Below are 144179 nucleotides of genomic sequence, written 5' to 3' on the forward strand. Positions count from 1 at the left end.
ATGATCATGATTTCATGTCATAGCCTTGTTATTATTCACAATTCATCGGTGTGTACCTGTGTTTTCTCATTTGGGACAATTGGGGACCGCTGCTGCAGACGCCTCCTCATCGAGACAGCAGCGTACATTTTAGCAGCTGAATGTCACGTCGATAAAGGGCCGGGGGATTTTTGGGCTGCCAGGGGATAAAAGATAGATGATGCTGACTGATGTTTATCAAATTGTCATCTTGTGTTGTGCCATTGTCCAGTGGACGTTGGGGGCTGTGTTCACCTGCTGCATCCGTTTCTTTCACAGGACCAAGTGAAACCATGGCCGAGGGGTCCAGAGACCAGGGAGCCGCGGGCACCACTGATCCTGAGGAGGACTCCCCCAATATGATCGTCTACAGAAAGGCAAGGTTCACTGTGTGTGTGTGTGTGTGTGTGTGCTGCGGTTTCTAAGCTATATGAAGGGGCTGCAGAAACATTTGCTGCGGAGCAATGACCTCCAGACAGGCTGATGACAGTTCACATGGTCTATACACGCATGTTGAATCCATGTGTCATTAAGCTTCTCTTTCAAACATCTGCTTTACGTCACAAGGAACTCTGCCTGCCCTGTTGCAACGCCCCTGGTCCTCCCACTATAACCATCACAACTCTGGCAAACTTCATCCCTCCAATGACTTAATACGCTCTAAATCCCATCAGCGAGGGGGTCCTTTCAGTGTCAAGGGTAATTACCTTGTCCCCATGGCACCTCACTTTCAATGGCTGCTATTTGATCGGAGAGGTCGAGCAGCATTGCTGGCTAATTATGTGGATGTTGGGCTTGGGAGGAAGTGATTGATTCTCCAGGGCTGGGATTGGGAACAGCCACTGAGGGGGTGGTTATTACTCCTCGGCCGACGAATAGCTTGTTATTTCTGCTGCAGCGCTGTGACAGCCCACTCAAAAGACAAAAAAGAGGAAAGAAAAAGCTTCCTTTGATCAGATTGAAACCACGGGATCCACTGCTGCCGCTGAGCCTGCCGTCTCTCGATTATGGTAAAAAGTGCGGCGGCAGTTGACAGATCCCGTCCCACTGTTCCAAATCTGTTGTTTCATCCCTCTCCTGATGGTTGTGTGTTCACATAGCTATGTAAACACATTAGTGTGTGGGGGGGGGGGGCAATAAGGATGTGAAATAATTGCTGACAGTGGCGGCTTCAGTTGGTAAATCTCCCTTTTTACCGTGTGTTGTTAAGTGTGTTGTCACCTCGTACTGTGACATGCTGGAGAATTCCCACCTCCATCTTTTTGAAAGACACCTCCAATCTGCAGCTCACGTGGAGGAACTGTCACAACCTCCTTTGTGCTTCGAGACTTGAGAAATCTCTTGCTCCGCGTCCGACTGGGATTGTGTGCGATGAACAGAGTGTCACACGTCAGCAGTTGGCAGCACAAAGAGAAGTGGAAGTGCATCGACAGCAACAATTCACTGGTCCATTGTACGATATAGACTGCCCCTGTTAGGGAGCCAGTGAGACTCACTTAAAGCCTCTGCCGGGAATCCAGGAATGATAATCAATAATCAAATTAGAGCTAGAACAGTCACAAGAGAAATCTCTCTCTGAATCTTAGATTCATGTCAGACGTCACATTACTGCCCAAAAATATTTGGATGATGCGTCCAGGTGCGTTTGATGTCGTGCTTGGCAATGCGTTCATTATTTATGCAGCATTGTCATTGTCCTCCGTTATTTCTAAGAAGCTGCCACACACAGAGAACACAGTGTAACTGACTGTAATACAACGTTTCTTCATGGATTTCTTCATGGATTTTACAGTGCAATCTTCATTATGTAACAGCATGCCTGGAGGCCACGCGTTTACCAGGCTCGTTGTTGCTTGTCAGGCCGCCGCCGCAGGGAATATTCATCATTTCATGTTTTAGTCATACGGAGCGACAACAGACAGATGATTCCGAGAGTGACGGCATATCTCTGCTCTCGCTGCTTTGAACATTTTATTCATTCCAATCTTTTGATGGAGACAGATAGGATACAATGCAGATATGCAGAAGTATATTTCAGATAGAAAGAAATAATAATTTGAGCCACAGTATTTCTATTTGATGTTTAATTGCTGGGAGTGCTGCACAAATGCAATCTCACTATCAGTTTGTTTTTTCGTCACCGTATTTATTTATTCTTCTGCTACTCAATACAAACAAAAGGTGACATATTACTAGTATTGGCTTCACTTTATCGGTAAGAGAATCTTAGATTTTCAAAGAATTTATAGTTTCTCAAGAAACAATGAAATCAGCTAGATTTGATCCAGATGGAGAGAACTCCCGTGACATAGTTTCTCCTTTCCCAATTTGTTTTAATTTTACTCAATTTATTCTGACTATTTTATATCTAATTAAAAAAGGGCTAATTATAGTAACATTGACTGTCTTCTTTCCTCTTTCTCTAAGAGATAAACTAATTCTGTATTGATCCCCATGGAGGAAAGTCAGGATTAAGACTTCTAGAGATGCCAGAGATGGAACCCAAGCCTCATACATGCAAACGCCTGTGCTCTACCACTGAGCTACAACATTGTGCCTATATTATTATGATAATGTCACAAATTGTATTTTTCTTCAGTACGTCCCTCACCTTCCTTCATGAATCTTCTAAATTATTATGTCATCTAATCTAAAAATATGACTGACCCATATTTGACTCCATACCCTCCTTACACTACAGTTTACATTCCTCTTCTCTTTTTTGTACCATTTCCAACTCTTCTATCTACTTTAAACTGCTTTTTCATACAAATTCAAGTCGGCAGCTCAGTTCAACTTCTGCTTGTGCAGACGCCAAGAAACCTCAGAAATCCCACTTTCTCGTTTAATTGATGTAGTGACTTAATTTCACCTCAGTCCGTCACAGCCCTGCAGATGTCAGAGAGGCTACTCGATAGAGGTGCCGGGGCTTCGAGGGCAGAGCGCCCACGGCCTCTGGACCCGGTGGGTGGGTCGCCTGGCGCAGCGTGGAGGCGCCGCTCGCACAGAGAGGCAGATGGCCGCAAATATGCTCGGCCGCCTGGGAAAACACTGGCAGCTCCATCCCAAAGGCCTGAGCCCCTGTCAGCTGAATTATTCATAAGAGTGGGACGTATCTGTTTGAAAAAGTACGGAAGGTTAGGGTTAAAATACATTTACTTACATTGCCTTAAATGTTTCTAAACTATCAAGTTAACTGTGTAGGCATTCAGACAAAGGTGAACGTGGTGTGTTGAGCCATTAGAGAGGCTGAGTGCTGTGGAGGGAGATAGTCTCAGTGTAGGTGCTGCTGTGCCATATCGTTCCGTCTCCTCCTCCTCCCACGAAAAAAAAAAAAGAGGGTGTGAAGCAAAACAATCCAATAGCCGCACGCTGTCTTATTGCCTCGAGAACTTGTAGGGAAATGTTGGTGGAACAGAAATAGGTTGCACACATATTGTGAATACCCACACACACACACAGAGGACGTCAGACACAACGATTCATGCTGGCTTGATGCACATCACCTGTTTGATTTTTGTGAGATCTCCGTGCTATGTTTAGCATGTTTACCAGGGAATATGGTGGGTGGATGAAACATAAACAAGAAATAAATGATGAGCATATAGCTGTGTAGGGAAGGGCAATTAAGCTGCGTTCAAAGCTCTGATGGGGTTAAGCTAGCACACTATTAATCGCTAATAACTCTCATCCCGCAGTGCAGGTGTTTGTCTCACCCTTTGGCGTTGGGGGGGCTGGGGTTTATCCGAGCTGTGATGACCGCCCGGATTTTTGACACACACACACTGTTAATTGTTGCTGAAGGACTAAAACCCTCCAGTCCCACCACCACCGCCACCCAGTGGGAGCCGAAGCATTCGTGCTGCATCCCTTTCTTCTTTGATACTGAGGCTATTAAAAGTTTGACTGGATGATTCTTGGCAGTTGACTCACAGCGGGAGGTCGGCGTTACATCCGTAGCATGTGTGCTACAGTAGCGCACTACGTTGGTCCAGATGGGTTTTCGGAGCCACTGGCTTGTAAATACTAGAAATGAGCCAAGCCAGGAAGTTCAAAGGCTCTGCTCGCTGCCAGTGGCCCTCGGTTGTGTGTTCTAAGCTTTAGCGCGCCATTAACAGTTTTATTGACAATTGCAACAGTGTTATTCTTCTGTAAATGGATATAAGCATCGTTTGGTAATTGAATAGCTCCTTCTCTAGATGAGTAAATCCACTTCTCAGCTATGTTAGCAATGTGGCTATTTGCACTATCATTCGGTCATTCGGTCAGTCCCATTGACTGTGTGTAAAGATGGACGACATGAAGGCTTCCCAAAAGTGAATCCAAAGCGTCTTGTTCGCCCCCTGGTGCCTGGCTGCTGTATAGGTCCTAAATCTGGCCTCCTCCATAGTGTGGATGGGAAAGGGACCAAAGTAAAATGTCAAAGTAAACGTTAAATGGTCAAAGGGGTCTTTATACTTCTTGTTATTATTATTATGAATTTTCTTTATTATATATCGGTGCTGTTCTTACTACTTTTCCTCTTCTTCTTCTACATTCATTTCTTTTATCTGCCTTTCTTCTGCTTCCTGCTGATAAATAATTGAATCTCATTTCAAGCATCCCATCCTCGGAAAAATATCTTGTCCATTGGGACCCCCCCCCCCCCCCATTCATTTATTCATATCCAGCACTTGGTATTTTTTATCAGTGTATGTTCTCTTAAACATGAAAACATGAATAGGGGAGCACTTGAGGAGAAAAGAACAATGGGTGCAGGGAAAAGATGCTCTAATGTCTTGATAGAACATTTCCACTCACACAGACAGATGTGATCACAGTGTTGTGGTACTTGGTGGTGAAGCTTTGCTCCTGTAGAAGCAGCTATGGGGGGGAATTACAGCTGTTGTCACACCTGGGTCACCCCTTCATGCTAACACACCCTGAGTGGTGGTAGAGGAGGAAATTACCGTCAATGCCAACCTTCACCTCCCACACTCCCTCATGAGCGCCTGTCAGCTGGCTGGGTTTAGGATGATGTACAGTCAGGATACAGAGGGAGTTTTCTCCCATCCTACGGAGCGGATGATATGGAAATAATGTAGAAAATTACAGCGATCACACTTCAAGTTAAACACTGACTCCCCCTTGAGTGGCAGGAGACGAGGAAATTACTGTAAAATACAAAAATCCCTCATTCGCCTACCACTGACAGCTGGCAGGTTTAGAGCGCTGCAGCGGTCAGACGAAAACTCGCCTGCCTGTCTTCTCTCTGCCGTCCATGAGTCACACTCTCTTCTCTCTCTGAAGTGCCCCTGGGGCCCACGGTATATCTCTCCTCTTCTACGGCTAAACCTCCATGCGAGGTGTCTACGGACCACTATTCTCTGTTCCTCTGTGCACTTAAGATAGCACAGTCGGGCCGAATGCTCTGGATATCACTTCCGCAGCTTTAGGACGAGCTCCCCCGGCTCTTTATCATGTATGACCGTTTTTAACACCGTCTCCACTTGCGCCATGGGAGCCTTTATCTGAGGCGCTGGTATGGGCTGAACTATTCGGGTCACGCTGAAGCCTGTGCGTCTGTATGCTAAGTGCCAGTGTGGGTTGCTTTCCCAGTTGGGTCAATAAGATAAAACAACAGTAGCAGTGCAAAGCTCCATCTCTTATATAACCAACCCCTGTCTGTTTAATGTGCTGGCCTGTCTCCTCTTTCCAGTGAAGGAGCCAACACATGAAAATCCTGGAAGTCCACGGAAACATAATGGGAAAATAATTCACAGTGTTTTGGCAGTCAGAGCTCTGTGTTGACAGGATTATTCACCTCATCCACCGAGAATCACTGTGGCTGCAACAAAAAGCTTTTTCTCCTGTGAGTAAAGTCCATTCTGAGCCAGTGTCTCTCCTGTTTGCTGACAATATGCTCTTAAAGGAGCACATTTAACAATGCCGCCAGTGTTTCTTCTCGAGTCGATGCATGCTTAGGCGGATGTTAAAAGGGAGCGTGGTGTGAAGGGAGGGGATGGGGCATCGGCTGGCACCAGTGTGTCCTACTTCTAAATACCCTCCAAAGCCCCTGAGCTTCCCACTTATCGCTGGCTGAAAAGATTGCTTGGAATTGCACCAGAGATGCAGCGCGCCTTCAATGCCTCCTACTCTACTGCGAGAGTTAACCTCAGCATCTCTGCAGGACACCGACAGGCGCTCGCCGCTTTCCTGCAGAGCAGACGATATGAAAACACAGCAAATATCTGTGGAATTGGGGCAATGGACTTGGACGGGTCTTTGGACTGATGTAAACGCTAGTGAATAAACCGTTGGCCAGTTAGGCGCTTGTTTGTGATGCTGATGAAGAATAAACTCTCATCTCACCATGTACTGTAAATACTAATGGGTTATTGGAAGCCGCCCTGACATTAGTAAGTTAAAAGCTGCTGGTGCTCAGGGGCTTTGGGATGATGCTCGGGTCATGTTTGACAGCAGTGACTCGCTGGGCAATCTGCAGCCCCGCGGTACTGCTGACACACTGAATTAGTGAAAAATGGCATGTGAAAAAGAAAACAGGCTTTTACAGCCCCACATGGTTTTGTCACATGTTTTCAAAACAAAACAGCATCAGTGATTATAATTACACGCCCGTAATGCACTTTATGTCAGTGTGCCAGTAACACATGAGGAGCAAAGTGATGCAAAGGGATTGGAAACATGAATCCAAATAAAATCATTCTAAAGTAGTGAAGTAATGGTAGAAATATTCCATCCATCTATCCATCATTATCTATTTCGCTCCTCCTTTAAGGGTCGTGCTGGAACTGGAGCCAATCAAATATTAAAATACACCTCAGGAGTCTCAGCAGCCTGGACCCATACAGAAGTGAGGCGTCAGCAATGGATTGAGTCGACCAGGCCAGGCCTTGCTTGTTCAGGAGTGATGCTGCCAACAGTGAACACAGAGACAAGTCGGAACCCGACAGGTCACATCTGCTGAGTGTTGTGGTTTCACAGCAGATTCGATTTAAAAAGTGGGATTCAGCCCAAACTAATCCACCAGGTATAGTCAATTAAACTCACATCAGCAGCTGTGCTGGACGCTGACGTGCGGCTTCAAAATGAACACGACCAAAACATCTGCTGTTGGATGCTGTTTTTTGGCAAACTTGGGGAAACAAGCCGTGAACAAAACACTGACTTATTATCACCTTGTAATTTCCACATCCATCGAATATGAAGCTACATTAGCATTTGTGCAGTGGTTGTAGAGCCACTACAAGCGCTGCCTTTCACGTTTATTATTTTTATAAGAAAGTTTTAGAAATCGGTTCTGTAACTACATTTTTAGGATCAAAATCCTGGCCATAATAGCAAACATCAAAAAAGCTATTGTTCCTTTTAGTTGATCTAAATGAAATTACTTGAGTGGTCAATTGATGTATTGAGTATTTACTGGCCTTATCAGTTTGATAAGAACTAACCCAAATGATAGACACAATCTTTCAGAAAAATGTATTCAATGTGACCTTTCACTTTTTAATTTGTTCCATATCACATCCACTTACATGGAGGATTTAAGGCCCAGACTACAGCCAGCCACCTGGGAGAAATTGAAACACTTTGGCTTCACTACTGGAAAGAATACATGTCGTCCATCTTTATACACAGTCTATGATAATGATAGGATTGTAGGTAAAAGGAAAAAGCCATAAGTCTCTTTAAAAGTAAAATAAATATTATAGGAGGTTAAGTTCCCTTTCTTTCTTTTTTACAAGTGGTGTTGCGTTATTAAGCCACACAGATGGATTCATGTTGTGAACTGATCTAGTTTTCAGGGACTGCAACAGCGTCCAGCACTGATAATCACAGGTCTTTTAATGGCTCTCTGAATCATTTGTGTGAGCAGCATAGTGTATGTGCAAAGTGAGGCTAAGTCTGCTTTAAATCAATTCAGGTGATGAAAATGTAACAGTTGATTGAGCATCAAGGTTGCCGGAGCACAGGGTGCGTCTCTACTGCAAAATAACTCAGACCATGGAAAACCAATACTCTTATGATCAGAGCTTCTACATTTATAGAGAGTGACTGACTGTGGTGACTGAACCAGATCATCTGGAAACTCAAGGGTTTCCATCTTTTAATCTTTAAGATAAATACATTCAAATTAAAAACATCATATATATACACACAATAGTATACTGTATATATTGTGTTCTTTTTACCGGAGTGATAAATTGCATTCAATATCTCACAGGACCATGCAAATCTCAGCACTGCTCCTCTTCCTCTTTAATACTTCTTCAAGTTTTCACTTTTGGCTTCAACTTCAAACCTCAGGGATCATGATTCATGTCCTCACCTCCCCCTGTCCCATTTCCACCCTGACTGCGTCGCTAATCAAAGTGGAGTATTTTGTCGCTGCTGACACGTTGTTCCTTTTTATCAGAGGTTTATTTTCTCTCTGTGTTGGCAGACCAGTCGGTGATGAGAATGTTTTTAATATGCTGAATAGGGCTGATAAAGTACGGTTTCACTGATGAACAAAAGCTGCACACCGCTTGTACAATTACAAGATATGTCATGGTGTAATCTTTGAATGCTTCATTAGACGACCCTCTGTCGGCATAGAAACTAGAAGAAGTTTCCTAAGAATGAGAAATGACAGAAGAATCTAGCCTCACTCATTTGATAGAACTGGTAATTACCTCGGACAAAGACAAAGCATAGCAGAGTAGAATACAGCTTCACACCATGAAGACTGTTAATGGAATACGCTTATCAACAGCGCTTTGTGAGGCCTTACAACTCTAAAGTTGAAGAGTTACAGAACTGTCAGCCAACCGCCCAGTTTGTGTTGTTTACGGAGACGTCATAGGCTGATAGATAGAAATGAGTTTTCCCCCTAAAATAGAAGTTCTGACGAGCAGGAGGCAGACAGAGAGGGACCATCTGTGCACTGTTGAACCACAGGTAACGATGGCGGATGGAGTGTCTGTCGCTGGAGTGGTGTGACGCTCCGTAATTGTCTCTGGGTTGAGGCTGAGGCAGGGATGAGTCACCCAGGCTTCAAATGTTAATCTCCCTGGCCAACGTGTTGAACTAGACAGCCCTCGGAAAAAGACACCATCTGGCTCCACTCCAGAACGTGGACCTGCAACATCACCTCCCCAACCATTGGATGACTTCCGACCACCCAGACTCTGGACCTTAGGGGGTTTCTTAAGCTGATTTCAGACAGGCACTGAAGACCGCGCAATTTTCTGAAACTATCCGCAGGGGCTGTATATAACATCTGGAAAATGTTCAAGTGAAACCGTGTGAGAAAAGAGCAGCTTTTCGATTTCGGCAGCTGAATTTCTACGTCATGTCTTGCCTCCTAAATGCTCTGCCCAGACGCCACTCCTCACCAGAATGTTCCAGAAATGTTCCTGTTGGTGTGAACATGTCTGACCTGATAAAGGCTGACAATTTCGTACTGCGTTCATATGTGTAAGACAATCTCCAGGAAATGTCTGGATCCAATTTTCTCAACATTTTCCATAATTCACAACTGAAAGCAGCTCTTGTTGAACTCATTAAACACTTTCGCTGGAGCTCCCCAACATTTAGTATTTAATTGGACAAATGTTGGCGTGTGTTTGTTGGATTCAGTCATAAAAGGTCTAAAGAACCCATTCATCAAAACTGTGGTGCTATCCTGTAACACGCAGCGAGACTTCAAACTGAATTTGGGATGTGAAGGGCGCTGTGCTATCGGGCATTTTGTGCGTGGGTTAGATAATCAGCGGAAGATTTCTGCCTCTTCAGCTTGAAAATAATAGAATTGTCCTTGTGGGAGACCTTGCTGCGTGCCGACACCCATTTCCACTCCAATTGTTCTGTCAATAACTCATATGGTAGAGGCCAAATCCATAACAAAGCCGTGATTACTTTCATCAGACTGAGTGTGTGAAAAAACCTCAACAAAGGAAAATGCAGAGACCCAGAGTAATTTTTCTGAGCTTGTCTTTGTAAAAGCCGCACCTGCTTTACAAATTTTTTTGGGGGCATGTTCAGATCCCAGGTGCACATACAGAAAACCACAGAATCCTCTAAACCCAGTTTCCTGCATTTCCTCTACCAACGCAAGAAACGTTAATGTATTCTCTCTTCCTCCTCACCGACATGTTTAATGCAACGTGAGTTTAATTCATTTAGACACCTAGCGTTGAATTTAACAAAACTGCGTTGGCTTAAAATGGAAATTGGTCTTCATCAACGGAAAAGAGAATAGGAAGGGAGCGCCGGAGCTTTTAAGCTGGAAATAATCATCAGGATCGACTGGTCTGAGGCAAAAATAGAGAAAGGCAGTGATGATGCTGCAATAGGGTGGTAATATGAGAAGGGGCTAACATGGTTATTCCCTGTTCCCTGACATGGCCCAGCTGGTAGCAGCAAGCAAATGCACATTCATCAAGTGTGTGGTTCCTTTTTTTCCGCAGCAAAGGTTGTGGGTTTTAATATTGCAGTGATCAATGAATTATGTGCTCCTGGTTTGAGTGTGACGTAGATGTTCTGAAGGGACCTCACCCTGACTGCTTACCCTGAACTCTAAAGCCCAAACTACGGAAGTGAAGTTACGTTACAGATTTGAGTTAAAGTTTACTTTCCTCTAGTTTGTTACATGTTGTTTTTTGTAAGTAAAACTTTTTGTAAAAAGTTACAAAAACCTAAAGATCAGTCTGTTGCCATATGACATCCCAGTGGCCAATCAGAGTAGACTGGGCTTAAGACTTGGCTTCATTAAGATGGGCCTTAAAGAGACAGGAGCTAAAACCAAGTGGCTGAAAATTGTTTATCACAGTTACATAATCTGTTGAATGATTGTTCTTCTCTCATATTTACCTCAGTCTAGGCCCTTCTGGCTTCTGATTGGTTGATTTAACCACATGTGACTCAGAATGAGGACATGTTGTTGTGGAGCTACTGAAGTGTGGAGATCATAGACGTATAGATCTTCTTGATCACCCCCTGGTGGCTGGCTGCAATATAGGTCATAAACTCCAAACCATGTTATCGGATGTGATATGAAACAAAAAAGTCGAAATACACATCATAAAATATTTGCTCAAAGATGGTTTCCGACAGTCTATAGGTAATTGCTATCATGCTGTTGTATGTCTAAATTGTCTTAATGTTATTTTTTCCAATAAGTTCGGTTATGATTAGTTATTTGATACTATAAAGAGGGGGAAACATCATGATCAACAGCTAAGACTTACTCATGATTGGTCAAAAGCATGTTTATAGACATTGCTCCAAATTATATCATCAGTGCAAGATGGAGACGTTGTAATTCAGGATATTTGGGCTTAATTTCTGGATATTAGGAGGAAGTGGAAATGCAGCATCTATCTTCAATGGCTGGGCATCTTACCGTAACCGGGGTAATTTTTTTTCTCACATTTATCACAGTCTAGGCCCTTCTTGCTTCTGATATGGTTCAATCATAATACCATGTTGACACCATGTGCTGTACTGAGCCAGCATGTGTAAATACAGCATGTGTGTACAGAAGGCCATGGAATCCTTTGAGCTAACTGTATCTCTTTGTGTTTATTTAACACTGACAGTCATATGTGGATTTCGTCCATTTTACAGAAAAGCATCAGTTTTTGGAGACTCACAGTGATAAACTCAATCCTCCTAAACTTATTAGAGGATGCTGTTAGTTAAACCACGAGTTATGACACTCAATTTGATATGAATTTCAATCACATAATCAAAAAAATACTTTAAATCTTTTGAACGTTTTGCACATCAGGATTATTTAATTATAAATGCACTTGAATAGGGAAGAAGGTCCATTACCACATGTTTAATCTCTGTATGAAACAGTTTTTTGTGATCAGCGCCCAAAGCTTTGAAGAGTTTCATCTCAATAACACAAAATCATCAGATTTTTGAGGACAGTTTGCGAACTTCACACTGCTGTGGTGTGAGTTATCCATGGGCTTTCACAATCCAGTATTTTCTCCTTTGTCTCTTTGGGAGAAATATGGCTTCATTCTGTGTAATATTTTATGTATTTGGTTATGATCGCAATATCCTGAGCCCAGGTCCGAGAAGTGCTTTCCATAGACAGTGCTGATGTCTTAAAGAAGGTGTGGCAGAGCAAATCACCGTCACAAGCGCTGGCTAAATAGCCTGCTGTCACATATAGATAGCACACAGCCGGGGATGAAAACAGAAAAGGACACTTCACTTCATTTTTGAAATATGTTCAGAGGATATTAGATCACATACCATAGAAGCCTATTCAATAATTCAAGGGGGGTGTGATGGTTTGCCTGCAAATCCCTTTTGCTCGACATAATAGATGGTACATTTCTGGGTCCCCTGAGGTGAAAGAATAAAAGATTAATAGGTGAATTTTGGTCAATGAAAGAAATGCATCAGCTGTCACTGAAGGTGGTCTGTCCACATCACAGATAATCAATCAGCAGTGTGGAAGGATTTGCCATAAAACAACCCCACTGTGGTGCTCAAGCTTCCCTATCTATTGATTATATCAATCAGTCAATCAGCCATCAAGGTAACATATCCTGTTATTAGCTAGCCATCGGAATTGGGTCGATTAAGGCTAAGTGTTGGCTCCCTTGGCTGTGATCTGTCAGCGGCTCATCTAAGGTGAACAAGCTCCAGTAATGTATGTTGGATACTGGTATTGCATCACGACATGAGGGATTTGGGATTGAATCCCAGTTTGCATGTTTTCTGCTTCCTCCCACATTCCAGAGACATGCGGATGGGGTTGAGGTTATTTGAAGACTTGAGGTGTGAATGTGAGTGTGAATGATAGTTTGTCTCTATATGTTGGCCCCACCCTGGCGACATGTTCAGGATGTTCCCCTGCAAATATCAGCTGGGATTAGCTCCAGCTGCTGGATGGATGGTTGGATGGAGTTAGGCTGATTTTGACTTAGGAATGGCACACCATGCTTTTATTTAGTCCAAATAAGGACCCCGAATAGTTTGGGTTGAGTTTTGCAGGCAGAGACATCCTGGGTTGGGTCATTGATTGGGTTAGGGTTATTTTTTAATTTTTTTTGACATTTCCACTGATTTTCCCGGAAATAATTCATGGATCTTATTGAAAATATGTCAGGCACATTAAGGTGAGTGATACCTATTTGGTGCAGCTTTATTACAATTTAAAGGGACTGTTGAGCCTTGTCACAGGTGCCATTTTACTTACGCTATTAAATAATGATTGTCAATGGTAATTTTTAACAATGAATAAATTCAATATTGAATATTAATTTCAGGATCATTGAAAGGGTTAGAGTTAATAAACAGTCTTTTTGCCTGCAATTAAACCAGGAGCTTCCCTCTGTCACATTAGTCAGTTTCATTAAAAAATGATTAGAGGGTTTTAACGGGACAAGAGTTGCATGAAGGAGAGGATGACAGCGGGACAAAGGCCAGCACTGCTTACTTCTCCTCTGCCGGTCTCTATCGTAGAGACGAGTCACTCCTCCTAGGCCAGGGTGCAGCAAAGCACATTACAGGTGTGTGGTGCTGCCTGCTGCCCTGCGGCGCTGCGAGATGAGATTTTCCCTCCACATGTCAGCCCTGCCGACCGAATTACATTACCTGTACCAGTGAGTTGGAAGTAACAAGGCTTTATTGCCAGCATTGGAAATCTGTCATCCAGCGAGAGCAGAGTTGTTTTCATAGCACCTCACCAGACTTGAAATGGTGCTCGGGGAAAAATGTCCTGGAGCTCGGCATCACACACGCAGAACTGCCCGGCAAGTGTGCCGCTTTCTGTCTGACAACAGGTTCAGCTCGTGTTAGTTACAATGAGAGGGTCCAGAGGCGCGTACACACACACACACACACACACACACACACACACACACACACACGCACACACACACACACACACACACACACACACACACACACAAACAAACACACTTGCAAACAAGTGTGTCTCAATGACTCAATAGACCATTACGTTGACTTACATTGATTTCCTAGAGATTTACTCTGACCTTAACCATTTACACAACCACCTTGACCACTTGCCTAATCCTAACCCCAACCCATGCCTGCGGCTTAACCTCACCTTAACCTAAACTTAACCCTAACTTAAACCTTAAACATGTCTTCACCTTTAAAATGTAATGATTTACATGACTGCATCAGATCTAGGTCCCAACAATATGAGCAATGCCTGAACCACACACACTCTCTCTCTCTGTCTCTCACATTGTCACACTCCTTTCCCCAAAAAGCCCGCCAGCATTCTCACACTGGCACAAGTAATAGGCTTGTAGGAGCCGGGGTAACAGCTATGTGTGTGTGACAGGACAAAAGGGGAAGGGATGGAGCCTAATGATGCCCAGTGGAGCTATAAAAATCTCCCCTTATAGTAGCCATGACAGGAAATCCTTGAATCTTGAAAGGTCAAGGTCCTCCTCTCTTACTCACTGATTGCATGTGAGCACGAGAGGAACAGAGCTGAGGAGCAGTATAACTCTGAGCTGAGGCATGAGATGTGCAGAGGACTGAAACGCACAGCTTCCCAGGAGTCAGGAGCAGATGGTGTTATAGCATCATGGCATGAAACGGAAAAAGGGAAGAGAAACATTACTTTTAATCAAAAGTTGACTAAGCTGGTTAAGATGTGATGCATCATTTGGCTTCAAAGTGACTCTACACACACACACACACACACACACACACACACACACACACACACACACACACACACACACACACACACACGCACAAACACACACACACACACACTTGTCTCTATGTAGTTGTGAGACACTCATTGACATAATGCTTTCGCTAGCCCCTTACCCTAGCTTAACCATCACAACTAAATGCCTAATCCTAACCGAACCCTAACCTAAACCTAACCCTAATTCTAACCCTAACCCTAAAACCAAGTCTTGGAATTTGTGAGGACCAGCCAGAATGTCCTCACAATGGTGGTATTGAACCAAACTTGGCCCTCATAACTATAGATACACATGCGCACGCACGCACACACACGCACACACACACACACACACACACACACACACACACACACACACACACACACACACACACACACACACACACACACACACACACACACACACACACACACACACACACATTAAGCCATTCAACAGTTTACTAATGACAGGCTAAAGAACCATCTGTGTGTGTTGTAATGGATGGAGCCCAGCACAGATGGGAGAGGCTGGATCTGCCTCCCACTTTTATTTTATTGTTACTGGATAACACATATTGTCATTTAAATAACCATCTCAGATTCTGCCTCAGTGTCCTCTGTGGCTGCGTTTCAGGCCTAATAAATATCACGCATCAATGCCTCAGATGCGATGATGTAGATTATGGAGTGAGGGGAAATTAATTTCTATGAATTGTGTAAACTAGTGTGTTTTGAACCTCCGTTGGTTTGGAATATATTATTTTCTTGGCCTGTGGTAATGTTCCGGTGCTACTTTAGAATTATTGTCATTAGTAAGTTCTCCTCAAACTATTCTACAATAAAGTGTAATTTATTATTGTTTACGTGCTGGACGTTGTGTGCAGAGCTTTTTATAAACAATCTCTGGTTCAAAGTGAAGTTTGAAAACTTTGTACCTATCCTACCTGGTTTATTTGCAGTGAAGGTTTTATAGTCTATATATACGTTTTTTATTAAATAAAATAAATTTACTTTATTACAGTTTTTACACTGTGTGTGTGGCTTATATGTAAATTTCAATTATTTTCTTAACGGCTGATATTTTCTCACAAATTGAACCTTGGCCATTTCAGAGGTTTGTCAAGCAACCGACACGATCTTCAAACACAAGTCAAAACACTGCACTCCCTCAGGCCATTAACAATACCCATGGCAATGTAAAGCCGATGAGATGAACGGTTCATGAGTTATGTGACCCACATACAGACAGACAGAGATTTCTGGAATTAGAAGATATTGAAAGGATTTTCTGAAGCACTCCTGACATGACTTATCCTCTCCTGCGATTAGAGTTTGTCTCCTGTGTCTCAGACATCAAGAACAGACTTGTGGGCCCAGTGAGGGCCGAGGCAAACCTGGGCTTGATGATGCTTCCTCTTTCCTCTCTCCCTCTCTCCCTCTCCCGCTCTCTCTCTCTCTAACCTAATTACCACCAGGCCTCAAGGAATGAGACCAGCAGGAGTGGTGTGTCAGGGGACGAGGCCAACATCAGGACAGATGGTCCTGAGGTTTTACAACTTCAAACCAATGTCTCGTAGATATTATTACATGATTGGTTGGTGCAGTACCCCACATAGGAAGCCAAGATGAAGACGTATTGATCACAAAAGTGGAAAAGAAAGACTGAACGTGAATTCAGGATCACCTCTTTCTCACACAGACAGCAATGGTGAGTAAGAGCAGCTTCCATACAAGCTATTACATTGGCAGCAGCGGGGAGAAATTGTGCCCGGCCTGAGGCCCCCATGGGGGCTTTAAACAGTGAGGATCCTCAAAATAGACGGTGTTATCCACTGCCTCTCACCTGACACTCACACCATTGTTGATTTCCACTTTCACATTTTAGCAGCTTACCCTCGGTCTTGTATCACAGTGAACACCCTGTGACCCAGAGGTGAGACTTAGATTGCTCTTGTGAGTGAGATTAAGGGCCAGTGGTGGCTGGGCAAAGAATTAAAAAACCCTGTCTAGAGAGAAGTTTAAATCTGACCATCAGGCAGATAGCAGCAAATGTTCTCTGTCCGGTGCACAGACTGTATGAAGATTGAGTCTCTACTTTATTATACTATCCAGAATCTTTCCAAGTCTTCGCAGAAACGATCGGGGATGGAGCCGGGGTAGCGAGGTCTGATCGATACTAGTGCTCGATCGATTGTGAGTCAGTCTCAGCTGAAAATCATGAAGTTTCAGCCCCAACTTCAAGGCAACAAATAGGTTATTAAAACCAAAGCTACTGGAGATAGCTTAGAGATTTAACACTGGACGGATCCTTCTCTCCTTGTTCTGCATTAATTTAATTCGTATTTTATGCACATTTTCTAAAAGCAGCAGTACTAACAGAAATCATGGGGGTGGGGGGGCAGTGTAGCCAAGAGTTCAAGCAAGAGGACCATAGGATTCAAGGAAGGAATCCTGACTTTGGTGGTAAGTTGGACCGCCATTTACAACATGGACGCTTTTAGTAAGGAGGCACATGATCACAGTCGGCTCCATGTTGCCATGTTTGTTGTCGTTAGAAGCTCTGCCCTCTAGTGGATGTTTGGTTAACAACCATGCCAACATAACGGTTGCATGGATGTATGTTGGCAGTGACGGTTACATCATTTTAAATGGACAATCACTTTTTGTAAGTAAAGGCAGTATAAATGAGCCTTCACAGGTGGCGGGGCTTTTGACCTCTACTGCAGCCAGCCACCAGGGGGCGATCAAGATGCTTAGGCTTCACTTTTGTGGAGCAGTCATGTCGTCCATCAGTTTATGGCCAGGTGCAGTCTTTAAAATTCTTGTCGCATCCCACCATCCCTCCAAATGTTAATACCCTTCCTTTGCTTTTTCCCTCTAATCACAGACCCGTGGCTGTGAGGACATTGAACCATATTAGAGTCTGAACCTTTCCAGAGTCCCACAGGCACTCAACATGCAGGTGCTGTGAGAGGTGTTTGCAGTGAACGTAGCATACCCTGCATGTGAATTGCTGTTGCTGGATGTTTTTTTAAGGTGAATTTTGCAGAGGAGTGAACTGCGGGTAATGCGATTCTCCCCCTCTGGAACAAAATGACCTTTTGTTGCTTGTAGCTGCGGCCGTGGTTCATTTTTGACATGAAATGAAAGCAGCACAGTAATAAACACACACACAGTGCAGAGAAAAGCCAGCCTTTAAAAGCAACCCTCATTTCAGACAGTGTCTCTCCCCCTGTATCTGCATTGGCCACTTTGTTTGAGAGTGGACTATCTGTGCAGACAGACTCCTGTTTTTCCTGCACTCAGGCCCTTAGCAACACGTGGAGTATCTAACAACAGACATTTACAAGAGGGCAGATGATCTTTTTCTGTCCTCCTTGAGTCTCATCAACAGAAAGGTGACCTGATGAGTCACTGTGGCTCGTGGCTTATACTCTCCAAAGTGTAACCCGTCGTAGACTCAGTCTTTCCATTTGCGGTTCGCTCACAAGAATCAATGCCAAAGCTTTGATTTTTAAGCAACCAGGACGCTGTTTAATTAAAGTAAACTCCTCTTTTATGTATTTATTTTCAAAGCGAGTCAAAAAGTCTGACAACAAGATTATCCCCTCCATCCAAAGAGCTCGAGCTGTTATTGTAATTTAGTCAAGCTGGCACGCTGCCCAGGCCCGAGCGGAACTCCAGTAACTTTTAATTGCTCAGCACCTCTTGCCACTCTGTGTTGCCATGGAGATAGAGATAATCTCTGACACACACACACACACACACACACACATAAACTTAAAAACTCCTAATTAGAACTTTGTATTGACTTCCATTCATTGTGGACAGCCGAACTAAAACTATATCCCATGGGCGGATCCAGGTGCAGGCCATGGGGGGGGGTAATGGCTCCAGCTGTATTCTGATTGGCCCCTGAAGTGCCCTTGTCTTGTCAGTATAATTTAAAAAAAGATAAATTAGACAACTATCCCTAAACATTTTTTTTTATTTCTAAGTGTTCTAAGTTCACAATGTGCAGTTTTAATAAATAAATTAAATGATGTGTGGTTTTGCTCAAAGCTAAAGAACTAGGCGTCGACAAGGAATGACTTAAAAGTGAACCTTGCAGACTCAGAAGTTGTGCATGGATATCAGACATATATTTGTTAATGTGTTAATGTGGCCACCTTCTGGCCCCTGATTCAGAATCCTGAATCTGCCACTGCTTATCGATAATCCCAACCATGACCAATTCATGCCTAACTGTACCTTAACCAGGACCTTAGAATTTCGGTTTTACGGACCTGACAAGCTGGTTAAGATTGAAATGGTCCTGAAGAGGGAACGAAAACAACAGACACACACATGGTCAGGTTCCCTTCACAGTTACCATACGGAACTGTCTCAAACACACAACACTCATCATCCCTCTCCCTCCCAACATCTGGGTGCGCCTATTTCAAAGAAAAGTGCAGCATCACAGCTGGACACCTCTGGATCTAAGCATACACCCCCCCCTTGAGGAGCATCCAGCCCCTCATCAGGCTGCGGCTAATTGGACTCTCTGTACAGTTGTGTACCTCCGAGGCTCTTTGTCAGGACAGGGTCCGTATTGCGCTGTGTCCACTTCAGTTAAAGAGGCTGTTAATTGCTGGTGTTGGATTAAATTAAACATGAATCCACAGGGCAACACCCGACATGAGGAAAGAATGTCACCGAACCCTTTCACTTAATTACAGGGGCTGATTGGCAGAACTAAATGAATATAAAGTGAATGTATATGATGCATTATTTACATGTTTACCCACGTGAAACCGAAAGTGCCTCCTGCAGTCGTTATGTGTTGCCTCATCCTTGAGAAAACCCTGAAAACTCCAGCGGAACAACACAAAGATGTGATCGAGCACACACTTAACCTTCAGCAGGTCGAGATTATGCCACTCGAGACAGGCCAGATTTGACTCAATGGGATTTCCTCTTCTCCAAATTCAAACAATCAATCTCAGTACCTTTCAAATCCATTTCCACTAACGATCACAGGGGTCACATTTGAGAGGTATTGGCAGAAGAGGAAAATGGCTTTGCTGGAGTGTAAAAAGGCTTTTTTTCAGCTACAGGGCCTGATGGGAGAAACGGTTGTTCATGTCAGAAAAGAAACAGCTTCTCCTTCAGGGCATTCCTGTGGAGATGGCAATTAGGGGAAGAGATGGATCCGCGAATGTGTCTCTTTCAGAGCCGTTGGCTTTCAGTTGATGCCTCACTGAGACGCAATATTAGACCCGGCAGGTGATTTGGTGAGAATGGCCAAGAGCTTTTTTTTTTCACGTGTTGGTGTCAGCGTGTGATTGAGGAGCAAATATCATTCACACGTCTCCACAGTGGAAAGTTTCCCACCACCGCACGCGGCCACTCAGTGGGAGCGTCTCCAGTCCGCCGTGTTGCTCCTTGCTCGGCCGTCAGTGTCTCTCTCAGTGTGAGATCTCACCGCTCCCTCGCCGTGAGCTGGCATTTTAAGAGAGGTGGCAGAGGGAAGGAGAAGGAAGGGAGGAAGAGGAGGGGGGGGGGGGGTCCACTCTATCTCTCTCTCTCTCTCTCTTGCCAGCAGGCTTTATTCTCACCTCGTTCCCCAGGGCATCACACACCAGCTGGAACTCTCTTAATTATGCACCCAGTATGGCACAGAGGTCAAAGTGACACTGAGAGAAAAGTATTGGGCGACAGGTTATATACTTGGGAGAGTTTAGTTTATAATGCGTCACCAGCCCGGACAGACTCCATGCAGGAAATATACACAGAATAAACAGTTAAGTCAGACGACTCGCGTTGAATCAGTTATTGCAGCAGTAGAACAGGTTATTGTTTAGAGTCTCGGCTCCGACTTAATCACTCCCCCAGATATGATTACATAGATATGCTTGGAGTGATGAGCAAATATTTATAACCCCCGTCGGAGCCCACAGGTGGATGCTGGGGGGGTGGAGGGGCTGAAGCAGCTGGCAACAATACTGACGCAGCAGTAGGGCAAACAAAGGGAGTGATGGGACATTTTCTCTGCTTAATATCAGTGTGTTGTAGATGATTGTGGAGAGTGAGGTATGTCACATGATGTATGTCACATGATGTTTGTCACATGGTGTATGTCACATGAGATATGTAACATGATTGGAGCAGCGCAGCTTAAGTTGGCTGCCAGAACTTGCTCGCAGGCATCGATCCATGTGTCACATTTTGCAGTATCATTTACAACACAGGTGGACGTGTAGACAAAACTAAAGTAAATCAGAGAAATTATAGGTTGTGCCCTTCAGATAGTTTGGTTGTATGCAAATGAGGAGAAATTAAATACTTTTAGAAGCTAAATAATCCTCAGAGGTGTCCGTCGCTCCAAAAGTAACTGACCTGGTGATTAAATCTGGTAAAAAAAACCACACAGAATAAAGCAGTTTCATTATAATAATGAATCCGTGTGGAACACTAACATTTGCTCAGCTTATTTCCCCTTCAGATTCAGATTTGTCAAATACCTCAGCTGTGGGTTCGGTTCCGACCCGGCCCTTTGCTTTGTCTTCTTTACTCTTGCTCTCCATCCTACGCTTGAACGGTCTCTCAATAAATGCGAAATGCCCAAAAAATGATGTAAAATGTGTTATGTAAAAACATACATTTGAATAAATAGGTAAATGTAGTTACTACTACCGTGCTGATACATTTGCACAGTGGACATAACATCCTTGACAGGTGTCCAAATAGATTTTTGTAGGTGTGAAAATTGCAGGGAACAATTGGGATATTGAACGTTCACAATTCAATAAGTTATAAAACATAGGTCTAGTTGTTTTTAGACATTTTATGCCATAAAATGCACATACAATAAATATATCTGAAACACATTAAACACACTTTCAAAGTAATAATCAAAAGTTTAATGCATCTGGAAGTTTAAATGAAATTGCATTTGAGGCATCACTTAGCATTCCAAACAACATACAGGCAGAAAGAAAGTTCAGCTGTATGTTTTAGGCAATGAATTAATTTAAAGTATATAAAGCAGTTTGAAGCTGTAGGGCAAACCAACACAGTTCATTTCTAAGGTCTAAGCTGACACAGCAACTGATTTACAGCCAATTAGAAGGCAATGCAAAACAAGTAGGGGACTGTAGGGCATGGCAGCACTGCAGCTACAGAAAAACAAATCTGTTAATATTCCAAGCAGAAAATGTACTAATACAAACACATCAAGTCCAGATCATCAGCTCAGAGGTGGAACTGGGCCATGCTGTTTCCACATTCTGGCTCCATACTGTTTGCCAGAAGTTATGATAAAATATGTTTGTGAAAACTCCGAGGGGGCATCCTTGGTCAGTGTGGAGACGGATGTGGCCGTGACTTCAGAAGATGAAGCGATGGAGCTGCAACAAAGAGAAGCACAGTGAGAGATTCTGTTTGTCCGATGAATTCCTGATTTTCCACTTCAGCCCTTTTTGTTTTCTTTCTGACCCGTTTGAAACTGGATGCTGAAATGAAATGAAATGTTCCAAACCTCTGCAGTTAGACTGAAGCCTATAATTCATACTACAGTTTTTTTAACCCGATTTCCAATTGATCGGAGTTGGTTCCAGTCCAGAATGGAACTTAATCTGCATTCAATCAGCAGTCCCCAATCCCAGTGTGCGGATGTCTTGGCCGACAAACAGCCAATCGGAGTGCAGAATAAGGTGAAGGTGGTGGTTTAGCATATTTCATTAATGCGAAGTAGATCCTACTTTAGAACTGAATTTTGTAGTAGGCTAAATTTGAGCCACAAGTATGAGTGTGTTAACATATCAGGGATTGGTAATCCTGGAAAAGCTAGAGTAGTCTATATTTTGATAATATGCCACTGATACTTCCTCCCACTGACAACTGCAAGAAGATGACTTCCATGACTCGCTCTCTAACTTCTGGTTATGGTCTTTATCGTCTCAGCGGTAAATGTCTCCCCAAGGAGAGTAGGGAGATCACGGGCGGGCAGGTCAATTAGTGACAGACAGATACACTGAGCAATCGTTTCATTTGGTCTGAATGAAATGATGAAATTAAATTTTTCAGACGACTTAATTTTTTTATGGCAATCGGGACGTGAAGAGGATTTCGACAAATAAAGATAAAGAGTTTCAGAATCAATTCATCAACCATAACTTTAAGTTATTTTTCCTGGCAAGTTCAGACCACAAGTCATCAGATTGACATAGGACTGAGGTAATGTTAAAATGTAATTCTCATTCACCTTAACATCAGGAAATCACTTCCCAAACTTTAAAACTTTTCAAAGTCTGACCAAAATGTAATCTTCGCAGGTCCCAGTGAATAAAAAATGATCGTGTCTCCAGTCACCTGGACATCTGTCTTCTCCCTCACACACCCCAACGTCTTTCAACAATGACAAGTCGGCCCTGGGATGACTGCTGAATCATTAATGACACTATTACTGCCTGATCCGTCTTCTAGAAGCAGCGGTCTCATTTCTGAAGATTGGGACAGTTTTTAATAGCATCATCGCTTGCCATTTTTGGAAAGAAAAGAGAACACCGTCACAGAGTTTCAATTAGGAGTGGATGTTTCCATCAGGAGCTGCCTACCAACATGTCACATTTAGTTTATGGTTATTTTTGTCACTGATGCTCCCATTTAGATGGTGTTATTTCATTCCATTAAGTCCAATAACAAAACCATGTAGCAGGAAGTGGGGACATCTTGAGACATTAAGAGTGAACGGTCCTGACATTAATGTTGAGTAAATGTTCAGTGGTAGTGGCCTCTTGTTGCTTGTACATCCACATCCCCCATGTCGGGATGTGGATGTACAAGCGGCATCCTCCCTTCCCCTCCTACATGGGTTGTATACAGAGTGGCTGCTGCTGCCCTCTGAGCTATAAAAGATAAGACAGACGGATGACACACAGACAAATACACAGACGTGCTGTGCCACACATTTTGAACACACGTGTGCTGCGAATGCAAACACACGGTCGCAAGACACACAAGTGTTCTCCTGATAATCATTTATAGAGTCGGGTGCAGCGAGGGGCAAAGTGCTGTTATCACGGGCGAGCAGCGATGTTCTCCTCTCGAAAGCCCTTCACACGAGCTGCAAACGCCATTAGCTTGCGCACGCAGGAGATACAGTGTTCACTTTCCATAGTTGTTCCCAAGTACTTCTGGTCTGACTTCATCCTATAGGCAGATAATGAGCCCCACCGTTCCCTCTGTGCCGCTGTATAACCCGCCCAAGGTCCGTTTTTACATGGGAGCAGAGACAAAAGGACTTAATCCTCTCCATGTTGTTGTGTGTCAGGGGATTTGAGGAGTCCGTCACAGTTGCATCGAACTCAACTGATTTCAAAGCCTCGTGTCCATTGTTGTGAGTGGGGAGGTTTGTCTTCCCACGAGCGATTGTGATGTTTCAGTGCTAATCTGTTGTGCACCTGATTGTTCTCGTTGTAAAAACTGCTCGTGCTCACATGTAGGCGAACTCAGGCCTGAAATACAAAGGCTCTCTCTCTCTCTCTCTCTCTCTCTCTCTCTCTCTCTCTCTCTCTCTCTCTCTCTCTCTCTCTCTCTCTCTCTCTCTCTTGCTCTCTCTCTCTCTCATGCCCTCCTGTGAGAGGTTTATCAGCAGACTTGAAGCAGTAATTCTCCATAGCCGGTGCACGTTCAATAATTCATGCCAAGACGTTCTCTCAAGCTTATGGTGTGAGATTGGTAATTGTCTTGCTACGCACCGCTCTCCGGCTCCTCCCTCCTCTGCATTATGTGCGTTATTAAATCCATATACATCTGGCTGCTTTGTTCTGGATTTATGGGGCCCTTGTGCGAGTCATCCACTTAATGCTTTTCCCAGGTAGAGTGATTGGATTTGATTGTAATGGTGGCTGGCTGAGTAAATGTGCTGTGGTTGGATGCCCGCTCCGCATGTTGTTCTCTCTTTATCAACTTCTCCAAAAGAGTGTGTACAGCTTTGTCGGTGACTGTGACTTTAAAGCTGCACAATCCTGCAGGAACAAAGGATGACTGAGGATGAATATTACATTAGTTTACAGGTAAAAGCACACAAAGAGAGGTACAGAGAGAACTGCTGAGAAAGAAACACACTCTCTCTCACACACACACACACACACACACACACACGCACACACAAACTTCAAGACATTGTTGTCATAATGGCATTTAAAAACTTGACGCCTGATTTGACTCATGTATGTCGTCAGTATATTGGTCAGTGTGATAAATGGTTAAAGCTGAAATAGCATGGATAAGAATGCCAATATCGATCAGCAATTATATCAATTGGAGTTAAAGTACTAGCAATCGTTAGATGGAGCCATGGTATCGACAACCTGCCGATACACACATTGGACAGATCCATGTCCATGTCACATCTGCTTACATGGAGGAGGCAAGATTTCCCTTTCCTTATAATGGAGCCAACCACCAGAGTGAAATTAAAACACTTTGGCTTCACCTTATTTCATCTATCTTAATATTGAGTCTATAGTCAGTACTCCTTAGCTCATCAAATCAAAAGTAACACGATTAGTTGAACACTATGACTGGTGATATTACTTAAATTGTCCCATGAAAACAATAACAATAAAGAAATACCGGACATACTACATTGTGTTGTAAAACTCATTACCAACACTTCATAGAGTGATAACCATTGAACATGGGTACTGTTAAGTTTATTTTTCAAGTTGACACCACATACACCATCCAGCTGCCATGAATACTCACTACTCAACCAATATGCCTTAATCCTCCACTGAAAATAATCTCCAACAATTCAGCATGTTCACCCATAAAAGTTACAGTGTACAATTATTTTAGGAAAATAAATACTTTTAAATTAAAGTATCGTGATCTGTGTTTAAAGATATACATTTTTGTTTATTGACTGGTTTTTCAGCAGGATGGTAGAATGGGACATACAGTATTTTAAGAAAGAGAAAAAATTAAACAGGCAAAGAGGCAGATCCAGAAATTTGTCTCTCTCTTTCTTTAACATTGAGGCTTTCTCTTATTCTTTTTCTGACAATTTCACTGGTTTCCAACGGAATAATTCATGGATCTAGATGAATAAATAGGAATATTAAGAGAGCTGATAGCTATGAGTGTGTGCAATTTGCTGCAGCCTGATTGAATTTAAGATAACTGTTGGCAGAGATGGAGTATTATTCTAATTTTGGCTTCGTTGACAGTAAGAAAAACTTGGAATAATTAAGCCCTCATCATCTAAGAACATGTTAAAATGAAGTAATAACCAAATGTAACTTGATGCCCATGTTGTTGGATGACAGATGAATAACAGATTAGTATTATGCATCAAAAAAACTATAAATGCATTAACATAATCTCCCATATCTTAATTCAGGGCTTTAGAGTCTGTATTCTTTCCACAGTGGAAGAAATTCACTCACATATCTGCTGTGTTAAATGATGAATGAACAGTGGAGGAAAGAGGAAAGAGAGGAGTGAGAGAGAGGGTCCAGAAGTGTGCCGAAACGGCACGAACTGGAGCGCAGCGTGATGCTGTGTGCCTGCGATCGTGACGTGAACTAGACTGTAACTGTGGAGGGAGACTGAGGGAACATGCTTCAGCTGAGAGGAATCAGAAGAAGCTCCTTTAAAAATCACTGTGTTCTGCTGAGCCCTGGAGATGAACCCTCGAAAATTCACTTAATCAGCTTTGCTATACTGTGTGTGTGTGTTGGCATATGGGCATGAGTGTGTGTGTGTGTGTGTAAGCGTCGGAGTGTACTTCTAGACAGATGCTTAGGGAGCCATAAAGAATTTAATAGCCCGACCTTAGCAGCCACTGTAGTGCATACGGTTGTCTGCTGATAATACAGCTAGGTGTGCAGAAACAGGGTCTTTTTGATGTCGATTGATTTCTAGCAAGACTCTTCCAGGCATCAGAGCACTGGTTGCTCACATCAATATTTGACCTGAGTACATTTTTATGTTCCAAACCCTTTACAGGTCTATATAGGTTTTTTTCTGTAGGTTCATGTGTGTGTTTAAACACGCGTGTCCACTGCCTATGTCTTTGAGTGACAGGTTGTCGGTTATTTACTGTTTGTGTTCTCCCCCGTGCGGAGGCTGAGTGGCGAGCCGTGCCGGGCCTGATATCCGACGGCTGATGTGTGATGTGTTTGGGGCTCTGGCCGCTTCCGAGGTGTGATTTTGTTATCTCGGCCACTCGGGAAGAGCAGTGACAGCCTCTTACACTTGGCCCGGAGCCTCTGACAAAAGCACTCGATACATCGAATTCACCCACAATGCAGCAGTGTTACCATGAGCATACACAATGTGGAGGTGTTTCAGTAAACTAGTCAATTCTTTTGTATTTTTAACCAGAACTCACTCTGTCTTCAAGGCCTGATCTTTGCAGTGGAGTGAAACATTGAGTATTCACTTTATATGATGATCTATTATGGAGCTTGTTTTCACCCCTGATCTTCCCAACTCTAGATGTCAATTGGGCTTTCTGTTTCCTTCCTCTGATGTCTGTTTTTGAGGATGTAAAAGAAAATCTGCAAAAGTTTCTAGTAAGACTCCCAAACTTTGGTTGGTCAAAGTGGAAGCCTTTGACCAATCACAAGAGAGTGGACAAGCTGGCCAATTAGAGATTACTTTATTGGTAGGTGGGCCTTAAAGAGATAGGAGCTAAGACCAAGTGTTTTACACAGAGGCTGAAAAGAGGAACTGCAGAAATCAGTCTGAGGAAAGTGATGTGTTTGATGAGAACATGTAAAAATGAGCAGAAAATGTATTAAAATGTCTGTACCATCATAATAGATGTTGTTGGAGCCAATTCAGCTGAGAGCAATGGGCTAAAAGCAAAGTATTGAGTTTTTTTCTATTTGGTTGTCTCATTCTTCTACAAACAACAGCTATGAATTGTTTGAATGAGTAAATAAATTAAAATGAAACACGTAACACTTTGGATTGAAATTTAAAGATGACCTCCCTTTGTCCTCACTGTAGATTGAAGACATTGTGACACGAATACAAGATGAGAAAGCAGGAGGTGTAGCCATCCGGACCGTCAAAAGCTTCCTCTCCAAGATCCCCAGTGTGGTATCAGGTTAGTATCTGTGTGTGCATGTGTGTGTGTGTGTGTTTACTGTGCATGTCTGTGTGTGATTGTTATCTTTTTCCTCCTTAATAATCCTTAATCTCCCCTGATGAGCTGATAATTGTGTGTGCACATGTGAGAGCGCTGTAGTCTTTCCCAGCGAGTGTGCTTCGGCGAGACCGGACGAGTCAGAAACTGAAAAGCAAACATGACCTTTTGGGCTCGTTTAGTTTCGCTGCTGCCACAGTTGGAAGCAGATGATGCCTTTGCAGTGAAGACCTCGGCCACTGGGGGGAAACTGCCTGTGGTGTGACGCTGCCCTTGTCATGCCGCAGATATGCTATTTTTCTCTTCCTTTTTTTGTATCCGTCTTTACCCATCTGCATGCACAGACTGTACTCGTGTGTGTGTGTGTGTGTGTGTGTGCGTGTGTGTGTGTGTGTGTGTGCATGAAATTAGTCATCAGCATTGGGTGAGGGAGTTGCTCCCGCTCTCCCAGAGGCTGTTTTTGAGTCACTCCTTTACACGGCTCCTCCAGGCCTGACTGCCTCACGCTCGCTCTCTCTCGGCAGCCTCTGCCAAGCGCCACGGAGAGGCCGCGGCCAAACATTGTGCTGTCCAGGAGCAAAGAGGGTGTCAGAGAGAGTGGGGACTGCAGACCTGTTAACATTATGTTGACTCCTACTCAGCTCTGACAGCTCTGACCCTCAGTTTCTGAGCAGAGACCAAGCACAAACACCTCCTGTCCAAAGCTCGTCTTTTGTTTGTAGATCGTAGCTTCTTGTTGAATCTGTTGCAGATGAGTGACGTCACGTCTAACCAATGTCCTTCTCTGAACAACAGGGGCGGACATCGTTCAGTGGCTGATGAAAAACCTCTCCGTTGAGGATCCAGGTACAGCTGCTGAGAGATCTGTCATTGCATGTGGATACAGTAGCATCTCAGATGAAGTGACAGGCAATTTTAAGTCTGTGTGCCACCTGTCGTGTCAACAGCTGAAGCCATCCACCTCGGGAGTCTGGTCGCTGCACACGGCTACATCTTCCCCATCTCTGACCACGTCCTGACACTTAAGGACGATGGAACCCTTTATCGCTTTCAGGTACAGAAACCTCCACCATGTAGAGTCCTGCATGTGTTTCAGTGGACAAACCTGCAGTGTCACTTATACGACCTCTTATCACCACTGTGCCTCCTGTTATTTATTATTACTTTCATAATATGTGTCAATCAGCCAGCTATTACGGATCTTTGTTTATACTCTGTATATTTGGCTACATATTGTTAGGCCTTTTAATCATGTAACATAATATAGTATTAAGTAAGTAAGTATTTTTTATTATTATTATTATTATCATTATTATTATTTTTATTATTATAGTATTACAAAACAGCTCAACCATTAAAGTATTCTCTAATTAATTTCCATACTAAATTCTATACTGCTATTATAAATACTCTTTCTATTCTATTTCAAGTTGGTAAAACTTAAAAACAAATGTTCACCTGCTGCCTTAAAACGTGAGTAAAGTCAACTTGAAGAAAAGTTTTGTTTCAACTCAGTCAGTTAGGTCTTTAAATTTAAAGTTTAAAATATAATCCCAGAACAACTTCAATCACATTCATAATAGTAACAGTTAGTAAAGTAAACAAGTAAAGTGGAGTTATGTTTTTAAATTTAAATAGTTAATTCCTTATCTTTATATCCATATCTCGATTTACTCTTTGCTATACAGTTTGAATGGTAAATTGACAATTGTACTATCTTTGTATGTATTAAAATCATACATACAGTAATCATATAGGGATGTACATTGCGGACCACAGTTTTTTGTTCTTTCTGCTCTTTTTATAATTTGTTTAGTATTTATTCATTATCCTGACAGTCCTGGCTAAGTTTGACTGTGTGCACACAGAACCTCTCCCACCATCGGAGCCTTGTTGTGTCTTTATTTGTGTGGTTATACAGTATGTTGCAGGTTTTGTTGCACTATTTCTGCACATTTGGCTCAGACTACTTTGGATGAGTAAGTCAACTTGAACTTGAGGTCTTTGAATACAGAATAGCGAGATGATGGCAGTTTATCAGAGGGATATGTTTGTTGCACGATGGTAATGAGAACAATCCCCGCTAAGCCTATTACTCATCCCACCAAGGTCGATATTGTCCATCTCTGCTGGACGCAGCGTCGCAGCAGGAGGTGGGCCGCACTGAAAGGCCTGTGGAGCGGCAGCTTGCCAGAGGGGTGTTTTGTTTATTTCTTCTTCCCTCCATCTGATCCAGCACGAACTTTGACAGGTTCCTACTGATGGCTATGGGCTCCGTGATGACTCATGGCTGTGACTGAGCCATTAGCGTCTTAATCCAGCCAGCTACAGTAGCCAGAGCTCCCCTATGGGAAGCGCTGAGCTGGCTGCTCGCTGGCTCTGCACTTTTCCCTGTCACCAGCCTTTCCCCTGCTCCTCCTCCTCAATCTACCTCCGAACGCATTTATCTTCACCTCCATTGCTTGAGATTAAAAGCCATTGTTGTGCCCGCGCAGGGAGGCCAGCGTGTGTCACAATTGCTCATTCAGTGGCGGCTAAAAATATTCCCTCTGATGTGGTCGTGATGCAACCAGCCCGCGTCATCAGACGCTCTGAAAAATGAGTCCACAGAGCATTTGAAACGTATTTGGCTACTCTCCATTAGCTGTGCTGTGAGGCAGAGTGACAGCCGAGTTTTTGTTTGCTCCTCTAAAAATAGACAGGAAACTGGTAGAGGACCTAGATTTAATGACAACCGTCTTCTGCCGTTTGTCACACATGTCTCCGGTTTGTGCAGAACAGATGAAACTCATCCTCTTTGAGCCGCACGGTGCTAAACAGGAGCATGTTAACCTTCTGTTCATTAAACAAGCACATCCCTCACCATCAGCCTTTTCGTTCTTGTTGGCTAATTATCATTATGAGTAATAGTGGGAATGAAATATGTGGTCGGGTTCCGTCGAGTTCTAAATCTGGCCCTGTTATTAAGAATGCATGATAGATGTGAGTGATCCATTATTAATGGGCTCGGGAATGAACTTTGAATGTGTAATATCAGTTGCAATAGACAATTAAATATGGATAGAGAGAATATTGCTACCAAGGCTCCCCAGATAGTTGTGCAGCACATGGACATCAAGGATCATTATCAAACAAAGAGTCGTCTTTAGAGTGTGGGAGAGAAGACAAGTGCAGAGGGAGTGAGGGTGGGGGGGGAGAACCCTACTGGAGAATATTATTGTTTGTCTCTACTCCTATGTAAAGAATCGGACGTATTTCTGATTATACAAGCAAATCAACCGAATCTGTTTCTGTTTCCTCCCCTTCTGCTTTCATCAGTCTCCGTACTTCTGGCCGTCAAACTGTTGGGAGCCTGAGAACACAGACTATGGTGAGTCACACTCTTGTCTGTCAGGTTTTTTTTTTTAGGTCTGTATATCCCAACCAGCGAGATCCCGCTCAATCCTTCAGCTGTCAGTCTTCCTCCGGAGCTGAGACACAGCTCACACTGTCGGTCCGCTGTTGACACCCGCTGAGTATTGATCCATGGGGGCCGTTCCCTATAATGTAACTGCTGCCCCCTGAGAAGGGTCCTATGGGATGAGATTAGCCAAACTGAGCAGAGACAGTCACAGATACAGCCTCATTTCCATGACATTTACTTGAAGCTTGTTATTTCGGAAGAGGACGCAACGCCTGCCTGCTCCGGTGTAACATTCATTAGTGTTGGTTCACACAGCTGAGACCTCAGTAAATAAAGAGCACCAGCCGTCAGAGACACGTTGTATTGTTTTGTATAAAGCACAGATGATCCATCTCTCCACCTCCATTGTCCCCTTCATGTCTCACCCTCTCTTTCTCTCTCTCCCCCCTCCAGCCATTTACCTGTGTAAGCGCACCATGCAGAATAAGGCCAGGCTCGAGCTGGCCGACTACGAGGCTGTAAGTACAGTTACTGTCATTTTCGTTTGTGCCTATTGCCAATATGTTAATCACTTCTAAGCTCCCATTGTGAATGTATCATAATATGATGACCCGATGAATGTCCTGTTTCCTGAGGAACAAAAGAGCTGATATCCAGTCCTCTGGGGCCTTAAAATGCCAAAATCCATTCCTCTGAGCAAAAAGCCTTTATCACATTACAGACTTGATGAAGGTCGATCTTCTTTCTCTCAGAAGCACCATTTGGCAGAATGACACACAGTTGTTTACTGTCTCCAAAATGTAAACAAAGGTATCTGTGAGCCTACTTTGCATCAGCAGATCGATACAGTCTCAGGGGAGGTGTCCGCAGAGCTGATCGCTGGTTACACAACAGCAATCCACTGCACTTTCAGATTCTGAGTTACTCTGCAACTATTGTCCAGAACACTTCCTTTCTCCATATTCAGGTCACTTTATGCCTCCGGGCCTTGTAATGGGAAATTATTACATATCATGACACAACAAGCAATTATCAATTCTGGATGTTTAATTCAAACCGTCTGCGGACGGTTTACAAAGGTCAAGTCACGACAACAGACTTGACCTCAATGGCACAGAGCTCGACATCACGGTGACAGATGTGAGGGCAATGGCAATGAGCTCTCAAAAGTACACTCCATTTATACAATCAGATCCCTCCTCTCCACAGTAAAATACATTTGTCCAATCAGCTGCCAGCATGTTACAAGAAGATGGCTCAGACATTTGGTCTCCGTCAAAATACAAGTGATGTGCTTTGAAGTTTGAACAAGATGCTAAACGCATCTTGTTCCAGACCCTTTGGGTCACCCCTGGTCTTGGAGAGCTCTCTCAGAGATCTCCTGTCTCTGCAGGTCACACCTAATAACCTTTGAAGCCTCCTGCTACAGAAGACTTAATTGGCCCCTGTTGAGAAACCTTTTGTTCACACTAGACTAAGAAGGCCACGTCTAAAGACCTTCAAGAGCATTATGCATAATGTTAACTTGAGCTAAACTCTGACTATGAGTCTTGAACCACCAAAATACATCTTTCAGTAAACTTCTTTCTATATAAATGTAATCTGTTCCATTTAACCATGTCTAAATACAAAATTCCCATCACAGCCTCATTGCTCTCACTGTTACACGCCTGTTAGTTGGTCCTCAGTATTTTTTCCTCTGTTTGTAATGAGGTCATGTGTTGTGTCTTCAACAGATGCTCATTTAGGTTTGTTATTGAGTGTACACACGTTTTAATACGCAGCTTTGATGTGTGAGTTTATATGCAAAGCAAAATCCTCATGCAGTGCTGGATTACACTCTGTGAACTTGCGAGTTTGTGATGAAGCTTTGTTAGGAATCATCCCTTGTGGTCTTAGATCAGAGATGAAATAAAAAGAACAATTTTTGTATTACTTATTATTTATGTAACTTTTTTGGTGAGAATTACAGCAAGAAGGTTCTTGGTTCAATTCCCATTTGACACAGCCAGGGGTCTTTCTGTGTGGATTTGTCATGTTCTCCCTGTGTTTGTATATTTCCCACAATGTTAAACTATTTCTACAAGAATGCATTTATTAGTTATGTCTTACGCCAAGGTTTTATTTGATGACCCCTGTCCATGTATTGTTGGTTTGTTTGTTTTTAAGCAAGATTATGCAAAAATTACCAAACGGATTGTGATGGAACTTGGTGGAAGGATGTTGTGTGGGTCAGGGTAGAACTCGTTTCAATGTGTTGTGGATCCAGATCAGAGAGCTGAGTCAGGAATGTTTTTTTTCATTTTCTTTAAAATTGCAAGATAAATAGATATATTTGCTTTCATTTCTCAAAAATTAAATCAAGGAGATTGATAAAAAAAAAAAAAACATTGATATTTTTGAGTGAGTACAATTTGATGTGGATCCAATACAAAATCTGGATCTAGTGACTATAAATGTGATTTTAGCTTATTGACTTCCCCAGTGAGTCAGATGTCGTCCCATCTCAGCAACAGTAACGTAAAGACACAGCCCAGCCTCACAGGGAACGGATTATGAAAATCATCTTAAGGTCTTGAATTAAAAATAACCTGTCTCTCTGCCCTGATTGGTTCCTCCAGGAGAACCTCGCCCGGTTGCAGAGGGCCTTTGCCAGGAAGTGGGAATTCATCTTCATGCAAGCTGAGGCTCAAGTGAAGTGAGTCACGTTGTGTACTTCACGAGTGAATCACAACACGCCGCCTGTTGACGTCAGTGTCACACTGATGCGACAAAGTTACAGGATGAGGGCTGTGGGGAGAGATGTTGCTTGATAAAAAATTAGGTTTATACATTCAAATATATGAAACAACAACCTTTGACCATATGCATGATGCTCGTGTTATTTCCCCAAGGAAGAGGAAATAACCTTCAGCCTCACCGCAGCTGGGCATCAGACCCGTTTTTTAATTCTGAATGTTCTTATGTTAAGCTCTGCTTTGACTGGAGGGGTATACAAGCATTAAATACAAGTATTACCCTATGGAATTAGACACACACACACAAACCCCCCCACACACACGCACACACACACACATACACACAACACAAACGTTTCTCCCCAACTCCTGTGTAATGTAATACCTCCACCTGGTGGCTGCCATTTGTAAGCACAGCCCTGTCACTGTAATTTAAGAAGGTTCCTCACTTGTCTATAGAAAACATTCAGAGAAATGACATTGACAAGTGGCTGCTGTTTTTAATGAGTGGGGGGGTTAATATGAGGAGCAATATGCCTTCAGGGGGAGTATACACCACCTAGAAAGGCCCGGCTGGTAAATGCCAGTTATGTAAGAGCTTGGCCTGCCCAGAGGCAGCACCAGGCACGGCGGGTGAAGTGAGCAGACAGGTTAAGACCCACACTCATCAGCTTTTTTCTCCCAAGTCTGCACTGTCAGTGGTTTCATTGTATGTGTGTGTGTCAGAGAGTGTGTGTGCATTCATTCAGAGGCCTGGTTTGTTGAGTTTGTGCTGTTTGACCTGATATTTCAAAGGTGTGAGGGAACGGCCTGTGTCCTCTGTTTTTGCAGGATCGACAGGAAGAAGGACAAGGCCGAGAGGAAAATCCTGGACAGCCAGGAGAGGGCATTCTGGGACGTCCATCGGCCTGTGGTGAGTTTGTTGGGTCACAAAAAAAGAGAAGAGGAAAATAAGGTCAGAGGCTGCAACAAAAAAAAGGAAATAAACGAAGGGTTTGTTATGTAGGTTGACAATTTTAGCATTTAAAGCCTGAAAAACTGCAGATTCAGCTCCTCGCGCTGTTCAGCAGGGAGGCCTGTTGTTGTCGCTGGTGGCAGAATCAGATTTGGTGCCAGTCACTTTGCATACAAGCCTTCAGAGAGCGTGGCATTGGCTGAATGGAGGAACAGTGTCGTATTGTTTGAGGAGGACAGGCGCAGACAATGCACTGCTGGAGAAACCCTGTTATCTGACCCAGAAAGACTCAGCTGTCTCCTGCTGCCTCCCACAGCCCGGCTGCGTCAACACCACGGAGATGGACATCCGCAAGTGTCGAAGAGAGAAGAACCCACACAGGGTGAAAAAGGTGAGCAGAGGAAACTGGGAGGTTGGTTTTCCAACCTCGATATTATTGTCTTTTATCGGCGTTATCTTCCCACCATCGTCCCACACGGAGCTGCGGCCAGGATTTTAGAACTGTTGAGTTCATAATTGCAAAAAGTTGAGACTTTTGGACCAAAAACCAGTATCAGGTTTAGTGGTGTTGGAGCTTCAACAAATGAAACTGAAGACAAAAAAATATGATAAGATGTCATCTAAATATTTTATTTTACAGTGACAAAACTATATTTATAATTAAAATATATTTTCTATAGAATATATGTATTATATAAAATAGTTGTTGTAGTAGTATAACTATTAATTATTTATTATATTTTGGAAAAAAATAATGTAAAATAATAATAATACTTCACTGTAGTATACTCTAATATATTTATTCACAAATGTAATTACCAAATAGTTTTATTAGAATTAAATCTCTGGGTTTATTTTGGATCAAATGTTAAAATTTTGCATTAGCGTTACTGTGTTATGTTTATTTGTGAGGACCAGTTTGAGTTATAGACCTAACATAGTGACGACATATAGGTTGAATTCAGGCTATAATGATGTGGAGGTCAGGGTCAGAGTAGGTGATGGGGTCAGGAATGTAGTTGTCATGGTTACGGTTAGAGTAAGGCACTGGGGAATGTAGTATGTCAATGAGTGTGAGTGTAAATGGCATACAGTCTGCATTTATACAGCACTTCTCTAGTCTCTATGTTACGACCACTCAAAACACTTTACATCATTTATAGTTCACATTGACCTATTCACACACATTCAGGCAGCTTTTTCTTTACTCAGAAGGTTTTCTCTCAGTCACAAATTCCATTTACATACTCCTGACAAAGCCGTCAGGGGCGTTGTGAGGATCAGTCTTGCTAAAGGATACTTTCACTTGCAGACTCGAGGACAAACTAATGACCTTCTGGTTCTGTGTAGATACTGAACCCCAAATTGCCCATGCAAGTGTGCTATTGATGCACATAGATGCACTGTAGATGTGTGAATGAACTGAACTGCAAAGTGCTTTGAGTTGTCATCAAGAGCAGAAAACCATACAAATACAGCAACGGATATCATGACAGCAAGTTACAGTTCTGCATAGAGTCATAGCAAATACAAATCCCATCAAAACAAAGCATCTCTCTGCCGTCGCTCTCTCCAGTCGGTGTATGGGGTCCCAGACGACGGCCAGAGTCAGCCCAGTCCCGTCCACAGCAGCTCGCACCCGACCAGGAAGCCCACCAAAGATGACATCCAGAAGGAGGTAATTCTTCTCCTCATGTCCCCACCAGCGACACCGCCTGACACAATCCATCATGATGGCAATCAGGGATGCAGACCGATGAGCTGCTGGATTATTTATCCTCCTCATTAGTCTCTCGTCTGCTCCCCATCAGATCACCTTCCTGAACATGCAGCTGGACCGACACTGTATGAAGGTTTCCAAAGTGGCTGACAGTCTGATGAGCTACATGGAGCAGTTCATGGACTACGACCCCTTTGTGTCGACCACGGAGCCCTCCAACCCCTGGATCAATGACGACACGTCCTTCTGGGACTTGGAGGCGAGGTGAGGGTGTGGCGGGTGTGGGGTTGAAAATGTTAGGATCTCAAACGAGAGGAGAGGTTGACTTAGTTCTGACATTTGGAGAGAAAATATCTCTCTAATTTGTTCTCTTCTTGTCTAATATGTTGTATTGGGAGCAGTCGTGATCCCAGCCAGCAGCGTGTGAAGAGATGGGGCTTCTCTCTGGAGGAGGCCCTGAAAGACCCGGTGGGACGAGACCAGTTCCTGAAGTTCCTGGAGTCAGAGTTCAGCTCAGAGAACCTGCGGTGAGGCCGCCATCCACATCTCATTTCAACATTTCATATTCTTCCCACCGGTCCCCTGTGTGGGTTATTGTAGCATGAGGGAAACTCCACCCATTCTAAACATCAAAGTCAATTTACAGGCAGTGAGATAGAACTACTGAGAAGTTGTCTCAAGTGATTAAGCTTACACATGAGTCAGTTTCAGTTTGAAATCTGAGGTTGAGCAGTTAGAAGTGAGAGCGTGAAGATCTCTGTCTCCAGTGTTACATTAGTGGAATCCATTTATACAGTAACACAAGAGCTATTGAAATTTAAACAGAGTTTAGTTTTGTCACATCTTGCTGCACAAGGCCCCAAAACAGAATGGCACTAAGACGAGTTCATACTTTTGCCAATAGTCCCTTTATGAAACCACATTTAAATTCACTAGATCCACTTTTTATTTGGAACTGCACCAAACTACATACACTCATAAATATCATTCTCCTAAATAAGCCTGATCTTTTCATCAAGATCGATGAATTATTCTCTGAGTCAACGGAAATATTGAAAAGCAACAATTCCTTGATCCGCATCTAAATTTTACGGGTTCTCAGCTGTGGTAATCTATCCAATAGTTCTTGCATAAATACTGTGAACCAACCAATAAACAAACAAACGTAGATGAAAACCTAATCAGGAGATTTTGCTGAACAAATTGCTAAAAGCGTGCAATGTGGTGGAACTAATTACTGAAATAAAACCTAAATACATCTGTGATGAACGTGCACTTTACTTGTGTGCGTTAATTTAATGTTCATATCACAGATTATCTATAACTCACTGTAACAGAGAAACCTGCTACAGGGTTAAAATGCTGCTTACATGTTGCAGTATTATACTACACTGAGTACTTACAATTAGAACTTTAGTTTATTTAATACTGCTAGTGTAACATACTCTACTGTAAAATAAGATGAGATTTTATTTATAAGAGTTTATTAATCCTGATGGAAATTTGATATATTACAGTATAGAAAAAAATTTAGTAGAATAGATTACAGTAAAATAAACCACAAACAATAAAGACTTAAGTCTAAAATACAACTGTAGATAAATAAAGGTATAAGTACAATAAGTGTATTGTTAATTAAATCAAAATTAAGTGTATACCGAGTAATGCAGAAGCAGTGCCTGTTAGTAGATATAAATAGCAATGAGAAGAAGATACCAAATACAGTAGCAGTATGTAGAAAACAAATGATAAAGGAGTAAGTAATGTGGGATATAGCACATTAAATTGAAATATTTCAAATCAACGTTGTAATTATCCATAAATAATGGCATTACCCGCCAATATGATACACAGCAAAATCAGCTTTTGTATTTACTGTATCTGTTTTCCTGGGACGTTGATACTGACTGAATGTGACAATGTGACACTGTGTAGGTTCTGGTTAGCAGTGCAGGATCTGAAGCGACGGCCGCTCCAGGACGTCCCCGCCAGGGCGCAGGAGATCTGGCAGGAGTTCCTAGCTGAGGGGGCGCCGAGCTCCATCAACCTGGACTCTCACAGCTACGAGCGCACGAGCCAGAACCTGAAAGACCCCGGACGATACAGCTACGAGGACGCTCAGGTGGACTGTGGCGTTTTCTTCACAGCTTTCACAACCCAAACAGATACAGTGTAAAAACACCTGCCACTGTACAAAGAGATAAAACCTCTAGTACCACATAGGAAGTCATATAGAGGTGTTTACATAATTAAAGGGATAGTTCACCCAAAAATGAAAATTCAATCATTATCTACTTACCACTAAGCCGATGGAGGGATGGATGAAGTGTTTGAGTCCACACAAAGTTTTAGAGATTCAAGGGTACAGTTACCAGAGGTGGCAAAAGTACACACATTCTTTACTTGAGTAGAAGTACAGATACTTGTGCAAAAAAAGACTGGTAAAAGTAGAGGTTCCTTTACTCAAGTAGAAGTAAGAAAGTAGAGGCTCTGAAAGGTACTTATGTACAAAAGTAAAAAGTAAATGTGTTTTTTAACTTCAATGATACACGATGCCTCTTTTATAATGAAATAAGTTATACGCACACAAAAAGGATAGCTTTCCTATTTTGTTAACAACCTGCTGTGTTGTTATGTCTTTTACGTTGTGTTGTCATCAGTGGAGGTTGAAACAAGTAACGAGCCAGTTTTGAGAATGTAAGTAGAAGGTACAGATATTTCTGTGTGAGGAGAATATCAGAGGACATCTAGGCTAAAAACTTGGTGTAATTGAGGCCGGTTCGAGTTGATACTTCACCCACCCCTCCATTGTCATAATGTTGAGTAGACAATCAGTACATTTTCTTTTTTGGATGACCTATCCCATTAAAATGACAGTACTTTGTGTTGGGTGTTGTTTTATCTAAAAAAAGGATTTCAGCCGTATAAGATCTTTTGCAAGTGAAAAGCTCCTTCAGAAGTTCAGAACACTTCATTCCCCCACACACACACTTCCCGTCTCCGACACATGCCCCACAGAAGCACTGAACCCGTCCACCCCGCTCACGTTACACAAGTGAATGAATGCGAGGGCATGGAGGAATAGAAAGGAGGGAGGAGGGAAAGAAGAATGACAGAGTGTGTTTGTGCCAGTGCCTAATGAGGCGAGTAATGGCGTGAATAGGTTGTTCACCGTGGATTCCTCTGGTTTCAACGTGGGCCGCCGGTGTGTGACGTGCGATGCCTCTCACTGGCAGCACATTACTCAGCATGATCGGTTTATACACACTCCATCCTCTTCCCCTCTAAAATCACACAATGCATGAAGTGCATAGCTACAATCAGAAGTCTCTTTCTTTCACTTTCTCATCTCATCACTTTTCTTCTTTGTCTTGCAGGAGCACATTTTCAAGCTAATGAAAAGTGACAGCTATGCACGCTTTTTGCGATCCAACATCTACCAAGACCTCCTGTTAGCCAGAAAGAAGGTAAGATGCACTCACTGACCATGACACCACCTCTCCTTTTATAAAAGTCACTTTTATTGCATTTCTCATATTGATTTGATTCCCATTTTTATTATATAGATACATTCTCGGTTAATATCTATCATGTTTTTGTGAGTCTGCAATCAAGAAGTGATTGATTGAGTGATTTTATTATTGTGTCCCAGCCTAAAACAGATAGACAAAGACAAAAAGAAATGAAGAAAGAAATAAACCAGAGTAGCAGCATCATTAACGAAACCATAAAAACCTCCCTGATGTTTGTTCAGAGATTTAGAAACTAATGTAGCTTAGAATAGCTAATGTAGCCAAATGCCCCTAAAATGAATCAGTCCCATTTTACCTAATTTAACTTGAATATTTGAGTTAATTTAACTTGAATATTTGAGTTAATTTAACTAAATTTTCTAGATTAATTTAACTCAGATATTTAAATTAGTTTAACTCAATTTTTAACTTTAACTTAACTCAATTTGTAACTTTAATTCTACTTAATACTTCACCTACATTTTGGGGTGAAATATTTCACTTTTCACTCACTGTTATTTACTTCAGATGAGCTCAAACTTTACTGGCTGCAACATAAAGTGATGCTGACATATATATGTGTATTACATTATTATACATTATTCTGAAATCGACCATCCTGCCTATCTAGTACTTTAACCTCAGTACATTTGACGCTGGTACTAACAATAGTATTTCTACTGTATACTGTGGTATTGTTACTTTTATTTAACTTAATACATCTTCCAGAATGTGTTTTAATGAAATACTTTACATAGGGAAAGCAAGTCAAGGTGTAAGACTTGTTCTTTGAGTTTCAAGTTCAATGAAAGGTGTTGGACAAGAATACATATATATACATAAATATATACATTCAAAGAGGCTGAGGATCCGATCACACTTGCATGTTGCGTGGGTCGTTTTAAAGGTTCAGTGTGCAAGATTTAGGAGAAAGGGATTCATTGGCAGAGATTGAATATTAATGAATCAGGAGCTGGTCCTCTCTATGGAGGCAGTCACGATTTTTACAGTAGCCAAGACTGGACAAACCAAACACCTTTTGAGTTTATATGACAACTGAAGGCTACCACAGGTTCTCTTTCATGTTTGGAAGGAGAGAGTGACTTGAGGGGTATCCAGCTGCAACATACAACTTCACCACTAGATGTCACTAAATTCTACACACTGAACCTTTGTTGTCTGTTAGCAGCTTTCATCAGCTCTTGTTGTCGGCCATTATTACGATCAGCCAATCAGCAGGTTGAAACTGAGTGTGATGTTTCAAAGCATCATGACACATCAGTCTCAAAGAGTAAAAACCACTGTGCAGCTAAATTCATAAAAATGTCAAGGGACAGCCGTGAAAAACATGACACAGACAAACTGCTCCGGAGAGAAGAAATCAAGTCATTCTGTGAACAGAGAGTAACAGAGAGTAACCAACATATACAACATATAGATACGACCAGTAAATATATAGGTGGTTGACAGATGCAGCCCTATATGCACTAGTGTTGTATTAGGAGGTGATTTTTTAAAATTTGATATTATCCACCTCATGCAGCTTGTCAGTGTCATGTGAAGACGTGCACAGCTCAGCAAACGCTCATGTAGCTGTTACTGTGTAATATGGAGCTTTTCAGCCAATCACAGCTGCCTCTCTTCATGCTCGCCTTTCTGCCCTTTCCCCCGTTTGGACGCTGCTCCTTCTTGCGGGCCTTCCACTCACACCACCTCCCCCCTTAATATGCAACCCCCCCTCTGCATTGTCCTTGGCCCTCATCTCTGCAATGCTTGGCCCCCCTTCCCCTTATTTTTCTTCCTCTCTCCTCACTAACGACATCACCCCCGACTCTCCCCCGTCGACACCCGTACCTGACCCAAACACTCACCCTGCTTCCCCCCCTCCCAAAACAGCAGCCAGCAGACACTGAACAGGGCCGCCGCACCTCCCTGGAGAAGTTCACCCGCAGTGTGGTAAGTCATTCGGAGCTGGGGCTGTTCATATCACAAACCACACTGGCTGCCTCACTATCAGTGGCTTTTGCAGTTAAAACCATATTACACTCTGTTGTGGCTTTAGAACCTGTACCAGGATGTGAATGTGTGCGAAAGATAAGTCACGTGAATGGTTGCAGCTTAGCATTTTAAATCAAATCACCTTGTGGACAGAGATTCTGTGCGATTTACAAAGAACCTCCTGCTCTCAGCATCTCAGTCTGCTGATCCGTGTCGTCTGAATTGACCTTTCAGGGCAAGTCTTTGACAGGGAAGCGCCTGACAGGCCTGATGCAGTCATCCTGACACAGCCTGTGCTGGAGGGGCCCAGCCAGACCCTGTTGGGGGGATGACCCCCGCACAGTGGCCGGGGCACGGACAGCGGAGCCGGGCTGGACGGGGCTGCTGTGCGGTGGCTCGCAGACGCTGCTCCGAGGACTGTACTGGTAGATGAGCACCGGGCCTGCTGGGGTGAACGACCCAACGCAAACCACTGAGGAACAGGACAATGCTGACAAGGGGAACCTCAGCCATCACTACACATGGCATGCAGCATCCAGTATAAGCACATCCAGACCAGCGCTGCCCTCGTTTCATCACTTAGTCGGCAAATTTGTTTGTGAGGCCGTTTGTCGACTAAGCTGATTCCTTTATGTTGTTTTCATTTTCTTTTATATTTATGTTAATTGGATATTAAAAGCAACAATATTCTTTGATTAAAAAGCGACATTTAAATGTTATTTGCAATGAATTGACTATTGCTTTAAAACAGCTGGGGGACATACCCTAAAATATAAAGACAAAGAGGCAGAGACATTAACAGAGACATAAATCTGTTTAACGTTTGTCTCTATGCTCACAAGACAGCCAGCAATAAACAAAGCATGACACCACTTTTTTTTTTTAAAGATATATATATATATATATACCCAACCTCTTTTTATAATCTTGAAATTTCTATTGTATCTGTTTCTTATAAAGCACATGACATGTCAGTTAAAGGTTGGGCCGTTTTCAACATAACAAAGTTGTCTTTTATCTCCCATAGATTATATTTAATGACATCTACAAAACTGATATTTAAAAGTTATAACCTTTCATGCTTCATTACATTCCAGAATCTGGCATAAAGGGCTTAATGTAGCATCCAGACACACTGTCGGAGTTTCACCCAAGTCTTTGTTGGAGAATCAATGTTTGTCTCTACAACACTGAGACTTGTGGCAAAGATAGTATATATATCTAGTTGGCAAATTGGTGTTCTAAACACCGGGCTTTAAGGACCCTGGAGGTAGGGGTGCTGAAGGGGCTGAAGCAGCCTCTACTGGTAAATGGCTGTAACTGCAATTCAATTCTTTTTTATTATTTCATTGTAGAGCATCGTGTATTTTCTCTGTAGCCCACCTGATCACACATGTAATGTGGATTGTAAATGCAGACTGACGTGAAATGACAACACCTGATTTTGTCAAATATTCTATAACTGGTATAATATGTTGTTGGCCATTCAGATAAATAATGATTTTAATATGACAGCATTATTTATCTCAGCACCCCTAACTCTGACTCTTGACTTCACGTTCATAAACGTTTTCAGGCTGCACAATCAAACTTATCCTATTCAAGCATCTGTGTACCGGGGAGAATAACAGAGATACTTAAAGAAATGGCCCCATGTGGCTGTGAAACAGTGATGTGAGGTTTACTGTAGGTCTAGTGTGCACAGTCACATGTGTTATAGCCTCCACTGTCGTGTTATTTTTAAAGTTTCCAGTGCCATGGGTTCATCTGGTGGACAGGAAACCAGAGAAACAGCACCAGAGTATTTCAACAATGTATTCACATCATACTGACGGACGTCATGATGTCAAAAATATCTGTTCTCCAATCATGGAACTGTTACAAGGCCTGCTGCCCAATAAGGGATCATTTAGGTTTTTTGTTTTTGTACTGCATGATTATCCCATTCTTTTATTTCTGAAAACAATGAAAGCTGCCCGTTCTTGCTCGGCCAAATGTAAACGACAACTCTCCATCTACTAGTGTCTTGTGTTGTAATGACTGTGGGGGAAATGGTGCATGGTATTGGATCATAACGGAGTGTTAACTTAGGGGAAGATGGTTTGATTCTCCAAAGACGCACACAGATGGAGAAGAAAAAAAACATGAACTGAAGCAAAACTCCTCAATGACAGGACATCAAAGCCCTAAAGTGCAACTGGGAACAATTTTTGAGCCGTCATGGCCGCCGCACTCTGAACATTAGGGCCTCTCTGCTCCACTGTGGCTTCAGCCTTCTTCTCCAGGCAGGAAAGTGCTCCGACTGAAGAGATTTTAATCTCACAGCTCCCCCTGAGGCAAGCAGCTGCTACAGTGACGGACTACACTGCTGAATGAGTGAATCATCTGTTGTTTTTCTATTCTTTGTGATGCGACACACTGTACAGGTCATATTAATAATCAGCATTGTTATCATGAATCAGTAACCTCTTGATTATACGGTAGAGAAGAGACGCTTAACTCCAGTCGATGTACCAAATGTTACTCAGCACAAACACAATGACACTGTGTACAAAGTGCATTGTAGATGTAAATTGGCAACGTTTCATTATCCAAAAGCACACTTTATTATTATATGGGCACATATCTATGCATGTAACATTATCAGGGCATTTTGTGCTTTTAGTTTCTCAATCAGCCAAACGACCACTGGCGCTCTAAAACACTCAAGCCCCTGCTATCTGTTCATGGGTACCAAATAATAAAAGCTCTGGACCTGTCTGTGTGTGTGGCCACTGATCTCACTGGTGTTTCCATCTGCTCCAATGTGAACAATGAAATATAAATTTGTCTTCTCTCTTTCACTAATGAGCACTCAACAAGTACAGCTCAGGCTGGTGGTAAGTACACAGAGAATATTAATTGTGGCTTGATGATAGCACTCAAGATAAAGACAAGGGGTTACCATAGTGATATGGATTATACTCCAGGGAGACTTTCCTGTGCCATAGACCTAATAGTTATGTAGCAAATGTCACGGCATCAATAGTTGAAATAGTTTATTCAGGACATAAGAGTTGGACCGTCTGACAGAATGATATGCTCATCTTGAAGCAAAACAAAATGAATTATGCGTTATATCTTCTGTGGTGCTGGAGGAACTTTCATTAGGTCTGAAAATAAACCCTGCTCAGGGTTTTTGTGGTTATTTTAACCTGCTAAATTTGTGACAGCAGTTTGGAAGACTTGGAGGCAAGGATGGATGTTCTGATGAAAATGTGATATAGTTACAATATAGGAAATGTGGAATATAGAATTATAGATGATTTGACCCATATAAGTATATATATATAAAGATAGAGGCCATGACAGCTCCCACAAAAGTGAAGCCAAAGTGTTTTGACTGCAGTATAGGTCAAGACTGCCAATTTATGGAAGAGCAATGCTGAAAACCCGGAGTAGCACTTTAAAGTTTTTAAAAACCAAAATGCTGCCCAGTGAATAAATGGAGAGGATGTGAAAAGTATGGAAAGAAAACTTATTGAAGTTGTCTTGTCATTTTCTTAGACTCTTCCTGCAGTTGCCAATAATAAAAATCCCTCCCTGCAGACTCTGATTCGACTTCCAGACTTACTTCTCTGTACCTACCGATCAATAAAAACTCCCTGTAGTGGAGTTTCTTTTTTGTCGTCTCATTCCTATATTAAGAGTCCAGAGCAACGTCTGCTCAGAAAAACCTCAAGTGGTGTTTTTTCCTCTCAGTCTGCTCAGAGTCTGAGGGTCACTCCAACCTATTGATCCAGTCTGGGATTCTTCTGCTCATCAGCTGCCTTCAAAAGACGACCCCATGACCTTTTGTCAGAAAAACACAGCTGAGCATCAACATTCATTCTCTATTTTTTTCTTTATTTTTCTCAGAACAATAAAAATAGTTTAACAAACGAAGACTTCTTCATTCTCTCCAGTTCGCCTTGTATTTATAGCTGAAGATGAGACAAATGCCCGATCATGTCCATTTCATCTCCTCCTGGCTCCGATCCCACCCCGATCCTCCCTCTCCGCCCCTGGCAGGTTTGACAGGGGAGCACCGGGGCCTATTGCTGTGTCTTTTGACGAGGTAAACAGGCTATTCAATGATTGGTGACACGTTACTTGAAGCGGACATCACTGACGTTTGCATCTCGGAGCTTCTCCTTTTTGTTCAGCAAAAACTGCACCACGCGAGGCCTGTTTGTACACGATCGGTAACATTGAGCAGGTTATGACTGATGACACATCATGCTTTTCACTGACTGGAGTGACGTTAGAGGATAGAAGACATAGTTGTAACTGTGGAAACGCCACGTTACCGACACAAGAGACGAAGACAAGATAACCGACGGGTCTGACATCCTCTGTTTGTCCAGAGGAGATAAAACTGCGATGTGGAGGGTCCCTGAGGGAAGTGAAGAACGTTGGTTTGAATGCACAAGAAAGTCATAAACAAACACATAGGATTAATGGTTAGCTTCAAAAACGGAGCAGCTATCATTACATTGCAGTGATACTGAATAATTACATGGAAGGAAGTGGACCTCTTATGCAGCATGTGCAACCTATAGAACTAAAAGCCTTTTCTTTTCTTTTTTACAGTACTTCAAGCACCTTCTAAATGTCATAAAGCAAATGGGCCCTCGAAAAGCACTCAACGGAAATGTCACATAACTGGGTTTATACAGTTTTCACTTGTCAGTAAGTACGTAGATCTGAGGAGTTTATGTAGCTGTAGCAACAATATTGTTTTTAAATGAATCGGAGATGAATTTCACTCTTGGCAAAATCTACTGAGGCTGTAGATTTAGGCAAAAAAAGTGGATGGCGAGCGTGACACCGGGTAAATTCAGCACAGATGGGACAGAGAGTTGAAGCTTGTTATTTTGTTTTCCTATAGCACGAGACTGTGGTGTCCCGGATCCCTCCTGGAAGTTGATTATAATGGGATCCTTGTGTGGCGTTACCGTCCCTCCTCGCCAACTGAATACAATCACATGAATCAGGGCTGAATGGCTGAACAATCAACAGCAGAGGAAATGAAAGATGCCTGAGTAGTTGTGGCTATTGTGCACCTGATCAGGACAGAGGTATCAATACAGTCTGAACAAACTCAAGAAGTCATACTAATCAAACTTGAAAGAGTTCAAAACATAGAAATATTATACAACAGAGAAAAGATGAAAAAACAACAAAAAAAGAGCTAAATTACTGCGACCCATAAGAGATGAAAGCGGCAGAAGAGATATAGCAAAACCAGACAGAGGGACAGAAGCAGAAAACCTTTGCGTCCATGTCAGAGTTTTAATACAGTAGTCCAGAGGTCTGAATGTAATAGTGGTGGATTCGAGCACCATCTCTATGGCTAGGGGTCAGAGGGTCACTGGTCCAATCAGGTTGGAGGGTCATGGCTGTCAGGGCTGGTTTCCAGTGCAGAGCGGCGGGCTGGCACAGTGATGAGGATGATGACGTCTTAGTGTCACATCGGATCACACAGCAGACACACAGTCACAGAGCAGGAGTGGGCAGGCTGGGCCGCGGGGGCCCCAAATGTACCCGGTGGGCACTAAACAGTCCAAAGGCCTGGCCTTTAGTGTTCCCATAGTTCAGTGGAGCTCCAACACAGTGCAGAGAGGATAAAATGAAGCTGGATGTAGTCACAGATCAAATGTTGAGAAGGGATCGATACATATCATCGAGGGAGCAGTTTAATTAAGCCACACGGCCTAAAGAACAAGTGGACGTATGTTTGTCCATTTCAGTCAGTTGTTTAAGGCCCAAACCAGGAGGGAGCTGAAGGCTCATTAGTTTGAGGGTTAAATCCTCTTCTTCACTGGTCACCCCCCCGCCCGCTGGGCCCATGTGCTGAGTGCTCCTGTACAACACAAAAGAGACGGGTTAGACTCACACATCGTGGATTGAATTAAAAAGATAATCAAGATTAAGAATAGAATACAAATCAAGAATAAACATTTTCCTCTTCAAAGTAACAAGCATATTTCTAATGTTAGCATGATAAAATGCACATAGGAGTTAGGGTTACAAGCAGGTATACTATTCCTTATTTGCACCATAGTTAGATAGCTTGCATGCTAACATATGCTAACGAGCACTAAACACAAAGTGCAGCTGCGGCTGATGGGACTTCATTATTTTTGCAGCTTGAAAAAAATATATTTGATGTCTTGATGGTACAAGAGGAAAAGACAGAGGATCAAAAAAGTCTTTAGGGTTCACCTATGAATGTTAGCACAAAATGTCACCATAAGTCCATCCAATAGTTGTATTTCTGTGGAGATGAGACTGACAGATATTTCCGTCTCTAGAGCTGCTAACTAAGCTGAAAAGTAAAATAACTTCTCCTCCTCCTATTTCTACCTTAGTCAAGGAGATTGTGTTTTCACAGCCGTCAGTCAGTACGATTACTCAATAACCAGTCAACCAATTTCCATTCAATTTCATGGAGGGGTCAGGTATGAACTAAAGGAGAAACCATTACATTTTGGACCAGATCCCGATATAAACGGGCAGATTTGTCACCAATGTCTTGAACATGGTGACATTTTGAGAATTCTGAAGAAGCTGTAATGACACTTGGTGGAGCGCACACCTCCGTCAAGGCCCAGCCGTCGCCTTGAATTCAATCAAGCTGCAGCAAATTTCACACACTCAGATATCAGCTCCTGATAAGAGCCTTTGAATTTTTCTCTGTAAAAATTGTGAAAATGTGGAAAAACGCACGCTGAAATTGGTCAGTTGTTTTTGTGTGACCTCTTTTACTAAATAAACAAACCAACAAGCAAATGGAAAGGGGTGGAAACACAACCTCATTGGCCAATCAGTTTCAGCGCAGGTATATGTCCTTTTAGATGCGAATTTGACAGTTAGGTTTGTGAAGTTTAAAAATATGACTTAAATTACTTTATTTGCAAACACAAATTACACAAAGAGTTTCAGATAATAAATATTTGAAGTCTGCTGTCCTCCATTATTGTATTATTATTAACATTTAGTAAACATTCATTATTTGTTACTCCACAATCTGCAAAATGTCTTTTGTTTCTAAATTAGAGAAGAAACTGTAGCTTACCTTTCATTTTATAACTACAAGGTTTCTGTAAAGACTTAAGTTAATAGATTTCTTCATCCAAACACTTCCAGTGGCCTGTGGCAGTCCTTTCATTGGTTCCTTCATTTTCATACAAGTTTCATCCAAAGTTAGAGCAGGAGAGGAGGCCTTCATAGCAACAGCCACTGCTGATTCAAAAACATCTTGTAGCTCAAGTAGGGGTCTGCAGTGACATTCAATCAACCCGCACGAATTATTCACGTCTTGAAAAATTTCACTTGTTCAATTTTCAGATTTCTCCAGTGTTTTTTGTTTGTCATCTTTATGCTTCTTCTGCTCCAGTGAGGGGGAAAAAACTCCAAAAATCATCTTCTGTTTTGCATTGAAGGCCGAGTCACTCGTCAACAAACACTGAGTCGTCCATTGCCTTAAAAGTTAATATATATATTTATATATAAAAAAAGGGAGTTCATAAATTATTCAACAATGTTCAGTAGATAAAATACCACTTGCATTTCTGTCCTGAAATTATCACTTTGTGCTTTCTGCAAACAAAAACCATTGAAAAAGAAGCAGCAAATTTTTGCCAGAGGTTAATCCATATATAAAACCAAATATTGTCTCTTGAAATCTTAAAGGTTCGCTCTATCTGTGTCGATTGGTTATTCCGTTGCTATGTGTGGCCGGCTCCTCCAGCTCGTCGTCCTCGAAGCCGTGAAAGGTGGAAGTGTCGCTCTCTGAGGTGGTGCCGAAAAGCTCCTCGGCTCCGGTGAAGGTCCTGTCTTCCTTCTCTTCTCTGCGGGAGGCTGGGACACAGGACGGAGTCAGTGAGCAGGTGACGGATATCAAACAGCAGACAGCACCAAACAAAGGCTAGAACATCTCTTCATTTCATAATTTCTTCCCAATGATCCATTGTGGAGACACACTTTGGAATCAGTTAGAACACACACAAAAAGACGTTGTACATCAACTCACTTGTGCATTGGCAGGCTGAGAAGGGAGACCCAGATTTACCCGTTTTCTTGCCCTGGCATTTATTACAGTAGTTGTTGGGAATGCTCGTCCCACCTGGACCCTTTGGACCTGTGGGGCATTTACAGGTAAACAAGACTTGGTCAAAACCTTTTATAAGGTGGGACCGTACAGGGTCAATGTGTGAAACTGATGACTTAGTTGAAAGTTGTTGTTTTCTTGCAACCACAATTGTTGTTGTTAAATTTTTCTGTACATGAAAACATTGTGTCATATTTACATTCCGTCTTGTGTCAGTCGGTTTCCGCCTTTTTATCTTTTTGCACATCGACTCAATCTGACATGACACAGACTTTGTACAGGGGGTTGAGAGGGTAAAGTCCATTTAATGTCTAGTTCAACAGATTTATAGATAGTTACAGATGCCTAGAAGGATAATGTTGAGAAGTGTTCAGTGTCATAGCAGTTTGTGTCTCCATCTGGGAAACAACTCTACACTCGGTGAATTGATTTTCTGACTGTCTTTTACAAAACATTTTATTTTTTTACACAAGAAGTCACTAAAGTGGTCTGATTACTTGCAGCAGCCAATGGAGAAACCACCAAACCTCTGGTGTAACTCATCATAAACTCAACTATCCCTCACTCAGGGGCATGTCGGGGTGTAGAGCTGGACTGTAGCTGGTTTGGCCAAACATTTGAGGGGTTGGTGCTAAATAAATAATATTTTCTAGTACATTACTTCATGTAGGTTAAACTGTGTCCCTTCTGTAGGTGTGTTCATTCCGTTAGCCATGCAAGATCTGAGGGTCTCATTTTTAGGATACATTCAATATACAGATATTTCACGGCCTTTGTGAATCCTAAACTACCTTTAGTATTGAAACTGAGGCGTTAAATTGTGTAGATACATGTAGATTTGCGTTTAGTTGATTCATACTCTTTTTTAATTATACACAATATTCAGATTTTTGTCCAGTTTACTTCCTGATTATGGGAACAAGTTCTTTGGATTGGCTTCTCAAGTTGACTGGATGGATGGTAGAGATGGTAGAGATCCCTGTGTCATCTTAGTGCATCAAGTGGGGGTTAAAAACATGTACTGACTCAATAAGAGTGAACATTTGATTTGTGTTTGAGCACTCTGACAGCAGATTGTGGCTATCCTGACGTAATGATATGATATAGGATCAGCAGGCAGGTTTCTTACGTTTGTGTCTGTCAGTCTGTGGTACAGAGGGCGATCTAGACGCCACCTTGTTCCTCTCTCCAGCTCTGTTCTGCTCCGCCAGGTGGGAATGGGTGTAGTGGTAACTGAGTCCTGTACGGTTCCTGTAGCGCTTTGCACAGACTGCAACAAAACAGTAGGCACATGCTCAGTCACACATTATCTGAATAAATGTACATTTTCTGACCACTTATCTATAGGATGAGAGTTTCATCATAAATGGGTAAAATAAAAAGGCATCATGGCATTTGATGGAGGTGAATATTCAGCGTCTGGGTCCAAAAGGTGAAAAAAACGGAGTAGTTTAGGATTTCATTGCAACAGTCAGTCAAATAAAACAAAACCCCAGACAACACAGTAACCATGTCTCAGTTTATCAGCACCAGGGGACTTCAGTATGAGTAAAGTAAGCTAATATTAGAGCCTGAATCAATAATCAGGACTGCCAACACAACCGCTCAACAATCTGTCAAAATTAATATCCCTAAAAGACGAGAGACCAAAAGTGGGAACAAATGAAGGTACCTGAGGTCGAAGATTTTGAGTTCTGCTTTTGTTTGTTTTTGTCTGAAACAGAAAAGACACAATGAGATTGTGCGTTTCAAGATCAGTTTTATCAGCTGATGTAAAATCGTATAGCCCATAACTGGATTTTCCACATGCAATTTGCATGAACAGGAAAAGTTCATGAGTGAGCCTATGGTAACTCTAGTTCTGCTTTTAACCGACGGTTTCAACTGTAAAAACTGTGTTCGAGTTCAACTTTTTTTTAATTATTCAGAAAGATCACCCTGACGGTCGCTTAAGAGTAACTTTCTTACATGCCGATATTCCAGATAAAAAAGGTTTGACGAACAAGTCACATTATGTGTCTTACTACAGTTTACCACGCCCTTGAAAAGAAATGAGAAAAGAATACTTCAATACTGATCATATAAAGGAAAAATGTTCTGTTGGATCCAACTGAAGGACCTTAAGTAAGTAAAAATGGAAATTCCCTTATTATCTACTCATCACTATGCCGATGGAGGGGTGGCTGTAGTGTCACTTCTGGAGTTTCAGGGGTAAACGGCTTTTCTGCTAAATCCAATACTATTTCAGGTAAATGGTGACTGATTCGTCAAATGCAAAAAAAGAGAAAAGAAAATGCCTCCATACTGCTCCTCTGGTGTCATCTAGGTGTCAGTTAGCCCTGACATTTAAATCCAACTCAAAACGGCATCTTTTACTTCATGTTTTTAGCCTAAATGTCATGGATCACGGCGGACATTTCAATCACCATTTACTTCAATTGTATTGGATAATGAGTGAATTTTATCTTTTTGAAAACTCACCAACTGCTAGGATATATAAGTAAAAAATTAAGATAATTGGGCATTAATCTCTACTAAGGCCCAATCCCATTTCACCCATTCTCCTCACCCCTTGTTTTCAAGGGTTATCTTGGCCCTTGAAACAGAGTCACAAAGGTTAGATGTTGAAATCTTCCCCTACGAATTGGGAATGCACTTCAAGAAGCCGCTACATCATTGAGTCTTCGTGAAAACCCGACACATCATCAGTAGTCGTCGATGTAAACATACACGACAAAACATTTTACCGGGAATCTTAAATAAACCAATGCCTTTTCTTGCGCTAAAGTGACAAACCAATTAAATCCTAATAACATCAATGCTAATGCAGGTGAATCTATGACATTTGCCATTCATCCAATGGAAAATTAAAAGCTTGGTGGCTCTGCAATATTTCACAAATTAATCAAAAGCACAAAGGCTACTAGCAGTGGTCTGTAGCATCCCTGCAAAGATGCTTTGTTATTAGAGCAGCAGTTAAGTTCAGTAACCTCGCTGCGATGCGCGGGTTCAATCAAGTGCATCGTGCGTCTTCAAAGAGGGGGGGTGCATGCAAACACTAGTGATTTTTGTATGAAAATGTAACAGTAAAACATTGAAACGATATTAAACATTCGACAAGATAATAAAAAAATATTATTGGTATTTTTAAATCCTTAATAATGGAAAAAATACCACATTTGTCGGTCTCTTGCTGGTGAAGCGCAAGGCATTCTGGGAAATTCTCATAGCCCTCGGTTTGAAGTGTGGGTCGGAAAAATCTGAGTTTCGAGGGCTGTACAGCCGAGAACACTTGGCCCTCCCCATCTGTCCCAACAAGTATCGGGACAGCTTTCCCCCACATGCGAACACGCAAAACGGAGGGAAAGGGAGAAGGGGTGAAATGGGACTGGGCCTTACTGTCACAGACGTATGGCTTGTCATCATCCAGGTCTGTCCTCCTGCGGCCTGAACCCCGACCCTGAGGAAAAAAATACCCCATTAACCCTGATCAAAGAAATATGAACCTTCCAATAAATAAGCTGCATCATATATATATATAAATATTGTATGTATATGAGAAAGGCCTCAGCTAAACAACTCAAATGTGATTTGATGTGATTGGAGAAGAAACAGAAAACCTTGTTTTTTTTTACAGAAACTGACATGGTAGGTCTCCCTGAACGTCTTGGAGTCCCTGCTCATGTGCAACTGGAGTCCATTTGTTCACTTACTCTTCCTTTGCCCCGATGTCTCCTTTTGGGAGTGTCCACCTCGTAATCGTCATCATCGTTGAAAGCGTCTTCTGCTGCGTCTGCTTCCAGAACCCTCTGAGACACAGGGAGACAGAGGCACAGATAAATGTCTGATGTCATCATATTCTTTAATGATTGAATTTGTTTAGTACCAGTGGGGTGAATTTGTAAGTTATTTAATAATGGCTCTCCAGGCTTTGTTTTCTTCCATGTTCATGTTTCCAAAGGTAGATTATATGGAATGTATGATCTGGCGATGTCTTCTTGTGACAGAGAATTTTTTTAACTGAAGTTTCATTTTTTATCTTTTACATGGTTGTGTGGACGTAACTCATTAGTTTCATATATAACAGTGAGTAATTGGGAAATCAAAGTTGAATCAGTTCACTTGTCCAAACTGCCTCTCAGCGAGACAGCGGTCAGCTAACGAGCCCCGCAGGTCAGCTGGAAAAACTTGGCACGTTGCCTTGACAACCAGTTGGGGCGCAACACTTCCCTGTCAGAGCCGGGGCCCTCGGTCGTTTGAGTGATACCACTGAACATTTACATTTTTAACATTTGGCTGACGAGCTTAACCAGAACAACACAGGGACTGAACCAACCTGGATCTCCAGCAGACTCTCCTCGTCGTTCTTGGCGTTCCTCTTGTCTAGACCCTCTCCTCGCAGCAGCGCCTCCAGTGTGGTGCTCTGGGTGGGCAAGGCGTCCTTGGACATGAGGCTGCCGTCTGCACAACAACAAGCAACACATGATGACTCAACAAAACATGAGCTTAGTGTTTATACTATCACGCCATGCCAACACATCTACGGTCTTATGTTCACTTTAGGTAAAAAAGTCCCAAACGTGTATATTAACCAATGCTGTTAATACTCAAATTGTTCTGCTGTTCTCTGTTACACATGGCATATTTGGACTTTCCCTCCTGAGAGAGGGATCCTACACATGAGGTTCTCTGAGGTTTCTACGTTCTTTTTCCCCGGTTAAAACTTTTTCTTTTGGTTGTAGTTTTTCCTTACTCTTGTCGAGAGTTAAGGGCAGATGATGTCACACCTTGTTGGAAACCAACATTTATAACATCTGCTCATGTTGGTTAATTATGTTAATACTTAATACGTACATTCATAAACTGTCGGGTTTGCGCTACGTTAATTTTGCAGCTGTGCCCCCGACATGCTGCTTCTGGATCAGGGAAGAGATTACGTGTCCATTTTCCTTGTACTGCGCTATAGCTGTGGCCGCCTCACTCCCCTGCTGACGTGCGCTCACTTTACACTTTAACAATAAAAACCACCACTAATCAGAAGTTATTAGGACCGGTAAAGTACTGAAGATTACTTTGTGCTTGTTTGATTCTCTCCAGAGTGTATGAGACACGTATTCAAACACATTGAAAAATCAGATCAAGATTCAGTCGGCTGGGGGGTTGGCATAAAAAAGTTTATTGATTTGAAGTCATAATGCCCAGTCTTAGGTCAAAGTTCACTAAATATGAACTTTACCTGTAGCCAGGCTACAATTTGCTTCCCCACAGGAAGTGTATGTTTCATTTTTCTGTTCGTAGTCTTTGTTCAATTTGGAAGTTCCACCAGAAGTCTTGGGGGGCAGTGTGGCCAATAGTTTAAGTGAGACTACCATAAGGCATGTGGAGGAAAAAATTTGAAATGATTGAGCATTTGAGGACAGATGTTGCAAGTTGTTAAGAAACTATAGATGTTAATATGATGTTACTTTGCCCAAGCACAGAGACAAACAGCTGCTTTTGTCTCATTCTGAGAAGGTACATTATCACAACCTCCACCGCGTCACATGTTTGTTGTTGTCAAAATCTCTGCACTGCCATCTACTGGATGTACTGCTTTACAACCATGCCAATGTGAAGGACACATAATAGTACGAGGGCAGTAACGATTGCATTAATTGAAACGGACGGATCACTATTCATCTGAGCCCGGACATCTGCTTTTCTTCTTCTGCATCACCATCAAACACTGTGACTAGAACCAGCACTACAACATCCAAGCTACATGAGCAGCGTTCTATATGGACATTTCTATTATCCTCTTCCCCTCACACTAGACATAATAAAAGCATGTGGCATATTGCTGGAGCAACTGTTTGTTATATCAGCTGTCACCACTTGTTTTGCCTGGAACAGAATGTGTCATGACAAGTATCTTCACAGCACTATATAACTGACAAGGCATATGGTTTCATTCTGAAAGGGAAAGCATTGTCATTGGTGAGCTGCACCATGTAGGCTGAATCCCTGAGGTTCAGTGAAGTTAAGTGGCTTATCTCTTTAACCTGAACGCATCATGCAGATATCTCCTTCTACAGGGAGCTGAAGACCTAAACAAACAGTGTAGGAGGGACTCAAGTTGACAAAGCAGAGCAAATAAAAGCTTCCACAGTCGGTCGGAGCCGCACGTCTTATTTACAAAATCTCCTCTCCAATGAGAGCTTTGCGATCTGCTGCTCTGTGGATGTTTGGAAAGAGGACACACTTCAAAGCCCCTCCGACTGCAGCTTTCCATCAGCCCTTCATCTCACCACTGCGCCCGCTAGAAAGACTTCTGCAGAATATCGAACATGAAGTGCAAAAGCAACAGAGCACCGCATAGGTATAAGAGGCAGACGCAAGAGGTAGGCGTGACGAGCACATCAAACGCGCTTCTCTAAAATGGGCCCCTCCACCATGTGGCGGCAGCCCCTAACCATTGTGTCTGCACACGTTGACTTTCAACTCTCCGCGACGAGACAGACCCCCCCACCCCCCTCACACCACCGCTTCCCTCCCTCCCAACCCATGGGAGCTGGGGGGCTAAAAATAGAGCCAGCAGCAGCCTGCAGCAGGGAGCTGATTCTGCATGCAGCCCCAGTCTCTAGCACACCATGAGTTAGACGAGCTTGCCGAGGCAGCGAGACAGAGTCTGGCTGCTGCCCTGTGCTGGGCACCTCTGGCCAGCTGCAGGACACGCTCTGTATAAGAGACGCCAGGTTAAATCAGGGTATGTTTCCCCTCTGATGGGCGCTGGCAGACAGCACATACATCCCACTGTTGTTGGAGAAGGGAAGGGACAGCAGGGTGGTGGTGGTGGTGGTGGTGGGGTCTTTAAGAGCGCCAGCTCAGTGGAAAACAATAGACTACAATGGGATGTGTTTGGGAAACAAAGGCTCGGTTCTATCTTCTCTTTTTCTGCGCTATCTCTCCATCTTGTTTTCTCTTTCCAGGCTCTTTTCCTCTGTCTTACTTTCTCTACTTCCCAAGCAGTTGTCCTTCCACCACATGATTCAAGAATGAACAGAAACTCATAAAAATGTAAACATGTGACACTATATTTCGTTCTGTGGCCATGTTCATTAGGATAGTGCAACATCCCAGTGGGTATACAAGCCTTGTGCACAGTTATTCAAGCTCAGGATCTCTGGCCACAAAACACACACAGGCTGCACCGCAATTTATAGAGACGGATGGAGGAGCTGCCAGAGGGAAAGAGACAAAACCAATCAGCAAGGGAGGTGGTAAGTACAAAATAAGATACAGGGAGAATGTACTGTCGACGAGAGCGTAAACGTTTTGAGTGAGCGGTTTCAAGTGGCAGCCCGAGAAAAGCCAAACTACATTCAATAACATTTATTAAATACTGTCTGCAGTGGCCGAACTCCGTCTCGCTGCTCCCAGCAGTGGCAAATCTAATTACATGTTCTACTTCTCACAAAACAAGTTTACCAGCCGGGGTGAACACAGCCACATTTCATCCTCTGAAAAATGACTGGCAGCCTGTTCTGCTCAGTGTGCGGAGACAGAGTGATATGCTTTTAGCGAGATTATTCCAGATCATCACCAGTAATCACATGAGCTGAAGGAGGTGGGTGGGAGACGAGGGAGGGAGAGAGAGGGAGACAGAGACGGATGAGCGGGAAGAGAAAGTGAGCAGGAAGCGATGGGCAGGTAGTTTAAGGACAACAGGCTGCAGGGTCTTACCGAGCTGCAGACCATAGATGCCCAGGCGGGGGTCCGTGGCATTGTGCAGTCGTCTTTTCTTTCTCCAGCAGCGGGCGGGGTACGTGTACATCTGCCCGGCTGAAACCCCTGCATGATAACAACAATACACATCAACACAAAAGCTATTTCATCTCTTGAAACACATAGATTGAAAAATGTTTTTATATAACTTTACTACTTATTTTGCTAAATGGACATGTTAACAATTTGTTTTGTCTGACCAACAATACAAAACACAATTATATTCCATTTACAATAATATAGGGATGGGCGATATGGAAAATAATCGTATAATGATAATTTATCAGTTGATATCGACATATCACGATATTAATCAAATCCCTATTTTTACATTACATTACATTTAGCTTATGCTTTTATCCAAAGCGACTTACAATAAATGCATCAACCATGAGGGTACAAACCCAGAACAACAAGAATCAACTGATTTTTAAAGCTTGAACGATTTGTCGATTGGCCACTGATGTTAGCCTCTCACAGATATATCATTATCAGGGTTTGTTTTACAGAATAAACAAAGCAGAAAATATGGGCATTTATGTCTACATTTTAAAAGAAAGAATGTTCTTAAATCAAGTTCTATATACTGCAATTGTGTTTTCTATTTATTGAGTTATTGATAATAAAGTTTATGGTTAAACTGTACATTACATTTCTTTCTCATAAGGGTTGATAGTTATTTAAGCAATCATCACCAATTTATACATCGTCCAATATATCTGGAATGTTTTACTCTCCAATGGTACCACCCCCCTCTTTTGGGACTAGACAACTGACAACCAAGTTTAAAAAGGTCACCTTGGATTGTGGTATAATTGCAAGTGGCATTATATTGACTTAACAACGGAGTGAAAAAGCAATCAAAAGATTAATCAATAATGAAAATAATTATTTGAAACCCTCGTCAATAGCCCTACATAATGTAGATTCGGACACTTTTACAAGCATAATGGACCAAATACAACTCTCAGTAAATACTCTGTGTATGTGTGTGTGTGTGTGTGTGTGTGTTTGCCCACCAGGACTACGGTGGTGCCGCTCCATCCAGATGTAGCAGTTGTTCTGAGCCACACCAGTTTGTGAGTCGAGGAATGGCAGGCGGACGCTGCGTTCAGCACAGAGGCGGGCATTGTAGCTGCGACACTGCTCGATGGCCTCCTTATAGAACTGGTCGCCCAACCTGCCAGGGGGGGCAACATGAGCAGCAGAGGTCAGTGACCCTTAATGATGTGGTCGACACAGCAGAAGTGAGGCTATGGATAAATGTGATCGTTTGTTGTGCGTTGGAGACATCATCAACACGCCCACTTGCTCGCTCACGTTCCTGCTGTATTCTCACATGAGCTTACTTTGACATTTTGCTAAGTCGCTAGCAGGAAATGTCCAGAGCAACTGACTTGGACATTTGTGTTCTTTCATATAGCCTCTCCAGAAAATGTCTAGTGTTCTAGTGTATGTCTGAAAACAGCTATAGCTTCTACAATATGCCTTAAAGCAGATCAACACAATAGTATAAGGAAATAAATAGCAGATGCTTCTTTGAACAAAGACTAATACTGTAAGATTGGAAATCCTCCACAACCAAAATAATGCTGTTAGTATCTAATGAGCCGTCTAATCAGTCCTGTTCAGGGTAAGTATCAAACTGAAAAGTCTGCTAAGTCTCTGTCCTCTTTCTGGCTTTCAATCAGGGAAAAATATGTAGAAAGAAAAAAGAAACCCAGTTACAACAGTGCAGTGACTCTGCTGCTCCCACTCCTGAGGTTAAACATAGTATTAACTCTGTGGGGTCTTTGTCTGATCCGATTCTCGATTGGCTGGCGCTGGCGGGTTAGATTATCATGACGACACTGATTCCGCAGGATAACATTGCTGCTCGATGGTCAGGAAAGCGAGCAGCAAAGACTCCACACTTTAGTTCCACTTTTCTTGGTGCCACTGAGATTTTGGCAGTCCCTTAGGGTGTCAGAGTTAATATTCAGAGTGAAATGGGGGAGGATATTTCACATTCAAGCCCTCGATCGGTGCCACACGCCTGGTATGGTAATTAGCCTACTTAATTAATCTCAGCAGAGTGTCTAGTACAAGGGCAGGTTCTAATTTGACGACATCAAAGATGAGGGTAAATGCTTCAACTCCAAAATCATGGTAAGGTACTTTGTACGTGTGCTGTTTTATCATAGGGCAGACAGGGCAAATAATACTGTAGCGACCGGTTCTTCTAGCTCGAACATCTCCACATCCGCATAATGAAGTTCCCCCACATGTTCTCAATTACAACATTAGGAAGACGGCCATTTTGAAGTGAAACTAATGAGCTGCGGGCTGCGAGTCAAGCCTGGAATCTTAAACTAGAGGTGGAGGAGGTGGGAGGCTGATTTGTCAGCGTCTTCCAGATCCTGCGCCTCCTCTTTCTCTCTCCTGCTTTCTCTTTAGGTTCGCCTTTACCCCTAGCCCTCCATGAGAAGACGTCCAGCAGATGAACAGCCGTGTTAGGAATGCTGTCCCGCACAAAAGCCCAGACAAAGCCACAGTGTGTGAGGCTTCCTGGGAAAACGAGGCTTCATTTCAGTGTGAGTGAGAAGAGTAAACAGTCACAGGTACAGAGTGAGCGCAGGGAGGGGTGGAAAGGTGTTTGAGCGAGAGAGAAAAATTAAATCAACAAGACAGAAGAGTTCAAAAGACAAGCTGGTGAGAAGAGAGGTTGAGCACTTAAGAGCAGATTATGACTAATAAATATGGGTCGTTCAGCGTGTTACAATCACACCAAGGTAGCAGCTTTATTGTAGACAATAATCACACGATTACATCTCTACCTTGTAAAGATGTCATACAGCTTTCTCAGGTTTTAAGAGGCAGAGATTTTTTATAAGCGCAACTAAAAGGGCACTTGGAGAGCGCATTCCTCCACAAAGGCTGATTTGCCACTTTATATCGTGATCAGACACATGACATGTACACAGACGTCTTCTGCAAACTGCTCACATTAAACACAGGCAAAATGTCCATTATTTGATATTGTTTAAAGGAATATTTGTTACCATACAGTAACTGAATAAAGATCATCCTGTAAAAAGATGAATTTAGATTCACAAGAGCCAAATCATAATCCGGAGATATAAGGACCCTACACATGCCTGTTTTTATTTTGTTTTAATCTCTGCATTATTTCTTGAGAGATTCTCAACAATGTAAAAAAAAATAATAAGGCTTTATAATGACAGTGAATCCTTGATCCAAACCAAAATTTGATGGAGGCTTCCCAAACCCATATCACATCCTTCCACCAAGTTTCAAGATACTCCAGCCAGTCATTTTTGCATTAACTTGCTTATACTCCAAGAAACAAACGAACAGGGGTGAAAACGTAACCTCCTTGGAGGTATTAACACTGGAGTATACTCAAAAACCGATTAGGTAGGACATCTTCCACATCTGTGTCAAACTAACCAACTTGCTTCACTGCCATTCCCTGATATCAACACACATTCCTGATGAAACGCTTTGTGACATATCAGCTTACTAAAAACAGACCAGCTGACCCACTGTAAATGCTCCCTGAAGCCCACTAGGACGACACGCTCACTGGCAAGTGCCAAGAAACGTACTCGGGTCCAACAGAGTGTGGTGGGGTGCTCGTCCGTCTCAAATGAAATGTGCAGGGGTTGGGTGGGGGAAGAGCGGGGATAGGGTGAAAGAGAGCAAGTATAGCTGCAGAAAGTCTTCTGGTGGGTGAAGCCTGTCTGTGTGGCGACATGGCACGCTCTCCATCCGAGAATCTGCCGCCCCGAGCAGCAGGTGTGCTGGCTGAGGTGAGAGATTTCTCCGACACTTGTAATGAGTGATGAGACCCGAACGTGTGACAACAGAGGAAGGGAGAGGGAGTCACATCTTCCTCACGCGCACACTCATCCACCCACCCGCCCGACCCCCCGTCCGCCCGCGAAGAAAATGTTTAAATTAATCAATCTAACTGTCATCAACTACTGTACTTGCATTATTTTTGTTATTTCTTTGACAAAACTCACTTTGAGCTACAACTATAAAAACAAACATTCAGATCAGTGGTTTGTTTAGTTTTGGGCTATGGGGTGGTTGTCCCCTGACGGGAAATGGACCAATAACAACGGCAAGTGTCAAATAAATTCTTCTAGATTGGTTCTGTCATTTTAGATTGCTTTATTTCAAACTGATGTTTGTGCAAGAGTTCAGTTTTCCACTAAGTCTGGTTTATATAGCTTGCTTGATGCTATATAAACAGAGTGAAAGGGCATGATTGACAGCAGAGTCCGACTCGTGATTGGTCGAACATATGTATCCACCACCCTATTCCCTGATGCTACTCCCACTATGCTACTACATAGACTCTGGGTCCAAATACACAACACAGCGCCATTCGTATCCAGGATATTTTGGCTCCTTCTTCTCTTAATCATTTCAAGACACCAGAAATGCTGTTTATGATAAAGGATAATTATTTTCAGTACACAATATGTAGTTTTCTCCCGATCAAATTTATAAAAAAAAAAAGGACAAAGTTTCAAGTAGTACAAAGTAGCATGGGATCATGGGAATTGACCACCATTGCAGTCAGCTTCTCCTGTTTATGATTCCTTCAGTGTTTATCATTCAGGAAGTTTATAGCCGGATTCAAATAATCGGCCACGGTCTAACCCTCTGCAAAAAACAAATGGACCTGATGATTATAACCAGTAAAAAACAATAATACATGCAGGGGCTGCTAGCCAAGCTGCAGCTAATATTTGCTCAACTTGTTTCTCTAATATATTAAGAACCAAATGACTTCAACCCTTCAACCTCCATCTCATGTTATAATAAAGTTAAAAAATACTAATACATAAAAGGTGTATTGTAAGAAACATTTCTGACCACAACACTGAGGCATTACCAAATGGGATACAACGCCTTTAACAGTTCAAATGTACCGAACAGTTACACAGAATGAAATTACATTTGCATTACAAAATGACATGCAAATACAGAACTCAACTGAATATATACAACAATAACTTAGATTTTATATATAATATCTTTCAGCCTGGCTCTGTCAGATGGTGACAAAATCCTGCAGACTCAAGGACTCAGAGTAAACTAGAAACATTCTGATTTCACGTGTTTCAGGGCTTAACAAAAGGTGCCTCAGAGGTACAGTATGTGGCACACACCCTCTATATCTTCCAGTTGAGTAGAGAAGGTGAGCGTGTGCACGGGTTGGAAAACAAAAAGCAAGTCTTGTGGCCAGCGGGGGCCTCCGCTATCAACGTGTTCCTGTCAACGGTTGGCCATGTCACATGGCTGCGTCCGTAATGCGAGCATGCGTCAAGGCTTGTTTTGCATATCTAATGACAAAACTTGGGTTTGCAGTAGAGCAGCTCAGTGTGATCTGCGGCCACAGTAAAACTTCTATATATACTTTTAACACAGGCCAGCATTGAGGAGATGTGATTCATGATGATCTAGAAAAACATAACTTCAGTCACGTCTGCTCTGTTCAGGAGGGTTTTCAAATCTGCAGGTGCACATCTGTTTTACAGGAAGCTACAGCTACCACATAACAAGAGCCGGGAAGGAGGAGGTCGTATAGAGTGACTGCATCCTTACAACCACCTCTGATTGCACCAATCAGAACTTCAGTCTGGCTGAGGGCTGTTCAGAGTAGAACCAGACCATACACCTACACACACAAGAGCCAATAAAGAGCCTGACTCACTCAAAGTGTAGGTTTCTCAACACCGGCGACAGGGTAGAAGATAATTGGGGGAAGGACCAGGAAGATGAGTCCAACATGTAGAAACCTCCAGCTGTGGCTAAAAATGTTATGAGCAGCTTTATGAGCTTCCTTATTAATTAAATATTCCAGACTCCATTTTAATCAGCAGATTGTGGAGATTACCTCCTCCCATCACGACGCTCAGATGAGAGGGACGGACCTCACACAGACGTGCACAGGCTTGCGCCCTGCAGCCTCATCTGCCGCCACATTTCCACAACAAAGTCAAACCCGGCATTTCATTTCTCATAAGTGAATCAACTTAATACAAAATAAAGGTCAAACTGGTCCACAGGAGCGACATCCAATTAGTGTCAAGTATGTATAATTATAATCTGACAAACTTGTGAAATGAAGTCAGAAACCCGAGACAGAGACTAATTATAGCAGATTGAAACAGTTCATTAAGCACGGCTTATAGTGAGGAGACATTTCACATCAGAATGCTAAAACGTCTCTGAGATGAAACAGCAGCTTGACAGCAGACGCGCGACGGAGCTGGTTGGGACACAAGACAGGGGGAAGGGTCCAATGAGCTAATAATGAAATGCGCTTTTCAATAATAAGGGAAAGCACGTTAGGACATAACGGTAGTTCACAATTACATCGAACACTTTAACAAAAGCTTTGCTGTGCATGTCTCTGCAGAGGGGTGCTGTGATCGTATCCTGTCATTCAATGATGGGTAAACAATTGTGAAGGCAGGGACAGTGCAAGAGAAGTGCAAGCCGCTTCAGTCAACTCATGGAAATACAGGTTCAGGGGAAATTCAGCAATTAGCAATCAGTGTCTTCCAGAGCATCATATAAAGACAGTGCAGGTGGTAAAGGAGACTTCAACCTGACATGTAGCCTCTGTCATCACAGAAGTAAAGGAGGTTGTAGGGGAGCCACATAATCGATAAATCATTTAAAGATGAATCATCTTTGGCTAGTAGTTGGGCAATCGGCTACCGTCTCTATTAACAGCGATCTGCATCTGAATACAGATAAATCTAAAAGGCATATTTGATGCATTTCGCTCAGTGTGCTCCTTCTCTTTAGCTCTACACACAGACTGTTTACATGCAAACAACCCAAGCTTGCTAAAAAACCGAATGGTCAAACTAGAAACTGAAAGCAGGAGGCTTCTGAGCCCAAAATCTACATATTCACATGCAGAATCTTTTTTATAGAGATCTAAGCAGGAGCTCGGTGGTTCAATCCCCAGCTCCTCCAATTCAAAGTGAACCAAATTGCCCTTGATAGTTGTACTGATAGCGTATGAATGTGTGCATGAATATTGTACTGTAAAGCTCTTTGAGTGGCCAAAAGGACGGGAAATACACTCTAAAAATAACATCCATTAGGAAACTAGAAAAGTGCAAACTAACCCTTAGCAGAAAATAGCAATGTTCAATGAAAAGCAAACAGACGTGCACAATCAGACATTAAAAAACATCCCTCTGCCTTCTCCTATAGGTGCGTAACAACACTAGTGGGAGATGCGAGGTGTTGTGTGGTCCACTCCTCCTGCTACGGTCCACGGAGGTGCCAGGGTACCTCTGTGGAGGAGCAGATGGTTCTCCTGCTTGTGCCCGACACTTCCTCCCTGTCGGAGCATCTCTCTGACAGATGGGCCCAGGATCCTGGACCAGGCTAATCTCCAGCACTCCTCCACTTAAAGGCACAGCAGAGAGATCCTCACACACACACACACACACACACACACACACACACACACACACACACACACACACACACACACACACACACACACACACACACACACACACACACACACACACACACACACACACACACACACACACACACACACACACAGTCCCACAGAGCCACATTACAGCCCATCACCAGTGCCATCACTACCTGACACGTCCTGCTCCATGTACTGTGCATGTTTAGAGACAAATGACCTGGTCACCATGTGAAACGACCAGAGGAGGAGGAGGCGAGCGGTGTGCAACTTACAGTAACACGTCCACCAGAGGAATTGGTGTAACAACAAGGGGAACAAAGGAGAAATGAGAGGAAAATGAGGTGGAGCATTTCAGTGAAGTTGAGGGGGACAGAGGTGACCACAGCTCGGGCTGCTGGAGCCTATTTCCCCCGGCGGACTCACACAGCCGCTGACACTTTTGAGTCGTTTTCGCCAGCAGCGAAGCGTGCGAACACAAAATGCCTCCTCCCTTCGCTCCGCCGCGTCCCGACCACGTCCGCGCTCGGAGGAAGCCAAAGTTGACATGTCGACATTTCACACCGACTGTAAAGCACTTTCGGAATGTCAGCCGAGGTTCCTCCGCCGAGCACGGAGGAGGAGGGGGGGTTCGACTTTTACCGATTCGGTGCGGCGGCGGCTCCGCAGACTACCAGCCACGCTGTCGACAGCTTTTCCCCCAAATATAAACGTACAACCCGGGGGAGGACGGCAGTCTCCCGGGCTGCGTGCAGACCCGAGCCGGGGAGAGGCTCCTCCGCTGCGGGGGGGCTGTCAGGCAGCCCGGCGCACATGTTTCAGACTAAAACGATCAGAACATCTTCGCGGAATAAAAGAAGTGAGCTGCCGGAGCTACTTCTCTGTGCAAGAAGTGCACTGAACCAACATGGACAGCTCCGTGCGCGGCGTGCACACGACAGCCAAACCACATGCACGCGCGGCCGGCCGCAACACACGAGTTGGCAACAAAGTAACAATTCACAATTTGCTCAATGTCTAAATTACTTACGCTTTTAGTGGGTTCTGAATGACAGCCGCCATTTTGCTACCATGTAACGCAATATCGGCGTCTTGCAGTTCTGAGGGAAACCTACGGGAATTGGCCAATCGGCGCTCGGGGTGATTTCGCAGACCAATGGCTGTGCAGCACAGGCGGACGGGGCGTGGCCGGACGGGGGTAAACTGTCAAAAATTATTTTAAAGGGTTTTCCCTTCTATTTGAATTGTGCACAAGTGAATAACAGCACTTTTTAAAGAGACCCTCACTGGAGCTGGATGACATGCCAGGAGAAGACCCCCCCACCCCCACCCCTTTGGATGAGTGGCACAGAATTATCAACATGGAAGCTGGTGTAATTATTTATTAAAATAATTATAAATCATTTATCATCATTAATAAGCACCGGGCTAATAATCTTCCCTGACTTTATGTTGGAGCTGGAGTGCTGGGAGAGGAATGAAAGCGAGGCGTGCACACAATCTATTCCTCCCACATACAGTAAGTGGTGTGACACAGGGAGATTTGAAACACACACGCACACAAAGACACACACTAAAGACAGGGAGGCAATGCCATGTTATGACAGAAGGGAGCTGACACAACTTTAATCATATGCAAATCTTCCACCAATTCAGCACACATCCACCGTTTCAAGTTAGTTCCCCACATTTTTAAAACGCACAGTCATTCCCGCTCGATCTGTAGTGTGCAAGTGAGTGTTCCTAGTTGCACCCAATCTATGGAACAAAAAATACAAATACTGGACACCACAAAGGATATCTGAAGCGACACGCTGCACATATTTGCAGGAGAACAAACTCCAGCACAAGTGATCTGACACGATGTATTTCCTATTCTACCCCTGTGCAATATTGGCGTATCAGAGGACGTGTGTGTGTGTGTGTGATGCAACAATCAGACAAGATAAATCTATTTTGAGACAAGGCAGACACAACATGTTCCCATCAGACATCAGAACCAAAAAGTTCCACGTAAGAAGCAGAAAAGGGAGAAGCAACTTTATCTACAAAGCTTACAATCGACACAAACCCCTTTTTTTTGTCCCTCTAATTTTTAACACTAAAATACAAGCATGTGTTAAAGGCATCACCTTGTGCTTTGTATGACAGCCACATTGTGTCTCATTACTTAATAACACAAAAGTAGTAATGATGCAAGACAAATTAAAGCTCTTAGTCCCTTAATATGATTCAATATTTCGTCATTGCCACATTGGAGCATCTGTTTTTCAGTGTAACATTGACAAAACTAAAATTATGTGGAGAAAGGGTGGTTCACGTGTGGTCAATACAAAGTATAAGTAACCATACAGTAACTGATGTCTAACAAAAAACTGAAAAAGAAATATACAATACTTTTCCATATCAAATGTAACATAACGGAAAAACTAAGCTTTGATGAGCTGAACAAAAATCTGTTGAGCTGTGTCAGGAGGACAGTCATTGTGTCTACAGAGACCTGGAGGCATGAATATAACATAACGAAAAATGATACATTTAGATATTATTCAGTTCAGCAAAACAACAATGTTTGCTACACACAAGCGAATATTGAAAAAAAACAAATGTGTCAGGAAAATAATCTGAACACGAAATAACTACATTTTATAACATGTATATACTAAAATACGGCTTGGTAAAAGAAGTAGTGAGGTTTCTTCAGAGCCTGTCCTCTGAGTAAGTTAAAAGGCCATGGAAATCTCGGACTGTCATGCATGCCAAAGTGATAATAGGTTCTTTTTTTTTTTTCTTCTTCAATACATAAATAATTTTCAAGTTTTCAAATATACACTCCTCTAACATAGGTCTATGTCTTCATACAACCAAAAATTACATGAGAAAATATAAACATCATACCAGCACAGACACATTGACCTGAATGACTTTTGGCACACCAGATATCCACGCTCCAGACCTTGGATATCAGCCGAGTTTGGGACAGACGACTTGATCATCTGGATATCTGGCTTTTTGGCCATGGTAAGCAACAGCCTATAACAGCTGAAAAAGGCTTAGTGCAAAAACAAAACAAAAAGTGTTGCAATACAGCATGCAATGGAGCAGGTATACCTGCACGGATATAAAATATCTCCTTGCCATTACACGCACTACATCAGAGAAACAATGCTCGATTATAAGAATTGCTGGAAACTAATCACACAACCCCATGGGGTTCTTGACTATCTAATATTCTTTAAAGGATACATTTTTTTTAAATATTTTCTGAGAGTAGAAAAATAGCTGAACAGCCTTATTTAACATAAAATTAGGGATTTGTGTCAATAAAGAATCAAAGTATTCACTGAGTGGAAAGGCAGGTTTCACACTCAAGTCAAGTACCTCACGTGTTCTGGCTGTTCTACAAAAGGCCACAGGAACTCTGAAATCCCATATCATCTAAATGTCCTATATATCTATACATATATGCCTAGAAACTTCCTTGCCGCAGACACAAGACAGAACCATTGGAGTAACAGAGGTACAGCAGCGGCAGACTGCTAGCTGGGTGGGTGAGTGGTTCTCTCCGGTGCTCTGAGGAAAGGAAGGCCGTTCCCGTTAAAGTTCTCCGGGTTTCTGGTTGCAGCTGGTGCACACGCGCACGGGATGGTCCCAGCCACGCGACGGAGCTGGCCGACGCTCCGGGGAGCAGTCGTCGCACACTCCTTGGCCACAGGCGCGGCAGTGATGCTTGGACAGTTTGGCAGTGAACTCACGTTGGCAGTTGTGGCAGGACAGGATGTCCTGGTCAGGCACCCAGTACGCAGGACGGGCAGCATCTTTCACCAGGCCTACAGGAAACACATAACATAACATCCATACATGGTTTCAATATAAGGAAATGGTTTGCCTTTTAGTTATGGCATTAGATTTAGCGAAGGTATGCACTCTCATAGTGCCCTTGCCTAGTTTAAATCAGATTAATTAATGAACTACAGTTCCTATCTCTACTGGTTTCCTGGAAAACACGATGCCACACATGAACTCTCATATAAAAGTACAAATACTCCATTAGCCACTTCTTTTACACTTGGTATCTGCAGTACCTCCATGTATTTGCATTCACCAACTGTATTTAAAATTCCTGACTCACATCAGTAACTTCGGCCTCTACTGACTTGAAAACACTTCCAATTATCGGTTACCATTGTTTAAAATAAGCTTTAAAGATGCCACGCAGTCCGTACTACTGTCTGACATTGCGTGAAAGCTTTTTAGGCTCAAGTTACAGTATAAACTCAGAAACAAGACGAGGATTTGGAAATAAGAAGGCTTAATTTGTTTTGAATCAAGCGGACCATGCTGTGGGGTATTTTTGGGATGTGTGGGATATGGAGATGTTTTTAGCAGGATATCAAGTTATCAAAAACATGTTCATCTATGCCCTTTAGCACTAAATATAGATCTACAGTATGCTTATGTAACTGTATCATGTATTTTAATAATGATACTGAATAAAATTTTGGAAAAACAAACTGTTTGAAGTTTCATTTGTTAGAAACTCATGAAACAACAACCTGAAGGTAAAATATGGCCAAAGATTCCTGGTGTGTATTTGAGTATGTATAGTGAATAATTTGAGATAAACTTATGATATTAGCTGTTAGATAAAAATGGTCTTCTCATGAAGCCCTATGAGACCAAGTCATTTGTGAATTTGGGCCATACAAATAAAGAGTTTATTGATTGATTTTAATCATTCAAGATTCAAGTGATTGATCCAGATGATTGACCTTTATAGGTTTTTGGCAGAAAGTCACTTAATGAAATATACACAGTACACACTATTGCATTTTTCAGCCTTTAACGTGGAGCATGTAAGAATAATAACAAATGAAAAGCAAATGCGCCTTTTGCATTTGATCATCACACAGACAAAACGTGATTATTCTTAAGATGATCTTCCGAGATTATTCAAAACGCATTATTTATGGTTACAGATTATCTGATATATCGATTCCTTGATGTCTGAGATTTGCAGTATTTATAGTGAGTAAAAAGAGACCTGTGACCTTTCTGTTAATGGTACAAGGTCTACCATGAGTACGCCACTAGGCCGTCCTATATTCCTTATAAGGAGGCTCAGTTGGCTTGATTCCCGCATTACAGCTTTGTGAATTATTTTTAATTTGTTATATATATATAATAATGTATATATTGAATTCTAAATTATATTATGATTTTTATAATGGGTAGGACGGATAGTGAGCTCTGAAGGGGCGACAGAGGTAGAGTGGGGGAGGATATGCATAAATGGCTGTGGGTCGAATCGTACCCGGGCCTCTGTGGTTTGAGGCGGCAGCTCTACATACTAGGTGAGCTATATGCCGCCCCCACCTTTCTGAGGTTTAACAAGATACAAGACTTTACTGCTTTTCATTCTTGCTGTACAATTCACCTCTGCCACCAGAGGGCACCCACACTCACATTTACTCAATTAATTCCTGTTACCTAACAACCCTCTTTAGGTTTTGTTGAGGGTAACACTCACCAAGTGGGATGTCAATAGCCGTCACCACAACCCCTATGGTGTTGGTAACTGCTTCTCCAACTTTCCTGGCCAAGGTTCCACTTTCCTCCTCATCAAGCTCTGCCTCAAGCCGCTCTGCATAAAGAAAATATCTTTGCTGAGGTCACAACTCACCCGACATGGATAGCTTTACAACACACAGATGATTAAAAACAGGGAGACATTTGACATTATTGAGAGAGTGCGTACCTTCGTACGAGGCTCTCTGCTCGAAGCAGACATCACAGACTCTGACAGGGGCGAGACCCCAGCCTCTCTCAGGGACGGGCGCGGCTTTGGAAGAGCAAACATCGCAGAAGCCCTCCCCACAGGCACGGCAGTGATGCTTGTTGTCGTTGTCCTGGAAGACTGCCTGACACTTATGGCACACCTGGTATGAGAGCAAAAATAAGAACAAAAGCTGTTGTTGTAGGGAAGAGAAACCAGACTGAGTGCATCCAAGTTCTATCTCGAACTGCTTAATCAGCGCAGAACCCCAGACAGTAAACATCCCTCTGGACACTGAAGTGTTGATTTGGCGGTTCAAAGTGGGAGGTGCTGAGTGTCACTCACCATGATGAGGGAGTTGGGTTTCCAGTAGGCCGGGGCGATCTGATCCGTCAGCCAAGAGGTGACGGCCTTAGCAGGCTTGACACTGAGCTCTGACATAGACTGGGCCACTAGGTTGACTCCATCCAGAAGACGCTGTGCTGCATTGCTATTGTCCTTTAAAAAGCCATCAGACTGCAAAAAGAAGAAAGGATTTATTTACATTAGTGAATAAATGGTTATCCATTTGTATAAGTCTAGTTCGGTTGGTTAAATAAATAAAATAGCTTTGTTTATCTTACCCCTGGCCATACGTGCTGGATCTCAGTTCGCACAACTGTATCCACAGGGTCCTGGTTCCCATACCAGAACTGACGACTCCGATAGATCACATCACAGTTGGGACATTCAATAACATACCTGAACACACACACACACATATGTAAAAGTCAGTCTCTGTGAAAATCTATGTAAATGTGCGATTTGATGTATTATTTGCTGTGCGACATACAGGTTAGCGTGAAGAGAAATTTTAGATTGTATGCCAGACTCTGGAACACCAGCTCTATAATTAGGCCCTGTAAAGGTAAGCCTAACCCAACTCTCGTAACATTTGACCCTACAGGTCATCCTACCACTCACCCAGACCAAGCGTATTTGGCGAGGCCCATCCATGGAGAGTCTGAGGAGGCCGAGGTCTTCGGGACAACGATGACTTCCTTTCCTCCTTCATAGCAAGCCTGTGGTGATGTGGCATAGAATGATTTCAATATTAAGCTCTATGTAGGCATTATAAATTACATAGTCTATGACTGAGGTCCATCTAACTGATGTAGGTGACCCTCTGTTCTTACCTTACAGGTGTAAATGCGATTATCATATTGAGCGGAATAACGACAGCGATGCTTCGCCTCGTGGCCCACTCCCTCTCCTAAGTGGTTCATGCTGTTTTTGCAGCCAGAACTATGGTAAAAAATGATATGGGGTGTGAATTAATGAAGAAAACACAGATACAAGTTTTAAAAAGACAAGTACTGACCCACAACTGAGGCACAGGCAGGAGCAGGTGAAGTATTCATCAGGAAAGAAGCAGCTGAGGGCCGTCAGCTCACCTACAATTTCCCCACTGAAGCGCTCGCTCAGTGCCTGCAGGAGAGAACCAGAAGGTAATAACATAAAACTTGCAAAATTCAAGTTCTGCTTTTGATTTGAAAGCACAAGCCATTCTGACGCAAGATGGAGGTCCACTTTACAAATCCCTACCTGCAGGGCTTTGAAGATGACCAAAGGGGTGCGTGGGGAGCGGGTGGCGTTATTATCCAGGAGCTGCTCCAGTTTATTCTGCAGGCCACGGAAGTCGGTGGGGGGGTTGAGGGTCTGCGTGCCCCAGTACTGAACAGAGCTGAAGGCCTCCGGGAAACGGGAAAGCTTCCGGAAGCGCTCCGACAGCAGCCGGTCCACAGACTCAGATGACTTATCTAAACATGAAACAAAGGTGGAGAGTATGTTACAATTACATAGCAGACATTCTATCACCACATGTTTGTGCTTCATGATACCCATTTTGATAGTTCCTGAATATCAAGTGTCAAGAATCTTGTAGAGTCAGCAAACAGATGCAGCTAGTTACTTGTTATTCGTTGTGCCAGTTCTTTAAGGTTTACACCAGCGTTCCTTCAGGTATTAGCACATTTTCTACAAATTATACTTTATATAGCAAAGCAGACCATATCTTAAATTAAATTCATAAATGTCTACAGAGTTGCACTCGACTTGAGTGACACAATGCTCCACGCTGAATATTCGGCCTTTCTTTTTTTTCTTCAGTCAGTTGTTTTATTGCAGCATTCAGTGATACTACAAATCTGACAACAAGCAGACACAATGCTCTTCAGGGGGATTTACCTAATGGAGGCAAAGTGCGCGCCTCTGCAGGTTTTCACATCACCGCGACATAACTAGAAACCAGTGGTTGTTAAAAAATCCTTTCTGGTTAACTACAGACACGGGGTCACAGAGATGTTAAGGCTGTAGAAACTGGACTAAAACATGAAAAACTGAAATTGTCTTTCAAGTGTGTAACAACGGTATTCACTTGTCCAAGGAGTGTTTACACATTTCAAAAGAAGTTGGAATTCCATCTGCTACCTCTGGTGCAGAAGAAGATAGTGAGAGAAACACTACAGGCTTATATTTGTAAACTCTGTTATTAACCACAGTGTTAACCTGTATTTTACTTTAAAAGGCACCCCCTCTCTACCCTTATGGTGATGAAGACCTACATTCTTGGAGATACAATCTCAATGCATTGCTCTTATTGAAACTTTTAGATTCTGTTAAAGTTTTGACTTGTTGAGATGTTATACCTGAGCCAAGCAACTTAGTGTGGACCGTTTCATGGAAGATAACCACTGCAGGGCCCAGGGTGGACAGCGGGACATCCAGGCCACAGCGGGCAGTCGTGGCCTTCAGCTCCTTGGTGAAATGCTTCAAGTAGGCATCCGAGGCGTCCCCGAGGAACTTGAAGAGGTCATCGTGGAGACGGTCGGTGTGGGTGCGGTAAATGATAAGGTCGGAGATAGCGAGCACCTTGAGCAAGAGACGGGTTCTCTGGCCCTGTTTTGAACTGTTTCCAAGCAGACCCTCTGTATCGATGACCACGACTTTGTGGATGGGGTCAAACGCTGCCCACACACCCACTGTGCACGACTCCTGTGTGGGAGAGGTCTTGAACACTTCCCTCCCCATGAAGAACGTATGATTCAGGGTGTGAGACTTGCCCTCTCCTGTGTTACCGAAGATGGCCACCACCTTCAGGAGCTGGTCCGGGAAGCAGCACAGGCGCTTCATGAAGGAAGCTTCATCTTTTATCTTTGGATAAACAAGATAGAAATGTATAGTGAAAAAATATCACTTGAATCTACACAAAGATACAAAATATTTGGTGTTGTGATAATAACAGTTGTACAACTCACCTGCATTTCCTCATTCTCATCAACCAATAGAAAGCTGGAAACCTTCTCCAGGAGTCTGGACCTCTGAGAGTTGATCTCGTCGGCTATTTGAACAGCTGGCGGAACAGGTGTTTGGACAGAAATGACCTCTGCAGGTTTGGCGGGTGGAGGATAAGAAGTGAGCTGGTGTTTCTTCTTGTTGCCTCCACTGTGGGTGCGTTTCTGACAGTCCTGGCACAGGTTGACTTTGCAATTCTGGCAGCGGACCACAGACCTGTGGCGCTTGCCATTGTCTCCATTACCTCCTTTACAGTTGTCACAGTACGGGACATGCCCGGGGACGATCTGAACCCTCTCGTGGTTCTTCAGACGCTCCTGACTGTGGAGCTCCAGCTCACAGCGAACACACTGCAGGCTCTTGCACTCATTACACTCAAAGGCGGCCTCCTCAGAGCCACCACAGGCATAACTTTCTTGACATATTAGACTGGTGTTAACTCCTTTCTCTAAAGATGAGCCATGCCCGCTCATCGTTTCCTACAAAGTAAACTTGAACACACAGCAGTGCTTGTTGGAACAGCTTTGACAGCAGTACCAGCTATTTCCAATTGCTATTATTGCAAAATGCACAACATATAATTAATACTGGCAACTGAAGTTTCCAAAATACAAAAATCTACTTAAAACAGCTGCATGTTAACAGACCTGCTGACAGTAACAACAATAGGTGCAACTTATAAAAACACTCTTAGCATCATGAATTACAAAAACAGCTTTGATAATATAATGTAGTGCAACTAGAATAAAGTAGGGAAAAGGCGTCTCCCTAGGTAACAACAGATATGTTATTACAACTATCACCTAGCTTGTTTAAGTTAGCATTTAGCTGCCTCGTTAGCTAAAACATATCCCTTTCTACCAGATAAAAGTATAAGAGTAAAACAGACACCTGTACAGGAAGCCTGCACCGAGCGAGACGTTAATCTCTCCCTGAAGAGATGAATGTGCAAACGTTGACGCTAACAACAACAGGCTAGCTAGCTAGTTGGCTAGCAAACTCACCCTCAGTAGCTAGCTAGAAAACTCGATAAATAAAGTGGCATCCACGCAGGAAGACTGGGCTCACAGCTAGCTGGTCCTGACGCACAGATTCAAGTGTTATTACCCGGATAAAGTCTGTTTTTACAAGGGCAGCGAGTCCTGGCAGAGCGCAGCCGTCCACAGCAGCAGCAGCAGCAGCAGTTAGCCTCCTTGTCTGTCAGCTGAGCTGGAACAACACATCAACAAACACAGCACACGACGTCAAAGAGCTGCGAACAGCCGAGGACTCTTCAAACCGGGAGCTGAACCCGCGGGGATCCGTTTCAAAGTCTTTATTCTTTTCAAAAAAGTGTCACTGGGTTTGGATCCGTCCGAGCAGTGTCATTGTTTTGTTCTTCAGCCCCCTCCCTGGCAGAGCTCGTCTCTAGCTACGTTATTTTGTTGCCAGGTCAGATCAGCTGATCAGATTATTTTCACTCACAGGGTCAGAGGAGGGTAACGAGCTGTTGCATGACGGGAAGCGTAGTCCTGCGAAGACCTGTTTATTTTCCCGTGCATCTGCAGACATGTATTCTGAAAAATGTAGTCTTTCTATCTTTATAATTTTTCTTTTATTCAATATTTAGGGCCAGAGCACCGACGGGCAATGACACACAGTGAGGCCCTATTGAAATTGTAAGCATTATTATTATTATTTTTCAGGCAAATTAACTGGCTTTCTGAGGGCTTTAACATGCCCAAATTCTTAACAAAATATTCAGAAAATTTGAAAGTGGTGAAAATTTACTTTTTCTTTATTTTCTGTTATTTTTGTAATTTTTTTTTTTTAATTTAATTTAATTTTTTGTTTTATTTACCTCCTGCGCAGAAGTGAACTGTGCACTTCCTGCGCAGAAGCGGACTGCGCACATCCTGCGCAGGATTCATTTAATTTGATTTAATATATTAGTTTTTGTATTTATTTTTGTTTTTGAATTTACATAGTGTAATATATTGTGCAATTAATAGGTTGTTGAAGTCCTGCCAATTTTAGGAGTTCAGTATCCTGCCAAGGACACTTCGGCATTCACATGGGGAAGAGTGGGGATTGAAACGCCAGCCTTCTTGTTGGAGAACGTCCACTCTACCAACTAGGCCAATCCTATATTGACATTAATGATTGGATTACCTGCACGTTCTCATGAGAAACTACGCACAGGAAGAAGATGGACAAATTATTTTGTGTGTGTCTGTGTCATTCTATGCTGCTTTTGATACACATTTCATAGAAAACCATTGTATTTTTTCCACTTTACTACATATATTTGACAGCCTTACTAAAAAGTTACTTTTGTATTTTTGTATTTTAGATACTGGATGATTTAACATGCTTTAAAAACCTATTGTTAGAGAATAACCCAGTAGTTTCTAACATTGGCTTCTGACGCCTTACAAGAATCACAGTGTGGGACACATTTAATGTACTATCATTCTGAAAAATTCATGCAAAACCTAGTTTATATTCAGTGATCAAATAAATGATCTGAACTCTGGATGTCCTTGTTCAAGTTTAGCTTCTCAGGTTGACTTCCACTTCATGCAGAGACCAGGGACCAGGCCTCACTACTGCACGAATCTAGCTGCTGCTTGTTTCCATGTGATGTCCTGAGGCTGCCCCCTGCTGGCTGCTGGGTTCCTCTGCTGCTCTAGCTTGGTTTGTGCAGCTTGTGATTAACTAAAGTTGTCCATAAAAGAGAATCTGTATTATCCTTCAAGAGCAATTTGATGTACAACCAGCAATCAGTGCACGACAAAAATAAACCAATACATACAATGTAAATAAAACACAATATAAAAACCCCATAGACTAAGTAGCAGGGGGAAATGAGCTGTTTTTAATGTTGAAATCATATACTACTGATTTTATTGACTTTATAGCAATGCATCATATTTTGTATTGTATGTATTTTCAAATTCTGAATTGGCAAAGTTAGCAGTGGGTTAACTGAAGCTATGAAATACATTTATAATAGAATATTTATCTAAGTTTCTTGTCCATTTGTCGGTTGTTTGTTCTCTGTCTTCTTGTTTGTAATGTACATCACCCCTTTTGAATAAATACAAGTAATGTAATATAGTATAATGAATAAATATCTGAAGCAGTAAATGGAAATACTCAAGAAAAGTAGAAATTTCTTAAATCCCTGAACGAACAGCAAAAGCAATATTTATTGCGAAAGAATGTTTTTACTTTTAGTTCTATGTTCAGCTGCTCACACAACTGCACTCCTCCTGTGTTAACACCAGGGTGCAGTCATGCACTGGATAAAAGACAGAGGGCTTCTCGATGAGGTTTAGTATGAAATTCAGGACCATGAGCGCAGCTTGCTAACTGTGCTGAGAGGAGACACAAGCAGATAAAGAACATATTGTAGGAAGATTGTTGGAGGCTAGATTGTGATCATAATGTAAAGCTCTGGTTATGGAGGTTGTCAGTCTCTGTTATAAATATGGTCTTTGAATGTTAAAATTGATGGATGTGTGTTGACGTTTTTAAAGGCACTGATGATAATTATTATAAAACCTTTTCTCAGTTAAATCATATGCTGATAATACTTGAGCCTTGAGCCTGAGAGTGAAATGCTTCTTCCTAATACCTAAATGAAAGTGAGATTCAGAGCTGGATGGCTGCTTTTATGTTACCTCAGATGGTTGCTCTGTGTGATGAATTATAGACAATTGGTTGAGGGCAGCCAACAGAGCATTTATGACAGATAATAAAAGCTCACTGCCAAACCAAGCTTATTGAGGTTCATTGCAAATTTAAATTAACTTCAAAAGTAAACATTTTATATAATATAATGCATATTTTGTGCTGCACATAGTCAGTACCATATTCAAGATTACTTTACCCTTTGTCATTACTTCTTTATTGTCTTTATAATTTTTGTCAGGATTTCGTATTTCTTTATTGAAAAACTGTAAACATGATTCCACAGAAAATATAAAACTGAGAAACTTATTCTAGCTGCCTCTCGTGGTGTGAGTTTGTGTAATACAGTTTCTTTGGAATCACAATCATCTCGAGCAAACCATAATTACTGTAATTAAAAAATGTATTTTATCATAGTTGTGCCTAAATAGGACTTTCCACATGGGTGGGTGTTTTTAAAAGTAATTGTTGGAAACATGCCTCAACATGAGCTTTCAATCAGAGGCCAGCTTTAAGTGGCTTTTGTCTTGCAAAGTAACACTTCAAAGCAGCAGCAGGTGACCATTTGTCCCAAATCTCACTTCGTGTTTTCCCTCCATTTCCTCACTGACAGTATCCGCTACTGCGGGATCTGCAGGCTAACACTCAATAAGTTCAGAAAGAGACTAGTAGTATGCCTGTGTCAGGAGCTCCCTGACTACCTACATACTGAATATCAAAGATTTTTACTGTATATATTTGGAGATTTTTCAAAGTAAAGAACAACATTATCACTGTGGAATAGATCATTTCAGGATACATCAAAGTACTGTAAAAACACTTTGCTCAATAAGTTCAGAGAGACTAGTATGCCTGTGTTCAGGACCACCCTGACTACTGTTTTAAAACTCTGATTGACAGAAAACAGAAACTGAAGAGGAAATTGTTGTAACACTGTAGTGCATTTAATACAAAACTCACATACTCACACAAAAATATGAACAACAAAGACAAAACAGAAAGAGTCAAGGGGGAAAGAGCCCACTGATAATCACATTTCTTGCAGGATCCAAAGCATGGGTGTCAGTGCACAGCTTAAGTCCTTTTCTTTTAGTGCAGAATCCTCTTTTTGCAAAGAAATATAATTATCATCAGAAAAAATGCATAGTTTGTTATGACTGAAAAGACGCTGAGAACATTCAATTCACTCTTTGATTCAGAAGTATCCAAAGATCTTCCTCCAAACACAAAAAAGCTTTGAGCGTTTAATTAGGCTGAGCTTTTTAGGTATAGTACCAGTGTGCTTGTGCTGAATGGCAGCAGATACAGCACAGTCAAACACATGTTTGAGGTTGTGTTGTGTCAGAGCTGAACACTCCACGTAGTCGTGAGCTCTGATCCTGCGTGCCAGCCTTCTGGCCCGGCTGCAGTGCACTGGTTTGGTGCTCCGCTGGTGCAGATGAATAAGGACGTCCACATTGTTGCTGAGGTCGGACTGAGTTCCAACCAGGACTATTGGAGAGGTTGGGTTGCCGGCCCGGATCTGCGGGATCCATTTGGAGGTGATGTTTTCGAAGGAGACGGGGTTGACCAGGCTGAAGCAGAGGATGAAGACGTCCACATGGGCGTAGCACAGAGAACGTAGATGTCCAAACTCCTCCTGGCAGATCAAATGATGAGAGAGGAGTATAAGTGTGGTAAAACCTAAGTGTCAAATAAATCATGATGTGGAGTGGAGCATGTACCTGTCCTGCCGTATCTATCAGTTTGATACGAGTTGGGAGGCCGTTCACATGAACCAAACCTGGAGGTCAAGTAGAAATAAGTATAAGAAGTATGACAAGTATTAGCTGATGGCCTTAATAGAAAAAAATAACGTTAACTTACCAGTAAAAACATCAAAAGCGGTTTGCCTGTACTCGCTGCGGTATCCATTGAAGATGTAGCTGATGATCATGCTGGTCTTCCCCACAGCTCCATCACCGACCAGCATGCAGCTCAGCTCTTCCCTCTTGTAGAGTTTATCACGTCTCTGACAGGCCTCTGCCATGTTTCCCCCGTGTTATTCCTCCATTATCCCAGCAGCTCCATGCAGCAGTGCACTGTTACTGTAAAAGATGTCTTCTACCCCCCAATGGTCTGTTGGTGACAATAAAAGCTGGAGGACACCTCGATTTGAAAGAACAATGGCGTCCAATCAGATGAGGGGTCCCCCTCACCCCCCAACTCTTTGACTGTTTCCCTTTGATGCAGATTTACATGGTCAACCCCACAGAGAGGAGCTGACCACTGGTGGAGGTCAGCTGCTCTGTCACAACAGTTCAGTATCATGAAGGATACTGTGGATTTTCTTTATCCCAACAATCACAGCCTACATTGACAGTGTGTAAGTGTATAAATGTAACTTTACATGAATAAACCACAAATGAGAGCTGAAAGTGTGGTTTTCTTAAAAATATATCCAACGTTAGGGTTTTGTATGAAGCATTACTTCCTCCTGGAGCCCCAATAATATAATGTCACGAAATAGAGCCCAGTTTAACGATCTTTTGGAATTTCCATTGTCTACAATATTGTTTTAGGCGATAAGGCCAAAATATAACAAGATAAAAATGTTTCATATCAGTCAATACCAATCACGATTATTATTATTTCATATAAGTTTTAAGACTGTTTTTTGCTACTGAGTGAAGTTGTTTTAAACTCTTTAAACTTTATGAGCAGAGAATGACAAACCTAAGGTAGATCAAGTATGTGTTGTACCTCCTCACCGAGCTTACACACTGTAAGAGCATCATATCAGTTTGAATTAGTTTATTTCGTTCATTTCAGTGAAAACCATAAAAAAATACATAGAAACATCATTTATTTTACTACAAGTTGTACTTTTGTTGTATTTATATTGATGAAAATGTAATCGTGACCATTATTGATATGGTTTTATTGCCCAACACTATTCAGAACTGCGCTGAATTAAGTCACATTTGTATGCAGTGCCGCAGTTGACCAGTAGATGAGAGTGTTGCTCCAGCATCTACATTTGCAGGTTTGTTTCCACCTTGTGCTGCATCCGGTCTCTGCTCCAAGTTTCTTCTTGTGCACGTTTGAGGAGTGAAACAGGCAGGAAGTGGTAGAGACGTCACTGTGGCTTAGACACAAAGTTAGTTTCCAGTTTTCTGGTTCATGCTCCATAAGCTTCACATTTCATTAACTTATTGTCACAGAAATATTATTTTTTTCCGTACATGGTTGCCACGTGTTGAGCACATAAAGTGCAGCTCTACTCTCCTCGGGGCAAAGGGCACAGCTGAGGGGGGCATTGTTAGGCTGTCACCGGCAGAAACTACATGTGCCATGTTTCATCCTGTCTCTGTCAGGGTGACCGGGTTCATAAATACACACACAGCAATCATTTATCTGTGCAATTTGTTAATACGAGCACTAAGAACTAAAGCAATATAGTTATAGAAATAATAGCAGCATCAAAAGACAAACTTTTGACCCAAGTGCCAACACCTCACGTTGTACTGTCTCTTTTAAGGAAATAGTTTCCGATGCACATCTCCAAGATTCATGTTTGGTGTTAAGAAATGTGCAAGTGACGATGCTGGAGGTGATAATTGTTTGTGATTGAGCCTGCACACCTTCATCACAGTGTGTTTGTCCCCTGGCCACGTCTCCCATGAAGAGGGCCCCACTTTGTGATAATGGCCATGGTCTTCCTTTGTGTATTTTCCTTTTATCAAACTGGTCTGCTTATAATATATTGAGGCATCAAGAAGGAGTTTGTTATTATTTGTCCAAATTCAATAACTCACAATGTCGCAGCTGCGGTACAGAATAATTGTTTCGAGCATCTTAAGAAGTGGTTTTAGAGAGTGGGAAACATTTGCTGGTGAAAACGCAGCTTTAAACAAAGTGTTGGTCCTTATCTGTCTGAGCCTGCAGGAAACTCTGCGAGCATTGTGTTGTAAGGTCTCTGCTTCCTGTTTGCCGTTATTTCTCACTCACTCCTTCTCTTCTCCTCTTTCTCCTCTTTCTCCTCCCTCCTTTTTTCCCACCACCTGCAGTGCGAGTGATAGAATTTATTCCCCATCGTAGGGGGGGGGACAACATCTGGTCCCAACCGCCCCACCCTACCCACAAACACACGTCGTGTTGCCAGCTCTGCTCCCATGCTGCACCTCTGACAGCTGTGAGTCACAATGCTGTTCCTTAATCCAAGGTAAATGTCAAACACAGGAAACGGTCTCTAAATATCTCAACACGCAGCGATTCTTTTCCTGAAACAGCTTCTTTTATCAGTAAAGATCAAGCAGCAAACTTCTCTTCCGTGACACAAATGAAGATACAGGCATTGTGCAACTGAAAGCAAATGCTTTTAACTTGTCTGCGTGTACCTCAACTTGTGCAGCAGATGTCAGCACCGCGACGACGACTTAAATTGTGGCACGGTGCCTACAGTAGATCAGGATGTGTATCTCGTACTGTAAACATGTTTTGGGCCTGCATTCTCACGCTCTCCCTCTTTGCATGACTAGACATGCAGAAATGCATCCTGACATAGATTTATAGAGGTAATCTGCTTAGTAAGGGTCTCTCAATGTGTACAGATTAGGAGACCCCCCAATGTACCAACAAAGAAATCACCCCACTCATGTCGACTGACTCCTGCAAATTTATGCAAAGATGCAAAATGGTACACTCAAACAACGCAACCACCCCCCCTTATCTGCCTGAAGCATTGCTCTGCTTGTTAGAAAGAAAATATGCAGCAGCCGACTGAAGTTTCAGGCTCATGTCTAATCTGACAACAATAGACAAATCTGTCAGATAGGTGTTAAAAGATTATGCTCCTCCCTAAGCCAGAGATCAGCATGGCACACTGCAGACAGGCCACAAAACAAGTGGCTGACGCAGGGATGAGGCGATAAACAATCCATTTGTGTAACATTTCCTGCATAATGTCCCTTTAAGTAGATACTGCAGAGGCTCTTAAGTGGTGCGGATTAGACTGGGTTCGGCTGCAGTGTGTTGCACTGAGACCCCTTATAATGGAAACGCTCTCCCTCTCCTTTAGTTCCTAGATGTTACTTGAGTGTCATGGCAGGGTCACGCTGGGTCACTTGCTGTTCATACAGTTTACGGAACATAATCTTTCTGACACTGTTTGGAACCCGGGGTCAGAGGTTCTGACCTGCTTGCCTGATTTTGACACAAATCATAGACAGCGATGGATTAACTTGAGGCCTTGTGTTCATCGATGCTGTTCTGCTGTTGCCCTTGAGGCACAGAATAACATTTTTAACCTCTTTATTTATGGGGCACATGTGCCACAAAATATTGTCCACCTTGGTCACCTAGGTGGACAATATTGGTCACCTAGTTTGATGATGTTGTGAAGTAGAGTGGAATCATGGGAGTTGTTGTTTATTTATTCAGGTTTATTTATTAGGAGAGCTTCAGTGACAGAGCTTGCTGCAATGAACAATCGTGATCCTTACACATGACTAATACAAACAGCAGAAGGAAAAATAAGCTGACTGGCTAACTGGCTAACAGTGGCTAGTGGCTAACTGGCTAGCAGTGGATTTTTCCTTTGTCATTTGTCATTTGAAATTGGTGTTTTAAGTCCTTTAACTTCTTTAGCAGTGAAAAATTATGGATGAATTAGATATGATGAAAGTAAATATTGATCCTAAATAAAATTGGGTCGATAATGAGATTTTGGATAATGTTAGCAAACAAGTCAACATAATATAAAACATAAGTCTAGTGAATTTTAGACGTATTATTTAGGAAATGTTTAATATTTATTCTTCAATAACAAGTTTCACATTGTAGATTTTTGTAGTACATGTGTAAATGCAAAGATAGCCGAACGGAAGCTGTAGCATTAGTAAAACACCTACAACTATCAATAGATGTGTTGGTGGAGTCAGGGGATCATCCTCTGAGGAACATGAATGTCTCTAACAGGTTTCATAGCAATCCTTCCAATATCTGTTTAGCTCTTTCAGTCCGGGACTCGATTCCTATTCACCCTCATGATACTCACATTAGTCAGAGAACTAGCTTGTGTTGTGGGATTTGGCCATTAGAGCGTCATACCATGTAGCTCTCCGATTCATTAGTGCCAGGATACAGCCTCTTCCCGGGTCAACTCGAATTCTAGCACCTAATGGTCACTGCACCAAGTGATTCATGGGAATTCAGATCTGTGGCTCACCCCCCACCCCTCTGCCCTACCTCTTATCGGACCCCTGTTGTTCACATTCTTGACTTGTAGCCAGCGCTTATTGCAGGAAAGCATAAACTCTGACTGTGAATACATTGTGAGTGTGTGAATCAGGATATGCTTCCTTGCCTTTTTTTTTTTTTTTGATCAGTGCATTTGCAGTTAATCTGAATTAATTTCATAACCGGTATAGAATCGTTTGGATCTGAAACAGCTTAGGGTAAATCAGCCTGTCCCAGTTTTTAAGTAAAGCCTGAGTGTTTTGGGTCGTTGTTGGTCATCAAGCATCTCCGTCAATTCATTTACTACTGCTCCATTAAACCCTGGCAGGGGTCCAGGAGCGGCGCACTAATCTCCCCATACCCTCCGAAGCGCATCGCAGGGGGTCAGTCCTCCTTGTGGGATCCACGTCACCCTCGCTGCAAAACTGTCGGACAAGAACACTTCAGTTGATCTGCTTGGTGCTGAGAACAGGAATTCACATTTTAAATTTATAATTGTCTGATTTAACCATAGATTTACGACACATTTAACAGCCATTAATAATTTGTATTATTTGATCATTATTACTATGATCAAAATGCACCTTAATATCAATATGCTTTTTTTGTTATTTTGCACATGGAGTAACAGAATGTAGCTGTATCAAAATGAAATTGTAATAACAAAATATGTTATATGTGTGTGTTTTTTGCATAATAGTGATACAAATGATAGTTATATATGGCATTGACTAACTGACTGAAATTGAGGCAATTGTATCAGTAGGAAACTTCCTGTGTACGTTAGGGTATAATATGAGACAGTTTGAGTTAGAGGAGAATTAATACTACTCTCACGTAGATTGTAAATAAAGATGAAGAACACATCTCCTCCTCCTCTCTATATCCTGGGATTTTGCTGCTCACATCTTGCGCTGGTGAAGTCTTTTGGAGTCTCTGCAGGAAACCAAATTTACCAAAATAATTAACAACTGAACCTACATCACTGTGATAAAAAACTACCTAAAATGACAAAAACCCTCTTTGAGAAAACTGTATTGAAATTGTGTACTATATGCTAATATGGAGGGGGTCGCCTTTATTTTGCAGCCAGCCACCGTCCATCTTTACATACAGGTGGTTATTACAATAAATACCATGTGACAGCAAGTACCCAGTGAGGTTAGCATACGTCATACGATAAAGAATGGAAATGGGAAATAACTAGCGTGTCTTTGTCTGAGGATCTAAAAAGAACCCACCTATTTGCAAGAATAAAGCATAACAAACATGTTATATCCACTGGTTTAATCTGAACTTCCTCAGCTTTGTAACGGTACAAGAACGACAGTGTTATCTATCTTCTCCTTTAGCTCTCAACAAAAGAAGAAAATTACTCTTTTATCAATAGCCTTACAATGATCACAGTTAAATTAAACAACCGAATCATAAACAGCAAATTAACAACAGTGGAATCCAGATCAATAAAGTAGGCTAAATAATAAAACAATTAAAATATGAAATGTGAAAGTCATCTTGCAAAGCTAAATTCCCACAGTAGATCAAATGTTAGTGAACCTATTGTTTAAGATGTTATGGGGGAATTTGTGTATATTTCCATATCGAACACAGTGTCACCTGCATGACTATGTTTGCAATAATAACATCACTGAATCTGTGTTTAAGTTTTCTGTGGCGCTCAAGAGCAGGGCATGATGAACTCAAACACCTTTTAACACCGGACCGTCACGAATAGCAGATGAAGTCCCGAATTTCAGTTTGTTACACACTAGAATTTATTCACAAAAATCTGATGTCTATTGTTTCTAAGTGGATCATGTATGATGGCACAGATAATAGGTCAAATTAAATTTGCATGAAAAATACAACAAATAACAAGAACTTTCAATGCTGTTAAAGACATAATAATATTCCCGTGGAGACATCAGAAACTCAACATCTGAATGTTTGATCCGTTGCATTACAGGGAGCTGATAACAATTTCAACAGGCATCTCACCCTCTGGCCTTTGAAGCATCTGTGTTTTCTTCTCATTTTAGTTTCAATTGGCTCCACATCAGTCCACACAGCAGCTTATGTACTCGCAGAGCACGATTAGAATCTCTTCAAACAGGAAACTCTCTCGCAATTGGCTGATTAACATGAGAACCTGATCTTTTCAAAGGGATAAAACTATCCAAACAAGCACAAAACATCATTCCACAACATTTGACTCATGCTGTAAGTCAAAGATGTTGTGTTGAGTTTGTTTGTTGACCAACATTTTAGAGGAATGCCTACACAGTCATGTTGATGCGATTGTTGATTTATGGATTATGGAGCCTGATTGAAACAGAGAAGTCCCAGAGAAAGGGAGTGGGTAGAAAAAAAAAAGTTTCTGGTAAATTGCATCAGTGGTGATGAGAAGGCTCCTCTAAAAACCGCAGCTTTGTTAGTGTGTCGCCGTCACAATGCCTGTGCAGCTGCTCGATTGTGGGCCGCAATAAAACGTCATTGATATTGAACCTCTGTGAGTGTGTGGGAAACAGAGCTGGCTTTCCTGTTCCTTGAGAGAAAACACTCCAGAGAAAAATGGCAGGAAATCTCCAGGGTCTTTTGATTCAGGCTAAGAAAGTCAATCAGAGTACCTGAGAGCCTGGAGTTCCCATGGTGTCAAGTAAGAAAAGGACTCACGGATCAGAAGGTCTTGTTATGATTTTGCATTCCCTGTTGAGTGTGGGATACAGCACAAAGAGGATTATCATAAAGCACAATGTTAGTCAGCTGGAGCTTTTTGGATTGTTCAAGTATGCCCAAATTTATCGTCTAAGTTGTATGTGCTGTTCAAATGTAGCTCGTGTCTGCCAACAGGGGGGGCTGGAGCCATATCCATCATCTGCATTACCTCCACTCAGGCCCAGATTCTACTGAGAGCAGATGACAGAGGCCAAAGGTTCATATTATCACAAAAAATAAAATAATCGGTGAGTAAAATTAATCATCTTAAAGGTCCAGTGCGCAGGATTTACTGGGATCTATTATCAGAAATGGACTATAATATTTGTAATGATATTTTTAATCAGTGTTTAATCACTTGAAACAAAGGGCCGTTGTGTTTTTGTTACCTTAGTATGAGCCCTTTATATTTAGGCCGATGTCTACATAGCCCTCCACATCAGAACTACCATGTTTCTACAGTAGCCCATAACAGACAAACCAAACACTGGGTCTAGAGAGGACCTTTTGACTTGTTATGTTACCTGAAGACCAATGAACATTCTCCTACACACTTAGAAGGGGAGGGGGATGTTGGAGGTATTCAGTTATTTATAGTAAGCAACCTTACCACTAGATGCCACTAAATCCTATACACTGAACCATTAACCTCAATGTTCTAATGGGTTCAACACTGGAACACCGAGTTCCCTCTAGTAGCCCAGTAAACATGCTTGTTTTGATCACCTTCACACCTGGTGACTTTTCCTGATTTTGCTCAAAAACATGATTTGAAACAGATGGGTATTTCTTGGTCTGCTACAGAAAACCACGCTTCAATACTTCTCTTCTGAGACACTCCAGACTCAAACAAAATCAACTACGACAGAATTTCAGAGGACCACTGGAGCTCAGACATGTACATTTCCACAATGTACATTCATGTACTTGGATCGTATATTATATACATTTATGTAGTACGCATACTAGATACATTCGTTGATTATTAGCTCACATATATCCATCTATAATGATAGATTTTTTTTTAAATAAATGACTATTGTTTCACATCCTTAAAATTGCAAGCAAAATTTGTGGCTAAGTTCCACTTCAATTTTTTTCCAAACTTTCTATGTGGTCAGAGAAAAGCAAGATACTTAAAATATTATTATTTTTTGGATGTACTGCATATCGGTTTGAACCCAAATAATGAGAAAGAAGAACACCTTACTAAAACCCACCTCTTGTTGTTCCAGTTTGGTTTCATGACGTCCAGGTTGCTCACCAGCGTTCACCCTCATACTTCCAGCAGCTGTCTATGTCTCACGCCAGTTCTTGTGTGGGCCTGAGGTGGGGGGGGGGATATTGTGCAATGATTTTATTTTTTGCATGTGTTAAAAAAAACCACAGAGAAAAGTATTGACATTAACTAAGTGAGCAGAACATATGTTAAAGATGTACTCAGTGAGCCGTTCAATCATGGTGCGGTTCAGTGTGCTACACAAACTCAGTATGTTGTTTTTAACCATAACAAGCACCCGCTCCTCTCAGCACAGTGTGATTACAACACACTACAACCGATACCCTTAACACCACACACACACACACACACACACACCCTGCCCCCAGTGTAGCAGTGCAGCTGAGATACTGTGTTTGACTGTTTACCTCTGATTTATACATGTGGCACAGGAGAAAATCCAAATGGACTAAAATCAATAAGCATTTCTTGTGGGTTTTTGGCTAAACTGAAAGAGGTGAATGACACAGTAGATTAAAAAAATGGTCCTAAACGTGTTTAGTGATGGTGAAAAATGGTTAAAATCCTCAGGTGTTGCCACTGGCACTGACACCTGCTTTCCCCCGACTGACACAAATTTAACACCACAACAGGTTTATTTGGCTCAACAACATGTGATAATCATGTAGCCAACACGAAAAAGGTGCTCGCCCTGTCCACACCTTGTCACCACTCCTTCCACCATCACCACTGTCAAATCGAATAGGCTTTTAATAACAGGCTTGGTTCATATTGTGTCAACTATTAATTTTAAACCACAACACAACAGCCACCTGGGAACATTTCAAACCATGTGGCTGACACCCAGGATGCATCTGTCACAACAGGAGGATCCTCCAGAGTGTGACGACTTTTCAGTAAACAAAGCAGATAGCAAGCAACCGGGAATTCCTGTCTTATTAGTGTGTGTCACACCGTATGATACCTGGCTCCTAATAATTTCCATGATGACAACATAGAATCAGGTCATGTCCAAACAACACAGAATACATTTATCAATATACCATCAGTGTGTGCTCTTTTTTCCCCTTTTTTCATGTATTATAACAGTTTTTTCAGGTAAACTTTGTTTTTATCATGAATTCCTATTAGACTCAAAATAATAGGTATATGCTTACAAGCTTATAATTTATGTCCGACATAACCATTCATTTGTGCATCGCAAATTATAGCCTCAATAAAAACATGCTGTTACTTTGTAAACGTCATTGTAATTTTCATCCATGCATTTAATGATGGGCCGGTAAGGATGTTCTCAGATCTCATTTAAATTTAGCCAGAGCAAAGGTTTTAATTGAGCACAGTGTTAGAACCCTGCCAACTCTTCCTGCTTCCACTGTCTGCAAGTCACTTCACAACCCACCTCCACCCCACACCTCCTCTTCATCTTGAATCTGACCTAACCATTGTCATGTGTGGACACTGGTCCCTGATCTGTTCTGTGCCGGGCTCTTTTAGCTGCTGCTCCCCCTGCCTCACTTTCCATGAAGGCTCGTGGAAGGGCAGGAAGGTCCCAGAGCAGTTATTTGTAAAGCCCATATTCACATTTTTTGTCTCATGGAGCTTAGAAAGGTGCGACATCCTTAACCTACAAGAGTAGTGACAAACTATCCCAAAAACGTGGAAACCTCAGAGAGAGGCACATGTGAGGGACCCCTCTCCCCAGGACGAACAGAAGTGCAATAGATGCCGTGAAATCAAATACATTTTGGCGAAAGGGGTCCAGACTGAAGAGGATTAAAATAATCCCTGAGTTGCAGTAGACTCAGAATGATGAATTTTGCCAGCGAACAGGGGGTGGGGTTGTTTTTGTTTTTATTTTTTTTCCTTTTTGGCTCCTGTGATGATAATCACCTTACATCTTTACTTACATCTGTGGGTAGGTTTAAACTGAACCCGCACCTGGCTTGTTAATGACAGTTTCAAATATCTCTCTGATGCCACTACTTGATAACTACAACCTTCAGGCTTTACATTAAATGACGCTCAAGCTTGTAGCGTTTCAAGTTGAGGGAGGTGAAAAAAGTTCACCCACAGATGATCTCACAAGAGCCTGACACCCCTCCACCAGGCCGGGGCAGCTGCGGTGGGTTGGAGTGTAAATGAGATTAGGGAAATGAAATTAAGAGCAGCCAAAGTGTCATTCCTCAGGGATGGAAGATGTAAATGAAGCAGGAGGCAGCTCTCTGTCTGGAGCTGTAATTTTGTCAGGCCTGGTTTCAACTCCGAACAGATTGGATTAAAAGATCCAGTGGACGTGAGTCATGTTTCTGTTTTGACGAGAAGAAACAGTTTTCACATTAGCCACAGTTGATGATGAATTGATTAAAGAATAGTGTTTATCATTTAGGATGATGGATGAGTCAGAGCTGTGTGGTTTCCCTTCTGCATCACTGAAACAAGACGAGCATGTCATCGTCTCAGCAAGAAACCAGATTCAGTCTTTTGATCTGACTCCTCTGAAACCTGTTCTTCTAATAAAATATAAAACATCTGGAGTTTTACTTTTAGTTTCTGCTTCGTGGATTGATAGAGGCTTGAAAGAAAGCAGGTGCTTTACTGCCAAATCTTTAGCCATTGTTTGTGTCTCATTAATGGGCAGTGTAAGTGTCCTCCATGATCGCACAGCACTCATGTCCACAGAGAGGGGTGAGGTGACCCTCTGTGGACGGAGCTGATCCCTCACTCTGAGGGGGCTTTAGGGCTTTAAAGTGGACGGCTTCCATCAGCGGCCCAATCACTTTCTATTTAACACACTTCCAGGGTGACCTTCAGCCCCGCACTGGCCGATCCAAGATCAAGGGTCAGGGTTCGGGCCGGGTGCGCATTAGCATGCAGGTGCGTGGGGGCTTCGAAATGCATTAGCAGCATTATTGTTTTTGGAGTGTGTGGCCACTGCTCTGGGTGTTGATAGGCCAATCACACATCCTGAGGACATGACCTCCGCCCCCACTTTGCGGCGTGGTGTGTGTGTGTCCTCATTATCTGTGTCTCTGTTGAGAAGATAATGACTGACATCATTTCCTGGAGTGCAAGGGGCCTCAGGAGCGGTATTGATATTGATTAAGGGTTCAAAGTGCACAGGGATCACAGTCTATCCATGTCTATGTGTTGTTAGCAAACATAATGAGATTTTATATTCGATTTCACATGGTTCTACATATGATTTTGGACGGGTTTTATAGCATATTTGCTGAGGATGCACAAAAAAATTGACAAAATCAGACACATGCGTTTTTTCTTTGTGAGAAAGTATCTTCTTTTTTGGTAAACCCAGGGGTCTCATACCCTCTGCATCCCCCACAAGGATCCCAAAAGTGAGGTAAGGGGCTTGTATTGATTGACTTGCCTTTATTGTTAGAGCCCTAATGAGAGGTGCCAGAGTGAGAAGTAAATCATAAAGAGTTCCCTCAAAATAGAGTAAGAGATAAATGCTAATAGCAACCCATTAACACATGAGAAGAGGCTTTGTAGAGCAGCAGATGGGGTTTCCTCCACACCGTGGGACTTTTGACTTCGTTTGACAACGTTTAGCAAGGCCCTGAATTTGTGTCTTTATATCACGTTGACTTATAACTATAATATGAGCTTTGGTGTTGTAGGTATGTGACGGTGAAGTATGAGGGTAGAATAAAGGTTGATTAAATGAACAGAAGATCAATTAAACTACATAAAAATATAAATGCTCTGTCTTTATATATCTCACTTTCCCCAAACTATATGCAAATATACAAGTTAATCTTTTCAGCTCACAAATATGCAATGCATGGTGGGGAAGGAGCAAGGAGAAGAAGAAGAAATCAGAATAACCCACAGACGACGCACTTAGGGCAGAGCAAATCGCTTCTGTTGCTGGTGCCTGTTGCTACAGTTTGAATGACGGCATGTTCACATATTTCAGCTTGCAAAGGACGTCAGCTGAGGAGGAGGTTCTTCAACGTGGCCAAGACATTTAAAAGAATGTGGACACGTGTGGCCCACACCACCTCTGAATTTGGTCTGGCATGTTCGGTTCCCTGTTCGATCTCAGAGATCACAAAAAACACACTTTAATACCAAGTTTGTACGAGGTCTATGTGCAGCACTTTCTCTGTCATATATCAAAAATAGCCATCAGGGGAAGTATTCACCCCTGTCTGTTAGTTTGTTGTTGGTTTCTATGTAAGCAGGATTACACAAAAGCTACAGGACAGATTTCAACGAAACTTGAAGGAAGGATGTGGATTGGATCAGGAAAGAAACCATTAAACTTTGGTGCTCCTCCAGGTCCGAGGGTGGATCCAGAAATAGTTTTTCACTGTCTTTGAGATTGCGAGATATGACGTTTTTTTTTTCCTTTTGTGTACAGGAAATTTGGTGCAGCTTGATTGAATTAAGGGGGGACTGTTGATATGTGCTCTCCTGAGTGCTCTTGTAATTTATTGTGAATTCAACGTGAGCAGTTCAAAATGAAAGGAGAGACCAGATGACAGGTTGTGGACAGGGAAGCAGAAAGCACACCGAGTTCCGAGTCATCAAAATACCTGAGTGTTTGTGACGGGACTTTACCACATGTTACCTTTCTGTGTTGCAAGAGGCCACAGAAAGGTAACATGTGGCAACCTTGTTGTTGACTCACTGCTGGCAGTTTGTCTTCTGCCTGTGAGAAAAGAACTTCTGGACACTGTTCTGTGAAGTTATATCATGACAGGTTACAGTTCTGGGTGTGTTCCTCCGCATAACATGCTCTGCACATGTGAACTGTTTGTTCCTCCACCTCTCTGCTGCTCAAACAAGTCCCACATACCTTTGACCCAGTTTTCAGCGGATTTCTAGGAAAAAAGAGCACAGAGCTGTACAGCAAAAAAAAAGAAGTGGGCTGGTTTATCCACTGAGGAAACGCATGTGGGCATGTTATTGCCATGTGATCGGAGTTCAGACAGGCAAAAGAAATAGTATCTGCACCCCCACCTCCCAGCTAAGCCCCTATATACTTTATAGAGCTGGCATTCCTCCAAGGCCTCTGGTTTCCTCTACAGTTGACAGTCAGCACACGAAAGCAAGGATTTCTCCCAGTAGCAGCAGCAGCAGCACTGCAGGATTTATTGTTTTTTACACTGGTAAATCATGTAAATGGCATCAAATTAAAGATCCTACATGTTTTTGAATCACTTTATATGCAGATCATTTACAATGAACATGACATAGCTGCTGTCTTTGAGAATATATCTATCCACTTTATATTTGAAAGTTAAAACGTATTGGTTTGAGGAATGCCTGGTAGCTTAATAGAAATTAAAAAATGCTGGACTTCTGTGTATGGCAGAAGTTTGCATCGTGAAAGAACATGTTTTACAGCAACAATTCTGACATGAAATCAATAACAGCTTCTCCAGAATAAATGTGTGTTAGAAAAGTGAAAGTGCACAAAAAGACTTCTAAAAGCTGCTCAGCCTGCTTAGTTTCTATGAGGTAAAGGGAGGGTTTTCCATTAACCAGCTGTATATCACTCACATGTGATGAGGGAGGAGTGTGTGTCTGTATGCGATCGAGCGTTCAGCCGCAAACATTGATGTACGAGAGACTCCTTCAGGCTCACGTGCGAGCTGAGGAAAATCATTACCACGTATTCCTCATGCAGATTTCCTTTTAGTTTTTATTAAAACATTCATTTTAAATACACATACATTATGCACAAAATAGCATTTGAGGCCCTTTTACAACAAAGGTTTTTATCATAGAACGTAATCTCTTACTTTAAAAATCATCACATGCTTATGGAGTCTTTGTACAGTATGTAGTAGTGTATGTAACCTTTGTAATTTACATTTTTAAATTATCTGCAGAAAAATTTGAAAGTGAGAATATAAATGTCAAATCAGATGTTTCCCTTTTTCAAGCACCGAACACCCTTCAACATGTTTTGTGGGACCTAATTTCCCTTTAACCCAGTATAAAACCATTCTTACACGTGGAGTGCCTTGTGGAGTTTTCCTATGTGGCTCCCAACAGCATTGGTTTCTGTTCTGGGGTCTTGATCCCCCCCACAGTCACTGAAAATGTTCAGAACCGCTGCCTCGATGGAGAAGAGGTGCTCATCCTCCACCTCGGGGCAGGACAGCCTCATGAACTCGGCCAGCCGGACCAGGTAGTCAATGTTGTGGCCCGTGCTGCCCCTGCAGATGGTGATCTGGGCAGCGATCTCCTTTTCCGAGGCCGGCCCCAAGTAGATGGGGTTGTTAGAGGTGGCGATGTAGACGAGGGCCAGCAGTGGAGCCTGGCCTTTGTCCTTTGGGATGAACTCCACCATCTGTGTTATATAGCCGCCGAACACCACCTCTCTCATTTTCAGGTACTGAAGGGATTCTTCAATCTGGGAGTCAGTGACTTCGTAGGCCACGCCCCATGTGCAAGCCTGCAGGGAGAAGAGACAGAGAGGAGAATCACTAGAGAGCACAGACAGATTAAATGATAATTATGAAGGAATGCAGACAGCTCATCTGAGTATTCTGCCAACACCTCAGGCAAATATTAAGCAAACAAACATTGATAGAAAAAATGACAAATAAAAGAATCATGGATGAATCACTGAGACTCATCGAAACTGATTATTCATTTTTATGGCTTAGGTTTGACTAAAATGTTTCATGACCAAAGTGATCATTTCAATAGGACCGATTCCCTCATTTTCATGTCCAGAACTTTTTGTAAATTGTGGTGACCAGAGGAGGCCACTGCAAATGATCTGCCACCTGTCCATTGCACTTTTTATGGTGCTCTACTGTACATCATATATTTTGTATGTATCTGCATGTATTTTTTACTTCTTTGCTGGGAGAAACCAAATTTCTTTGCTATTATAGTAAATTGACATTCCTGAACCGAGGAAGTTTTCAAAACACAAACTTCATCAGCTCCAGTGACTGGGGTTAAAGAAATATCTTTCTCTGGTGTTTTTCATGGAAGAATAATGGTATAGAAAGTGATATAAATAGACTAGTATGTAGTAGGCTATAGACGGGATATATAGGGGTGGAATTCACTTCTACACCCTGATGTTTTGTGCATGGTATTAAAATAGACAGAGAGCTTCATGCTTACCTCCTCATCCTCCACCAGTGTGACCACTCTGCCTGGCTGCAGAATACAAACAGGACACACACACAGTGAAAATCACACAACACCAACAAATGATTTACTTCATACCAACACACAATAAGTAGAACAATTATAAGGAAAAATCACGTAAAATAATCAGGAAATATTATTTAATGGTAAATGAAGTATGTATCTCACCTTTGCCTTGTCCCCTCTGTAGAAATCATCTCCATGCCAGAATCGTCTCTTGTATCCTTTAATGTGACCGATGTTGCTCCTTTTATAAGCAAACCCAGGTTTCCACACTAAGGATCCGTATCCAAATATCCACAGGCTGCTATTTTCCTTCATGATGTCCAGAGGCTTCATTGTGGGCTGTGATTTACAGACAGCAGTTCTCTGGAGTTTCCACTCGTGTTTCTACTGCCCTACACATTTCAGCACATCACACAGTCTGTAATCACCTTTTAACAAACCCTGGTACGATTCTTAGAGAGAGCAGAGTCTGTTACCGGACACAGATCCGTCCAAAAGCTGCCTGGATGTGAGGTGTTTCTCTTCTGACTGTACCTTCTGGTACAATAACACATGTATTTGTTGTTCAGACGACGTCAGAGCGAGGCGGTCTCGACCAATGAAACGTCGCAAAAGGCGGGCTCAGAAAACGGATGAACCAATCAGGGTCGGTTTAGTAGTGGCAGGTATAATTAGCATGTGGAGCTGGGACTTTTTCTCGGGGCAACGTGGAGGAGAGATTTCGTGTTGAACTGTTTTTTTTACCAACTCTATTTCTTTTTTCTTTCTTTCTTTCTTTCTTTCTTTCTTTCTTTCTTTCTTTCTTTCTTTCTTTCTTTCTTTCTTTCTTTCTTTCTTTCTTTCTTTCTTTCTTTCTTTCTTTCTTTCTTTCTTTCTTTCTTCTAGTGCATACAAGTTTCACAAAAGTTATAAAGAAGAAATTCATAAATTATCATGTGCAATATTCCTTTTTTATTTCATGTACAATATCACTTCTACAATTATGTAGTATTCTAGTAAATGTCCTGGATGTGGGATAGTAAAAGGATTATCGTATAGCATGAGTAACTTTAAATTTTCAAGTGCAATACTTACTTCCTATCTCGTGTAGTACTTTTTCTATTCCTATTTTAGTGTAGTTTTTTATTTATTCTTGTATATTTTTTAATAACTTACCTGTGTTTTTATTTATTCAGGCATTGGTTTCCTCTTACTCAGCATTACACAAGATATTTTTATGTTTCACTCTTTAAAAAAAAAAAAAAGTTGTCTTATGTTACTCAAACTTTGGAGCAAAATCAATAATCTTGTAATCAGGTAAACTTCTGTCTTCTCTTATTTCATACAGTGAAAGCAACCCACTGTAGATCCAAACAAATGACTATCAAGTGCTGCAGTCAGCAGATTGCACAATAGTTACTGCCCAGCTCATAACAATTATTCATTTTCTGCTTCACCATGTTATTCCTTTTCATTGATGTGGGAGCACCTATTGTATCCCTCAGGGTCAAACAGTCAGTGATAGGCCAGCAGGTATAATCACATTACCTATTAATAGGAGGGACTGTTATATCTGTTCTCCCGTAAGCTCATTAGGTGTCTGTGTTCTGCATAGACGTGTCCAGTCCACCGGTGTGACCGCGAAGGCCGAACACTCACTGTGCATGATATTTGATGAGCTAAGATTTTACAGTGGAGTACTTCCACAAAAAAGCTCACTGCCCCCATGTGGTGGGTAGAGACATAGCTCCGTTCCTGCCGGGACATTACTTGGAAGGGGTCAGGTTAATAAAGAACACAGTGTTCAAAGTGACAGGGATTGGCTGGTTTGTTATGACCCTCTCATTTATGGAGGCTTGACAGCAGCTGGGCATGTGTGGGCCCCTGTTTGCTGCTGCTGACACTTAAGGGCATATACAGATTTTCTCTCACTTCCACCCACACACACCTTACAGCCACAGGCCGATCACTTATCTCCAGACATCATATCTCATCTATGGCATATTTAAGAGGTACGGTTACTCAAATATCTTCAGAGAAGCAGATTAAAGTAGAAAGATCACACAGACTCTTCATTTTCACATACAGATTGTTTTTAAATATATATCTTTTTTTTTGTTTGTGTATTTCCTTACATTTCCAGGCCAATTACAACACTGTCCACTGAATGATTGTTAGCACATTTGATTTCACATCACACTGACACAGGACATACAGTAGGCACGGAGTCATTAGAACTGCTACCGGGCCGAATACAGTATATACGACTGCATCTATAGACGCTGTAGAAGCCACTTCCACACCAGCTGACACACATGTAAGGTTTCTAGATGATTCCAACATTAAAATTAGGATCGCTATCTGACCACATGTACACTCAACCACCGAAGACCAACAAACAAGCAGTGTACCAGATATGTATTCATTGTTTTCTTCTTTTATATAACAAAACAAAAAATTATAACAATAAAATAAAACACCAACAGACGCTTTAAAAATAAATTCACCTTTTTGGGGACATCCACTTAAAAACAGATGTACAAATCATACTTCTAATCTCCACGTATAAATATACAGTATATACAAAATAATCTTATAAAACATAGAGCGAGATCAGTGCTTCATAATCTTAAATTACTAATGGAATACTAATCTTACAAAACAACATTATTAGTTCAGTAATTTCCTCTGAAGGCGTCCTTGGTACGATAGTCACTTCATGTATTTCTTTGTCTTTATCAAAGGGTGATCTTGCATAAGGTAAATCAAGGCCCTATCAAGACTTTCTCTGCATGGCGCTATAGCGTATTGCATCTTTTGATCTTCCCTTTATCTCCACGTTGCTGTGCAAAGGAATCAAGATAAGGCGGGGCACAATGTTTTGTTGAAACATGTATATAAGGCTTTCTGATCTAGGCTTCATACAATCTTTATTTTTAAAAAAGGATTTGATTTACAAAAAATGAAAACTGATAACCTTATTCTTCAAAAATGAACCGTTTTCAGTAGTTGTTTTTTCCCTTTTTGTCATTAAGCACAATGCTGATTCCCCCCCCATTTGTTTGCATAGCGCATTGCAGGCCACAGAAACATGGAAAAGGCTGGCTACCTCCACAGGCTTGTTGGCAGTAAGTTGATTTGTCGATTGCTGATTACTGCAATAAGGTGGGGAGGAGCACGTGAGGATAAAGTCCTTTTCTTCTCAATCAACACGCAGGCATGAGCGTCTCGGTGTGTTGCCCTCGGACGAACTTGGACGGAGCCGACAAGGGTTTGAGTGGAAAAACATCAAAGGCGCATCCACAAGTCAGATTTGCTCATTGTTTTTCTCCAGTCGTATTTTTTTTTCAGTCTTTACATTCTCACAAAGTTTAGAGGCTTTTAGTACTATTGCATTCGACGAGCACACCGGCTCCATCCAGTTATCAAGTTTTTTCAAGAGCAGCAACTTTCATTTAAATAAATCCCAGTCTCTCCACACGTGTAAACAGTCCAAAGGAACTCCAAATGTGGATGATACATAACGTCTTCCATGTATTATACCTGAGAGAGGAGATGATAGAAAAATGAGATGAAAGGTGAAAATCACTCAAGCAGAAACAATGCAGGTCACAAGCTGAATGAAATGAATTCTGAACAAAACTTACCTCAGTTGCAATGATGCATTCGTTTTTCTCCTCTGCTATTACAAAGACGGACTGGTACATCGAATCTCTGGAAGAACATATTGTCGATACTCTACACTCTGGTCTTTCACTGTAAAGTAAAGATACATCATAACAGTTACTGAGGATGTGTCTTACACTGAACCTTGATTTTCCTTTCATCAACATTTAAAAATCTTATGTCATACTCAATGACAAAAACATACTTCAGAAAACACAACTGAAACGAAAAGGAACTGAAATGAAAAAGCGTCTCCACTCACCTGTACATTCTACTCAGATGCTTTTTGTCTTCTCTCGTCTTTTCACAGTTGTCATCTTTGTCCAGAAGAGACATTTCGTCCTTGTACCCCATAGAGGTTTTATAGTCCAGGTGGTAGTGGTTGATGTGTTTGTGATTCGACTTTTCCCTGGGACAGTCCACCTCCTGATCTATCATTTTATTAGTATTCTTGAGGTCTAGAGAAGAGATGAGGTTGTCTTTCTGAAAGTCCACCTTGGAGAGGTTGTTCATAGTCTCTGAGTTCCGCTCCTTGGTTCTCTGCTTCTTGATGTGACGTATTAGCACCACGACCATGCCGAAAAGCACCAGAACAGCCACCAGGCCTGCTCCCAAGCTGATGGCTGCCAGGCTCAGCTTGTCATAGGACTCCCAGCCTATGTTTGGGCTGGGGGTGTTGGCTAAAGGCACATCGCTGGTCTGGCACTGGGGTCCGCTGTAATGGGCAGGGCAGAGGCAGGCCGGCGGGCCTGTGGCTCCCGTGGTGCAGGTCCCTCCATTCAAGCAGGGCCAAGAGGCACAGCGGTCGGTGGCCTTGTCGCAGTGGCGGCCCTTGTACCCTGGGGGGCAGTCGCAGGTGTAGTCGTTAATGCGGTCGATGCAGGTGGAGCCATTTGCACAGGGGTTTCGGGCACACTCGTCGATGTTGATCTCACAGCTGAGTCCTGTGAAGCCTGAGCGACAGCTGCACAGTCGCAGGTTACCTTGGGTCACACAATGTCCACCTATTGAAAACAAAACATTATTGTCGACGCCTCACTCGTACATATTATTTCTAAAACAAATAATCATAGAGCCAATAATTATTTTTCATGTAGAGGGAATGATGTATTACCGTTTTTGCATTGCAGTGCGGTGCATTTATCCACCTTCATCTCACAGTTGAGTCCAGTGTATCCTGCTTGACACTCACAAATGTAGCTATTCCCATGATCTCTCTCTTTGCACCTGCCACTGTGGAAGCAGGGTGTGTCTGCACAGGTCAGCATCTTGTTCTCACAGCGAGTCCCTTCAAACCCCGGCAGGCACTCACAACTATAGCCGTCCTCAGAGTCCTGCAGGGAGAAGAGGATATAGAGTTTATCAAAATGCTCCCTTTCAGATGTTTTATTAATCGCATCCTGTTCCAGACTGCCCCTAACAAACCCCATTATCCTCAGTCTGTATTCTATTTTCAGAACACGCTCTGTGAACTGGGTCAACCAGTGACTTGACAATCGATAGCATCCTCCTGGACAAGCAGATAAACTGAGGCGAAAACAAAAACAGGAAAGCCTGTGTTGTGGGAAAGGAGAGAGAGAGACTTCCGCACTCACCAGGCAGTGGCCTCCGTTTTGACAGGGCTGGCTGTGACACTCCCCGACCTCGAAATCACAGTTGACCCCGTTGAAGCCTGGCAAGCAGGTGCAGGTGTAGCTGCCGTGGCCCGTGTTCATGCATGTGGCCCCGTTGGCACAGGGTTTGTGATGGGTGCAGTAGTTCAGATCTGAAAACAAATGCGTGGAAACATCACTGACGGAACCAGCGGGGCTATATTGAGGCTTTTATTTAGAGAAACAAATATATCATGCCGTTTCCTTAGTTAGCTTTCTTTCATGTTTGCAGCTCAGAGAAAGTATAGTTACACACCTTGGTCACAAAAGATGCCTCCCCAGCCTTCTTTGCAGGTGCACTGCCACGGATCTTTACAGGTACCATGTTTACAGGACGGATGGAGTTTACACACATCACAAAAGAGTCCCTGCCAGCCCTCTCTGCACCTGTTCACACATTAAACAGTTCAACATGACTGCAGGCTCACACACACACACACACACTGACTCACACCCATGGTCATGTTGTGTATTTTATCCATATAACATAGGTTCTTACTAGTTAATACCGATAAATACATAACACAAAATAAGGAAATGATATGCAATACTCATTAGAGAAGTATAAGTGAGGCTTGTTTAATTATAAGCTATATTTTGATAACTAAAAAGGAAAAGAAAAAGAAAGAGATATAACTAAACATATGGAATTTAAATTAAGAATAAAAACATCTTTACATAACTTATACAAATAAATATGTATCTTTTATGCATTGTTTATTCTGTAAAACAAAAGTTTTCGTGTCGGCAAACACACACCCAGATAAACCGGTAAACTCTTATAACAATAAACTAATATTAATAATAGTAATATATTTGTTTATCTGTTCTTAGTATTGTGTGTTATGACTGAGGATCCCTCCATGACAGAATATTTAATCATCTTAATTAAAAAACTAGAATACTCACTTGCACTCTCCAGGTAATGTACAGTTTCCATTCATCTCATTGCAGCCATTAAGACAGATTGCTGGAAAAAACAACATGGATATTCAAACCTGGAGATTTTTTTATTTTGCATTTACAACAGGCAGTTGATAAGGATTTTTATCACCTAGTGATGGTTGTCTTTGCACAATAAAACAAACCCTGCTGATACCTGGCCTTATCAGCGGACAAATATGATTTACTGCTCTGTGCTTATGTGTGTGTTTATGTGCCAGTGATTTTGCATGGGTTCATATCTAGTGTTAAAACGGCAGCTCGCTTGTGGAGCAGATGCTTGTTTTCAGATAAATAAAAAAAAAGCAGGACAGCTGCCCCATTGTTATGGGTGGGCTGTCCGAGCCCCGTGCAGCTGCCCCCCGGCACCGCCTCAACAATGGAGGGCCGCACTTTAGTGGCGCGTGGCGACCGATAATGCCGCGATTAACCTCGGCGCGTGCTGCTGCGCGACCACCGCCCCGGATTAACAGTGCGCGCGCCCGCGGAGAAAGTGCGCCAAAAGCTGTGCACTTCCGCGTGCGTGTTTCAACCGAACGCCTGCTCTACCGGAAACAAAACACCTGAGGTCACGACAATAAAACTGTACAGGAAGCTTAACATGTGATGCTCCCAATTTATTTAATTTTTTTATTAATTTTGTTGTTTTTGATTTGGATCAAAGGCACAGAAAAGGTAATTTATATTGTTCTCATTGTGTTTCAGTTTCATTTCAGGCCGAGTTCACTTCATGGAGCAGCAGTGTGGACCCTTTGCCTAAAAGCTGACTCCTGATCTTCTTTATCACAAACAAAGAAAAGAAAAAGTGTCCATATGGTGTCTTTACTCTTGCTTACGTTCTTGGCAGTATGCTCCCTTCCATCCCGGCAGACAGGCCTTTTGCCCGTCTGGGTTGCAGGTGTAGTGGCCAAAGTGGTCGTCTCTCGATGCGCATATCATGGAACAAGTGTCCCCGTAGTAATGTTCATTGCAGATGAACCGGTATGAGTACCTTAGCTCCGTCTGCGTCCCATGAGTGGTCCCATCCAGGGACCACTCACTCCCTATTCCCAACTGTCTTTGGGTGGCATAAGAGCCAATCAAGAAATCAGTGTTGGTGGTGTCTGCGGAAGAAAAACATTGGAAAGGTTATGATTACAGGAAGAAGATGCTGTTATAAATTCAAATCAGTGATGTAGTTCATTAATCTAATAGCGTGGGAACTCATGAAATGTCCTCTTCTCTTCACTTGAGACCATTATTTCCCCCCCACTGAAGCATCCAAACAAAAAAAGGTGTAAGATCCAGGAAAGGGCTATCAATGGGATTTTTTGGCAGGGCTTCACATTCCCACTCGGGCCTGCACACTTTCCCATGCAGGCCAAAAATAAAACAGGGGAAGTTGATTGTGTTGGACAGATGTGACTGGGAGGAATTGTCGTGTGACTCATAAGGCATCCTAACAAACACGGATCCATGACGCTGAACACGCCAGATGCACTTGCCAGCACTTAAATGCGTTGATTGAGGGCTACAGATTAAAATGTGTGATAGGCAATGTATAGGCTTTATACTGCATATCTCCCTCTACTGGTGGACTGAGAGTTGTGCAACGAGTCCTCACCTCCAGGTTGGTCCGCTGCAGGAGAATACCAGGCTTCAATAACTAGGGAGAAAGCACCCTGCGGGGAAAAAGTCAAGAAATAAATATCACCCTAAATGAATATACATTTACATATAAAGAGAAGTTGCACTAATAGTTTATAAGTTATAAATAAGTTAGTTGATATCTGAATAAATCGGCCATCTGACTTTTACGCACAACACTGGATCACAATAAACCACGTTTCGTCTGCTTTACAACATTTGGCTTTGATAAATATGTATTTCCATGACATGTAAAATATATATGTTGTATTTAATTAATTGTGGTGCATGTTGTGTTATGTTCATTTGATGACATAGTCTATCCAGTTAGTTTTTTTAATCGAATAATGTGTTTTCAGTGGAACTTTTTGACCGAGGACGCCTGGTTATTTATTTCGCATATCGTTCAGTTTATTGCTTAAACATTAATTTTATATTATCATTATTATTTATATTACACCATGATCAATCTACATATGTCTGTGTGTGTGAAGCCATGCGTCCTTGCGCCGGGGCTGGTGCTCTCTTACCGGCCAGGTGCAGTTGAGCGGTAGACGCAGCCTGGCGTCCGGCCGGATGCTGAAGGAGTCGGTGCCCAGGACAGGTGTGGCAGCTTGGCCGAATATGCAGCGTCCGGGAGACACCGGCTTCTGAAAGTTCTTCAAGCAAACCCTGAAATAAGTCCTGCAGCCGCTCATGCTGCAGCTGAGTCCGTTTGCCAGCAAACCTTTAGTATTCTGAAAGTGATGGAGATCCAGCTCGAACACACCTGATCCCAGAACCTATACAAAGATATGAATTGTGAGCAAAACTAAAGCAATGCAGCATTTTTATATTCCGAAATAATGCATATTAAGTTATAATGATAAAATAATACCTGAGTAAATAATGATAAAACTATTGTAAGGATAGAGGTGAACCAAACGGCCATCCTTTAGAGTTTGATGTGCGTATCCTAAAAAATCAGTGAGTCCTCCCACAAAAACAAAACGCTCCTATTCCAAGTGTGACGGCACAAAACGGAGTGATGGCAAAATAAATATAATCCTCCAAAAGCCTGCGGGACAAGAGCCAGCTCCACGATCCGTATCCAGAAAAAAAAAGTTGAGTTATCCAGTGCTCAGAGGTTAGACAAGTATCAGTAACGTCAATATCCACAAGTGAGTCATTCTGCGGTCTTTACGTTGCCCATCCATCGTGGCGCTCAGACGTGCTCTGAGTTTGCTGATGTGCCGATGCGAGGCTGGTGCTGCCGACGGGGATGCGAGAGCGTGGCGGAGCATCAGCGCATAGCAGCTGCAGTGGAGGGTGTCTGACGTCCCTCCCCGTTTATATACCGCGGTGTGGTGTCATTACACGGACACTGTCGGTCAGCAAACACCGCCCACCCTCCTCTCCACCTTCCTTCTGCTTCAAGCAGCATAAACAGTCATTATAACGTTTGGGGGAGAACGTGTTTTTAATTCACCTGGTCCAGAAGAAAAAACGAAATTTGCTGCGCTACAGCAGATTGTTAATCCTTGAAAACAAAACTAAGGTTTATTGCAAAACAATATTCATTCATTGTGATATTATCGATTAAAGCAATAAGGGAAAAATTATACGAGAGTAGGAAAATCAGGCATCGCTGTTGGTGCGTCTTTACGCGCCTGGAATCATCGTGCGCCTTTTACGCTTATGGTTTTACAACCTTCTCTCTGGTTTCTTGTGTCAATTTTTGTTAAAGACAAAATGGAGAGATGACTCATTCACTAATTTATAACTCTAATATTATAGATTGACACATACAGGCGGCCCGTGCTGGTAAATTCGCTGTTGGCCACCAGAGACATTAAACATCCAAACAATATAAAATCAATTAGGACAAAAAGAAAATCAGGGATCACGGTTTCTCGGCGGGTCTCTACGCGCCAGGACGCACCGTGCTCCTTTCACGCTTCTGGTTTTACATCCTTCTCTCTTGTTTCTTGTGTTTATTTTAGATAAAGAAAGGATGGAGAGATAACTCCACAGCTGTATGATAATGGAGTCACATTGTTGCAAACACATGGTGTCACTCATAAATCAGCTGAGGAGCCCGCATTTTACTAAAGACTAAAACAGATCATCCAAGTCTTTTAGTGTAAAGATTTGAAATCAATATTTAAGATATTGTGTATCTAAATATCATTTTTACATATTTCCTTCATATTCACAAACACTTATTGGATTTTTATCATTCGGAATGCTTGTGTGTTTTGACACACAGAAACATACACACACATGTAGAGATGTACATTCATTCAGGTTGCACACAGGGAGGAAAAGGGACCATTATTTCACTTTACATTACTGTTTATTGTTCTTGAGTGAAATACCATAACAAGTGCAAGCACCCAGCTGTTCAGGCACTTCATTTAAAATCACAACTCATAACACCCTCAATTGAAAGCGCATTTGTATGAATTAAAGAGCAGATTGTATCCCACATGTAGCGGAACCGTGTTTGTTGAACTAACTTCCACTCTGGCCAGTTGAGAAAACTTTCTCCTCCTTTCAAGTGCATGTATAATTGTTCCAAGAGGGAAAAGAAAAATGAACTCAAAGCAGTATATAAAGGCTGCTGTGCAAATAAATTCAAAAGCCATATGCTGGGCACAGGCATTGTTACCTTTATCGCCGCTGCAGCAGGCCAACATGTCTGGGAGGATTTACAGTGAGGGAACAGGATTCAGGAGCCATTCCCTGGCCGCGAAGGTGTCTGGCTGAGGGGCTCTCCTGCAGAGATGACTTCATTTCTAACCCCCCACCTTTGACTTATAGGTTTGAGGTTCCACATTAGGGCAGAGACAATAGACCATTGAGTCTGGAGCAGTGTGAGTAAGAGGCCCAGACATCTCACGGCGCTGCTGTATTCAATTCGGAGTTCCCACCATTGAAATCGCACAGATATTGTGGCAGATCAGTGAAGCCTCGTACTGTGACTCAACCCTATTATTCCTGCTCTGATCACGGTATATAAATGACATTAATTCACTTATATAAGGCATCTTACAGGTTTATCGGACACTTAGAGTCTCATCAATTTGCTTTGTGGAGAGAAGTGTATTGAACCTTTCCTTGATACACATCAAAACATCCATACACTTTAATATTTGATGGGCCGTGGTTAAAGTTTCCGACTGCAGCTCAGGTTGCAAGTCCTTGTAAAGCCCTGGACTCTGCTAAACCAGCAGCGATGCTTGGACTGGAACGTGGAGAAGCACCTGCAGCTTTAATATTCATCTCCTGATTTTATTGCTCCTTTTATATTTGTGTATATAAATACACAGAAACCACAGCCTGAATTAAATTTAGCTGTACGAGTTATCTGCTCTTGGCCCGTGCAAACAATAATATAACACACTCTTTTCTGCTACATTGCTCTTGGATAAACACAGCCATGGAAACAGACCCACCACAGTTTCATCTGCAGTCTTGTGTAGGACATCATTTTTCTTTGTGGCAGTGTTTTGTAAAGCATGACTTCTGATTGTTGTATGGCCTCTCAGCTTGTATCCAAATCCTAAGAATAACATTTTTATTGGAAAAATTAAGAGGTTCGAAAGTGCCTATGAAAGTGCCTCTGACATATAAGGCAAGTTGCTATTCATAAGAGGCTACTTGGAATTGTTTGCTTGTTCTCTATATAGTTTAAGTCCACTTTAACTAAAAATGCTAAATAAATACAAATTAATTCATACTGTTGATTTAATCCATAAAAAATGCTGATCCTGTTTTGTCTATGTTTGATCCTGGACTGGACGACTGACTCACTGCATATTTACTCAAAACATGTTGTTGATACTAATCATTTCCAAAACACATGATTATTTGTGTCCCTCACCAATGTACCAGGCATCAAAGACCTTGTTAATTAAAATGTTCCCTGTTAAATGTCAATCTGTATTTACTGTTTTTTTATATGGTGGACACTAACTTGATTAAACAGTGACCCAGATCACATGATTTACCTGAAAGAGACATATCAAAGAGATTTATACTGTCACATCCAGATTGTATTCTTCATTCTATTTTTCTTCTCTGTAGTATTTTACCTTCTCTCATACACTGTTGGCTCGATATTTGTCAAAAGGCACAGCCACATATACTCGAATGCACGTGAATGTTGTGGGTCAAAGTTGACCAAAGTTGAACTCCACGTGAAGTCGCGCTGCAGATTCGCTTTTGTCACCGTAAGAGAAAGTTTTACTCGCTCCCTCGCTTACGTAGGATGATTTGAAGTAAAAATTAGGCAAAGGTAACGTGACATCTGCGTGTGTGTGGCTGTGCCCTTAAGTCAATTAATCTCCTGCTGTCGCCATCAGGCTCTGTACAAGCTTGAATCCTGGACTTCAGTGGATGACCACACAATAAGGAGTGGGTGGCATCTCCTCCAAGGAGAACTGCTGCTTAACTTTGGCATCCATAACGTTATAGTTCTTCGCAGAAAACACTGTATGTAGCAAAAGCTCACGGTTCTTTAAATAAATGACAGGTACAACAAAGTTTTGGTTGGTCTAGTTGGTCACAATATCCCGCTCCCCGGCCATTACGAAAGGGCTTCTTTCTTCTAAACCAGCAAAGAGTTAGTGCCATCGGAGCCACTATTTCTGCCCGAAAGACCCGAAAAAAATCTGGTTCGAGATTGAAAGCACTGGCTCCAAGCCGGCCCTTGAACTGCCCTGGTGGAGAAGCTGTATGAATCTGTTTAAATGCACTGAGATTGATCAGACCACATGCTCCCCTGTCTCTGGCCTCAAGTGTCAGTGGGTTGTGTGGCCTGATTGTGGGCAAGTGCAATAGGAACTTAGCCACAATGCAAACAGATGGCACCTTTTGGTCCAGAAAGCTGCCCCGTTAAATGCGCGGCAGTTTAACTCTTCTTTACAGCGCATTTGATCTCTATGCCTCAATCTGTCCGGGCCAATCAATGGGTCTTTTGATGTGAGCTTCCAGTAGATCGGAGGCATCTAAGCATGTCGCCCTCGGAGGAGTGATCACCTGCTGCCCCAATTAGAAGAGCAGAGGGGTTTTCCTCTTCTCACAGCACTGTGCTGTTCCCATGTCAAGACTGAGTTCACATAAATAATCACAGAAATACTGTTTCTATACCATTTGTAAATAGGAGCTTTCATTTGTTTTTTGTCAAAAAATGTTACCAATACTTCCAGAGAGAAATAATGCCCTCAAGTCGAGGATTAAATGTTGAATATATATATATTAAATGTTGAATATATATATATATATATATATATATATATATATATATAGGATAACATGTATGTTCATAGTTGGGTGCAGTAAAAAGCTAATATAAGTTCATGTGTCACTTTTCTTCCTAAAATTAAAACTGACTTGTGCTCAAGCTCTCAAACACATGTCATAAATTATCTAGTGTAGAAAATTGCTCTGGACGTCTGTTTTCACTCAGTTTCAACCTCCCTAACTTCAGCCGACATTAGGTGGGATTTCGGGCTCCTGACATTACGGTTGTCAGGGAAATAAGAGCCCGTGGTCTGTTGTGGAACTTTCCAGCCGCCCTCGTGCCACACTGTTGGCACAACACAGCCATGTCAGCACGCCTCTACCCTTACAGAAGAACCAACAACACACTTTGGTTACTGGCATCATGCTGTGATGCCTGCAAGGTGTCACTACAGCGAAATTAAGATGTCTGATGGAGGGTTACATCATGACTTCATCTACACACATGTGTAGTGCGTAAATCAGGTCGAGGGTGATCTGAGGCTATGTGTGTAATGGCTGTCTGTGTGCCAGTGTGCCAGCAGTCAGCAGTACATGCCTCCCTCCCACCATCACGAACTGTGGTGGACAGCAAGAGACAATTGCTTGTTCAATACTCGCTATTGATCCTAAAGGAGCAGCTCCACCTTTGACACTTGGACTATCAGCAGGGACCGAAGGCCTCACCACATCTGTCACTGTATCCATAGTTACTCAATGTTGTTGTCCCTCTGCTATTGCCGTTTGTTTTGCACTTGGACAGAGAATAAACACATAAAGGGCACTCCCAGCACAAAAGCCAAACATGTTTTTGTGTCTGAGCAGTTCATGAGTGATTACCAGTGCAAGGCTAATTGTGTGTGTGTGTGTGTGTGTGTGTGTGTGTGTGTGTGTGTGTGTGTGTGTGTGTGTGTGTGTGTGTGTGTGTGTCCGAATGTAGCCTTGAGGAAATCCTCCCTCAGCAGAGTCAAAGCATCATTGCTTTACGCAAGACAAAACCTCACAGCAGGAAAAAGGAAAAGAGATAAATGGTGGATGGGGAGGGGCGTGCTGGTGTGAAGAGCCCTCCAGCCAGCCAATCAGGAGGAACATCCTGAGATCCTCAGGCCTCACTGGCACAGTAATTCACACACTAATCTACCTGCTAATATGAGGTGTGAACAGGTGCATGGCCTTTAAGTGCAGCACGCTGAGTGTCTTGCTGTCTTCAAGTGGTTCAGGCAGCACAGATGGGCAGCCGGAGTTTTTCTAAATAGCTCCTCTTTGTCTTTTATTGAAGTTTCCCGGCTTTGTGAATCACGGAGACTCTTTCAAAGTAATCGTCAATATTAATCTTCAAAGTTGCAAGGGGGTTTTGGCCTCAGTGTCACCACAGGGGAAATTCAGCATATCACTGAACACCATCAGCGTCATTAGCATCTAGTAATTTCACCTCGGCATGCCCCACTGTTAGATGCTGTGATTTCGTTTGATAAGAGCCTGTGATTCTGCTTTAATTATCCAGAGACTTAATGTTCTCTTATCCGCTGTTCTTCCTCCACTTCCTGACAAGGGGCACATGACCCAGAGTACATAATACTATATTATTACCAGCAACTATGAGGCTGTGTTTTTACCCCTGTCAGTTTGGTAGTTTGTTGGTTGGTTATTGGTCAGCAGATTGGTTGGCTGGTTGTATAGATGGTTGGTCGGTTCTTTGGCTGCTTGGTTGTTTTTTCAGCATAATTGCACAAAAACTACTGAATGGATTTTCACGAAACTTGGCAGGATGGGACACTCATCAATTTAAGCATGGATACCGACAAATGGCTGGATCCATGATTTTTTTTTTATTTCTAAAACAAATAAAATCTTAATTTAAATAAAATTGGGCCGAGTGCTTTTCTAGTTTTACTTAAATAAATGGATAAACCAATTTTGACAAGGATTATAATTTCTTTCTTAAACCATTTGAAAATCCAATAATTTCATTTATCTACATATTCTACCTGTGAATCCAATTTCATGAGATTGTTGTGAATTTGTTCTTGTGGTGTAGGAGAGTAATGTTTTAGGACTATACAAATGGATCTGGAAGTGCAAAGACTGAAATTCAATATTGTTTCTTCGTCCCACCAAGGAGTCATCAGAAGCTTTCAGCAGCAATCGGAGTGAAATGTGACCATTTGTTTGAATTCCATGTAGTTAGCTGAACTGTTGCCGACCTCATAACTGCTCATTGTGTACAAACACAAGCCCATCTTCACTCTGCAGGACAAACAGATATAAACCCTTTTGTGCAGAGTGATTGTTATGTCGACTTAGGGCCTGGACACGATGTTAACAGGAGTGTGCTGCACAGATGGAAGATGTATTCATTTCCACTGCCAGTTTGTGTTCCTGTGGCTAATGAGTTGGTGGGCTTCACGCCATGTTTGACATCATTCAAGCCTCTGTCCATGCTTAGCAAGCCTTGCGCTGAGACAACAGGGGCTGCCTGGGTGCCGTTTGATTAATTCTCCCAGTGGTGAGGAGTCTGGGTGCAGCCTGTTTGTCTAGTGAAGGCTCATTGAGGCTGGATCTTCATGTAGCAGGGCTTTATGTTTATAGTGATGAATGTGTTCTCACAGGGCCTAACTAGCAGTCTGCAGCAGGGATGCGTTCGGCCTAATTTCTGAAGTCGGGTCTGTAGCGCAGGGGGAGATCCCTCGCTGCCAGGCCTAATGGCTGTGGCGTGTTGTTCCAGCTTGACCCCACCAGTCCCCAGTTGCCTCAGTTCTTTATCCTTTGACTTGGCTCTCATGGGCAAATTTTCATGTCTCTGTCCAATATTTGACATCTCTCAAGAACTCTCCAGACCATAGTCAAACTTTTAATATTCCATCATTGTAAAAATGTGTCGCATTTTAAACAGCACATTTCTTCCTTATGTGGAATAACTGTGCACAACGAGTGAGTGAGAGAAGCGATTCCTCATCGCCATTCAGTGGTGGAGCGACAGAACGATGCCTGCTATGCTGCTTTTGGATGCAAACATTTTTGATTTTTTTTCTCTCAAAGCTGGAACATTTCTTATGGATTTAGATGACGGAAATTAATCTTTCTGTTCAGAGTTGTGTTCTCACACATTCGACTTTGATTTATTAGTTGGGGTGATGAATGACACTGATAATGTAAGTGCAGACCTTGCACATTTAAGCAGCAGTAATTTGTTTATATTGCAGCCATGTGCTGTAGGAGGTGAACGAAAGACTGTGATGCCAGCCACATTACATAAGTTTCTTGTGTCTGCAAGTCGCAACATAAACGTCTGGCGTCATTTCAAAATAATGTTTTCAGGGGAGAAAATGGCTCATAATCCTGATTTCCTGGGAAAAAATGGAGCATAATGTGACGTACTAGTCAGGTTTCCAAGTCAGTGCTACTTTGTGATCAGTGCAAGCATGAAATACGCACATCCAACAAATTGACCAAGAAAACAGTTACTAAATTATAAATGTTTATTCATCATTTTCTAACTTTGATGAATTAGATCTTACTTATTTTATGCAGTACAATACTCACAAATGCTGTATAATGCGTTGGGGCTGATAAGGCTCTGAGAGAGCGGCAGCGTGTACCCTCTCACGGTAATTACAAACACGGTGCTATGAGAAGCTTATGTAACCCCTGAGGAGCATTCAGCTGACCTGTCACACAATACAACTCACTGAGCCTTTTCATCCGTGTGGTCGGACATGGCCCAACGCTACGTGGTGAGGTCTGATGGGGTGCGGTGTCACTCAGGGAGGAAAGTGGAGTGAAGGAAATTCTGCCAGTGGAAGGGATTGGGTTTTAATTTGGAAAGGTTTCATTTGAAAAGCTGCTGCTGCAACTATGTGCACTAGTTTGTGTGAAGGACAATAGAGAGTTTGTCTTGTGAAGTCTTCAGTAACAACTCTTCTGTACTTTAGTATAAAGTTTGTTGTTTTGTTTTTGTTGACGTGCCATGAATTGGAACTCTACTTTCCCCGGTTGCAGTGGTGACGAGCGTCCATCGGTCACTTTGAGTCACCCGCTCCGCGAACAGCCGTCACCCTCCGCCCTCCACCCCCCGCCCTCTCACCCTCACCCCATCCTCGGCCTTACCCCGAAGCCTGGGAGCGGAATTCTGGGAACATTTTTCCATGTGAAATGCCGAGGTCCAGTCGAGGGGTGTGACGCCAGTGCATTGTTCCAGCGGCAAAAAAAGGAACCGCTTGTGATGAGGCCAATTCCTGTTGGTCCCAAAAAAACAGGCACTTTCTCACACCGACTTCCTTCCTCATTGGACAGCACAAAACAATCCCAGACCAACCAGCAAAGCGAAAAAGAAAGAGAAGGCGAAAGAGTATAGGAGGAGAGGTGCGGTTGGGTATTCTCACTCTGTGCGGGTTGTGTGTCTGTAGCTGGAATCTCCAGCATTCACCTGACTGTCCCTGAAAAAAGGTACAAAGGTGCTTTATCTGCACACACAGGGCCCTGCAGACAATTATTATTGTGCACTGTTATCTTAGCAACAAACCGCCAGCTGGTCTCATCTTTACTGCCTGTATGACTGTCTTTAGCGAGTCTCAGTCCTCTCAGCGTTTTACTGTCCCTCAGTGTTTGCCTGCGAGCACAGGCCCCACAGGCAGTGATTGTGGGTTGATCTTAAACCCTTTGCCATCATGCTGTGAATTATACTCTTAGGAAAGCTCTTTGAGACTGAATGAGAAAACAGAGAAAGGAGGAGGAGAGCAAAGGAGGAGAGGGCAGCAAGGCTAGACTGATTGAGCGAGCAGGACTCAGGAAGCACCTGCCTGCGTGGAGGGCCGAGCTTTTATCTGACCCCCGCTCACATCAGGTGGTTTCCTTGTTTACGTTATCTCCCCGCTTAGCTCCCTGTGGCCCAGCCCCTATTGGCTGCCCCTGGCCACTCCTTTTTCACCACATCCATTGATCTTAAGAAGGCTTGTCACTTCCCAGTTTCTCCTTTCCCACCAGAATGAGTGCGGAGAGAAGAAAACTCGCCCTCCGCCACTCGGGAGCTCTGGATCGAGTCAATAAGCTGAAACCACAGTGCGCCACCTGACCCTTCACCTCAGTCCTTACAACACAAACACTGCAGCCTTGACGACTACCTTCCTTTTCCTCCTTGTGCGTATACTTGGAAAACAAGTGGGCTCATCAATTAGCCTGACTGATAACCTTGATCCCGTTGTCCTTCGTGTCACCTGTATTGCTCAACCCTATAACCCAGCTGGCAAGATTTAACCACTGATCTACCTTGGGGGGGTTATCGGGGTATTGAAATGTTTTCAAACTCTGGTTTCTGGTAGTTTGTTATTCCAGGAATCCTACTGAGACAGCATTTTCCTCTCGTGATTAAAACGCAGCAGAATTTTTTGATAGTGAATGTTTCCTTTTTCCCCCAGGTGATTTAAATATAGTTAAATTAGCTGCTCAGCACTCGGGGTGATACCTGCAGGTGGGCCAGGCACAGGTTATGTCTGTAATCACTCAATGGCGTGCATGAGATCGAGAAATGATTATCTAAAGCTAAATACGTATAATCAGCCTTTGCCGATGCACGCGGTTTTATCAAATGTTTATTCTCACCAGGAGGCAGAGCTGAGCATTGTGTGTGTTGGACTCTGCAGGGGAGGGGCCAGTGAAGTGAGCGTTAGTATAAAAACTACCGTACGAACACCAGTGGCTCCCTGGTTGGTTGCAGGGGTCGTACCCAAGCTGCCCCATCATGTCTGTCAAGATCTGTTTGTCCTGGCTTTAGATTCCCACATCCCAGACCGAGGGTCAGCTGAGTGAATCAGACATTAGAACAATATTCATAATTTCATGTCAACCAGCTGTGATATGTAAAACAGTCCTCTACTAAACACTATAGTCATTAGAGCTCAGCAGCGTGTTACCAGAAGAAAAAATTCCATTCGATTTCTGAATAGAGATTTTGATGATCAGCCATAATGTTGTAATCATCCAATTTAGACTCACAAGCTACGATACTGTGAGATGATCTCCTGTAGAAACTACAAGTCTGAATGATATCAACTGTGTTTTAAAAAAAAAAATTGTACTCATTCTTGTAACCTTTTTTGGGTATTCCAAGATTTTTTTTGCTCTGAATTAAATGTTTTTCATTTTGTTGCTGGTCGACTTGGTTTCAAGCTTAAAACTCTCTTTTCAATCAATATTGTCTGAAACATCAATGGATACTGTATATTGGGAAATTTACTTCAGAAACCAATCTCGTTGTAAAAGTGGGTGGTTACTGTCTCGCTCTTCAACATTCTTAAGAAGAAGGAAAAGACATATGCAATCCAGATTGACGTTACGTGCGTACGTGCGCACGTGATTCTCAGCCTTATAGTGGTCAGCATAAAGCCAGGCCCCCCCCCCCACCTTTGTATCAGCCTTTGCAGCCCTCTGCATGGCCTTTCAGTGGCCCTGCTTTCCGTACTATCTTGTTATCTCAGCAAGTGTTTCCTGCAAGCACTTCGCTCCTCTCTGGGACATGTGGTAGAGCTTGCGCTATGTTGCATCCATGGGGTATTGTTCTCCCACAGTTTTAGCATCGTAAATTGGCTGGAAACGATTTGTCAGACATGAGGAGAAGGGGGAGGGGGCAGGAAAGGGGAAAAAACAACAACAAAATCAGGGCCCTGATATGGCCCCCGGCACTGAACCATACACTGAACAGATAAGTTAATGGTCTCTCTAATTGCTGCAATTCAGGCCATTAAGACAAATATTATCCAGATCGCTCTACTATCGGCTAACTGGAAGACATTTTCTAATTCATACACTTCACTCGGAATGCTTGAGGCAATTTCAGTTCCATGACTTTTCCATATTCATCACTTTTTGTGACAAGTTAATAGAACCTGGGAGGTTGTTATACAGTGCGGTACATACGAATAAAAGCTCAAATAGAAGCATTATTTCTTGCAAGGGCAGAAACTAGTATTTCCACCAATGATTCAAAGGGAACAAACATTTTGTGGCCTTATCCGAAGGAAATGGCACAATTCATTTGTAAGGACCATTTCCATATTGAGTAAATGAACAGTGTGTTTATTTTTAAATTGTTGGAAGAACCACCCCTGTTTATTCCGCATGCTGATTCCTACCGAACATCAACATGACCCTCTTTAATGAGGCAATTCCTGAACATCAGAGGATGTCTCACGCACATCCTGGCTCTTAATCAGCCGCCGAGCTCTCACCTATATCATTGAGATTGCGCCGCAGTGACCTATTCTAGGGAGAGGTGACACATCCTTCTACTCCCTAATTCTTTCCGGAAGGAGCACATGATCTGTCCGTGCAGAAAGCCGCAGGCTGGCAGCTCAAATCGCCTTAGTTCGGCCGTAGAGGATTTTGAGAAACTATGTGTTTCATAGTCCTTCCCTATACCATCTCCTTGGGGGATCCATGCTGTCACAACCAATGTTCCCATGGATGAAAATTACCCCAGGGGATGCGGAGATTGACAGTGGGCAGAGAGGGACCAGGAATTAGAAGTCTCAGAAGAGTCAAGAGGCTTGTCAGAGGAGCAAAAAAATAAAAACATGCTGTAAAGTAAAGCCCATAACATCAGCCCGTCCTCAGCTGTGACATGGGAACCCCCCACCCCAAACTATGCCTGTAGTCATTCCCCCTTGGACAGTGAGGGCAGGTCACACATGGAGGCCGCTGGGTCACTCCCTGCTACCTCATGCCAGGCTGAGTTATGCTGGGAACCGACTGAGCGCACAACCTTGAGATTAGCCACGCAGAACCTCACACAGCTTCTGATATCAAGCCAAATAAGTAACCGTTTTGCCAAATTGCTTTGATAAGGAAATGTTGCAAGGCGAGGGAAAAGGGACCCTGGCAGTCTTCAGGAGCATGAAAAATGACTGTGATTCAGTATGAAAACAACTTCCCGCTCTGTAAAATAACAGTATTCCTGCAAGTGTAGGGGAAATCAGAAGGAAGTTCCTTCCTTATAGGAGAGAGGATTGTTCTCCGGCTTTGCTTGTTAATGCGAAGCTAAGCATGTTTTCTTTAAATTATGTCACAATGTATCACTGGAGTGCGTCTTGTTTTGTACAGGAATAAATATAGCATATCTCATTTGGAATGAGTGTGCATTTGTTTAGCTCTGCATCTCTTGATTTCCTTATTGGCAAAGAGTAACCCTAGGGGACATGGATAACACTACAATTTCAAGCTCATCAAAACAACAACCGACATTCAGTTTTTGTGTATCCAGTTTATTTTGGCTCTTTTACTTAATCTTTTCAACATCTAGTAGTGTTTTATTTGTCTTTGTTTTAGATCTGAAGTAAGAGAAAAAGTGCAACCTAAAAGTTGTGATCCTGGTGATATGTTATTTCTTTTCCACAGTGTATTTGTTGACTCATCTTCACTCTAAGTGTGTCTATTGGAGATAACCTAAACACATTCACTTGGAAGGAGATAAATAGTTTGGTTGAGAACTTTTTGGACGTACCAAATGTGTGAGGTCGACGGATTTGGACGGATGTCAGACACGATTAGATTGGTACGTCATGTCTGTATGGTAAACATGACACTTACGCTTAAATCATCTTAACTTTACAGACTGGAAATTATGGAAACAGCTGGCCTAGCTCAGGAAATGAGGTCACAGAACAGCTAAAGCTAAGTAACTATAAACAATGTGTTAAATACAAAATATAGAGTACAGAGCAAACAGGGAATGTGGTTTCTATGGCATTTGTGTTACAAAAAGCTATTGTCTCCTGGCTACAGCTTAATATTTACCCCTAACTAAAGCAGGCCGACATGACCGCTAGCCAAATGTAAAAAGTGTCTTGATCGGCCCCTGGTGGCTGGCTGCAGTATAGGTAAAAAAAAAATACCTGTCTCCTCCCTTTTAGCAGATGGGACATGTACCAACTAAAGAGTCAAAGTTCCTGTCAAATTGTCATTTTAGGAAGTTCCTATCAGACTGATGTTCAAGTTTGGTCTTCATTAGTTATCTGAGGCTATAAAAAGAGGTTTTTGGTCAAGCTTGTATCAGCGGGACCTTGATACTGCGACTCAACACCAGAATCACAACTGCACAGACTCTGACTCCAAATGACTCTCAATCCAAAATGGGATATTTGGGCTTCATTTCTGGATAGAGGGAAGAAGTGGAGACGAGTTGTCGATCTTTATATACACTCTATAATATGTTACTAACAGGCATAATATTTGTGAGTCCTTTTAGCTGACTCAGGAGAAAATAAATAAAAATATATATTAAATATAACATCAAACTATTCATGACATCTTTTCTTGCTATACATGGTCTGAGTAAGTGGCCTCAAGTCATCATGGGAGAAAAAGATTAGCACTCATGTCGGTTCCTGTTTGTCCTAAGGGAGAGAGTGGCTCCTTATTCCATGCCGCTGCTGGTAAACCTATCAGGGCACAAAGGAGAATGGGACCCTCTGTAGACAATATGGCTCCTCCTCAGACAATGAGGCTCTCCTCAGGACAGGGGACAACGTGGGAATCCCAGTAAAGGGCCCACCTTGTCTGCTGAGTATGCTGAAATGAGGTTCACTCATTCAGTTTTAAATACAAAGCCTTTTACAAGTGTTTAACATTGGATATGATCATTATCCAAACATATGTTTATCTCTATTGTTCAGTGTGAAAAACCCCAAAGAGTAAAGGACATAAGAACAGAAAACCGCACTTTGAACTGAGAAATGTAATCGTGTCATGTTGCCGTGAAATCCTGCTGACATGAACCTTACTGAAACTCAGGACCCCTGCTGTCGTTTAGTCTGCAGCACAAAGACATTTGGAAATTGTGTCATTTCCCTTCCTAATCTACACCCATTTCCCCCCCACATATGGGTGTCATCCCCCGGTGTAAGTCAGAGAATTGCATGGGTTTGTCGCTGTCAGACATCACAATGCTCATTGTTCTAATGGCTGCCTGGGGTTGACAGCCTGAGAATTATGCATGAAAGACTGATAAATGACTGGTAATCTTAGCAGTAAAGTGTGTATGTGGATCTGCACATAGTTTTTGCATGTGTGTGTGTTTATTAGACGATGCAGGAAAGATGTATTTTCTGTATCATGTGATGACCCACTGTGCATTGGTTCCCATACCCCCTTTTCTCTTCACTTTTGACACAACTACCTGTGACGGATCACCCCCCCACCCACACACACAACCACCCACTCCTCTAAACCCCCTCCCTCTCAAGATTAAAGTGAAACCTGGAAACCATTTTGAGTCTCTTTTTCCTCTGAATCCCTCATAATGACAGGAAAGTGTTCTGGCCCTGCTGCCACAGAGAGTCCAGGCACTGGCTTGATGGGAAACTGAGCATTCGCAAAAATGTCTCCTTTTAGGGCTCTGCGAGCTCTGTTCCATACACACTCAGCAATCATAAATTTCAAATGATGAAATAGCATCTGGCTCTTATCTTTATTTACAAAATGTTTCTACATAAGGGAGAATACAAAATAAGACATCTAGAGACTGGAGGGCCTGTACTTCTCATGTAGGAAATAAACTGTAATTTTATTTTTAAAAAGACTATTAAGCCATTATAGTAAAATTTCATATTCATCAGATCAGAAATATGATGGATAAAATGTTATTTTGCTGTGTGTCTGTGAATCTCTAACTATTCAAATTAGCTTATTTTGTCAACAAATTAGTTGTTAACATGTGCCACTCTACGAGGGCAATCACCATCCAGTTTAAATGTGCCAGGGCACTGGCACGGCAATCATTGCAAGAAGCTTGTTCCTGATGAGGAGAGTATGCACTGCTTATCCAAGGATACAACCCACTCTGTAATCAACCAATAGCCAATTATGTCCTGGACGCCAAATCCAAGTCATTATCAGAGATCATTATGGCGAGATTACAGTGGAATGATGTAAAATGTTACAGATAGAAAAGAAAATAAAGTTTTAATGGATGACCCACAATTCAAACTAATATGATCCACAATTGCCAGGGAAAACATGATAAAACTAGAATTACCAGCATCGGGGTGTATGCCTCTGTTTGAAATTCAAAGACCAAATTTCGAAATCAAATTGACAACTGGTCAAAATTAAAGGAAATTCTCTACAGCCAGACTTGCGAAATCGTGTTCAAGAGTCCAAACACATATCTTGTGTGGCTACTGTACCCTCTGACTGTTGACCACGCAAATTTAAATAGTTTATCCACGGGTCTCAGTGAACATTTGAGCCAAATTTTTAAGGATTATCTCAAGGTGCTCTTAAAACAACACGTTCATGAGGCAAAAAAGTAAAATGCAAGGTCACAATGATATTGACCTTTGCCATTGGACCACCAAAATCTAATCACTACCTCTCTGTGTCCAAGTTAATATACTAAATGAGAAAAAAAATACAAATAAAGACAAAATACATCACAGTGACCTTCGACCTTTGACCAGATAGTTCTAATCAGTACATCCAAGTGAACATTTATACCATACCTGAAGAAACTCCATCAAGGTGTTCCTCTGATATCATGTTCACAAGGCCACAAGGAAAAATTATGTCTTGTCAGGTCATAGCAATGATGACCTTCGACCACCAAATTATATAAAAATGATCTCAGTTTATTCCTGAGCACAACTGTATTTGTACTGAATTTGAAGAAACTTCCTTAAGGCATTCTTGAGATATCATGTTCACGAGAATGGTACGGATGGACGCCGGACAACCCGAAAACATAATGAAATAACAAAAACAGATTTCTGATGACACCTGGCAGATGGGGATCCAGCTGTGGATCAGTAAGGGACACCGGTAAGAACAAAGGAGGAACACCCACACACCGTTTCCTCCATAAATCACCCGGACACCCACCAGACAAATATGGCTGCTGGAGATGTTCACCAGGAAGCGTGAAGTCTGTCCCGATCTGTGGGTGGTTTACGACTGGTGTTAGTGGCATTGTGTCAGCCGGACATGTTCTCAGGGTTAAAGAGGGACCTGACAAGAGATAAGAGCTACAGCACACCTGCCTGAACAAATACACTGTGATGCACCCGACCACCTCATGGATCTACTATCCTGGATGCTGACTGTGATGGCAACCGTTTTCTGTTTCACTAAGCTTAACAACTACATCTTGTAACATCGAAAACACTGAACAATATTACAATTGTATAACGTTATAGTAGAAACCAAATAGTGACGCATCTGGCTCCGATACCTTCAGATGGTTGCAATAATTAGCTTCCCCACTTCATCCTCATTATACAGGCAGCACCAAAACACTTTGCTCTCATTAGGGCCGAGCCATTGTCCGTCAGCAGTTAGCAACCATTTTGCCCTCCCCATTACAACACAAAGAGTTGGGCGGTAAAAACAGTTTACCCACAAATTTCCCTCTGTGTGCCCACTGGTTCTCTCCTCTCATTCAGGCAAAGAAGTAAAGACCATCTGCTCATTTTTTCAAAAAGAACTCCGACCTCCAAAACACTCACTGATGCATATTCACTGGCCGTGTTGGCACCGGCCGGCAGATTATTTGACCAAACACCCACCAAAACACATCTCAAAGAAGACTGTGGACGGAGGCCATTGCTTTCAATGTGAACGTGTGAGACTTTGCAAAGATGAATGGAAACCAAACGAAAAGTTGGACAGAGAACGAGGCCAGGCATTACAGCCTCTGGTAAAGTAAAGAAAATGAACATGAAAAAATTCAAGAACTTTGTCATTGTGTAAGCATAAACAAACTATGAAATATTTACAAACATAAACATACAAATTGAATAAATTCAGTTCCAATCAATACATTTTTTCAGTAATTTATTTTTCAGGAGTAAACAAGTCATTGTTTTTACGCTGGATGCTTCAAGCACCGAAGGCCTCTGTGAGATCCCGCCCTCTTCAGGCAGATGTTTGATTCACAGATTGTGGGAGTTTGCAGTTCAATTACAGTTGACGTTGACATACGCTACATCCACACTACTATGATTTGTCACAGTTTCTACATTTACCCGCCATTCTAACTACTCTGGAAATTCCATTTGCCCAAAATGGAAAAGTTTCGTTTTAGTTTGAAAACTGTTGCTGGGTCTGAACCCCTAAAACTCACATGGACTGAGATCGTTTTAGTTTTGAAATGGCGTTTTAAAATGAAAATGTATAAGTCTGGATGTGTCAATAGCTCTTTTACAACCGACTTCTTTGGGCAGTGTCACACCATGTGGGGCCAAACAAAAACGCATTAATCTGCACTTTGTATGAATATTCAGATACAGCTGTCTGTGACACAGAGATAGCAGCTGGTGAGCTTGGGCCCCACAGATACCCCGGTGCCATGCCTGGACTGAAGCTAATGCATTTGGGCCAAGTCGTGGCACGGCCAGCACTGGCAGGAACCACCCAGACCCAGGGTCTCCCCCAAAACCACCCTCTGCTACTCAAGGATGGTCAAACACTCAATAAACACTGTTAGCAGCAGGGCCGGGTCTAGGCAGGGGCAAGAGGGGGCCTGGCCCCCTCAAATAAATGTTGTGCCCCCTCAAACTAAATCCCAATTTATAATAATAATAATATAATAAAGCACAATGCCCCCTCAAGATTTGTGGCTGCTCCCTCATACATGCCTGTCTAGACCCGGCCCTGGTTAGCAGCCTGTAGCAGATTCGTGATGACGCGTTACGTGTGTCACTGTTCTGGTGATAGAAATATCTGGATGTACAGCAGCAGATATGACAGGCGGCACTGTGTTAGATGCCAGGAGAAAACAGATTTACTGTGTTAGTCTAATAGAGTTTTAATATTTGACTGAGTGCATATGTTTGTCATATTAGTGCAGTAAATAGCAGGTGTTGAAACAGATGGCATCACAGCACTTAACTTAATATCTGTGTTTTAGCTGAGCCCGAGTGAAAAATTTGAAACTTGACAGTACTTTACTTAAAAAATACATATATTCACTTTACTTAACCCCTCACAGTAAAGTTTACACCTGAATCAATATTTCCTCAATAAAAATAATGGAAACAACCTGGTTAGTGCTGCCTTTTTCCAGATGAAATGATTTTAATTTGTCCTTTTTAATTACCCATCTTAATCTCACACTAATCCAATGATATTGCTATAACAACTAACGCAAGTGCGACGGTGTTTGATGGTGAGAGAGTTTGGTGTTCGGTGGGCCTGGCACTGCCACCCCCCAGTGCACTGGTTGGCCCTGACAACACAACGCCACAGTGCCAGGCTGTCAACATGCCAGGCTCAGGGCGCAGCTGCCAGGCCAAACCAGCAGGCGCTAATTCAGACAACCACAGGATCCCCCCCCCTGCACCCCTTCTTCTTCCAGGCCGTCCCTGTGGCTACAACTACCCTCACCCACACACTCACGCAGAGTTTAATTATGACAAACCTGCCAACAGCTAATCTTCCATCTTTTTCTATCAAAGACAAGAGTAGCTGAGGGGGTTGCTAATATTCTAATGACGAATTGCCAGAAATACTGGTTTCCTTTGACCGCCGGTGGCCTCTCTCCATCGAGCAAAGCCTGAAAATCTTTCAAAAGCCAGCGATGCAGGGAAATCTGGAGCGCACTATTTCCTTTTGATTCCCACTGATCGCAGCTCCGTCATGAATGTGGCCAAGGCATCACACCGACAATGATTTTAATCCCCAAAATTGTTCACTAAAACAAGCGTAAAAAGTAGAATTAGCTCAATGGGGGTCTTGCATCATTAATTTGCGTGCTTGCTACTGACACACGTTTGCATTTGTTGCACAAATCACTAACATCCGGCCCGTTTTGTCATTATCTCCTGTGACTGTCCATTATCTCTGATGTGAGTTTCTGTGGTTAAATCCTGCAGTGACCGCAGCCTATCTACATGAGCTGAGCTTGAGGCTGCAAGAACTTTTTTTTCTGCAAAGAGCCGATGGATGAGAGTTTTCTAGGGGCTGAAGAATTGCTCAACATTTTGATCGGATCTTTGTTACATGCCCATCTCCTTACTTCCTCCTCCCAGGGATCGTATAGTTTAATTGTACACTAGTGCTGTGGCCGTTCTGAGCCCTTCTGCTGTTTGTTTGGCCTTTGGTGATTCTGGTTTCAGCTTTCTTTCTGAAACTGTAAAAGTGACCTGCAGCAATTGAGTGAAGCTTGACTCAGTACACAGAACACAGAAGAATCAGTTGTTGCCATTGTCCTGAACACGCCACGCTGGTCACCAAATTCAATACTGCACTCCCTGGGGCCCGGAACAATACACATGCCAAGTGTTTTCGAGATATGTGAGCCACAGAGAGATTCCTGGAATTATAAGATGTAAGATATCATATCAAAACTGTCTTGTTTAGTACAGCTGAAGGCCGACATTCCCAAAACCACTCAAACACAGTCTCATCTGCTCCCTCACCTGTCACTCATCCTCTATCTGAGCTCGTCTGTCCCAGCTGAAGGTCACAATATGGCTGATTCCTTTGGAGAGGCCCCGAAGGTCCCGAGGCTCCAAGCTGCTTGAGTAAACACGGCACAGCAGTTCATAAAGATGCATATTGTGTGCCTGCATCTGCTTGTGTGTGTGTTTGAATGAACGTGTATATACTCAGGGGGTCTTCCTGTACTCTGTTTCCTGACCACAGGGATACGTACATACCATTTGTAAGACCGGCTGAAATATATAGATGCTGTGTTTTGTTCTAAAATGTTTTGCCGTCTAGAGGACCATCTGGACAGGTCAGCCTTTCTCACGTGAAATATTCATCCTCACACTGAATATGACCAGGGGACGGAGAAAGAGGGCCGTCTGGTATTGTGAGAGAAAGAAAGGTGGAGGTGCTGTTGGTGGTTGTGGTTTAAGAGGAGATCTGGATTCAACAATAGGTTTTTCTCTCAACAGATGGAAGGCTGGCTGCAGGGATATAGTTCAGTGTCACAGTGGAACCTGATATCTGGTTGTACTCCTCCCTCCCTCCAAAAACACTAACGGATTACATGCGGTTACATGAATAATGAAAATTTGATTATTTCGGTGACATGCGTCTAATTTGTCGCGCCACAGTTGCGAACTGCTGACATGTACCGTCAATCCGACCCTTTGTACCGCTGCACTGCTCAGGTGCAAGCAACAGATCCAGTTCTTCCAACAAGCCAATCAAAGAAGACACTTTCTGCCGCCTACGGCTAAACGCAGCTCTCGCTTGAAATAACTGGCTGTTAATTAAAAATGTCTACGTGACCACATGCACAAATTAAAGAAGGTCACAAACAATCTGATTACTGACGGCCCAGTGGTCCGAGCAGCTCGGTGATCAACTTTTCCCCTTCCTTCAGCGTTACCGGAGAAATGCACCGTGATCTGATCGTGCACTTAGTCAGCAAACTCAGCAATGAATTTTAATGATGTGCTTAGAAGTACAAACCCACATGACATTGCTAACAAGAGGCCATTTAGAGGGGGTGGGGGGTTTATTTTGTAAAATTATCCCTCCCTCCTTAATAATTAACGACAGCCTATAAATTATGAACAAATTTGTAGCCTAACACTCAACGAGAGTAGGAAGGGTTGCCTAGGAGCACTGGCCTCTTCTGAACACCTTGTTGCTTTTCTGTTGTTGGGACCTGGAGTTTCTGCAGTATGACAGTAACATAGTTGGGAGTAAATAAGATGGTGGTGTAGAGGGGCGGGGGGCCTCTGTGATCAATAATGAAGTCTGGCATGAGTGTGCGTTGCTTTAGTGCCCTCTGACACTGTAGCTGTTTTCATACATGGACTCCTGAAAATCCGAAGGAGAGTGTCTGGGGCTGACGCATTCACAATAACAGGAGGATGTCCGGAAGATTCAGGTGAGGGGTGGCGTCTGGGAAGAGCACACAGGAGGCCGGACATTGTGGGAATCATGTTTTTGTTTACAGCACATCAACGGTGACGCAGGCCCATGTCACCTAAAGCTCTTGAATCTTTTGCAAGTTGATATTTTTCCTCTTTGTCTACTTCATGTATGGAAAACCAAATTTCATCCTGAGACATTTGGCATTCTTTTTGTTAGTTTTTGTTTCTTCAGTTGTGCATCATTCATCAATGCTGCCACTCGCTCACCCTTCCCGGACACGTCCCTGGTGAATGCTCACATGGGCTCACTCTGACATTTTACGAGGGGGGCTGGCAGAAAAAGGTTTTGAAATGTCAGGAGCATTTGACTCAGACAATTGCGTTCTCACGTTCAGCCCCTCTGGAAAATTTCAGGAAAACGTTCAGGCTTCAGTGCATTTCTGAAAGCAGCTTATATGGTTAAGTAGTGGTCTAGGAATATAAGGTATTTTAATTCTGAACAAAACTGCAGTTTTATGTAGTTCAAAACTGTGATTAGAAAATGGCGGTAAACAACTGCCAATTGTTGTTTGTGTGCGACCCATTTCCATTACAACTTGAGCAAAGAGCAGGCCTCGTGGTTCCCACTGCTTAGTCAAAACAATAACTTGCTTTACGCGGTTGAGCCTCCATTTTCGGATGCTAAATCAACACAGCTGGACATCCTAAAGTTTGTGTTTATGTCTGTGCGCTACCTTTCCGACTTGGGTCTAAAAATAGGTCGGCAGCATCCTGCTGTGATGCTGAAGGTGCAGTCATCTTTCCTCTCCGAAGGACACAACACTGTCTGAAGTTTGGGAGCGGGGGGAGGGATCTGGAGGAGGGGGGTGGATGGAAGGGAGGGAGGAAGTGGTGACTACCGTGTGACAAGCGCCCTGTTCCTTCCTCCCAGGCCTGAGAAACAGGAAGTGCTGCACATAAGGCATTATTGTGACGGAGAGGAAATGCAAGGTCCTCTATAATAAGAGCCCAGATCTGGTTGTCAATGACAGGAGCCCGTCCTCCACGGCCCCACAGAGACCCGAAGGCCCCCGGCACACCTACCCCCCCGTCCCTCTCACTGCTTCATTGTTGAGTTAAGAAGATATATAAAACAAGCTTCCACTTCCATGTGTGATGGCCACCTTGTCAAAATACGTGCAATCCGTGTGCTCTCTCACCAACACCACTTACTTCTGGAGGATGTGAACTCAGCAGCTCAAAGATAACGACAAGTGAATCATTCTAAGACGATGTGTTAAACCTTTTGTTCCATGCTTAAACCCACCCACAAACAGATTGAGCAACAAACTCGTTTCTAAGGGTTTACACAGGCATATGGGTAGGATCCACCCTGCTTGTGTTTAGCAGAAGCTGAGGGGGAGCCGGTTGCTAAGAGAGATGCAAGGCTTTGTGCCGTGCTCCCTCCCAGTTAATTAAAATCCTACTTTATCTGTTTCATGCTTTCAATTAGAAAGCTCTGGAAAGGGCCCAAGCCTCTGCATGTAGATAACCATAGCAATAAGATGTGATTAATAAAAGGGGGGGGGTGCAGTTGCGCTGCAGGTTGCAGCAATGCCCTGCTGTTGTTTTAAACGCAGGCACCAACCTCACATCAGACTGAAATGGCTGAGCAGTGCCTCCCTGCAAAGTCCACGCAAAGCAGCAAATTACATGGATGAGATCGGCTTTTGTAGGACATGACAGGTGCTGGCCACCTGTGGTCATGTGCATCTGAACTGCGGCGGCGACTGAAACCGCAGAGAGTCTGCATCACTGCTCAGCTGGTGCCAAGTCTAATGTTTTTGTTTTTTTTTGTCGCCTGTAATCAAAAGAAGTGTCTGCTAGTAAGGTTTTTGCTCAATTAACAGCAGATCCATCAATGGCCGCCTCAGCTTTTCACAATCAATTAACTGCAACACAGAAGCCAAGCTGCACGGGTAATCAATCACGCTGAGCTTAGCACATTATGCTCTAATGGGCATGTGTGGACGCTGTTGGTTTTAGTTTGTGTTCCACCAGCCAAAGCTATTATTTCTTGACACTGTGATGTACTATCAGAACACAATCGGTATGAAAAAGAATCTGTTCTAATAACTTCAAGTCCTATCAATATCAACGATATAGATATACCTGACTTGGACTTTTATCCCACACCCACGTGTCAATTCTGTGTTACATTAACACACATAACATAACAGTATATTGCATATTGCACATCTCCATTTCTCTCCTGCTTTGCATTTTACTTTTTATTTAACTTTTTATATCTTGTATATATCTGTTTTTGCATTTTACTCTTTATTTAACTTTTATGTCTTGTATATATATTTGGTTTATATACAGTTATTTCTTTCTTATGGGAAGTACATATTGTGTTTTTATGCTTTATGTTAAATGTATGCACCTTTTCACCAAAGAAAATTCCAGGTAGGTTTAAACCTACTTGGCAATAAATCCTATCTGATTCTGATCAATTACCTTGAATCAATATGCAATGTTAAAGTGAGATGGGTTCAAAGGCTTTAAAAGAATAACACAAGTACAATTATAGACAAGGAGGCATTTTTTCCCAAAGGATAGAAATACATTTTAATTGAATTAATATGCAATGTATACAACAACAAAATCTTCTCTTCTTTCTTCAAACTGAAATTATTCTCATGAACACCTGATATCGAACCAACCTCTGAGGAACACAGGATATTTACTGCCATCTACTGCTCACTCTAAGAAAACACAACATCTAGAACGTCAAACATCTTTAAAGCAGGTGGTCTTATGTGTTTGGTGACACCTCCTTTAGCCTGTGAAGGATTTGAACAGCTGAGCCAGTGAGGGTGAGAGGGACTGGGGAGTCGCTGGGGAAATGTCGCCTCTCATCCCAGAAGTATCCTTAGGGATTTCAGTAGCACTGGTGCCAGCCGGCGTCACCCACTGGGAGGGTGTGAGGCCTGGAGTCGTCTCCACCCTGCCTGGACTTTTGATGTCCCCAGCGCTCGCTCCGGGGATCTGGGCTGACGGCATCTGGAAGAAAAGGCCTCTCCCTATGGCAGGTAAGACATATTGGGCCGACTGCTCTTTTCCAACAGGCCTTCCTCTACCTATTGTGTTCATCAGTGTGTCTGTGCAGCCTCTGCCTACAGCCACAGCCAGGGGACTGACAGGGGACACTTGTGCTGGCAGGTCAGGAGAGGCATGGACATCAAGAGAGGAAACACTTGGGGGAGGTGTGGGTTTTTGGTTAGAGAGAAGGTCCAGTTGTGCTGCTGGTGGCGACTCCACAGTTGCAGGTTCACAGGAGCCTGTCTGTGTCTGACTCACCTCTTCTGGTGCAGGTAAGGTCTGGGATGGGATCTTGGTTTGGCGTTTGAAGCGAGCCAGCAGACCATGCTCTGTGACGGGGTAGTGGTCCGCAGCCCACTTGTGTCGCTCCTGATGCATTTGCTGCAGCTGCCTGAGTTCTGTGGGCAACTCCAACACACTCTTCTGTGGAGGTAAACAGGTAAATAAGAGGATTACTCACTCACCTTGATGCAGGTGTGTTACTGTGCATTAGAAAAAACATGGTTCTGATTGTCAATTCAGAGACCGTGAAACATTTAAATTACATAATGAGGTGCTAACCAAAAAATATTTATACTTGTTTAAATTATACTTATTTAAATATTTGTGATTAATGAAATTAATGAAGAATTTAAAATAAATCTGACTCGTCTTGGTAACAAAAAACAACTTGTGATCACCTTATATGGATTGTATATCTATTGCTAGTCAAGGCATTTTGCGTGGTAAGGTGTGGGGTGGGGACAAAAAAACTAAGGAACTGCCCATTTGTGAATTACCCACCATTCTGACCAGGTCCAATCCATCAGGTTCATAGTGGCTACTGTGAAGGTATGAATCCACCAGTGTCATGTAGTCAATCATCAGATTATCCAGCAACACCAGTCTGAGAGGCTGCAGGTGGATCACTGACTGAGCCATCACCTTCAGCAGGGTCACAGGACACGGGCGCTTGAACCACATCTCTCTTTCATCCTGTAAAAAACACCCACATCACTTTTACTGCTTTGCTAGGAGGTTGTTTTGATATGTGTGTGTATGTATGTATGTGTGCATCTGTGTGTGTGGTACCTGGATGAGCTGTGACTTCATCCGAAGGGACAAGAGCTGGGAGGACGGTACCTTCAGATGGAGACTCACCACCTCCTGCAGCTTACTGACTCTGTCAGGAAGAAACCCGCCTGTCTCTGAGTGGAAGCACATGACATCGGCCACCTTGACACATGAAATAAAAAAATAAATAACGTGAAGACAAGCCATGATCATCATTATCCTCATGTTGACCTCTGAATAGTGGAGGCTACTGCATTTGTATTTACTTGTGTGTCAAAGACGTTGGTCAGCTTCACTCCAAACTGGGAAATCAGACATCCAGCGATGGCTCTGCAGTCGTGAATCACCTACAGCAGAATCAACATACTGTAAATGTTATGATAATAATCAATAAACTGCAATTGAGCAAGAACATCTACCATGCTTACCTTTAGTATTTGCTTATTTTCCAGGATCATAGACAGGCCGTTCTTAAAGGCTCGGGCTCCAAGTAACAAAATATCAAACAAGTATACCTTGTTTCTAGTGGCAATCTGCAGAAATGAAAATGAGACATTTATATATTTTCCAAAGAAGGACGGAAGAAATCTAGACAGCAGAGGTTTAATATTTCACCAGATGTCTCACCTGCAGCCAACACAGTCTGCCACTCTGTAGCACCTCCAGTCCATCAGCTCCCACACTGATCACATGCTGCTTTTTGATGTCCATCACCTAAAGGATGATAAGTCAAGACAGGTAGCAACATACACATTAGATTAGATTCAACTTAATTGTCATTTGCACAGTACAAGTACATATGCAACGAAATGCAGTTTAGCGTCTAACCAGAAGTGCAAAAAAAGGCAGTAAAAGTGCAGAGTATCGTGCATATTAAAGTGAAAAATGTAATAAATAAGATCTATACAGTAGAAATATATATGGAATATTACAGTATTAACAGGAATTGTAAGATATACGGACGATGAATACACTATGAGCAGGATAAAAATAAATATATATAAATATGAATACACTATAGGCAGGATAATACAGTAATAAAAAACGAAGTAACAGTCAGTGCAATGTACGAATTTTCAAATGTTCAGTGGTTGGAGGAGGGCGTGTGACAGTCCAGGGTGGAGGGGGGAAGTATATTCAGTGGAGAAGGTGTGTGTGTGTGGGGGGGGGGCGGCTGCTATCGCTGTGGTGCAGAGTTCAGCAGGGTGACAGCCGCAGGGATGAAGCTGTTCCTGAACCTGCTGGTCCGGGAACGGGGGACCCTGTAACGCCTCCCAGAAGGAAGGAGGGCAAACAGTCTGTGGCTGGGGTGAGAGCTGTCCTACCTAGCTGTACATGCCACCATTATTATTAAACATCTGTGTAAATTTTGCATTCTGTAAAATACGTGTAAAAAGCACTTAAATCAGCTTACAGCAGGCCCAAACTTCGCATGGAACTCGTCGATGACGATGAAGTTGGTGAACTCCTCCTCCTCCACCTGGTCCTCCAGGCTGCTCTCACTGATCCTTCTGAGCAACACATGGCAGGTTACAGTTTGTGGGGCCTGTGTGTTGTCGCCAGCAGTGACACGTTGTGTGTCGTTTACTTACCTACTGTCCCTGTCGGTGTCGTTGTGAAACTCCACTGTTGATATGATGATGATAATAAATGTCAGGTATCAAACCTTTGCCGTTATAACTACTCAGCCACACGTGTCAGGAGTTCACTCACCATTGATGATCTCATGCCCAAAGAAGATTTTGGAGCCAGGGTATTTGAATCCATTATTCACACCAACCACTGAAACAAACAGACGTACGTTAGCTTTTGGCTAACTTCAGCGAAAACAGAGAAACGTTATCGGCCTACAGGCAATACAATCATTTTAAGACGTGAGCTCATGTTTAGCACAGAAAAAAGGCTAACTAAACCAAATGAATACATGTATCTGACCGTCCGCCAGAACCAGTGTTTTGTTGGGGTTGATCCTCTGGACGACGCCGATGTAGGACGAGGTCTTAAGGGTCAGCTTGATGCGTTTCCCCTTGAGGAGGCTCATGAACTGCATGTCGTCCACAACCATCTTTGATAAACGATGACTCAACTCAAGACTTTTAAAAACACGACGAACCCGACACAAAGTCTTTCAGCGCCTTTTCCCGTGTGAGCTACAGTGACGACGAACTGCGTTTACAACTTCGCGCTTAGCAAGTTAGCTTAGCCACCTTAGCCACCTGTCGTAAAGCTAAACCACCGGTTTAATGATGCGTTCACAAACTCTCCGTTAATTCCAGACTCGGCCTTTAGTCCTCAGCACACCCGACCGATTAAATATCAATAAAATGCATCTTCTGCTACAGAAACATCATATACGTATATAGAGATGCAATAGTATTTAGAAAATCATTTAAAAATGTCTGACTTTGGTCACCAGCAGTGAAGTTAAATATATGATATTTTCATGAATCCATGCTGATGGTAGCAGGAGGTCACATATGTTATTGTTTTCAATACACTTACTATGAGTAAGTAAGTAGGTTAGTTAGTAAAACTTATAGTAAGTAAGTAAGTTATCTTGTGACAGTGATGAAATCAAGCTTAAAGTCAAATTATTGTCAGATTAAAAATAGTGTTTTAAGTGAGTCAAACCTTTTTTTTAACAATAGGCACTGTTCTCAGATTTCTTTCTTCAACACCTGCTTTTTCAACTACTGCTCAGTGGAGTGGTGGTGGAGCAGCAACATGAGATTTTACACTAAATAAACAATCTACATATTAATTAATTTGTTAATTCACAATAACTAAATAAGCCCACTATGTTTCCCAGGTGGTTAGGCAATAGCTCAGAAGATCCAGCAGGGGGTGATCTGCACTAAATTTGATTGTCCCTTGGTCTCATGTCTGTCACTTTGAAGGAAATAAGTCTCTTAATTTAAATCCGCTTTACAAAGTGTGCACATTTCCATGTATATTTCAGAGCAAACACTATTCATACTTTTAATTTAAACTGGGAATAGTGAATATTTGTGTCAGATGCAAAGGAAAAACATTTTTTAGAATATACCTGCATAGTAGCCGTCAGCATGTACAGTACGTGAAAACGAAACACTTCCTGCTATTCAAACCTTTTAATTATCTTCCTATATATTAAAAGCTCAAACAGAGAGACAGGCGGATTCTCTTACAATAAGTAATTCGACCTATAACTTCTCTCAGTGTGTTTGTTGCTGTGTCATTCAGGATCATGTTTTATTTTCTGAAATCTTTTTAAAGGGTCATTTGAAGATTGTTACCCTTTGCAGATGAATAAATCCCTCCATCCATGCATCCATCCACCCATTATGTATACCACTTATCCTTTGGGGGTCAGGGTCACATGAACACCTACAGATAATATTACAAACTCCAGAGAGAAAGGCCAAACCTGACCAAACCTGGCCAAGCTTGGATTTGAAGCTTCTCCTTAAGTAGAATCACATCCCCTATAGGTGAGATGAGTTCACATTTCAGTTGTCTCTTATCAGGATTTTGTTTGTTGGTTGTGACTCACTAAAGAGGCAATAGTCACACCCACTATAACACAAAATCCACACAGTAACATTTGCTATACTTCGCTCACTACTTGAAAGTTAAAATTCAAAAGGTGGCCTTTACGTAATATTTTTTTATTTGAGCAGTTCATTTCTGACAGCATTGGGCTCAATATCGGGACAAAATCTGATTCAAATGTGTGTTGAGCCACATGGGGGCAGGCTTAAGGCAGAGCTGTCTCGTATGATAGCAGCAGAAAAGAGAACATCCATGATATCTTATCAGGAGTAGCCATACAGCTGCTAACACTTTCGCTCGGCCCAGTGGAAACACACAAATCCAAACATCTGCTCAGAGGGAGGCTCCTAATCAAAGAGAGGATGCTCTGGGCTGCAGGAGGCGCAGGGATGTCTCAGATCTTATCACAGTCTGAATTCACCACAATAGCTTTGTCCTCTGTGAATTTCTCCAATTGAGATTTTCCTCAGTTAAATTCTAGTGGAAACGGTTAAACACAATAGTCAGCAGAGCCAATTTATTCCTTTTTGTTCACAAAATCAATTCTCTAAATTTCTTCCTCTACTGTTTTTACAATTGGATATTTTATATAATTGTTTGGGATGGGGAGGTTCATATTATCTGCAGGTGAGAATTGAGAGGAACTTCTTGCACATTAAGGAGAGAAAAAAATTACATTATGTTATATAAATATCATATATATATTTAAGGATAAATAGGGAGGAGAAAAAAACATCCAAATCCTAATAGAATTTCACTCACACCAGAATAAATGTTTAAGCCCTAGGCATTGAAAAAAACGATGAATCACCTAATTCATTATTTTTTAATGTCCACTGTGTGTTTAACAAATTAAATTGTTTACTGCTCCCATGTGTTCCGGATAAGACTGTATCCTTATCACAGAGCTCGTTCCTCCACCCGCACCAGTGTGATAAGAAGCAGCAGACGTCTTAAGGACATCAACATCTTCTCTGGACCTCCTACAGTACAACAATCTAATATCCCTCATTGAGTGGAGCCCATAAGCGCATCCTCTGCTATCTCTGGAGGAAGGTCCACCCTTTCCTGTTCTGCAGACTGAACAAACAAAAAAGTTTTAGACATCTACAAGAGGAAACAGTTCTCAGACATTTTCCATTTAGACTCTATAAAATGTCCAAGTGACCATGCATGTGTAAATTTAATAGATTTTTCAGACAATATGATTAGATTTAGATTACTCTTAATGCAGATGCTTGTGAAATGTACTTAAGCTACACTAAGTAGCTTTTACTTAGCAACTGCGCCATCTGCAGCCACACTTGGTGATTCATTCTGTTGGTCTCCATAATTAGGTGCTTTTCATGTAGAGTAAAAACAAACACATCAATCTATCAATCTGAAAGTGAACGGAGGACATTCCTCATGATCCCCAGACTACTGAACCAGAGGAGCTTCCTCTCTAATAAATAATAGACTTATATCCCGGATTTGAACGCCACCATCTTTTACATTTGGAGCCAGACTCTATGCAATAGCGATCTGGGGAATGGAGTCAATTCTATTTTAGTTGTTAACCATGAAGTTCCGTACCCCTTTCTTAAAATCACCAAATAAAACCAAACTTACAGTAAAAATGTGCCTAAACATCAATGTGATAAGAACTACCTAAAATGACAGAAACCATCTTTGAGAAAATGTTAATATGACTTAGTTTGGTCCATGTTAACATTGAAGAAATCTCAATGACAAGATTCTGCACAGGATTATGGAGACTGTCGGCAAGCGGCAACATTTTGGTGACTGGAGTCTTCTGGTTTGTTTGTCTAGTTTGACTAATCACGTTGGAGCCGCCTTTGGTTGCCAGCAGGTAAACAGTGTGTGTGCAGAGCAAAAGAGACGGAACATATCGACTAATATGTATCGGCTCCCTGCTTTTAATCTATCTGCAGTTAGCTGTTAATAGAGATAAGTCAAAATTGTAACGGTGTTTTGAGAATGGAAGACAGTCTTGGAGTTTTGCCCCAAGAGGCTGATTCATTGGGCCTGGAGAGTGACATGGAGGAGGCAGGATGTATGTCCTATGTTGCAGGCATGATCCAGGCGCTTTGGCTTCACTTTAGGGGAGACGGAATGTCATCCATCTTCATTAACAGTCTATGTAACAAACATTCCAAACTGTGTTTATTGTTCTTGATCATTTTAAAGTTTCCTTGCTGAATTATGAAGATAAACACCAGTTTTTAATAACTTCTAGGTTGTTGTTTTTTTAACCTACAGATCAGTTCTCTGCCAGTGAGAGGAAAACAAGATGAATGCTAAATCAAAATGATAAGATAAAAAGAAATATAGAAATTATGAGCTAGCAAGTCATTAATATGAAATAGTACATTCAAACTATGAGACAATGAGTCATGTTATGAGGTTAAAGTACATTGGAATTATGAGATAATGACTAATTTCATGAGATAGTAAGTCATTCTTCTTAATGGAATAACATCTATTGTTAAAATATGGACTTACAGGATGTTTACTTTGCAAAGTTAGGGTAAGTATGAATACATATATGGCCCCACCATACACTTGGGGCCTGATCCTGGCAATTTAATCTGCAACTATCAGTCACTTACTGAACAAAGTAGAGCAAGGACGGGTTCCTGATGAGGAATCAAACCTTCATCATTCTCCCTGATATAAGTCAGTGAAGCATCATTTTGAAGCTGCTGCTTTAAGGTAACAAAAAGTAACATAGCTCTGCATTAAGTGCTTCTCGTGTTTCCACTCTGATCAAAGCAGCTCTTGGTTCTAAGCATAAACCCGAACACGACTTTTGGACACGAGTCTGGAGTGACAGCAGCGCGGCCGCCCACTCGCACTCTGAATCTTAATTGTGTAACGTCCATTGACGACTCGGCACAATGCTGAGAGCGCGGAGGAGGAGGCGCACGGAGCCGAGCACTGCGATCAGATGCTCCCATCGAGGAGGACACAGATGGACAGCCTCGTTCAGCCGCTCGTCGCCCAGTACCTCGCCATGGGCTGTCAGTCGAAAGAGAACCACCAAAACGAAAGTGCGAGTCCGGACGAGAAGGGGAAGGACGATGCGTAAGTTGGAATCTTTGTTTTTACCGAGGCTCTACAGGTGTGGTTTTGGCGACAATGAGCGCAGCCTACATGTTCTACAGTGATCTGATCATTCCAGCATGACAGAGTGGGTTTTGATGACTGTATCTAACTGTAGTGTTAACAAGCAGACTCTTCTCCTGGGGTCATACCTTATATATACAGTCTATGGGCCATCCAAGTATTTTACGCACAAAAGCGACACAGGTCCAAAGCCTCCCCAATCTCACTTGTTGCAACTTTCTGACGTGCTGCATTCAAGTGCTTCATGCAAATTCATTCTTGTTTACTGCTCACTTTCAACTGGAAGTCCGCGATTAACTGGTATCCCCCCCCCCCCACACACACACATTTAAAGGAAGGAAATGAGAACAATGAATGGCAACATTCCGTGTGGGTGGTGGAGGAGGTGGTTTTTAATTCACACAATAGCTCTAAACTGTTTGTCTTTTTTGCTACACTTCACATGTGTAATAATCTGTGGTCTCATTATAGCGTGGTTTGAAAGACACACACTATACATGCTCATATAGGCAACCAGAGACACACTTTTTTGCCTACATCAAACCCTCCTCTCTCTCCTCAGTCCTTATTGCGTTTGCTCTTTCTCAAGTAGTGCGACTCCAAGATGCAGCTCCAGGGCTAGAGCTTCTCCACCTGGACTTCCTCACAGGTTCCACAGACCCAGCCCGGCCCAGACGGCCCCGTCCAAATCCATGATGTCCCTGGGTCCCCTCACCAAGGGGGCGAGCTGGGAGGGCATCATCCAGGCCTGCCTGCAGTCCTTTGGTAAGTCCACGCTGAGCTGGCTCTTTAGTTTACACAAATTACACAGAAAGTGTAGGTGTGTTTGTACTGTTGCTGTATATTGTTATCATGCAACTCTATGGATGTCTTTTTGAAGAAGAAGAAGAAGAAAAGAAATACACACTGGTCTGTAGTGGTCTGTACCAGGCAGCAAGCCTTGATAATGATAAGCTCACTTAATGTGTGATAACATGAGTTTCTATGAAGCTTCTGTTTTTCTTACTTATTTTTCTGGCATTTTGGCACAAAACTCCGACAGGTTCGGGCAGGACCCCTCAACAAGAGGAGGGTGGTGTTTTGCATTTGAATGGAATCTCCCTAACACAGCAAAGTTTGGTAATGCTTAGTTTGGTTTTATTTTGTCTTTTGAAGAAGAAATATCTCCCAGTGAAGCTGGTCTGGTATGGTGAAAATGTCCTCCTTGGTAATACGTTTCTGCAACTATTAGACGGCCATGGTATTTGACAATAATTGTATTATTAGTAATTTTTAACTGGATGCAGGATTAATAGAGGGATTTTTGCAAGGGGGAAAATCACAGCAGTGATTGAGTAGGCTGGAGTTTGGATCAATCAAGCGATGATCATTGGCCTCGTCAAGTTGTGTGGAGGGCTCTCAGAGTTATGGTGATTGCGTCTCTGCAGAGACAGGCATTCAAATTGTCGTTGCCTGGTTACACAAATGGAGCGGGAGCATTGGAGAGGTGTTACAATGGGCTGCACATAAAATGACATCCCATAACTACATTTATCTGTAGAGAGGCAGACATTTAAAGTACTAACAGCCTGTCGCTCATTTCTGATTCACAACGGAAACAGGAGTGAATCAGAGTTAAGGAACGCCATCGTACAATATCAAAAGATGATTTCACTGTCACGATGCAAAAAAACTGGATTCATCCGAACATGCTCAAGATACGTTCAAGTGTGTCATGACTAAGTTTTGTCATGACTAGGGTTTTCCTTGAATGGCCTCTCCTGATAAAACTGTGCTCAGCCCTAATACTCCTGGCCCACATCACAGGCGAACCCCTGAGGTCAGGGGCTCCTGCCACCTTTTCAAATGTGAGCGTGCACGTAAGAGCTATTTGAAGGATTACCCGATGGCTGCTTCAAGCCCGGCTGAGCCGAAAGGTCAGCTCCATGAGCAGTGGTCCTCAGATGCTGGCCCAGCCTTTGAAATGCAGAGCGCTATGAGGTGTGGATCAATAGCTATTGACAACATCACCCTCTCTCTCTTAGGCCGCACTGCGCTGTGCTTCACGCTCTGATCAAACTCAACTTAACTCATGTAACCTCTGTACAAGTTTCATATTTATTTTATGTTTTTATTAATTGATGACATTTATAAGACAAAACAGTGGATCCAGGTACTTTTGGTCAGACGTACAGACTGACATGTTGCAAATGTTCATTGTAATTGTTTTTATACTTAATATAATTTTTCAACTAATATTGTCAATGTAGAAATAATTGTTGATGCCTTTTTGCTGATCAGTCAAAGTTTGATTTCTTATTAGTACCTGGAAAGGCAGAGACAAGATGTTTAAACTACTCATGACTTAGTTTACTATTCAAAACCATTACATTAACTATATTGGTTTTCCTCTGTTTCAGCTGTTTATTCTCTACCTTTAGCTTTGTATATTTTAAAAAGTTTTCCATTATTACATTGCATCTTATCGTATATGTATTTATCCATTATTACCTCCACAAAGGAGATTAGGTTTTCAAACTACTGGACAGATTATCATATAACTGGGTTGAAGGAGGTGATACTGTAAAGAATTTTGATGTGGTCTAGGATCAGGGGGCGGATCCAGGAAATGTTCTTACACGTTGAGAGATAGAGCATTATTCAACACTTTCATTGATTTCTCAGATAATAATTTATGGATCTTAATGAAAAAAAGAGATATGTCTAGGAGTCTGTTATTTGAGTGTGTAAAGTTGGGTGCAGACCCAAAGAAAAATCAGGATCATGTGAAAACTATTTATCCATAACTTTTGAATCAATTTATTTTGACCAATGACCTATAATATCTACAGATTTATTTAGTGGTTTAGACTTATTTATATATTTATAATCATGCAAATAATTTGTTTGCAAATTATATTTTCTATTTTATTGCAACAGTTGAACTACTCTACAGTTTTTTTTTGTGGAGAACTCAGAAAAATAGCCCTGGTTGGGAATCACTGCTCTAAAGCATGCACGCATACAAACAGTGTTATCCATGAAGCTACACTGGGTCCTGATTTATCATGGAGAGTTTTGCACAGCGCGCAGGGAGATAATCATCATCCTGCATCTGACTCTAAATCCCCTGAAACAAAGGGACCATCCAGACGGATAGCCTCTGTCAAAACAAGGAAATATCCACGAGCCACACCAAAACCTGCATGTGGCTGATGAGCGTCTGAGATAACCTCAGAAGTAGGCCAGGCGGCGCATGCCCTCGGCAGTGTTTGTTTCCATACAGTATCACACAGTTCCAGTGTAGCGGGCGGCTCTAGCTTTCCTAATTTTCCAGTCACCAAACAGACGGTCCAGAGGGGATTTCCTCCTGCAATTAACCCTGGGAGGGTTAGTGGTTGGAAAGTTGTGAAAAAAAAGATGGAGCAATTGTTTATGTGACAGGGAGTCATGACTTCCTGTTGTGCGTTCGCCACAGTTCTGACTACTGAAGTAAATCAGGCAGGTGGGTTTTTCTTTATTCACACGTTTAAACTACATCTAAACTCTGCTACTTTACAAGCCATGTATTATTGAACACTAGTGAACGTTTCACTTCTCTTTTAGTCTCCTATTGTCTCAACTGGTGAGTCTACTGGGTTTAACTGGAAGCTGCTGTGTCTTGCAAACAGAAACACACCCCATGCAGGATATGCGGGCTGGATTAGTCAGCTGCGGCTGGAGTTGTGAGTTGCTCACAGATAACAAAGATTAGAAAACATGTTGCCATGGCGTCTGAGGTATTTCCAAGGTGATGTGGTTTAAAAGTGGGTCCTCAGACGCCTGATGTCCTTGATGGTGTCAAGATACTGTGAAAGCTCAAAGTGATTCTCAGCTTGAGGATTTTGGAAATGTTCTTTCAGCATACAGGCAGCGTGAGAAAGATTCAAAAAGCTTTCAATGTATTGTCATGGTATTCTGTATAAATAACATTTTTTAAGCTACAGTTAAATGCTCTTCTTTATATATCAGCCAAGAATTCACTGCATGTGTGTTGTTCTGGAAAATTGCGATCTTGTGGAATATTTTGATGCCTCTTTGCCAGAGAGCAGTGACTGGGGGCGTTTTCAGTTTGTTAGTCTGTACTTCTCATTCTCAAAACCAGAATATCTATGGAACCTCTCAAGGGATTTTCTGAGACAAACTTTCACTTGGAATCACAGAATTTGGTGGTCAACGATCAACGTCATTGTGACCTCTCAAAAGATATATTTGGCTGCGTGACAGTGATATCTAAGGAAAGTAGTGTTATGTATTGGTCAGATTTTGGTCGTCAAATGTCAACATCACAGTGACCTCACATTCCTGTGATCGCGACATTTGACGGAATTTATTCGATTTTCGTGGTTAAAGGTTATACGTCAATACGATGTGACTTCTCAAGAGACATTTTTGGCCTCATGTGTGTGCCCAGGGAACACCTGGAACAGAAATTCACTTGGACTCAAACATGTGTTGATCATATATTGGTGGTTGAAGGTCAAAGGGCAAGGTCACTCTAACATCACAAAACAAGTGCTTGCCCAGAACTAACTATTCCTTCAATTATGACACGTTTTTCAGACAAATGTCTTAACTGGATGAAGTGATGTAGCAATGATATTTAATATTGAAAAGGTCCAAGGGGAACTTTTCAGTGACATCATAATGTACAACAACACTTCATTACTCGTCTCAGCAACAGAGGGGGAGCGATTGTGACCTTATATCTTGTTATTTGATTGGTTGGCAGAGGCATGATGCAACTATTATGTGGTAACTTTAGTTTACTCATCTCATGTTTCAATTCAAAATGTGGTTGAAAATAAAACCTTCCTATATCTCTCTCTGTGGGTCTCAAGAGGTCAGTTGTTGCGTAGAGTCAGATGAGACAGAAAAGGAAATAAGCTCTGGTCACAAAGAGAGTAACCAAACCGTGATGTTTGAGAGGAGAAAGGAGAGGAAAAGATGAGGGAAACAAGAGAAGAGGTTCACATGATCAGATGATAATCTTCAGAAACAGGCAATCAGTCATCTGTCCGTGATTCACCAGGTTAATCTAAGTCTGTGTAGATAAATCTGTAGCCTTACAGTTAAATTCAATTGTCGTCATCGCAATAAAATATTGGATAAAATCGAATTTGTAATCACATATCAATATTTGTAATCTAATCTTATCTAAGAGTTGCTGAAACACTTTATTCAGGGATATAAATTTGCTGTCCATCATATCAATATAGCCTGAAATATTTAATAATAAAAATAATAATTAAGAGATTTTTCTTGTAAACATGACAAACATGACTTAATATTCAGTTACTCTTTCCAGTCACATTTGTGTAATGATATTATTTTCAACACTATAATTCAAATAAGTTAAATATTTAAATGATTACAGACAAACCAGAGTATATTAAGTGTATATTAATCTGTTGTAAACACTCAGCATGTATGTCCACTAAACACATCACAAACATCCATTCAGCCTCACAGATTGCAGGGAGGCTAAATGGCCGAAGCACAAGTATGAAAACACAAATGTGACGTGTCATACGCAAGATGTGATTCTCGGTTGATGTATTCAGGGGAAACCACATGTCACTGACACAAGTTTTATTTCGAGGAGATGACATGCTGTGTCCTGTAATGCTGCTCCACTCTGCTGCAAAGACTCGAGTGTGTGCATTTCTGTCTTGCAGATTCAAACGGTTGCGTGTGCGGGAGCGGCCACTTGCTGAACATCACCCTGACCATGCACCGTCTCCTCATCTCCTCCAGTGATCTGCTGGACAAACTCATTACTCTATATCCTTCAACAGCCCATGGTGACGCTCTGAGCGCTACAGATGATTCCAACGGTGCACTGGCCAATTTGGAGCACCAAGAGTAACAAGGGGTCAGATCACTGGCTCCCTGTGTGCCGCTTTTGTTTCGTTGTCAACAGCAACGGGCGATCAAGCTTGTACTTGGCTTGCAACGCAGCCAGGAGCTGTCAGCGCAAACTCTGATAGGAAAGTGGCAGTTTGTGTTTACTACTGGTGTCACGTATACCCTTCACGTTTGTTATTGAACCATTTTTAGCTGCACTGTGTAAATTTCGTCGACTCTGTGCACTGTTTCTCACGCTTTTCATAATAGCCAGGGAATCAGAGTTCTGTTCGATTCTGTCCCTTTCATATATTCCACGTCACAAAAGGAAAAAAAAGAGCATGTTTTTGTTGTAATGTCTGGTTACTTGAGTTGAGGGCCCATATACTTCTATTCAGGAAAAAGCAGTGGCGTCATGAAGCCTCTCAGAGGAGCTCACAGGCCCGGAGAGCAGCCTCGGGGCTTCAGGTGTTAATTACCTCTGCCTTGTTCACATACAAATGCTCTTCAGCTATATATATATGAACACAGACCCTCCGTTGGTTAAAGAGGACCCTCGCTCACATGAACCCACGTCACTGCGCGACAGCGAATGGCCCCCTCTGCTATTTTTAACCCTCTCATTCTGAGCCCAGGACCCAAAAGGATACATCATATAAATGCAGTGTGTGGGTAAGGACCAGGGAAGAGACACAGGGGCCATTAACAGCCTTCATCGCCGTCTGGCCTTGGGATTGCGTGGGCAGATCTTCTGCTCCCATGACGCAATTAGCCTTTTTATGTGCATCACTTCAAGCTGATTTCTGCCATTCAAGAGCTGTGCTGTTAGTCTCTTCATAAAAGCTGCTGCGCGTAATAAGAAAATGCTTTTGTGTGTACTGTATATAAATTCACAAAAATATCTTTTGAGTCCTGCGACTAAACAATGCATATTAATCAACTGTTAGTTCTTTGGATAATGAAACACTGATTGTGTATTTTCTCTTACATTCTGTTCTTCACCTTCCTCTGCATGCCAGCATGATTCATTCAGTGATGCTTATCGGGTTTCTGCCTCATGCAGTTGCCTCCTCCCACATTTCCAAATGTCACTTGTTTGCCTTTTAGTTGAGTTTCTATAGTTTTTACTCAGTTGTTGTTATTTTGTGGGAGGGAACCATATGCTCATTTTTACATTGCTGTTATGTATAACGTCTGAGATCAGCCCATTCACTGGCGAGATATTTTCACCTAAATCAACAGTGTGGCTGAAACTTAACCACTTTCAGAAAATGACACAACAAAGAACAACAACTCAGAATGATCTGTTTGTATTATTCCTTAACCAAAGTCCTTACATTCAAAACAGCGATGGACAATGAGCAGGCAACAGAGTGTCAGAGGATATGCTACCTCATCAGGTCAGTCTAACACACTGACACATTGTCAGAGTCTGTCCCTCTCTGTGTGTTTTCATCAGTCACATATCATCTCTGATCTCCAGACACTGGATCCAGGAGTTCTGGATGATGTTCCGCTTGCACCACAGCTTGTCCGACAGCATGGACCAGTTCCGGGGGCTGATCAGGGAGCAGGGACAGGAGCATCTCTGCTCTCTCCTAGAAACCAAATGGATGTAAGTGTTTATGTCTGACCAGCTGGCGACTGAGACACGACGTCTACACGACTCTCAGTTGTTTGTTCAGTCGTGGAAAGTCCTGAAGTCTGTCACGATCAGGAAAACAGACAAACTTTTAGGAATGGGCAAACAGCAAATATTTTTGTTTAATATTTTGCCTAAATGGTTTAAAATTAACTTAGCTTTATTTCAAACATTTTTGGCAGTATCATTATATGAAATATAAAATGTAATGTGCATAATGTACTGCTTCATTTACATATTGCATTCTGATA

General features: G+C 42.4%; 7 protein-coding genes and 1 pseudogene across 9 annotated transcripts in view; 2 read left to right on the forward strand and 6 right to left on the reverse strand.

The window, feature by feature from the left end:
- Positions 1-311: 311 nt before the first annotated feature.
- LOC133015734 (regulator of G-protein signaling 6-like) lies at positions 312-42815 on the forward strand. Its single transcript, XM_061083002.1, has 17 exons — positions 312-400; positions 2914-3040; positions 27716-27815; positions 28650-28700; positions 28802-28908; positions 31173-31224; positions 31711-31775; positions 33879-33955; positions 34827-34908; positions 35267-35341; positions 36527-36628; positions 36762-36934; positions 37072-37197; positions 38606-38792; positions 40048-40137; positions 42079-42138; positions 42415-42815. The coding sequence occupies exons 1-17, from the start codon at positions 312-314 to the stop codon at positions 42463-42465; spliced, it is 1614 nt and encodes a 537-aa protein (XP_060938985.1). The 3' UTR covers positions 42466-42815.
- Positions 42816-46044: 3229 nt separating this feature from the next.
- Positions 46045-66648, reverse strand: LOC133015472 (zinc finger protein DPF3-like). Of its 2 annotated transcripts, XM_061082683.1 has the most exons (11): positions 66595-66648; positions 59098-59258; positions 58037-58144; positions 54651-54775; positions 54028-54123; positions 53714-53774; positions 51987-52028; positions 51444-51584; positions 50237-50344; positions 49280-50064; positions 46045-48064 (listed from the first exon to the last, which is right to left on the reverse strand). In XM_061082683.1, exons 1-10 carry the CDS (start codon positions 66624-66626, stop codon positions 49904-49906), a joined length of 1035 nt encoding a protein of 344 aa, XP_060938666.1. In that variant the 5' UTR covers positions 66627-66648; the 3' UTR covers positions 46045-48064; positions 49280-49903. The 2 variants fall into 2 exon arrangements, with proteins under 2 accessions (XP_060938666.1, XP_060938667.1); XM_061082684.1 differs by lacking the exon at positions 51987-52028.
- Positions 66649-67160: 512 nt separating this feature from the next.
- LOC133015949 (zinc finger FYVE domain-containing protein 1-like) lies at positions 67161-76067 on the reverse strand. The gene is made up of 11 exons (XM_061083249.1): positions 74637-76067; positions 74028-74532; positions 72925-73139; positions 72701-72807; positions 72516-72624; positions 72304-72401; positions 71964-72081; positions 71686-71856; positions 71323-71503; positions 71095-71208; positions 67161-69394 (listed from the first exon to the last, which is right to left on the reverse strand). The coding sequence occupies exons 1-11, from the start codon at positions 75144-75146 to the stop codon at positions 69162-69164; spliced, it is 2361 nt and encodes a 786-aa protein (XP_060939232.1). The 5' UTR covers positions 75147-76067; the 3' UTR covers positions 67161-69161.
- Positions 76068-79543: 3476 nt separating this feature from the next.
- On the reverse strand, positions 79544-80377 carry LOC133015735 (rho-related GTP-binding protein RhoV-like). Its single transcript, XM_061083003.1, has 3 exons — positions 80215-80377; positions 80073-80131; positions 79544-79987 (listed from the first exon to the last, which is right to left on the reverse strand). Exons 1-3 carry the CDS (start codon positions 80375-80377, stop codon positions 79544-79546), a joined length of 666 nt encoding a protein of 221 aa, XP_060938986.1.
- A 13801-nt stretch (positions 80378-94178) lies between these two features.
- On the reverse strand, positions 94179-96192 carry LOC133015511 (glutathione-specific gamma-glutamylcyclotransferase 1-like; annotated as a pseudogene).
- Positions 96193-98056: 1864 nt separating this feature from the next.
- On the reverse strand, positions 98057-104824 carry LOC133015723 (delta-like protein 4). The gene is made up of 11 exons (XM_061082989.1): positions 104417-104824; positions 104070-104321; positions 103517-103574; positions 102750-103016; positions 101881-101941; positions 101228-101358; positions 100915-101084; positions 100434-100653; positions 99582-100323; positions 99301-99409; positions 98057-99196 (listed from the first exon to the last, which is right to left on the reverse strand). The coding sequence occupies exons 1-11, from the start codon at positions 104468-104470 to the stop codon at positions 99191-99193; spliced, it is 2070 nt and encodes a 689-aa protein (XP_060938972.1). The 5' UTR covers positions 104471-104824; the 3' UTR covers positions 98057-99190.
- A 23620-nt stretch (positions 104825-128444) lies between these two features.
- Positions 128445-131826, reverse strand: exd1 (exonuclease 3'-5' domain containing 1). The gene is made up of 10 exons (XM_061083004.1): positions 131697-131826; positions 131475-131543; positions 131354-131387; positions 131176-131272; positions 130389-130475; positions 130190-130294; positions 130028-130108; positions 129780-129923; positions 129492-129683; positions 128445-129131 (listed from the first exon to the last, which is right to left on the reverse strand). Exons 1-10 carry the CDS (start codon positions 131824-131826, stop codon positions 128445-128447), a joined length of 1626 nt encoding a protein of 541 aa, XP_060938987.1.
- A 4378-nt stretch (positions 131827-136204) lies between these two features.
- LOC133015376 (RAS guanyl-releasing protein 1-like) overlaps positions 136205-144179 on the forward strand; it is a 16589-nt gene continuing 8614 nt past the window's right edge. Inside the window, exons 1-5 of one of the 2 annotated variants that reach the window (XM_061082560.1) lie at positions 136205-136379; positions 137011-137186; positions 142118-142223; positions 143624-143686; positions 143770-143901. In XM_061082560.1, coding sequence (XP_060938543.1) covers positions 136243-136379; positions 137011-137186; positions 142118-142223; positions 143624-143686; positions 143770-143901 — 614 coding nt within the window. In that variant the 5' untranslated portion in view covers positions 136205-136242. The remainder of the gene's footprint in view (positions 136380-137010; positions 137187-142117; positions 142224-143623; positions 143687-143769; positions 143902-144179) is intronic. The other variant, XM_061082559.1, reaches the window with a different exon arrangement.

The sequence above is a fragment of the Limanda limanda genome, chromosome 12, assembly GCF_963576545.1.
Source record: "Limanda limanda chromosome 12, fLimLim1.1, whole genome shotgun sequence".
NCBI lineage: Eukaryota > Metazoa > Chordata > Actinopteri > Pleuronectiformes > Pleuronectidae > Limanda > Limanda limanda.

Excerpts from the sequence above, each read along its gene's own strand:
- LOC133015949 (XM_061083249.1), bottom strand. The coding sequence starts at position 75,146 with ATGAGCGGGCATGGCTCATCTTTAGAGAAAGGAGTTAACACCAGTCTA. Across the intron at positions 71,857-71,963 it reads TCCAGCACGTATGGCCAGGG|TCTGATGGCTTTTTAAAGGA; the intron begins GTAAGATAAACA and ends TTCTTTTTGCAG. Across the intron at positions 69,395-71,094 it reads GGCTATTGACATCCCACTTG|GCCTGGTGAAAGATGCTGCC; the intron begins GTGAGTGTTACC and ends TGTTTCCTGTAG.
- LOC133015723 (XM_061082989.1), bottom strand. The coding sequence starts at position 104,470 with ATGGCCGTTTGGTTCACCTCTATCCTTACAATAGTTTTATCATTATTT. Across the intron at positions 103,017-103,516 it reads TGCAGCGGACCAACCTGGAG|ACACCACCAACACTGATTTC; the intron begins GTGAGGACTCGT and ends TTTCTTCCGCAG. Across the intron at positions 101,359-101,880 it reads ACATTACCTGGAGAGTGCAA|GTGCAGAGAGGGCTGGCAGG; the intron begins GTGAGTATTCTA and ends ATGTGTGAACAG.
- exd1 (XM_061083004.1), bottom strand. The coding sequence starts at position 131,826 with ATGGTTGTGGACGACATGCAGTTCATGAGCCTCCTCAAGGGGAAACGC. Across the intron at positions 130,109-130,189 it reads AAAATAAGCAAATACTAAAG|GTGATTCACGACTGCAGAGC; the intron begins GTAAGCATGGTA and ends ATTCTGCTGTAG. Across the intron at positions 129,924-130,027 it reads CCAACGTCTTTGACACACAA|GTGGCCGATGTCATGTGCTT; the intron begins GTAAATACAAAT and ends TCATGTGTCAAG.
- LOC133015472 (XM_061082683.1), bottom strand. The coding sequence starts at position 66,626 with ATGGCGGCTGTCATTCAGAACCCACTAAAAGC. Across the intron at positions 52,029-53,713 it reads CAAGCCATACGTCTGTGACA|ACAAAAACAAACAAAAGCAG; the intron begins GTAAGGCCCAGT and ends TTTCTGTTTCAG. Across the intron at positions 51,585-51,986 it reads CTCAAAATCTTCGACCTCAG|TCTGTGCAAAGCGCTACAGG; the intron begins GTACCTTCATTT and ends GTTTTGTTGCAG.
- LOC133015735 (XM_061083003.1), bottom strand. The coding sequence starts at position 80,377 with ATGGCAGAGGCCTGTCAGAGACGTGATAAACTCTACAAGAGGGAAGAG. Across the intron at positions 80,132-80,214 it reads CGCTTTTGATGTTTTTACTG|GTTTGGTTCATGTGAACGGC; the intron begins GTAAGTTAACGT and ends CTTGACCTCCAG. Across the intron at positions 79,988-80,072 it reads TGATAGATACGGCAGGACAG|GAGGAGTTTGGACATCTACG; the intron begins GTACATGCTCCA and ends TTGATCTGCCAG.
- LOC133015734 (XM_061083002.1), top strand. The coding sequence starts at position 312 with ATGGCCGAGGGGTCCAGAGACCAGGGAGCCGCGGGCACCACTGATCCT. Across the intron at positions 28,701-28,801 it reads CCTCTCCGTTGAGGATCCAG|CTGAAGCCATCCACCTCGGG; the intron begins GTACAGCTGCTG and ends TCGTGTCAACAG. Across the intron at positions 33,956-34,826 it reads CAAGCTGAGGCTCAAGTGAA|GATCGACAGGAAGAAGGACA; the intron begins GTGAGTCACGTT and ends CTGTTTTTGCAG.